At 40.1% G+C, this 140,931-nt stretch overlaps 10 protein-coding genes across 19 annotated transcripts; 6 read left to right on the top strand and 4 right to left on the bottom strand.

The window, feature by feature from the left end:
* The first annotated feature begins 9,247 nt into the window (after nucleotides 1-9,247).
* On the top strand, nucleotides 9,248-14,570 carry LOC120743865 (WAP four-disulfide core domain protein 3-like). Of its 4 annotated transcripts, XM_040047820.1 has the most exons (10): nucleotides 9,249-9,419; nucleotides 9,805-9,942; nucleotides 10,637-10,768; nucleotides 10,925-11,062; nucleotides 11,930-12,061; nucleotides 12,218-12,355; nucleotides 13,256-13,387; nucleotides 13,544-13,681; nucleotides 14,024-14,161; nucleotides 14,263-14,569. In XM_040047820.1, exons 1-10 carry the CDS (start codon nucleotides 9,311-9,313, stop codon nucleotides 14,277-14,279), a joined length of 1,212 nt encoding a protein of 403 aa, XP_039903754.1. In that variant the 5' UTR covers nucleotides 9,249-9,310; the 3' UTR covers nucleotides 14,280-14,569. The 4 variants fall into 4 exon arrangements, with proteins under 4 accessions (XP_039903755.1, XP_039903757.1, XP_039903754.1 ...); XM_040047821.1 differs by lacking the exon at nucleotides 13,256-13,387 and having other exon boundaries at nucleotides 9,248-9,419; XM_040047823.1 differs by lacking the exons at nucleotides 13,256-13,387; nucleotides 13,544-13,681 and having other exon boundaries at nucleotides 9,248-9,419; nucleotides 14,263-14,570.
* A 5,225-nt stretch (nucleotides 14,571-19,795) lies between these two features.
* Nucleotides 19,796-41,720, top strand: LOC120743867 (NF-X1-type zinc finger protein NFXL1-like). The gene is made up of 19 exons (XM_040047826.1): nucleotides 19,796-19,946; nucleotides 20,312-20,458; nucleotides 21,137-21,268; nucleotides 21,425-21,562; nucleotides 22,253-22,384; nucleotides 22,549-22,686; nucleotides 22,885-23,022; nucleotides 34,590-34,727; nucleotides 34,945-35,058; nucleotides 35,786-35,899; nucleotides 36,077-36,214; nucleotides 37,345-37,458; nucleotides 37,636-37,773; nucleotides 37,991-38,104; nucleotides 38,844-38,957; nucleotides 39,134-39,271; nucleotides 39,847-39,960; nucleotides 41,069-41,206; nucleotides 41,309-41,720. Exons 1-19 carry the CDS (start codon nucleotides 19,838-19,840, stop codon nucleotides 41,329-41,331), a joined length of 2,331 nt encoding a protein of 776 aa, XP_039903760.1. The 5' UTR covers nucleotides 19,796-19,837; the 3' UTR covers nucleotides 41,332-41,720.
* Nucleotides 41,721-43,928: 2,208 nt separating this feature from the next.
* On the top strand, nucleotides 43,929-44,973 carry wfdc2 (WAP four-disulfide core domain 2). The gene is made up of 3 exons (XM_040047825.1): nucleotides 43,929-44,105; nucleotides 44,370-44,507; nucleotides 44,606-44,973. The coding sequence occupies exons 1-3, from the start codon at nucleotides 44,003-44,005 to the stop codon at nucleotides 44,737-44,739; spliced, it is 375 nt and encodes a 124-aa protein (XP_039903759.1). The 5' UTR covers nucleotides 43,929-44,002; the 3' UTR covers nucleotides 44,740-44,973.
* A 1,264-nt stretch (nucleotides 44,974-46,237) lies between these two features.
* Nucleotides 46,238-58,540, bottom strand: pigt (phosphatidylinositol glycan anchor biosynthesis, class T). Its single transcript, XM_040047819.1, has 11 exons — nucleotides 58,109-58,540; nucleotides 57,431-57,608; nucleotides 56,420-56,547; nucleotides 53,883-53,983; nucleotides 53,575-53,749; nucleotides 53,381-53,478; nucleotides 52,998-53,154; nucleotides 52,598-52,798; nucleotides 47,726-47,891; nucleotides 47,518-47,601; nucleotides 46,238-47,381 (listed from the first exon to the last, which is right to left on the bottom strand). The coding sequence occupies exons 1-11, from the start codon at nucleotides 58,500-58,502 to the stop codon at nucleotides 47,132-47,134; spliced, it is 1,932 nt and encodes a 643-aa protein (XP_039903753.1). The 5' UTR covers nucleotides 58,503-58,540; the 3' UTR covers nucleotides 46,238-47,131.
* A 415-nt stretch (nucleotides 58,541-58,955) lies between these two features.
* On the top strand, nucleotides 58,956-92,024 carry phactr3a (phosphatase and actin regulator 3a). 3 transcript variants are annotated; one of them, XM_040047722.1, is made up of 12 exons: nucleotides 58,956-59,596; nucleotides 79,721-79,885; nucleotides 81,375-81,542; nucleotides 82,368-82,580; nucleotides 84,772-85,000; nucleotides 85,247-85,497; nucleotides 86,160-86,313; nucleotides 90,291-90,346; nucleotides 90,541-90,602; nucleotides 90,705-90,845; nucleotides 91,169-91,245; nucleotides 91,698-92,024. In XM_040047722.1, exons 1-12 carry the CDS (start codon nucleotides 59,494-59,496, stop codon nucleotides 91,711-91,713), a joined length of 1,635 nt encoding a protein of 544 aa, XP_039903656.1. In that variant the 5' UTR covers nucleotides 58,956-59,493; the 3' UTR covers nucleotides 91,714-92,024. The 3 variants fall into 3 exon arrangements, with proteins under 3 accessions (XP_039903656.1, XP_039903655.1, XP_039903654.1); XM_040047721.1 differs by having other exon boundaries at nucleotides 58,957-59,596; nucleotides 79,724-79,885; nucleotides 82,365-82,580; XM_040047720.1 differs by having other exon boundaries at nucleotides 58,958-59,596; nucleotides 82,365-82,580.
* A 242-nt stretch (nucleotides 92,025-92,266) lies between these two features.
* sycp2 (synaptonemal complex protein 2) lies at nucleotides 92,267-110,972 on the bottom strand. 4 transcript variants are annotated; one of them, XM_040047716.1, is made up of 47 exons: nucleotides 109,527-110,972; nucleotides 109,109-109,167; nucleotides 108,865-109,005; nucleotides 108,648-108,779; nucleotides 108,456-108,560; nucleotides 108,340-108,364; nucleotides 108,040-108,125; nucleotides 107,848-107,942; nucleotides 107,680-107,714; nucleotides 107,452-107,594; nucleotides 107,275-107,327; nucleotides 106,984-107,029; nucleotides 106,677-106,775; nucleotides 106,489-106,549; nucleotides 106,219-106,367; nucleotides 105,954-106,007; nucleotides 105,489-105,575; nucleotides 104,635-104,731; nucleotides 104,160-104,206; nucleotides 103,858-103,908; nucleotides 103,340-103,403; nucleotides 103,173-103,218; nucleotides 102,977-103,056; nucleotides 102,418-102,818; nucleotides 102,175-102,302; nucleotides 102,057-102,096; nucleotides 101,852-101,916; nucleotides 101,717-101,762; nucleotides 101,573-101,607; nucleotides 101,414-101,471; nucleotides 101,164-101,329; nucleotides 100,982-101,046; nucleotides 100,709-100,897; nucleotides 100,137-100,259; nucleotides 99,929-100,045; nucleotides 99,205-99,346; nucleotides 97,779-98,065; nucleotides 96,392-96,676; nucleotides 96,212-96,263; nucleotides 95,923-96,051; nucleotides 95,293-95,468; nucleotides 94,992-95,086; nucleotides 94,441-94,540; nucleotides 94,227-94,285; nucleotides 93,435-93,513; nucleotides 93,089-93,145; nucleotides 92,267-92,872 (listed from the first exon to the last, which is right to left on the bottom strand). In XM_040047716.1, the coding sequence occupies exons 2-47, from the start codon at nucleotides 109,130-109,132 to the stop codon at nucleotides 92,816-92,818; spliced, it is 4,671 nt and encodes a 1,556-aa protein (XP_039903650.1). In that variant the 5' UTR covers nucleotides 109,133-109,167; nucleotides 109,527-110,972; the 3' UTR covers nucleotides 92,267-92,815. The 4 variants fall into 4 exon arrangements, with proteins under 4 accessions (XP_039903650.1, XP_039903649.1, XP_039903652.1 ...); XM_040047715.1 differs by having other exon boundaries at nucleotides 109,574-110,972; XM_040047718.1 differs by having other exon boundaries at nucleotides 102,057-102,093; nucleotides 109,574-110,972.
* A 108-nt stretch (nucleotides 110,973-111,080) lies between these two features.
* ppp1r3da (protein phosphatase 1, regulatory subunit 3Da) lies at nucleotides 111,081-113,188 on the bottom strand. Its single transcript, XM_040047725.1, has 2 exons — nucleotides 112,927-113,188; nucleotides 111,081-112,687 (listed from the first exon to the last, which is right to left on the bottom strand). The coding sequence occupies exon 2, from the start codon at nucleotides 112,657-112,659 to the stop codon at nucleotides 111,766-111,768; it is 894 nt and encodes a 297-aa protein (XP_039903659.1). The 5' UTR covers nucleotides 112,660-112,687; nucleotides 112,927-113,188; the 3' UTR covers nucleotides 111,081-111,765.
* Nucleotides 113,189-113,428: 240 nt separating this feature from the next.
* Nucleotides 113,429-117,264, top strand: fam217ba (family with sequence similarity 217 member Ba). Its single transcript, XM_040047719.1, has 4 exons — nucleotides 113,429-113,932; nucleotides 114,045-114,144; nucleotides 114,291-114,355; nucleotides 114,446-117,264. Exons 1-4 carry the CDS (start codon nucleotides 113,826-113,828, stop codon nucleotides 115,878-115,880), a joined length of 1,707 nt encoding a protein of 568 aa, XP_039903653.1. The 5' UTR covers nucleotides 113,429-113,825; the 3' UTR covers nucleotides 115,881-117,264.
* ttll9 (tubulin tyrosine ligase-like family, member 9) lies at nucleotides 116,802-121,635 on the bottom strand. Of its 2 annotated transcripts, XM_040047723.1 has the most exons (14): nucleotides 121,228-121,635; nucleotides 120,772-120,803; nucleotides 120,609-120,704; nucleotides 120,343-120,454; nucleotides 120,061-120,246; nucleotides 119,851-119,919; nucleotides 119,678-119,768; nucleotides 119,469-119,509; nucleotides 119,296-119,383; nucleotides 118,980-119,038; nucleotides 118,663-118,859; nucleotides 118,148-118,261; nucleotides 117,796-117,920; nucleotides 116,802-117,703 (listed from the first exon to the last, which is right to left on the bottom strand). In XM_040047723.1, the coding sequence occupies exons 1-14, from the start codon at nucleotides 121,240-121,242 to the stop codon at nucleotides 117,633-117,635; spliced, it is 1,296 nt and encodes a 431-aa protein (XP_039903657.1). In that variant the 5' UTR covers nucleotides 121,243-121,635; the 3' UTR covers nucleotides 116,802-117,632. The 2 variants fall into 2 exon arrangements, with proteins under 2 accessions (XP_039903657.1, XP_039903658.1); XM_040047724.1 differs by lacking the exons at nucleotides 119,469-119,509; nucleotides 119,678-119,768 and having other exon boundaries at nucleotides 121,228-121,634.
* A 7,417-nt stretch (nucleotides 121,636-129,052) lies between these two features.
* On the top strand, nucleotides 129,053-139,655 carry LOC120743613 (endothelin-3-like). The gene is made up of 4 exons (XM_040047294.1): nucleotides 129,053-129,438; nucleotides 129,568-129,772; nucleotides 134,102-134,254; nucleotides 136,045-139,655. The coding sequence occupies exons 1-4, from the start codon at nucleotides 129,369-129,371 to the stop codon at nucleotides 136,097-136,099; spliced, it is 483 nt and encodes a 160-aa protein (XP_039903228.1). The 5' UTR covers nucleotides 129,053-129,368; the 3' UTR covers nucleotides 136,100-139,655.
* The last annotated feature ends 1,276 nt before the right edge of the window (nucleotides 139,656-140,931 follow it).

The following is a 140,931-nucleotide window of genomic DNA, read 5'->3' as shown; positions in this document are numbered from 1 at the left end:
TGCTTCCTATAACTAAAGGAAGGATGAATAGAAAAATGTAATGACACATTCTTGATTTTAAGAAAATCTGCTGTCATCTATCAGTAGACGATTTGCCTAAAATCCCACCTGAGCAATGCATGTGACTAGTTTCTCCACACAGGAGGCGTCTTGAAGCTGTCATCACCAAGAAAGGCTTTTGCATGAAGTATTAAATACATTTCCAGCAAGGATGCTCCCCTGTGTCATTTCTCATTATTACATGTAATTTATGGACATATATGGGTTGATGTCTTTGCATGTGTGAATTGGATGGGTTGTTGACGACATCGGGCGAGAATTTCATGTCAATAACACCTTTAGAAATGAGTCTTGTTACATGCTCAATTATCCAGGTAAAGAAATCCCCAAAATTTGATTTTGTTCATCTGGACGTAACGTTTTCAGTGGGAGAAGCAAATCTACTTGTAAACAGTATATTTACATAGTGACTGAAAGTTTCTCATTTCAGTCACTCGAAGTCAAGAAGTCAATTGGTTGAATGACGAAACATTTCTCCGACTGAGAATGATACTGTTCATTCTGTCTAGATGAATAAAACCAACTTTTGGGGGCTATTTATTTAGAAAATTGATGACACATTGTCACAAACGGTAGCAAGACTGCCCCCGTGCTCACTTGGTTGGCATCCACCAGGATTGTAAATGCACTATCAAAATATGGAGCTGCTAAAACAGGAGGGAAGCACAACAAAGGCTTTACATTGTCAAACGCTAGCTGACATTGTTGAGATGAAATTATTTCAAGTGCCTTAATTCTATGCTTTATATGAACTAAAATGCCATATAACCATATAGTGTAGTATTAAGTGGACACGGCCCTGAAATAAAGGCATTAGACTACATGTCCTTGGGGCGTAGAATGCTGTAGACTCTCGCCTACGCTTGCCTGGGAAAAAGTAGTTAACAGGGGACCATCTTCTAGTGGAAAGTTACTGAGACACTGTTGTTTAGACTAGAGTGAGAGAGCTGGTAATAAAACTGTTAGGCGCGCACCACCATTTTGAGATCTGCGGCAATGTGTCATGCAGGACGCACACTTCAACAACTCAGTCAGTGGGAAAACAACAGTGGAAAGGTTTTTACTTTGACTCTTTAGGAAAGCAGAACGCCTTTGGAAATCAACTAAACTTGAAGTTCACAGGCTTCACTGACTTTTAAGTTTTGAAGCTTCACAAGTTTTGAATTGTGACGCTCCTGTTTACATTTAGGATCTTTTAGAGCCTCACACTCCCTCTTGCAGCCTGAGATCATCTAATCAAAGGCTGTTGGTAGTCCCCCGAACATGTTTTAAAACCAGAGGTGATAGATCTTTTAGAGCGGTGGCCCCTGGGTTGTGGAATTCTCTCCCTCCATCTTTACGTTGCCTGGATTGTATTTATTCTTTTAAACATCATCTTAAGAATAATTTATTTAGACTAGCTTTTAATTAGATTTTTGCTGTAAGTTTGACTGTACTGTTTTATGTTCATCTGTTTTATATTATTGTGGAGAGTGCTATATAAATCAATAAATCAATAAAGTAAAACAAACCTCTATAATAACTCTCCAAACTCCAAACTCTTTGGAGTTCCTTCTTTGTTGTTGAAGGAAGATGCTCCTCAATTGCTGCAACCTTTGCTGTCACATTGGCCACAAGCCCTTGTCACACCACACGGCCAAGATAGATCACCATCACCTTAGCAAACTCACATTTAGCCAAGTTAATAGTAAGCTTGGCATCAGCCAGTTGATCAAACAATGCTTGCATGTGATGAAGATGAGCATCCTACTTGTCAGTGACCCTCTAAGCCGGTTACAGCTTTATTCATTAATCACTGAAATGCTGCCAGAGCATTTCTTAAACCAAATGGTATGACTTTATGAGAATAAGGAACAAAAGGGGTAGTGAAAGGTGATATTTCCTGTTCCCGTGCCTACAATGGCACCTGCCAATAACCTTTAAGCAAATCAAATTTACTTGAAAATGTGGCCGATCCAACCTGGTCAATACAGTCATCCATTCGTGGGAACAGAAAAGAGTTTGTTACAGAATTGACTTTTAAATCTATACAAAATGTTTTATCTGGCTTTGGCACCAGGATAGATGGAAAAGCAATGTCATTTCAGAGCATAAAAGAAACTTCAGCACCCATATGTTTAAGCTTTTCCAGTGACCTGCGATAGAATCACTTCTTAACTGGCTGTACATCTCCAACATCAATATCATGTTCAATCCAGTCAGTGCAAAATGGTACATCACCAAACAAACAGGTATACTTTAACCACTAAGAAACAGACAAAACGGGGTGCACAATGTCCTTAACACTCTGACTAGAATTTTGGTCACTTATATGATACAGTTTGAGTTTGTTTATAAGACAAAGCTGAACTGACTTTGTCCAACAAACCAATTTGAGCCTGAACAATAATGCATGAAAGGCAATTCTCTTCATGTATTAATCACCAGGAGATGTGGCATGTCCATTTGACAGCTGGTACTTTCTCACTTTTACTTGAGTGAAGAAGCTTAATCAGTACTTCAACTTTTACTAGAGTAGGTTTTTTTTTAACAATAGCATCTGTAATTCTACTTAAGTACAGAATATCTGTACTTTTGCCAACTCTGGTCATGAGATGGTAAGGACTACAGATGAATTTAAAAATAAAAAAAAGAAAGAAAGAAGGAGCACAGGAAAATAGTGAAGTGCCAGGGGCTGAAGGAACAACTGAGCAGATGTGGATGTCACTTATATGATACAGTTGGAGTTTGTTAATAAGACAAAGCTGAACTGACTTTGTCCATTTTGATGTTGAAACTAAATAGTTCAGATCAGAAAGCTTCTCTGACCATATGAAGGTCTGTATATCAGGCCTGAATTGGACATCCCACAATTGGAGACGGCACCACAACTTGATCCCCAGGATTAAACTGACGATGTTTTGTGCCACAATCATTCACACTCTTCATTCCAGTCTGTGCCTTTTGCCATAAAACCAGCTACAAACAATTAGAGTCTAAACCCATTCACAATGACAGCCAAGTTTTTAAGTGGTTCTGAATCAACCCCATTATCCTTTAATGCAGCCAAGGGTCCATGCGCACTATGTCTGAACACAAGCTCATTAGGGCTCAAGCCTGTGCTCTCCTGGACTGCCTGTGTGTGTAATGTTTATGAGAACTCCTTACTGAAACTGGATGTAAATATTTGACTCTGTTTCTCATCTTAATATAATGCCTCTCATAATGCATTCTTGAATGATTTTTTCATCGTTTATGGTGAACAAAACCGATTGCTTGGTAGACCTGTCTTAAATTGTTTCACCACAGAAGACTGTTCCTTTTCTCAAATACAGGTTATCAGCTTAAAGCATTAATTTTTATCAAAAGCATTAGTTAAAAAAATGTACAGTCGCTAAAGAACATAAGTTTTAAGAAATGATAAAAAAAAAAAATATATATATATATACCTTGCTACTTGGTCCTTTGATCTTAAGAATTTAAAAATATAGTCAATTTCTAATGCATTTTGGCCAAAATCATCCAACATGTAAACACATAGTGCAATAAATTGTAAAGATAACTGTTAGTAACAGTTTCTTATGCTTTTTAAGGTGAGGATTAAGGATGCTTTTTACTGCGCTGTGTTGTATTGTCCTCCCTGACTAATAACAGTTTGTTATCAGTCTTTCCTTTTAAGTCAACGTTTGCGCCCGTTTTTAAACTTCCATCCCTGGATAAATGCCAGTACTCGCTGTTTAAAGTGTTCTTTGAAAAGTCGATCTCTCGTGGAGATCAACTCGTTTACACATCCATCTCCATCCTTTAAAGTAGTGATGGCCTGCTTGAAGCTGACGCTCCGGAGCGTGTGTCGAAAAAAACAACACACTGGTTCAGAAGCACTGTGTCGAGGCTTGCTTCGTTTGGCAAAAGTCACGTGACCAGTGACGTCCGAAGCTTCATTACGCACGTAACTGCTTCGGTACCTGATTCAAACGGATATAAGGAAGTGAATCATCCTCGGGATTCGTGGAGTGTGTTGATGGTGACAGATAGCGAAGAGGTGATCATTCCACTGACAGATATGGAGCCAGCGAGGAAGAGAGGACGTTCTGGCGTGTGGGAATATTTTGAGTTGATTTTGCTCAATTCATTTTATCTGCCGAAGTGAAAAACTTGAAATGTCCAAAATCATGTTTTCATAATGTAAATATCATTACAGCATATGACTTTAGGAACACTTCCATGTGAATTAAAGCTAATGAAGACTACAAAAATGTATTTGACACTATACGTACATTACATTGCTACAGTTTAGAAAATCATTTTGTTTATTGTTTTTAGGTGATAGTCTGCAGGACCCAGGAATACCTGCATATCTACCAACTTACAGTGTAGTTCCTGCACTCCACAGCCTCTTCTGTTCCATGCAAGTGGATTTTCTCCAGGGCAGGAGAAACTATTTCTAAGAAAAGAAACAGACTCAGCCAGCGCACAGTAACACTAATCCTCTTTTTAAATGTAAATAACAAAAGGGCTACCTGACATAGATCATGTTTTTACTTTGCAAGCTCTTGATTAGGGGTGGGTTTTGATCATTGCCTTTCTGATTCCAATCCATGCTAAATTGAATAAAGTGATATTGATTCATTAAAATCCTGTGTCGATTTGTAAATTAACGTTATTATGCCTGAAACGCCAGCATCTCAGGTTAAACCTCACAACATGTCGTCAAACACCATAGGGGAGACCGGGGATAGTTGTAACATTTTTGACATTTCTGTCTGTAAATTGGAGCTCGTTTAAGGTAGTGGATTCAAAATGTAATGCAAAGTATTTACATGTCTCGGCTATTAAATAGTGCAGCTATTTTCTCTGCAGCACAATTACCCATTGCATGGTATGGCCTCAAACACAAAGAGTGAAATGTTACAATTAACCCCCTAGTCTGGGTTAGTTATAACATATCCTGGGGTGAAATGTAACACAATGAAATAAGGGTACTAACAAAACATTAACATGTAATCTTTGTTTATTCAACACATGAATGCACTTAGAGCCATTTATGTAGCTGTGTGTGTGTGTGACAGAATGCAGAAATCTAGCTTTTGAACATATTCCAACCCCCCCAAAAAGACAAATTATGGAATTTTCTGCAACTGAATATTTCATTAATTTTGGTTGGTCTTCCTTGAGTTTGGCCTCATTGGCTCAGTGGGCATTATAACCTACAACTCTTGCACCAATTTTGAACATAACAATGAAGCTGAAAAAATGTAGTTGTTCACCAGCATCGCAATTCCATTACTTTTTATCATGGCTTACCTTGGTGTGGTTTGCAAAGTGCTTCAGAAAGATGAGGAAATCTGTTTCTTGCATCCATCCTGATTTATTTCCACTACCGATACTTCCTACTGGTCCATCTCTGACACAGTGGTCTGCATAATGTATGTGTGGGAACACAAACAGTGAAGTAATTGTGTTGCCAATGGCATTAACCGCATATACAAAAGCGACCAGTGAACCTCTCTCTGCTGATGTCATATCTCCAACTTGTTTAATATAAGTTAAAGTAATAGTGTGGTTAGTTGTAACATCTGCATTATTGTTACAACTAACCCAGACTGTTGCTGTTACAACTGACCCAGACTCCTATAGCCATGAACTAACTAACATTACAGCCAACGGCTAAAACATTAGCACTAAAGACCTACACAGAATATATCCCCATAGACATACAAATAACATAATTTAAGTTTGATGAGTTTAACTGCAAAGCAGATAATGCTATTAGAAATTGAAATAAAGTAGAAAAACTTACTTTTTGGCATACAAATTACTTTTTTTCATGTTAAATTGTCTGTGTTTGACAAAATGTGCTGATTTTTCACATGTGATAGCAGAACTGAGTTGGGCATGCACAGGATGAGTCACATCATTTGAAACTTAGCCCTGATTGGAGAAATTGGAAGTGTTACAACTGACCCGCGTTACAACTATCCCCGGTCTCCCCTACAGCTAAAACAGTAACTGGGAGCAGGTTTACGGATTCTGCATACAAACGTGAACACAGAGCGCGGACCCGACGCGTCAGAATCAGATTTTGGTGTGTTGTCGGGTCCGCGCTGTGTTTGCCTCTTTTTTCTTCGCTGGCTTCTGCAGCTGCAGGTTTCATAACTCTCTGTTTACATCTCTAATTAAGTCTCACATGTGTCAGCTTTCTTTTAATAGATACGAAATTATGGATATATACTGATAAATGACCAGAATTGTAATATTTCTGACTGAGGCAAAACTTTCCAGATTCCAATCAAATTGAATCGGATCCTGTATCGAATCAAAATGATTCTACAAATCAGTAACGATGCAGCCGTACTCAGCCCCCTAAGCATTTTCCCTTTCCAGTTCACAATCAATCCCACCCCTAGGTCAAAAATATGTATAGGACAATTGGTCTAATCTAATATTTTGTATGAACCTGTCCAGCTGTCCAGTGATTAAATGACAAGTAGATGGAGGCAGGACATCACAGCAGGGGCATACTCCATAATGTGCTGTGCATTCTCATATGTATATTATATATATTGCTCACTTATTGTATTTACCAACATCAAGGACTTATGAGCAAAGGAAGGCCACACCATAGTGCATGTTTAAATAGGGAAAGTTTATTGATCAAAATGTATTACGCAAATACGCATTACATTTTTTTTCAGCCCCCCAATCGAGAAAACAAAACCAATTACATGTTCAAAGCAACGGAACGGTGGCCCAATATCAGAGAGAACTCCACTCTTGAGTGAGCAGTGATAATTGAGCAGTCCGTTTTATTCTGCAGATTCAAGCTGCTCTTTAAAATTTTCGCCACCAGATGTCACCGGAGAGGACTGTGTTGAAAAGCTTCGAGTAATGAACCGTTTTTCAATACAAGCTTCAGTGCTTCGGAAAGCTTCATTTGGCCATCACTACTGAATACAACTAAAAAACCCGAGCTTTCTTGCTGGCAGAAAACAAAACACGAACTGAACAATGAATACTGAGAACAGAAACACACAGGCACAATCTGAGAGTACAACACGACACTCAGCAAAGGCAAACACAGGGCTAATATACACAGGGGAGTAATCAGGGAATGGGAAACAGGAGAGAGACACAGCTGGGAGAGGTTAGGGCTAACGAGACAGGGGGAGCGAAGCTGGAGACACTGACATAGGACATAATCTTTCAAAATAAAACAGGAACCAATAAACAAAGACGCAGACTAAGAAACATGGACTTTACATGGGCAGAATTAAACCTAACCCAGAATAAGCTGGAACATACTAAATATCATCATCATCACCTGACAATAGATCAAGACAATAACCAAAAATACAAAATCAAACCAAAACATGAGAACTCAAAATGCTGGGTCAGAACTGACCCAGAACCATGACAGTTTTTTTCAACGTTTCAGTAATACATGTGAGGGACGCCTATTTTTTCAAACCTGGCTTCAAAGAGCAGAGGTAATCCTGAGGTATCATTCAGCAACCTTACATTATGTACTCCTTCTTAACCAGCTGTATCAATTCTTTCAAATTAGGCTGTAAAAGCCTTCTTGTTGTTTGTTTATCGTTGTTGTACTCCAGCTTTTTACCTGTTTGGTTACCTGAGTTGTCAGTGTTAGCTGACTGGATGAAAGCATCCTTCTGTTCTCTCAAAATTTGACCTGCACCTTTGCTCAAAAATGTGTTTCAGTCTATCTGACTCTGTGTGCTCAATATAATCAAGGATCCACTAGAATCTGCTTGTTTTAAGAATCTTATATATCCACCCACTTAAAAAACAAACAAACAAACAAAAAACCATTTAGCTAACCTTAAACATTACCATTTACTTTTAAGACTTTAGAAAAGGTTACAGCTGTGCAGCGTACAGCTGTTTTACACAAATACAGCGTTTGTGAAAATGTCTGTTGTGTCATTGAGCTCATTTCAGTGAAACAGCTCTTCTCAGTGAAGTTATGAGAGACAGTGTTCTGCTTTTCTGACGATGGACCTGACCTCTGCCTTTTATACTAGTGAACACCACATTACTTAAAGTATTATTTATAAGTGTTCATTTGTCTCATCATAAGTACATTTACTTGTTTTTGTTAGGAATGTTTCCCCACTTTTGATCACTTTGGACTATTTCTTATGCCATAAAAGAACTGCTTAAACACTCAAACCTTACATGTAGTACAAACATATAGTGTTTTGGGCTGGTACTGTACATCCTGACAGAGTACAGTAGATTATGTGTGCTGGCACCACTTTATCACAATCAGGGGACCGAATCAGATAGTCTGGCCGTCCAGTCTCCCAGCAGAGTGATCTGAAATCTAATACAGACTAAACTGTGTATCACCTCATGCTCATGCAGAAGGAAAATACAGTTGTGCAGACTCATATTATCTCACTAATTTGTCCCTATCACGTCTCTCATGGTGAATGGACCTCACGCAGTGATGTTTCTGATGTCTCATAGAAACAGACGAATCATCAACAACAGATAGAAGAAGAAATGTTTGTGCAAGAAATGAAAGAAAAAAAAACCTTAAAACGCATTGATGGTAATGTGATCAAATATAGTGCATTAATTTGTTATCCTAAAAAAACAGCAAAATCACTTAGACTATTAGAGACTGAATGGAATTCTAGTAAGAGGTGAACAAAAACGAGGGATATCTATACAACCCTGAGGAAGAACAAGGAGAAAAAACAACAATAAAAAGACGATAAAGAACACTTTACAGCTAAGGATAATTTTGTTATATGAATGTCAGAGTGAGTTGACTCCTCCTTATCTAAAGGCACATTCTGGTCCTATCTGAACCACAGGAACAGAAAAAAAAAAAAAAAAAAAAAAAGGATACAAAGCACATAAAGAAACAAAAGATATTGTGATTGTGTTGTCCAGTTCTCTTTCTAAGAACTTTTAAAAATCTTGGTTACCAACAAGGTTCAGCAGTATAAAAATAAAGTTAACAGTGGGATAAAGTGGTGTTAATTTCTCCATGACTATGTGGTTGTTGTCATGCTGGATAATAAAGATAATGAAAACTGCCTAGTGGTTTGACTAAGATGTAAACACAAAATTTGTATCATCATTTGAGCAACAAGGAACATAAAAAAACTAAATGTGTGTGATATGAAACCTTATCAGACAGAATATAAGACCACAAGCACAGTGATCCATCATCCTTTAACTGGCTGCTCAGTCAGTGGTTGCGGACAGTCTTTTTTTTTTTTAAAAAAAAGAGGTGAACATGGACAAAAGCTCGTCTACAGTTTGTATATTGATTGCAGCACTTTGTGCATTGGTGCACTTTGGCACGGCTTTTTCTAAGGTGAAACCTAAACCTGACGTTTTAATAAGTGAGTTTCTTTTGAGTATTGTTTCTTTCTGAAATGTGCATGTTTGTCACCTCAGCTGTCACCTGATTTACCACAGCTGATCCATATCCTTTTTTGCCTCACTGCCTCGGGCTACTGTGGCTCAAGAGTTGGCAGTTTGTCCTGTGATCTGATGGTTGCCGGTTCAAGCCCCAGCTCAGACAGTCTTGATTGTTGTGTACTTGGGCAAGACACTTCACCTGTTGCCTACTGGTGGTGGTCAGAGTGCCTGGTTGTGCCAGTGTCCGGCGGCCTCAAGACATTTTGATTCATTTGCTGCAGGGTTCAATAAGATTTTTCAGAGGGACAACCTAACGCACACTCTGGTTGGAGTTCTTGGTCACTTTTGATTTCTCATTTCTTTCAGCAAAGCCAGGAGTGTGTCCTCGCAAACGCTGGGACTTTGGACTGTGTGTTGAATCTTGCTCCAATGACTATGACTGTCGCGGTAAAGAGAAGTGCTGCCCCAATGGATGTGGTCGTGAGTGCATGGCTCCTGTCGGAGGTGAGAGATGAACAAAGTAGCAAAGATCACTCCAAAGTGAAAATTATCTGCAAGATATTTCGTTTATTATATCATGTACAATAGAAAGAAGAGACAAAGAGTGATTGCAAAGGATGTCTCTACCTGACTTATTTAATTGAACTATAAAAAAAACATTTACTTGCAACTTCATGAAACTTGAGAGGTCAAGAGGTCAGTTTTAAATATGTACGTTGTATATACATACATATATGTGTGTGTGTGTGTGTGTGTGTGTGTGTGTGTGTGTGTGTGTGTGTGTGTGTGCGCGCGCACATAGGACAAAAAGTATGAGATGGAGGTCCAGCACTGTGACAATCAGAGCAAAACAGAAAGACACGAATTTGAAGTCAGATAGGGTGAAAAAGAAGAAAAAATCTTGAGTCTATAGACAGAAATGTCATTGAGACGACAGGGAAAGAGGATGAGTGAAAAGACGGCTGGAGCTAATTAAGCGTTCAAAGACATATTTGCAATTAACTTGAAGATATTTTAACATACAAGTTTATTTTGCCTCAGACATGTTCAGTTTATAATCTGCTGCTTACTGTTTATTACTAAAATGTGCATGTTTGGTTTGTTTCATTAAACAGCCAAACTGGCAATCACACAGCATCAGAACTCTTATCTCATTTACCACTTTACCACAGCTGATCTATGTCCTTTTCTGCTTTAGTGCTTCCTCCCAAACCAGAATGTCCACCGCATCTTAATCTTGCTCTGTCACGTAAGGGGTGTAATGACTGTCCTAGAGACCACACATGCTGCGTCTATAATGGTTATGAAGTCTGCATCCCTCCTGTTCGCAGTATGTCTCACAATGTTTGATTTCTTCTTAAGAGGCTGTGTATTTAATTAAATCTTTTTAAAATATAAGAAGTAGTTTAAAAATAACATTTAGGCTACATTTACTGCACTCTCTAGTTGGAGTTCTTTGTTTGTACTAATTTATTTTTCCTATCAGCAAAGCCAGGAGAATGTCCTCGCACGCACCTGACTGTTGGACTGTGTGGTAAACTTTGCTCCAATGACAATGACTGTCCCGGTAAAGAGAAGTGCTGCTCTACCAAATGTGGACGTAATTGCATAGCACCATACATAGGTGAGAGATGAGCAAAGTATTCTTGCACACTTAACCCATGTGTGACCCTCGTGAAAAAAGGGACCCGTTTTTTTTAAAAATGCTGGGACCTTGGACTGTGTGTTGAATCTTGCTCTAATGACTATGACTGTCCCGATAACGAGAAGTGCTGCCCCAGTGGATGTGGACGTGAGTGCATGGCTCCTGTTGGAGCTGAGAGATGAACAAAGTAGCAAAGATCACTCCAAAGTGAAAATTATCTGCAAGATATTTCGTTTATTATATCATGTACAATAGAAAGAAGAGACAAAGAGTGATTGCAAAGGATGTCTCTACCTGACTTTTTTAATTGAACTATAAAAAATCATTTACTTGCAACTTCATGAAACTTGAGAGGTCAAGAGGTCAGTTTTAAATATGTACGTTGTATATACATACATATATGTGTGCGTGTGTGTGTGTGTGTGTGTGTGTGTGTACGCGCGCACATAGGACAAAAAGTATGAGATGGAGGTCCAGCACTGTGACAATCAGAGCAAAACAGAAAGATACGAATTTGAAGTCAGATAGGGTGAAAAAGAAATTTAAATCTTGAGTCAATAGACAGAAATGTCATTGAGACGACAGGGAAAGAGGATGAGTGAAAAGACGGCTGGAGCTAATTAAGCGTTTAAAGACATATTTGCAATTAACTTGAAGATATTTTAACAAGCAAGTTTATTTTGCCTCAGACATGTTCAGTTTATAATCTGCTGCTTACTGTTTATTACTAAAATGTGCATGTTTGGTTTGTTTCATTAAACAGCCAAACTGGCAATCACACAGCATCAGAACTCTTATCTCATTTACCACTTTACCACAGCTGATCTATGTCCTTTTCTGCTTTAGTGCCTCCTCCCAAACCAGAATGTCCACAGCATCTTAATCTTGCTCTGTCACGTAAGGGGTGTAATGACTGTCCTAGAGACCACACATGCTGCGTCTATAATGGTTATGAAGTCTGCATCCCTCCTGTTCGCAGTATGTCTCACAATGTTTGATTTCTTCTTAAGAGGCTGTGTATTTAATTAAATCTTTTTAAAATATAATAAGTAGTTTAAAAATAACATTTAGGCTACATTTACTGCACTCTCTAGTTGGAGTTCTTTGTTTGTACTAATTTATTTTTCCTATCAGCAAAGCCAGGAGAATGTCCTCGCACGCACCTGACTGTTGGACTGTGTGGTAAACTTTGCTCCAATGACAATGACTGTCCCGGTAAAGAGAAGTGCTGCTCTACCAAATGTGGACGTAATTGCATAGCACCATACATAGGTGAGAGATGAGCAAAGTATTCTTGCACACTTAACCCATGTGTGACCCTCGTGAAAAAAGGGACCCGTTTTTTTGTAAAAACGCTGGGACCTTGGACTGTGTGTTGAATCTTGCTCTAATGACTATGACTGTCCCGATAACGAGAAGTGCTGCCCCAGTGGATGTGGACGTGAGTGCATGGCTCCTGTTGGAGCTGAGAGATGAACAAAGTAGCAAAGATCACTCCAAAGTGAAAATTATCTGCAAGATATTTCGTTTATTATATCATCTGCAATAGAAAGAAGAGAAAAAGAGTGATTGCAAAGGATGTCTCTACCTGACTTTTTTAATTGAACTATAAAAAATCATTTACTTGCAACTTCATGAAACTTGAGAGGTCAAGAGGTCAGTTTTAAATATGTACGTTGTATATACATACATATGTGTGTGTGTGTGTGTGTGTGTGTGTGTGTGTGTGTGTGTGTGTGTGTGTGTGTGTGTGTGTTTGTGTACGCGCGCACATAGGACAAAAAGTATGAGATGGCGGTCCAGCACTGTGACAATCAGAGCAAAACAGAAAGACACGAATTTGAAGTCAGATAGGGTGAAAAAGAAGATTAAATCTTGAGTCAATAGACAGAAATGTCATTGAGACGACAGGGAAAGAGGATGAGTGAAAAGACGGCTGGAGCTAATTAAGCGTTTAAAGACATATTTGCAATTAACTTGAAGATATTTTAACATACAAGTTTATTTTGCCTCAGACATGTTCAGTTTATAATCTGCTGCTTACTGTTTATTACTAAAATGTGCATGTTTGGTTTGTTTCATTAAACAGCCAAACTGGCAATCACACAGCATCAGAACTCTTATCTCATTTACCACTTTGCCACAGCTGATCTATGTCCTTTTCTGCTTTAGTGCCTCCTCCCAAACCAGAATGTCCACAGCATCTTAATCTTGCTCTGTCACGTAAGGGGTGTAATGACTGTCCTAGAGACCACACATGCTGCGTCTATAATGGTTATGAAGTCTGCATCCCTCCTGTTCGCAGTATGTCTCACAATGTTTGATTTCTTCTTAAGAGGCTGTGTATTTAATTAAATCTTTTTAAAATATAATAAGTAGTTTAAAAATAACATTTAGGCTACATTTACTGCACTCTCTAGTTGGAGTTCTTTGTTTGTACTAATTTATTTTTCCTATCAGCAAAGCCAGGAGTGTGTCCTCGCAGGCACCTGACTGTTGGACTGTGTGTTGAATTTTGCTCCAATGACAGTGACTGTCCCGGTAAACAGAAGTGCTGCTCTACCAGATGTGGACGTAAATGCATGGCACCATACGTAGGTGAGAGATGAGCAAAGTATTCTTGCACACTTAACCCATGTGGGTTAAGACCCAAACTGGTCCCTTTTTTTTACGAGGGTCACACATGGGTTAATGAATCAAACTGAGAAAAAAATGAAAAAATAAATAATTTGATATACATTTGCTTGGGACTGCATGGAACTTGAGAGGGCAAGAGGTGGTTTATTTCCAGGAAAGTTGTGTTACATTTCTTCATGATGACCTGGTTGTTTGGGTACTGCAAACACCCTCATGGTCATTAATTCATTTGAGGGTTTAGTAATCTAATGAGATCACATCTAGAGGGAGAGTTTTTCTTTAATGTTTTCTTATTCTTTTCAGTGAAACCAGGAGTGTGTCCTCACAGACGCTTCGATAACATAATGTGTGGCGAATTTTGCTCTAATGATAGTGACTGCCCCAATAATGAGAAGTGCTGCTTCAGTGGATGTGGTCATCAGTGCATGGCGCCTTACACGGGTGAGATATGAACAAAGTACCAAACACTCCCTAAACACTTTTCAAGTGGTTTAAGGAATTTTGTAACTAAGCTTATTCTTGACTTTGGTGTGTCTGTAAAGACTGGTACCTTGTCTGAGGCCTCCACGTGTGTGCCGAGTACTACTATCGTGATGGTCAGGGTCCAGGACATCAGACGTGCTGCAGGACAACCTGTGATTACACCTGCAGTGAGCTCTGCTGCCAATCTATAAAAAAAAACATCATTAAACTTACTGTGACCATCTCTGCAAATGAATCCAAATCACTTTTTTCTTCTTTAGTGCGATAAGCACTTCCTGTTTCTGATGATAATCATGTCTCTCTGATTTTTTTCAAACTGACATATTTGTCTTACAAATAAAAAACGGTGTGTTGGCATTTTATTCTTGTTCTCTTATTTACAACATGCGAGCTTACTTCAGTGTGAAAATATTGAAGAAACAGTGTTTCACTATGAATAGTATATCTGTTCCATTTCTAATTACATAGTTATAGCATGATGCCTCGTGTGTTTCTTCTTTATATATACCAATAAAAATTGCCCCTCACCTGTTGAAATGTAGCAAGAATGGAAAGAAAGTGCTTATTGTCAGAACACAAAATTATCCAGATGGATTATCAAAACATTCTGTTTCTCACTTGTGTCTCAAACTGGATTTTAAAAGCATTCATTCTTTCACAAATCTTTGTAAAAGCAGACTGCATGACTAGGTGCTTAATTTTATGCACCTGCGATAACTGGACTGAAAACCCCTGAATTCAGAAAGAAAGTGTGGCCCCATACTTTCATCAACATAGTGTACCTGCTTGAAAGTGCTTAAAATTGACACGTCACTAATGTAATGAGTCAACAAATCAAATGCAACACTTTATGACACTCAAGTAATTGTATTTACCTTAAAAAGTGTAACTAAAATTAGTGCAAAAAAAATGGTAAAGGGCTTCCCCTTTTATCTACAATCACTAGAATCACTTGGAAAACAAGTGATTTCCTGCTTTGAAATGTAAGAAAAAGAGAAAAGTTCTTTGAAGTGGTGGTGACCAGATGCCTCTCCAAACCACTGGAACACAGCAAGCCTGCTCCACGAATCACCATTAAACCCCCGACCCAGGGACGGTTTTTGAAAGTGTAACCTGACTATGTGAAAACTAAAGCGCTGTTAAAACTTGGATTATAGATTTGACATGAGTACATGACTGTATCTGTACTTTATTCGAGTAGTAAACGTCAGTAAGACAAAGGAGCTGATAGTGGACTTCAGCACTAAGCAGGAGAGGAACTACCAGACCCCCGTCATCAACGAGTGCCCAGTGGAGAGAGTGGACAGCTTCAAATACCTCGGAGTTCACACCACGCAGGATCTGTCATGGTCCTGTCACATCAACACCGTGGTGAAAAAGGCCCGTCAGCGTCTCTACCACCTCAGACGCTTGAGAGACTTCCAACTGCCCTCCAAGGTGCTCAGGAACTTTTACTCGTGCACCATAGAGAGCATCCTGACGGGAAACATCTTAACCTGGTTCGGGAACAGCACCATGCAGGACAGACGAGCTCTACAGAGGGTTGTGCGGTCAGCTGAGCGCACCATCCGCTCCGAGCTCCCTGACCTGCACTCAATCTACAGCAGGCGGTGCTGGACCAAGGCCAGGAAGATCGTGAAGGACCTCAGCCATCCCAACAACGGACTGTTCTCTCTGTTGAGGTCAGGAAAGCGATTCCGCTCCTTGAAGACCAACACAGAGAGACTGAGGAGGAGCTTCTTCCCGCAGGCGATACGGTCTCTCAATCACACCACCACACAGTACTGACCCACACATACAGTTCTTACACACACTGGACATTCTGGACATTGTTTTCACTTCATCACTTAAATCACTTTAAGCATATTTGCACTGCACAAGACATAATGTGGATTGCACAACACTGGGCACTATATTCTTCACTTCCAGTTGTACAGCTGCTGTTATTGTGTATATATATATATATATTTATATTTCCTCATACATTCTTATATAATTCTATACTGTGTATTGTGTATTTTGTTGTACAGTTATTTTATTTTCAACTTTGATTTATATATTTTATCTTATTCTTTCCCAGTTAAATTTACCCTTCATTCTAATTTGTGTTGTACAGTTATTTCATTTTTAACCTTAATTTTTTATATTTTATTCCTTCCTAGTTAAATTTACCCTTTTTAATTTTTCATATTTATTTCCTATCTTATTCATAGCCTTTTCCTTTTTTTTTTCTTTAGGTCACGAGCAGTTGTCTAAGCATTTCACTGCATATCGTACTGTGTATGACTGTGTACGTGACAAATAAAATTTGAATTTGAAATTTGAATTTGAATTTAGTTCTTTCCTGACAATTTTTTGCCTTTTCTCCTTACATTTTCAAAACATGCTTTTTACTTTTGGTTTGATGCATTTGACGGGAGTTATCATTTCCTGTCTTTAAACAACAAACCAATTTGAGCCTGAAAAATAATGCATGAAAGGCAATTCTGTTCATGTATTAATCACCAGGAGATGTGGCATGTCCATTTCACAGCTGGTACTTTTTTCACTTTTACTTGAGTGAAGAAGCTTAATCGGTACTTCAACTTTTACTAGAGTAGTTTTTTTTTAACAATAGCATCTGTAATTCTACTTAAGTACAGAATATCTGTACTTTTGCCAACTCTGGTCATGAGATGGTAAGGACTACAGATGAATTTAAAAATAAAAATAAAAAAAGAAAGAAAGAAGGAGCACAGGAAAATAGTGAAGTGCCAGGGGCTGAAGGAACAACTGAGCAGATGTGGATGTCACTTATATGATACAGTTGGAGTTTGTTAATAAGACATAGCTGAACTGACTTTGTCCATTTTGATGTTGAAACTAAATAGTTCAGATCAGAAAGCTTCTCTGACCATATGAAGGTCTGTATATCAGGCCTGAAATGGAGATCCCACAATTGGAGACGGCACCACAACTTGATCCCCAGGATTAAACTGACGATGTTTTGTGCCACAATCATTCACACTCTTCATTCCAGTCTGTGCCTTTTGCCATAAAACCAGCTACAAACAATTAGAGTCTAAACCCATTCACAATGACAGCCAAGGTTTTAAGTGGTTCTGAATCAACCCCATTATCCTTTAATGCAGCCAAGGGTCCATGCGCACTATGTCTGAACACAAGCTCATTAGGGCTCAAGCCTGTGCTCTCCTGGACTGCCTGTGTGTGTAATGTTTATGAGAACTCCTTACTGAAACTGGATGTAAATATTTGACTCTGTTTCTCATCTTAATATAATGCCTCTCATAATGCATTCTTGAATGATTTTTTCATCGTTTAAGGTGAACAAAACCGATTGCTTGGTAGACCTGTCTTAAATTGTTTCACCACAGAAGACTGTTCCTTTTCTCAAATACAGGTTATCAGCTTAAAGCATTAATTTTTATCAAAAGCATTAGTTAAAAAATGTACAGTCGCTAAAGAACATAAGTTTTAAGAAATTATAAAAAAAAAAATCTTGCTACTTGGTCCTTTGATCTTAAGAATTTAAAAATATGGTTAATTTTTTATTGCATTTTGGCCAATGTTTTTTAACATGAGGGATAAGGATCCTTTTTACTGCGCTGTGTTGTATTGCCCTCCCTGACTAATAACAGTTTGTTATCAGTCTTTCCTTTTAAGTCAACGTTTGCGCCCGTTTTTAAACTTCCATCCCTGGATAAATGCCAGTACTCGCTGTTTAAAGTGTTCTTTGAAAAGTTGATCTCTCGTGGAGATCAACTCGTTTACACATCCATCTCCATCCTTTAAAGGAACATTTGTTTTGTTTTTGTCAGAGCTCTGTGTGCGGGCAGGCGGAGGTGAGGATCCAAATGCAGGACTCGGAGGCTGAATACAACTCAAAAACTTCAGCTTTCTTGCTGGCAGAAAACAAAACACGAACTGAACAATGAATACTGAGAACAGAAACACACAGGCACAATCTGAGAGTACAACACGACACTGAGCGAAGGCAAACACAGGGCTAATATACACAGGGGAGTAATCAGGGAATGGGAAACAGGAGAGAGACACAGCTGGGAGAGGTTAGGGCTAACGAGACAGGGGGAGCGAAGCTGGACACACTGACATAAGACATAATCTTTCAAAATAAAACAGGAACCAATAAACAAAGACGCAGACTAAGAAACATGGACTTTACACGGGCAGAATTAAACCTAACCCAGAATGAGCTGGAACATACTAAATATCATCATCATCGCCTGACAATAGATCAAGAAAATAACCAAAAATACAAAATCAAACCAAAACATGAGAACTCAAAATGCTGGGTCAGAAACAGTGAAACAGCTCTTCTCAGTGAAGTTATGAGAGACAGTGTTCTGCTTTTCTGACGATGGACCTGACCTCTGCCTTTTATACTAGTGAACACCACATTACTTAAAGTATTATTTATAAGTGTTCATTTGTCTCATCATAAGTACATTTACTTGTTTTTGTTAGGAATGTTTCCCCACTTTTGATCACTTTGGACTATTTCTTATGCCATAAAAGAACTGCTTAAACACTCAAACCTTACATGTAGTACAAACATATTGTGTTTGGGTGGTACTGTACATCCTGACAGAGTACAGTAGATTATGTGTGCTGGCACCACCTTATCACAATCAGGGGACCGAATCAGATAGTCTGGCCGTCCAGTCTCCCAGCAGAGTGATCTGAAATCTAATACAGACTAAACTGTGTATCACCTCATGCTCATGCAGAAGGAAAATACAGTTGTGTAGACTCATATTATCTCACTAATTTGTCCCTATCACGTCTCTCATGGTGAATGGACCTCACGCAGTGATGTTTCTGATGTCTCATAGAAACAGACGAATCATCAACAACAGAGAGAAGAAGAAATGTTTGTGCAAGAAATGAAAGAAAAAAAAACCTTAAAACGCATTGATGGTAATGTGATCAAATATAGTGCATTAATTTGTTATCCTAAAAAAACAGCAAAATCACTTAGACTATTAGAGACTGAATGGAATTCTAGTAAGAGGTGAACAAAAACGAGGGATATCTATACAACCCTGAGGAAGAACAAGGAGAAAAAACAACAATAAAAAGACGATAAAGAACACTTTACAGCTAAGGATAATTTTGTTATATGAATGTCATAGTGAGTTGACTCCTCCTTATCTAAAGGCACATTCTGGTCCTATCTGAACCACAGGAACATAAAAAATAAAAAATAAAATAAACAAGGATACAAAGCACATAAAGAAACAAAAGATATTGTGATTGCGTTGTCCAGTTCTCTTTCTAAGAACTTTTAAAAATCTTGGTTACCAACAAGGTTCAACAGTATAAAAATAAAGTTAACATTGGGATAAAGTGGTGTTAATTTCTCCATGACTATGTGGTTGTTGTCATGCTGGATAATAAAGATAATGAAAACTGCCTAGTGGTTTGACTAAGATGTAAACACAAAATTTGTATCATCATTTGAGCAACAAGGAACATAAAAAAACTAAATGTGTGTGTGATATGAAACCTTATCAGACAGAATATAAGACCACAAGCACAGTGATCCATCATCCTTTAACTGGCTGCTCAGTCAGTGGTTGCGGACTGTCTTTTTTTTTTAAAAAAGAGGTGAACATGGACAAAAGCTCGTCTACAGTTTGTATATTGATTGTAGCACTTTGTGCATTGGTGCACTTTGGCACGGCTTTTTCTAGGGTGGAACCTGAACCTGACGTTTTAATAAGTGAGTTTCTTTTGAGTATTGTTTCTTTCTGAAATGTGCATGTTTGTCACCTCAGCTGTCACCTGATTTACCACAGCTGATCCATATCCTTTTTTGCTGGACGACTGTGGCTCAAGAGTTGGCAGTTTGTCCTGTGATCTGATGGTTGCCGGTTCAAGCCCCAGCTCGGACAGTCTTGGTCGTTGTGTACTTGGGCAAGACACTTCACCTGTTGCCTACTGGTGGTGGTCGTGGTGCCAGTGTCCGGCGGCCTCAAGACATTTTGATTCATTTGCTGCAGGGTTCAATAAGATTTTTCAGAGGGACAACCTAACGCACACTCTGGTTAGAGTTCTTGGTCACTTTTGATTTCTCATTTCTTTCAGCAAAGCCAGGAGTGTGTCCTCGCAAACGCTGGGACTTTGGACTTTGTGAAGAATCCATTGAATCTTGCTCTCATGACTATGACTGTCCCGATAACGAGAAGTGCTGCCCCAATGGATGTGGACGTGAGTGCATGGCTCCTGTCGGAGGTGAGAGATGAACAAAGTAGCAAAGATCACTCCAAAGTGAAAATTATCTGCAAGATATTTCGTTTATTATATCATCTACAATAGAAAGAAGAGAAAAAGAGTGATTGCAAAGGATGTCTCCACCTGACTTATTTAATTGAACTATAAAAAAAACATTTACTTGCAACTTCATGAAACTTGAGAGGTCAAGAGGTCAGTTTTAAATATGTACGTTGTATATACATACATATATGTGTGCGTGTGTGTGTGTGTGTGTGTGTGTGTGTGTGCGCGCGCACATAGGACAAAAAGTATGAGATGGAGGTCCAGCACTGTGACAATCAGAGCAAAACAGAAAGACACGAATTTGAAGTCAGATAGGGTGAAAAAGAAATTTAAATCTTGAGTCAATAGACAGAAATGTCATTGAGACGACAGGGAAAGAGGATGAGTGAAAAGACGGCTGGAGCTAATTAAGCCTTTAAAGACATATTTGCAATTAACTTGAAGATATTTTAACAAGCAAGTTTATTTTGCCTCAGACATGTTCAGTTTATAATCTGCTGCTTACTGTTTATTACTAAAATGTGCATGTTTGGTTTGTTTCATTAAACAGCCAAACTGGCAATCACACAGCATCAGAACTCTTATCTCATTTACCACTTTACCACAGCTGATCTATGTCCTTTTCTGCTTTAGTGCCTCCTCCCAAACCAGAATGTCCACCGCATCTTAATCTTGCTCTGTCACGTAAGGGGTGTAATGACTGTCCTAGAGACCACACATGCTGCGTCTATAATGGTTATGAAGTCTGCGTCCCTCCTGTTCTCAGTACGTCTCACAATGCTTGATTTCTTCTTAAGAGGCTGTTTATTTAATTAAATCTTTTTAAAATATAAGAAGTAGTTTAAAAATAACATTTAGGCTACATTTACTGCACTCTCTAGTTGGAGTTCTTTGTTTGTACTAATTTATTTTTCCTATCAGCAAAGCCAGGAGAATGTCCTCGCACGCACCTGACTGTTGGACTGTGTGGTAAACTTTGCTCCAATGACAGTGACTGTCCCGGTAAAGAGAAGTGCTGCCCCAATGGATGTGGAAATGAGTGCATGGCTCCTGTCGGAGGTGAGAGATGAACAAAGTAGCAAAGATCACTCCAAAGTGAAAATTATCTGCAAGATATTTCATTTATTATATCATCTGCAATAGAAAGAAGAGAAAAAGAGTGATTGCAAAGGATGTCTCTACCTGACTTATTTAATTGAACTATAAAAAAAACATTTACTTGCAACTTCATGAAACTTGAGAGGTCAAGAGGTCAGTTTTAAATATGTACGTTGTATATACATACATATATGTGTGTGTGTGTGTGTGTGTGTGTGTGTGTGTGTGTGTGTGTGTGTGCGCGCGCGCACATAGGACAAAAAGTATGAGATGGAGGTCCAGCACTGTGACAATCAGAGCAAAACAAAAAGACACGATTTTGAAGTCAGATAGGGTGAAAAAGAAAATAAAATCTTGAGTCTATAGACAGAAATGTCATTGAGAAGACAGGGAAAGAGGATGAGTGAAAAGACGGCTGGAGCTAATTAAGCCTTTAAAGACATATTTGCAATTAACTTGAAGATATTTTAACAAGCAAGTTTATTTTGCCTCAGACATGTTCAGTTTATAATCTGCTGCTTACTGTTTATTACTAAAATGTGCATGTTTGGTTTGTTTCATTAAACAGCCAAACTGGCAATCACACAGCATCAGAACTCTTATCTCATTTACCACTTTGCCACAGCTGATCTATGTCCTTTTCTGCTTTAGTGCCTCCTCCCAAACCAGAATGTCCACCGCATCTTAATCTTGCTCTGTCACGTAAGGGGTGTAATGACTGTCCTAGAGACCACACATGCTGCGTCTATAATGGTGATGAAGTCTGCGTCCCTCCTGTTCTCAGTACGTCTCACAATGCTTGATTTCTTCTTAAGAGGCTGTTTATTTAATTAAATCTTTTAAAAATTTTAAAATATAATAAGTAGTTTAAAAATAACATTTAGGCTACATTTACTGCACTCTCTAGTTGGAGTTCTTTGTTTGTACTAATTTATTTTTCCTATCAGCAAAGCCAGGAGAATGTCCTCGCACGCACCTGACTGTTGGACTGTGTGGTGAACTTTGCTCCAATGACAGTGACTGTCCCGGTAATGAGAAGTGCTGCTCTACCAGATGTGGACATGAATGCATGGCACCATACATAGGTGAGAGATGAGCAAAGTATTTTTGCACACTTAACCCATGTGTGACCCTCGTGAAAAAAGGGACCCATGCATTTCACGAAATTTCACGAATGCATGGCACCTATGTATGGTGCCATGCATTCATGTCACACATGGGTTATCTAATGAGATCATATCTAGAGGGAGAGTTTTTCTTTAATGTTTTCTTATTCTTTTCAGTGAAACCAGGAGTGTGTCCTCACAGACGCTTCGATAACATAATATGTGGCGAATTTTGCTCTAGTGATAGTGACTGCCCCAATGATGAGAAGTGCTGCTTCAGTGGATGTGGTCATCAGTGCATGGCGCCTTACACGGGTGAGATATGAACAAAGTACCAAACACTCCCTAAACACTTTTCAAGTGGTTTAAGGAATTTTGTAACTAAGCCTATTCTTGACTTTGGTGTGTCTGTAAAGACTGGGATCTGTACCTTGTCTGAGGCCTCCACGTGTGTGCCGAGTACTACTATCGTGATGGTCAGGGTCCAGGACATCAGACGTGCTGCAGGACAACCTGTGATTACACCTGCAGTGAGCTCTGCTGCCAATCTATAAAAAAACATCATTAAACTTACTGTGACCATCTCTGCAAATGAATCCAAATCACTTTTTTCTTCTTTAGTGCGATAAGCACTTCCTGTTTCTGATGATAATCATGTCTCTCTGATTTTTTTCAAACTGACATATTTGTCTTACAAATAAAAAACGGTGTGTTGGCATTTTATTCTTGTTCTCTTATTTACAACATGCGAGCTTACTTCAGTGTGAAAATATTGAAGAAACAGTGTTTCACTATGAATAGTATATCTGTTCCATTTCTAATTACATAGTTATAGCATGATGCCTCGTGTGTTTCTTCTTTATATATACCAATAAAAATTGCCCCTCACCTGTTGAACTGTAGCAAGAATGGAAAGTGCTTATTGTCAGAACACAAAATTATCCAGATGGATTATCAAAACATTCTGTTTCTCACTTGTGTCTCAAACTGGATTTTAAAAGCATTCATTCTTTCACAAATCTTTGTAAAAGCAGACTGCATGACTAGGTGCTTAATTTTATGCACCTGCGATAACTGGACTGAAAACCCCTGAATTCAGAAAGAAAGTGTGGCCCCATACTTTCATCAACATAGTGTACCTGCTTGAAAGTGCTTAAAATTGACACGTCACTAATGTAATGAGTCAACAAATCAAATGCAACACTTTATGACACTCAAGTAATTGTATTTACCTTAAAAAATGTAACTAAAATTAGTGCAAAAAAAATGGTAAAGGGCTTCCCCTTTTATCTACAATCACTAGAATCACTTGGAAAACAAGTGATTTCCTGCTTTGAAATGTAAGAAAAAGTTCCCTCTAAGCCTGAAGGGAAAAAGAAGGAATACACACATGTAAAGGAAGCTCTTAAAACATGTGGTTATCCTAATTGGGCTTTCATCAAGTAAGCAAAGATGCACAGAAACGAAGATCAGAGACCAACTAGGGATGATAAGAAAGACAAACGCAACAACATTGTCATCCCCTATGTAACCGTTTTATCAGAAAAACTCAGGAGAGTCTTCTCCAAGCACGACATCCCAGTTTACTTCAGACCCAGCAACACACTCAGACAAAAACTGGTTCATCCCAAGCACAAAACTCCTAAACACAATCTTAACAATGTAGTATATGCTGTACAGTGTAGTGAGAAATGCCCAGACCTCTACATTGGAGGGACCAAACAGCCACTTCATAAACGCATGTCACAACATAGAAGAGCCACCTCAAGACTCACCTGTCCATCTGCATCTAAAGGACAAAGGCCACTCCTTCGAGGCCACCAGTGTTCACATTTGGGACAGAGAAGAAAGATGGTTTGAAAGAGGAGTGAAAGAAGCCATTTATGTCCACTGTGAGCGACCATCTTTGAACAGAGGCGGTGGTTTACGACACCAACTGTCTGCCATCTACAATACAGTTTTAAGATCACCTCCCAGACGCCTTAACACCCACTCACCTGATGAGAGGTGTAACGTCTTCAAGCAACTTAAAGAAGTCCAGACGCTTTTCTTTCCAAGCTCCTTAGCCATATTGTGAAAAATGCAAAACAAATTGAGGTAGACTAAGTATATTAGTTAAAGACTGATATTCCGCTATTTAGCGCAAGATAAACAAGTTAGTTTGCTGTAATGTCACAGGTTTAAAGCCATAGTTCGGTTATATCAACTAGATATAGTTGATATGTGTGACCCCCCTTTTGTGAGTGTGGACGTTTCCTCTCGTTGCTCTTTAAATGCTTTGCTTCTTTTATTGTTTTTTATCGATTTTTATGCTTATTTTTTCCCTTTTTTCCGTATGAGCTTACCTGCAATAGCTTCTGGACACTTACAGATCATTAGGACTAAAGCGTTCTTAACAGAAACAGCAACATTTTTATAGTTACCGTATCTTCAGCGCTCCGTGTGTCTGTGGCCTACACACAGCTGAAGCCTGATTACAGCGTCTGGGCACCGAACAGCCTCAATAGCCTGGAAAGGTACTAACCGCTAGGCTAACTAGCAACAAGATGCCTTCCCTCTACACAGATGACTACCACAGCCTCCTGCAGAAGATTGCAGTACTGGAGACAAAAATTCATCGCTTAGAAGTAAACGTGGAGGTAAATGGACTGTGTGGAGATGAAACAACCTTGCTTTTGATTCAAAACAATGGCAATGAGCAAGCTAGTACACAGCTAAGGAGCACAGATAACATGACCAAGAAAGTAGACTCTGTGCATTATAATAAATCCTCAAGCAATAATCCCCCCTTGGACTGTCTTGGTGCAAAACCAAGACATAAATCATGTCTCCTGGAAGGGGGAGGACGTATCACAGGCAGGGCACAGCAAGCTGAAATCTCTGAAACCGACTGGCCTTCACTTCCTACGAGACAGAAGCTCTTCTACCCCTGTATACGGGAGGAAACAGGACTGGACAACCATGAATAGGAAGGTTAACAACAAACCTTCAAAACAACTGAATGTGAAACTGCAGAACAGATTTGCTCCACTATCAAAGGACCCTGGATCTATATCGGACAACCATCCATCTAAAAGTAGTGAAGTAAGGTCTGAAAATCTGTTGAAAAGTAAAAGGCCACAGGGAAAGCTAAAGGCTAGGCCTGAAACTCTGATTGTGGTTGACTCTGCCGTAAAGGATGTACAAAGGATGTGCGGTAAGAACACTAAAGTCCTCTCCTTTCCTAAGGATATGGTCAACAACCTGAAGGAGAGAATTCTTCAAATTGCAGATGAATATCCAACTGTGACAAACATTGTTCTGCATACAGGGTCAAACGATGTGTCCAAACAACAGACGGAGGTTCTGAAACTGGACTTTACTGGATTATTAAATACAGTAAACTCTCTGAATGCAGCTGTATTCATCAGTGGACCTTGTCAGGTTTATATTGTTGATTGTCATTTATGCTTAGAGTTTTATAATCAATGTCATGTTGGTAGAGGTTTGATCCTTAGTAGTCTGTGGAGACTCTGTGTGCCTCCCAGATCACTCTGGCATGCAAACACAACTTAAGGTCAGGAGAGAGGTTATATCTGCTTTGTTACGTCCCCACAGGAAACCCAGGCGAAGAGGGTGGGGGACAGTAAGCAGTTGGATCCGGGTTCAAATGAAAAGAACGCCAGGCAGAGGTAGTTACCACAAAATATATCTTTATCATAATCAATTAATTCAAAAGAACTTTGCCTACTCGTGTCTTGCTTTTGCTGTGTAGTAAATTGTCTTGAACATTCCAGCGAATAGGTTTAAGCTACAAACCTATCAGACCTGTACCGCTCGTCAGAGGAGGAGACGAGAGATTCAGCAGGTTGTTTGCACTGAATAAATGGCTTATATCAGCATGTACTGACCACTCAGTGCATTTTATCAACAATTTTAATATTTTTTGGGAATGCAGGCATCTGTTTAAAGCAAATGGATTTAATTTTAACAAGTCAGGGGTGAAACTGTTCACCTCCAACTTGTTTTATTCCATACGTCATCCATCTGTGCTTGGTGCCAAGGCTGAGATAAACGAGGAGTTATCTCATAAAGAGGAACAAACAGTACTCCAAGAACAGACAAAGCCCAGCAGAAACCTCGAGGAGGAGCCTCATCTGCCCCCACCTGGGATGAGCTTCAGAAAGGAGAGACATCAGAGGGGTCCCTATTTGCCTCCAACTCTCTCAACAACACCAACGACCAGGACCAGGGACCATGACCTTCCCTAGTCCCCCAAACCCCTGACAGGCCATCAGCCTCCTCCCGCTCCCTTTCGACCTCCTCGCCACACCTGAAATTCACTGAGGAGATGATGGAGCGGGTCAATGCTGGGCTCAGATCTACCCCCCGGCCCAATCCCTTTTTGTCCCCCATGAACCCCCCACCAGAGCAACCAAAGGTTCGCCATCGAGCCCCGCCTTCAACAGAGCAATCGAAGTTACATTGCCCAGCCTCGACCCCCCTTAGTTCCTCCTTACCACCTTCATGCTCTGTTTCCACAGTCTGATGTGTGGAGGGTCCAGGGCTGTGAGGATTATGGCAGTGGTGACTTTTCCCAGGAGAAGCTGGGACCCCGTCTACTAGAAGGTTTTAAAATTTCTGTACTTTTAGGTGACAGGAGACATGTGGCCTGGTCAAAACACAGAGAGCGGCACTCTAAAAGATCTTTAAATATAGTAAACATACCTTGTGTGCCACAGACTGCTCCCAAACATGAGGGGGCAAATAATACCTCTAAAACACTTAAGTTGGCTTTATTAAACGTTAGATCTTTAGCTGGGAAAACATTTTTAATTAATGATTTAATCACTGAGCACAGCCTTGATTTTATGTTTTTAACTGAAACTTGGTTGGACCAAAGTAACAGTGGAGCTGTTCTTATTGAGACGACCCCCCCTAACTACAGTTTTATCAGTGAGGCCAGGGTGAGCAGGAGAGGAGGAGGGGTTGCTGTCTTATTTAATGAATCATTTCAATGTAAGCAGCTATCTCCTGGAAGTTTTCAGTCTTTTGAATATGTGGCTTTGCAGCTGAAGGCCCCATCCAAAGTTGTGTTTCTTAATGTTTACAGGCTTCCCAAATACGGCACAGCCTTTTTTTAATGATCTCAGTGAACTGCTGTCTGTGATCTGTGTTGATTTCGACTGTGTAATTATTGTTGGGGATTTTAACATCCATGTGGACAACCCTCAGGACAAAGGGACTAAAGACCTGAGTAACATTCTGGGCAACTTTGGGCTGACTCAGCATGTAACAGAGGCCACACATAATAGAGGACACACTCTTGACCTACTGATCTCCAAGGGCCTGAGCATTTCGAAGGTTACTGTGTCTGATGTGGGCCTGTCTGATCATTACTGTGTTTTCTTTGAAAGTAAAATCTCAGCCCACACAAATATATCAACAACAGTGATCACAAAACGGTGTATAACTGAATACAGTAGTGAGATATTTAACCAAGTCTTCCCCTTAACACCTGGCCTGTCCAGAGGTTCAGTCAATGAGCTCGTCAATAGCTTCAATGCTAAAATGTTAAATGTAATGGATACTATTGCTCCCATTAAGGTGAAGGTTATCTCTGGAAGGAAAAAGTCTCCCTGGAGAAACTCCACACTGGTGAAAAATGAAAAAAGAGAGTGTAGGAAAGCTGAGCGCAGATGGAGAAAAACAAACCTCCAGGTTCATCCATCCATCCATTCGCTTCCGCTTATCCTCCTCCAGGTTCATTCCAGTTATAATTGTGAAGTTTCTCTTTATAGATGTCAATCTATAAAGAGAAACTTCACAATTATAATTTACAACTGAGGAGTGCAAGGAGGCCCTACTTCTCTGACATCATCACCAAAAACAGTCATAATGCTCGGGTCTTATTTTCTACAGTTGACAGGCTAACAAACCCTCCTGTGTCAGTGACAGCTGAACTTCATTTGACCATGGCCTGCAATGACTTCGCCAAATTCTTCACAGACAAAATCCAAAAGATTAGACAAGCAATTGGTACATCAACAGCATATTCAGGATATGTACCGTGTCCACCGAAAAACTGTTTAAACACCATCAAACAGTTTCACCCTATTAACAGCAAAGACCTGGAGGACATCTTAGGTCAACTGAACTCCTCCTCTTGCTGTTTAGATGTCCTGCCAACAAGTTTTTTCAAAAAGGTCTCAAAGACTTTGGAGTCAGACCTGTTACAGATCCTCAACTTTTCTTTAATGTCAGGTGTGTTTCCAGAACCACTAAAAACTGCTGTAATTAAACCTATACTGAAAAAGGACAATCTTGACAAGACACAAATGAACAACTACAGGCCGATCTCAAATCTCCCATTTTTAAGTAAGATCATTGAAAAAGCAGTTTCTCAACAGCTCAATTACTTCTTAAAACAGAATAACTGCTATGATGCCTTCGAGTCAGGTTTTAGACAGAACCACAGCACTGAAACTGCTCTGACCAAAGTGTTTAATGACATATGTCTGAATACAGACAGTGGAAAAATGTCAGTCTTAGTTTTACTGGATCTCAGTGCAGCATTTGATACAGTTGACCACAACATATTACTCAAACGACTGGAGAACTGGGCAGGTCTTTCAGGAACTGTACTAAACTGGTTCAAAACATACTTAGAAAACAGGAAATACTTTGTATCAATAGGTAACTTCACATCTGAGCAGACAAGTATCACATGTGGAGTTCCCCAAGGTTCCATCTTGGGACCCCTTCTGTTTAACATTTACATGCTCCCACTGGCACAGATTATAAAAAACAACAAAATAAACTATCATAGCTATGTAGGTGACACACAAATATATATCACAATGTCACCAGGAGACCGAGGCCCTGTACAGGCTCTTGGTAAATGCATTGAGGAAAATAATGACTGGTTGTGCCACAATTTTCTCCAGCTAAACAAAAACAGAACTGAAGTAATAGTCTTTGGTGCCAAAGAAAAACGATTACAGGTCACCAGAGAACTTCAATCTATACATCTAAAAAACACAAACCAGGCGAGAAATTTGGGTGTAGTGATGGATGCAAACCTAAACTTAGAAAAACACATTAAGACAATAACAAAATCAGCTTACTATCCCCTCAAGAATATTTCAAGGATAAAAGATCCGATGTCTCAACAGGACCTACCTGTCCGTCAGAGGATAGACTTTAAAGTTCTGATGCTGGTCTATAAAGCTCTGAATGGTTTAGGACCAAAATACATCAGTGACCTCCTGACCCAGTATGAACCTTCCAGATCCCTCAGGTCATCTGGATCCGTTTTTTTTATCAGTTCCCAGAGTCAGAACCAGACACGGAGAGGCTGCATTCAGCTTTTATGCTCCATATATCTGGAACAAACTCCCAGAAAGCCTCAGATCAGCTGAAACACTCATTTTATTTAAATCCAGGTTGAAGACTCACCTATTCTCAGATGCATTTGAATAAAGCACCAAATCCACACTTTTAAGCTTAAATTTCAAAACTTATATTTTAACTACTGATTTTATCTACTGTTCTGATTTTATCTACTGTTTTTTTTAATCAATTTTTAAATCATGCTTTTATTGTTTTTGTTTTTTAATGTCTCTATAAAGCACTTTGAATTACCTTGTTGTTGAATTGTGCTATATAAATAAACTTGCCTTGCCTTGCCTTGCCTAGAAGTGAATCTGAAGTTAAGTTGATGATGCTGAGATTTATTCACCAAATTGCACCTTCATACCAACTTTATAGTGTCTAATATAAAGACAGCAGTGTAGTGCCAGTGTAGAGGATGGAAATCAGCCAGGACAACTCATGAAACATCTGTTAAATTAAGGTGTGTAAATCCACAAAGAGGAGTGAACCTCAGTAGGCCAGCTGATTACAGCCCGTACACTAAGAAAATTAACTGGAGCTCTCAATAGAAGTTATTGTGAACTGAGCCACTACAACTGATTCCTCCACCTACTGAATCCCAGTTTAACCTCTTCCCTACTCATTTTCCTGTTTACAGGTAAAGGCACCCTCTACGTGGTAGCCAAAAGAAAATAGAGCTATTTTTTTCTTCTTTTTCTCTGCTAATGTCTTACTTTACTGATTCAAGCTGAGTGCATTATTTAGAATTAAAATACAGACTAACATAAAGTTTGTATTCCCATAAGATAATATTGTTTTATCATTACATTAATGTAGAGCAAGGTTCTGTTGGCATGCCATAAAAATGGGTGGTAGAAAGGTTCTTCAAAGAGCTACTTTTACTTTCTTGTTTTGAGTGCATTTCACAGCTGGTACTTTTTCACTTTTACTTGAGTGAAGAAGCTGAATCAGTACTTCAACTTTTACTGGAGTATTTTTAAAAATAGTATCTGTAATTCTACTTCAGTACAGGATGTCTGTACTTTTGCCAACTCTCGTCATGAGACGGTAAGGAATACAGATTAATTTTGTTAAAAAAAGAAAGAAAGAAGGAGCACAGGAAAATAGTGAAGAGCCAAGGGGCTGAAGGAACAACTGAGCAGATGTGGAAAGAATAAAGAAAGAGCAGGACACAGCACAGCAAGCAAAGCCACATGAATGGTCCTGTCCACTGTAAATGAGACAAACTGATCCCTGATCTGAATGCACTCTAGATCATTTTTATCTTTCTTGTGCCATGACTGAAAATTATGTATTTTTTTTCCTGTCAAATATCTGGATTGTTTCAAACAGGGTGTTAGTTCACATGGGATAAGTGAAGACTTTTTTAAAAAAATTCCCATATGGCTGTCAGAAAGGTGTTTATGGCTTTTAAGCAGCTTTGATGCTTTGAGCTGGTTCTAGGCCCAGCCATGAGTTGCCCATACCACTTGGTCTGATCCATTTTGAAACACGTAGCAACCTATAATAACGGATTGCATTTATATAGCGCTTTTCAAGGCACCCAAAGCGCTTTACAATTCCACTATTCATTCACTCTCACATTCACACACTGGTGAAGGCAAGCTACAGTTGTAGCCACAGCTGCCCTGGGGCAGGCTGACAGAAGCGAGGCTGCCATATCGCACCATCGGCCCCTCTGGCCATCACCAGTAGGCGCCAGGTGAAGTGTCTTGCCCAAGGACACAACGACCGAGACTGTCCGAGCCGGGGCTCGAACCAGCAACCTTCCGGTTACAAGACGAACTGCCAACTCTTTGAGCCACGACCGCCAATTATGTGAATATTTTGTTATTCACATAATTATCATATGGAGCAGTTGGAGAAATGCTGGGTTTCCCAGCAAAGGGAATAAGGAGGCCCTGGACGGAACGCCCACAGCCAACTGAGGCAGAGGCCGGCTGCCTCAGTTGGGCCTGCTGATGCCACAGCATACAAGGCCAAAAATTTAAAGAGACTACTTTTTGTTTTTATGTTTTCGAAATTTTTTCTGAATCATTTGTGATATTTATCTTGAAAGGTGCTATATAAATACAATTTTACTGACTTACTTAATGTATTCATTTTGTCTCATGATGGGTTTTCATTAGAGCTATTTCCTTACTTCTAATTAGTTTGGAATACTTTTTACAATCGATCTACAAATGCAAAAAAAACATGTTGGGTGTTACATCACGAGACAGCAGTAAATTTTGTGTGCTGGCACCATTTTATCAGAGTCAGGGGACCCAATCACATACTCAGGCAGAAGGAGCTCAGTGAGACTTATCTGAAGATCTGAAATCTAACACACACTAAGCTGTGTGTCAGCTCATGCAGAAACAAATTGTAATTGTGCAGACAATCTCACGAATTTCTCCCTGTTCCTACTATCACAGATATGACGTGATGTTTCGTTGGTATCATCTACAACAGATAAAAGAAGAAAAAAGTGACAAATTTGCAAAAAGCCTGTCTGGAACTTGGTAGAAAGGCTAAACAGACAAGAAAGGAAAAAAAAAACATTCAAATGCAGGTATATGGATTTGTTTAGAGTCAAAATATTAATTTGTTATCCTACAAAACAATAATGTCGTATACATTAGGTGAGACTGAACAAAATTCTGGTATCAGAAATAATGGATATGCGTACAATAAATCCTCGTTGTTAAATGTGATTTAGATAACTTCATAGCTTCATCTGAAGAACAGGAACAATCAAAAAATAAACAAGGACACAGTGTACACAAGGAAGCAGGGGACTGAACAAGATAGTAACAATTATATATGAGAGAACAAGGAGAAATATGTGATTCATTTGATACTTTTATAAATCGTAGGTACCAACAAGGTATAGCAATATAAGAAAGTCAATTGTGGGAAAAATCTTCTTAATGTTCTTCATGAGCATGTCGTTGTTGTCTTGCTATATGAAGAAGATATTAAATACTGTGTAGATGTTTTACTAAGATGCAAACACAAGATTCATATTATCATTTCAGCAACAAGGAACGTAAAAAACTAAATGTTTCTGATATGACACCTTATCAGAGAGAATATAAGACTACAAGCACAACGATCCAGCATCATTCAACTGGCCACTCAGTCAGTGGTTGTGCACATTCTTTTGAGCAAGAGGTGAACATGGACAAAGGCTCGTCTACAGTTTGTGTATTGATTGTAGCACTTTGTGCATTGGTGCACTTTGGCACTGTTTTTTCCACAGTGAAAACTGGTGGCATTTTCACAGGTGAGTTTGGGTTTGGGCTCATAACGTGTCGTCTTAACAATTCCTTCTGAAATGTGCATGTTTGTTAGTTACTTATACGGTCTGTTTGGGGACCACACAGCATCCTAACTTTTGGCTCAATTAACACACCTCATTCATGTCCTTTTCTGCTTCACTGCTTCTTCTAAAACCAGAATGCCCATGCCATCTTACGCTTGACGCTTGATCAGTCATGTAAGGGGTGTGAGCACTGTCCTAGAGACAGACTTCTTGAGAGAGGGTGCGGAGTAAATTTTTGGTCAAACATTCTCAGTTTATAAAATGAGAGAAATAAAGGTTTCTTCAAGTTAAATCCACATTTACCACCCTCTCTGGTTAGAGTTCTTTGTCTGCACTAATTTCTGTTTCCTTCCAGCAAAGCCAGGAGTGTGTCCTCGCCGGCGCTTAGACTTTGGACATGGACTGCTCATTATAACATTTTTCTGTTGTCTGGTTTCATTACTAATATCAAACACAAGCTATGTACCATACACGCCACTATTGGAGCATGGTTGAAAATGAAAGTGTGTCTTAAATGACATGTTATCAGAGAGACTGCAAATCTGTGAGCACAAAGACCCGGCATCCACTAACTGGCCTTCTCAGCCTGTGGTTGTGCACTAGTACACAGACAGTATTTTTGCACACAGGAGCACATTCCTTTGAGCAAAAGATGAACGTGGACAAACACTGATCGACTTTGTCAGTTTTTTGTTTGTTTTGCTAGAACTTACTGCAAATTAACAGGCAGGGTTTTTTGGGGGGGGGCTCAGATGTGCTCAATTTATAATCTGCCTGCTTACGGATCCTTTCTGAAATGTGCATCTTTGATTTTGTCAAACAGCCAATTTGGCGACTGCAAAGCATCACAACTCTTATTCCTCACAGCTCATCCATGTCCTTTTTTGCTTTTCTGCTTCTTTCAACCCCAGAATGTCCACGCCATCTTAATCTTGCTCTGTCACGTAAGGGGTATGAGGACTGTCCTAGAGACCACATATGCTGTGTCTACGATGGTGAAGAAGTCTGCGTCCCTCCTGTTTCCAGTATGTGTCACAATGTTTAATTTCTTCTTAAGAGGGTGTGGTAAATTTTTCATTGAGTCTTCTCAGTTAATAGAATGAGAGAGAGTCTAAAAATCAAATAAATTCCAGTAAAATCCACATTTACTGCACTTTCTGATTAGAGTTCTTTGTCTGCACTAATTTCTCTTTCCTTCCAGCAAAGCCAGGAGTGTGTCCTCGCCGGCGCTTGCACAACAGGCGTTGTATTGAATCTTGCTCTAAAGACAGAGACTGCCCCAATAATGAGAAGTGCTGCTCCAACGGATGTGGACATGAGTGCATGGCTCCATTGTCAGGTGAGATTGAACAAAGTGACATTTTAACAACCAAGTTTCTTTTGACTCAGATTTGTTCAGCTTATAATCTACTGCTCACGGTTTCTTTCTAAAATGTGCATGTTTGGTTTGTTTTGTTAAACAGCCAAACTGGCAATCAGACAGCTTTATAAGACTGACTTCATTTACCACAGCTCATCCATGTCCTTTTCTACTTTACTGCTTCCTCCAAATCCAGAATGCCCAAGCCATCTTAATCTTGCTCTGTCACGTAAGGGGTGTAATGGCTGTCCTAGAGGCCACATATGCTGTATCTGTGATGGTGAAGAAGTCTGCGTCCCTCCAGCTCCCAGTACGTGTCACAATGTTTAATTTCTTCTTGGTGTGTGTGGCAAATCTTTGGTTAAACCTTCTCAGTTAATAAAATGACAGATAATAAAATTTCTTCAAGTTAAATCCACATTTACCACCCTCTCTGGTTAGAGTTCTTTGTCTGCACTAATTTCTCTTTCCTTCCAGCAAAGCCAGGAGTGTGTCCTCGCTGGCACTTAAACTTTGGACATGGACTGCTCATTATAACATTTTTCAGTTGTCTGGTTTCATTACTAATATTAAACACAAGCTATGTACCATACACGCCACTATTGGAGCATGGTTGAAAATGAAAGTGTGTCTTAAATGACATGTTATCAGAGAGACTGCAAATCTGTGAGCACAAAGACCCGGCATCCACTAACTGGCCTTCTCAGCCTGTGGTTGTGCACTAGTACACAGACAGTATTTTTGCACACAGGAGCACATTCCTTTGAGCAAAAGATGAACGTGGACAAACACTGATCGACTTTGTCAGTTTTTTGTTTGTTTTGCTAGAACTTACTGCAAATTAACAGGCAAGTTTTTTTGGGGGGGGGGGTGCTCAGATGTGCTCAATTTATAATCTGCCTGCTTACGGATCCTTTCTGAAATGTGCATCTTTGATTTTGTCAAACAGCCAATTTGGCGACTGCAAAGCATCACAACTCTTATTCCTCACAGCTCATCCATGTCCTTTTTTGCTTTTCTGCTTCTTTCAACCCCAGAATGTCCACGCCATCTTAATCTTGCTCTGTCACGTAAGGGGTATGAGGACTGTCCTAGAGACCACATATGCTGTGTCTACGATGGTGAAGAAGTCTGTGTCCCTCCTGTTTCCAGTACGTGTCACAATGTTTAATTTCTTCCTAAGAGGGTGTGGTAAATTTTTCATTGAGTCTTCTCAGTTAAGTAGAATGAGAGAGAGTCTAAAAATCAAATAAATTCCAGTAAAATCCACATTTACTGCACTTTCTGATTAGAGTTCTTTGTCTGCACTAATTTCTCTTTCCTTCCAGCAAAGCCAGGAGTGTGTCCTCGCCGGCGCTTAGACTTTGGACATTGTGCTGAAATTTGCTCTAAAGACAGAGACTGTCCTAATAATGAGAAGTGCTGCTCCAACGGATGTGGACATGAGTGCATGGCTCCTGTCATAGGTGAGATATAAACAACGTGACAGTTATCCACAGGATGTCAACTGCTGCAACACATATCACGTCGCAAGTTGCAAAAAGGCTGTCACTGACCATTAATTTGTGCAGACATAATTAAATATAGGAAAATATATATATTAAGATTAATAATTTAATATATGTATACTTGGGACTGCACAAAATTTGAGAAGGTGAAAACTTGTGTTAATCTCCTTTTTTTTGATTGGGGGTAAGTTGGGTACTGAACAACAAAAACCATTAAGACTCTTGTAATGATGCAGTATCAGACTGCACAAGTCTTGTCTGATATATGGGAATTAGAGTGTAAATGTGGGGTGGTAATATGAATTTAAACTAGACTTCTCCAGGAAGCTCATTCCTTAGCAGGAAGAAAGAGGTCCAATAGCATCATTCCGTGAAACAGAATTCAAGAAAAACAGAAGAGGAAGAGGAGAGAGGAATTTGCTGGACTTCAGGAATAGCTGCTGCACAACAAAATACTGTGATAGTGACTGGCAGGGTCAATGCATGCAGACAATATAACAGCATGCAATCTTTGACCACAAAAATGAAACACAGCACTAAAGTAAAGTGAAAGGAAAGTGAGATCAAACACAAACACTGCTGCTCATTATAACATTTTTCAGTTGTCTGGTTTCATTACTAATATTAAACACAAGCTATGTACCATACACGCCACTATTGGAGCATGGTTGAAAATGAAAGTGTGTCTTAAATGACATGTTATCAGAGAGACTGCAAATCTGTGAGCACAAAGACCCGGCATCCACTAACTGGCCTTCTCAGCCTGTGGTTGTGCACTAGTACACAGACAGTATTTTTGCACACAGGAGCACATTCCTTTGAGCAAAAGATGAACGTGGACAAACACTGATCGACTTTGTCAGTTTTTTTGTTTGTTCTGCTAGAACTTACTGCAAATTAACAGGCAAGTTTTTTGGGGGGGGGCTCAGATGTGCTCAATTTATAATCTGCCTGCTTACGGATCCTTTCTGAAATGTGCATCTTTGATTTTGTCAAACAGCCAATTTGGCGACTGCAAAGCATCATAACTCTTATTCCTCACAGCTCATCCATGTCCTTTTTTGCTTTTCTGCTTCTTTCAACCCCAGAATGTCCACGCCATCTTAATCTTGCTCTGTCACGTAAGGGGTATGAGGACTGTCCTAGAGACCACATATGCTGTGTCTACGATGGTGAAGAAGTCTGTGTCCCTCCTGTTTCCAGTACGTGTCACAATGTTTAATTTCTTCTTAAGAAGGTGTGGTAAATTTTTCATTGAGTCTTCTCAGTTAAGTAGAATGAGAGAGAGTCTAAAAATCAAATAAATTCCAGTAAAATCCACATTTACTGCACTTTCTGATTAGAGTTCTTTGTCTGCACTAATTTCTCTTTCCTTCCAGCAAAGCCAGGAGTGTGTCCTCGCCGGCGCTTGCACAACAGGCGTTGTATTGAATCTTGCTCTGAAGACAGAGACTGCCCCAATAATGAGAAGTGCTGCTCCAACGGATGTGGACATGAGTGCATGGCTCCATTGTCAGGTGAGATTGAACAAAGTGACATTTTAGCAACCAAGTTTCTTTTGACTCAGATTTGTTCAGCTTATAATCTACTGCTCACGGTTTCTTTCTAAAATGTGCATGTTTGGTTTGTTTTGTTAAACACCCAAAATGGCAATCAGACAGCTTTATAAGACTGACTTCATTTACCACAGCTCATCCATGTCCTTTTCTACTTTACTGCTTCCTCCAAAACCAGAATGCCCAACCCATCTTAATCTTGCTCTGTCACGTAAGGGGTGTAATGGCTGTCCTAGAGGCCACATATGCTGTATCTGTGATGGTGAAGAAGTCTGCGTCCCTCCTGCTCCCAGTACGTGTCACAATGTTTAATTTCTTCTTGGTGTGTGTGGCAAATCTTTGGTTAAACCTTCTCAGTTAATAAAATGACAGATAATAAAATTTCTTCAAGTTAAATCCACATTTACCACCCTCTCTGGTTAGAGTTCTTTGTTTGCACTAATTTCTCTTTCCTTCCAGCAAAGCCAGGAGTGTGTCCTCGCTGGCGCTTAGACTTTGGACATGGACTGCTCATTATAACGTTTTTCAGTTGTCTAGTTTCATTACTAATGTTAAACACAAGCTATGTACCATACACGCCACTATTGGAGCATGGTTGAAAATGAAAGTGTGTCTTAAATGACATGTTATCAGAGAGACTGCAAATCCGTGAGCACAAAGACCCGGCATCCACTAACTGGCCTTCTCAGCCTGTGGTTGTGCACTAGTACACAGACAGTATTTTTGCACACAGGAGCACATTCCTTTGAGCAAAAGATGAACGTGGACAAACACTGATCGACATTGTCAGTTTTTTGTTTGTTCTGCTAGAACTTACTGCAAATTAACAGGCAAATTTTTTTTGGGGGGGGGGGGGGGGGGGGGGGCTCAGATGTGCTCAATTTATAATCTGCCTGCTTACGGATCCTTTCTGAAATGTGCATCTTTGATTTTGTCAAACAGCCAATTTGGCGACTGCAAAGCATCACAACTCTTATTCCTCACAGCTCATCCATGTCCTTTTTTTGCTTTTCTGCTTCTTTCAACCCCAGAATGTCCACGCCATCTTAATCTTGCTCTGTCACGTAAGGGGTATGAGGACTGTCCTAGAGACCACATATGCTGTGTCTACGATGGTGAAGAAGTCTGTGTCCCTCCTGTTTCCAGTACGTGTCACAATGTTTAATTTCTTCCTAAGAGGGTGTGGTAAATTTTTCATTGAGTCTTCTCAGTCAGTAGAATGAGAGAGAGTCTAAAAATCAAATAAATTCCAGTAAAATCCACATTTACTGCACTTTCTGATTAGAGTTCTTTGTCTGCACTAATTTCTCTTTCCTTCCAGCAAAGCCAGGAGTGTGTCCTCGCCGGCGCTTAGACTTTGGACATTGTGCTGAAATTTGCTCTGAAGACAGAGACTGTCCTAATAATGAGAAGTGCTGCTCCAACGGATGTGGACATGAGTGCATGGCTCCTGTCATAGGTGAGATATAAACAACGTGACAGTTATCCACAGGATATCAACTGCTGCAACACATATCACGTCGCAAGTTGCAAAAAGGCTGTCACTGACCATTAATTTGTGCAGACATAATTAAATATAGGAAAATATATATATTAAGATTAATAATTTAATATATGTATACTTGGGACTGCACAAAATTTGAGAAGGTGAAAACTTGTGTTAATCTCCTTTTTTTTGATTGGGGGTAAGTTGGGTACTGAACAACAAAAACCAACCACACAGGAGCACATTCCTTTGAGCAAAAGATGAACGTGGACAAACACTGATCGACTTTGTCAGTTTTTTGTTTGTTCTGCTAGAACTTACTGCAAATTAACAGGCAAGTTTTTTGTTTTGGTTTTTTTTTTGGGGGGGGGGGGGGGGGGGGGGCTCAGATGTGCTCAATTTACAATCTGCCTGCTTACGGATCCTTTCTGAAATGTGCATCTTTGATTTTGTCAAACAGCCAATTTGGCGACTGCAAAGCATCACAACTCTTATTCCTCACAGCTCATCCATGTCCTTTTTTGCTTTTCTGCTTCTTTCAACCCCAGAATGTCCACACCATCTTAATCTTGCTCTGTCACGTAAGGGGTATGAGGACTGTCCTAGAGACCACATATGCTGTGTCTACGATGGTGAAGAAGTCTGCGTCCCTCCTGCTCCCAGTACGTGTCACTATGTTTAATGTCTTCTGAAAAGGGTGTGGATTAAATATTTGGTTAAATCTTCTCAGTTAATAAAATGACAAGTAGTTTAAAAATAAAGTTTGCACATACAAATTGTGCTAGATCTTGCTTTGATGACAGAGACTGTCCCTTTATTCTGAAGTGTTGCTACAATGGATGCGGACATGAGTGCATGGTACCAGACATAGGTGAGATACGAACAAAGTGACAGTTATCTAAAGCAGCGGCCCCCAACCTTTTTTGCCCCACAGACCGGTTTATGTCTGACAGTATTTTCACGGACCAGCCTTTAAGGTGTCACGGATAAATACAACAAAATAAAACCAGTACCAGTACCCAAAAAAGAAAATTTATTCATAACACACGGGAAAAGAGCCAGGGAAACCGAGTTAATGATAAAAACGATAAAAAATAACGAAACCCTAAAAAAACTATAAATTTCACAACCGAGCTTCAACTCTCGCAGCCCGGAACCAAACGACTCACGGGCCTGTACCAGTCTGTGGCCCGGGGGTTGGGGACCGCTGATCTACAGGTTATCTGTTATCATGTCATCTACAATAGGTAGAAGTCAGAAAAGGCTGTCTCTAACAATTGTGCAAAAAAAAGAGAAAATGTTTAATTTCATACACATTTCCTTGAGATTGTATGAAACATGAAAGAGTGAGAACTTTAAAAAAAGCTTGTTAGTCTTCTTTATGACCATGTGTTTCTTTGTGTACTGCAGACCAGAGACTTACTGCTGTCATTTTGTATGAGACTGTATAAGTTTTGCCTGATATTTGGGAACTGGAGTGTACACGTTGGGTGGAATCTAACTTGAAACGAGAGATTAATCAACTGGATCTCCATGAGACTCATACCTTAGTCGAGAAGAAGGAAGTGCAGTAAGCATCCTTCAGAGAAACAGGGTGGCCACAGCCTAAAACACAATCAAATGTTTCACAATTTCCAGAAACTCTTAGAAGAGATTTTTATTAATTTACTGCAATTCAGGGTTCAATAAGGTCAAAGGATATCTTTCAGAGGGACAACCCACCACACTCTCTGGAGTTCTTGGTCTATACTCATTTCTCTTTCATTTCAGTAAAGCCAGGAGTGTGTCCTCACAGACACTTGGGCCACGGACGTTGCCTTGAATCTTGCTTTAATGACAGAGATTGTCCCTTTTTTGAGAAGTGTTGCTCCAATGGATGCGGACATGAGTGCATGGCTCCCTACAAAGGTAATAGATGCACAAAGCAGCCAAGACCCTTTAAATAATTCACCAAGTGGTTAACGATATTTTGTAACTAATCATATTTTTGGGTTTGGTGTATCTGTGAAGGCTGGCTGCTGCCCCCTGCCTGAAACCACCTCCATGTGTGCTGGTCAGTGTCCAGGAGAGCAGAAGTGCTGCAGGACATCCTGCGGTCATGCGTGCAATGAGCCCCGCTGATTAGAAAGTACCAAGTCAATCTACATTAAACATCTTTACACATTTACTATGGCCTTCTCTTTAATGCAATACTTTTTTTCTTTCTGTAATATTATTAAGACTTTCTTTTTCTGATAATGACAAATGTTTTTGTAAAGGCAGACTGCGTGGCTAGGCACTTGATTATATGCGTCTGTGACAACGGGACTGAAAAAAACACCTCCATTCAGAGAACAGGGAGTGTGGCTCCAGACCTGCTGCTTTTACTTAAATCTACTTCAAAACAAGTGATTTCCTGTCCCATTAAAGATAATATTCATTACTTTTAGGTGTCTTTCTTTGTATTTGTTTGTTTGTGAGAGTATTTGGATATCGTGTTTTGGACAAAGTTTGCATTTAAAAACAAAAAAGAAACCATGTTGAATTCACTCTGACATAATGTATCTCTGTATCTGATTGTTCCTAGTAGGGAGATTGAAAAGAAGCAATAATCTCTCCATGTGAGCTCAGAGGCTTCAGAGGGCAGTGAGATATCAAATCAGAATAACCTGATTTGTATTTTATTACAGTTTCCTCACAGTAACATCATGCACTATGATTTAATGGAGTTACAGTTTCAAACTTCCAGAAAACAAATCAATGTTCAAACTAGAGCTGCAAAAAATAAAAATAAAATAAAAACGCCGACACTGCTATCAACAAAAATGGTATTTTAAGCACAGCTATCGAGTTTTTATAGTCAGTGCATGCATGCCTGGTTTAGACACTGCCCATTGGTTTACATAAACAGATATAATATGATGATATTCCATTTATAGTTGCATATAACATTTGAGCATAAGCCAAGAAACAAGTCAAGATAGGAACACGAAAATATGTATCTGACAACCTCCTTTCTTACAGAAAACATGACTCATGTTCGTCACTTTGTGGTGAAAGGAAGCAGCGGCATCAACCCTTACTATACCGTTCTCGTGTGATTCCTCTGGGAAGTAAAGTATCTTAAATTAGGCTGTGAGCGATATGGATTTTGGCCCGTCAAGCTGTGGGCCCTCCTCCGCAGCAGCCTCAAGCTAACAAGCTAATTAATAGAAGGCAACAAAAAAGAAAGCTTAAGTGGGAGACTGACTATGGTGCACCTTTACACCACAGATAAAATACATTATTAACACATTCAAAGCAAATGTAACATTTTTTCTTCTGTAATTGGCAGCAGTTAACAGCATCCAACATTATTAAGGGTAATTTTGTGCTGAGGATGTTTAACACTGTCATAGATTTGTATAAATGATACCTGAACATTTCACAGTTTGTGAGCACACAAAAACTGCAGAAAAATGAGTTTGTCAGAGTGGCCATATGTAGAATTTCACACACTCAATTTGGAAAGCTCTGTTGAAACAACCAGTTAAAATCAGTCGTTGACATCTTTCAGTCCTATTTCCAAATAAAAAATATTTCAGTTTTAATCAAATGTAATGATTTGTTTTTATCAAGCCAAATCTTTATTTATTTATTCTTTACTTTGTTTATCATTTCATTTTATCAGTGCATCCCTAGTTTTAGCACAGCCTACTAATTTACATAAATATGATACTATGTGACAATATTCAGTCAATAACAGCATGTAATGTTGGAACAAAAACTAATAAACAAGTTAGATTGGAAGACTAAGACATGTTCTCCACCTTGTGGAGAAAAGAAGAAGTAGCTGCTTGAGACTTACCAACACTTCTTGTAGAATTTCTGTGGGAAGTAAAATATTCTGCAATGGGCTGTGTGGTCTGCACAGTGGTGTACACGCCAAGCACACACCCAACTAAACTGAACAGAGGCCATCCTCCACATCACCCTTAAGCTAACACGCTAAACAATAGTTATTTTGTAGAGTCATAAAGTCATCTCATCCAGTAAATGCTGTAAATCATCACCAGAGCATAAATTATTAGTCTTAAACAGAATCATTATTAATATTGTGGACACCTTATGTATGTAATTGATGTGTGATTTAAACAATTTAGGGCCCAACACTGACCCCTGGGGGACACCAGAAGCATAACTTCCTTCTCTAATATATGAGCAAGAATTCATTTAACTTCACAAACTGGTGCCACTCTCTTAAAAAAAACTCTGAAATTACTTTAAAACTCCTCATCTGATCTATTGTATCAAATTTGTTTCTGAAGTGTGTAAATAATCCAACCGCATATTGTTTTTGTTTTTTTGTCTATGAAGTCTAATAATGCTAGATGGAAATGCGGGCTGGTTCACTGGTTAAAAAGAAAATAAACCGCTTCGCACATGTCAGATACTGTTGGAGGAGAAATTGATTCATTTGCTGGAAGCACTAAAATAAAGTGAAGGTAAAATGAGGTCACATGACAAAAACTATTGGTCATCATAACATTTTTCAGCTGTCGAGTTTTATTACTAACATGTAAACAACATAAGAAGATTCATACCACAGTACATGCCATATTTTATCTGTAACTCTACAGGCACAAGGACCCAGCATCCTCTAAGTGGCCTGCTCAGCATGTGGCTATGGACTAGTGTACAGTATTTTTTGCACACAGCAGTACATGTTTTGAGCAAGAAGTGAACATGGACAAACACTGGTGGACAATTTGCGCATTGATTTTAGCATTTTGCGCATTAGCGCACTTTGACACTGTTCTTTCAGCGAGCGCTTGTTGCAAAATAACAGGCAAGTTTCTTTTGACTCAAATTTCTTCAACCCATTATCTGACTGCTTACGGATTATTTTTGAAATGCGCGTGCTTGTTTGTTTAGCAACCAAATTGGTAACCATTCAAAATCATAACTCATGTCTCATTTGGCACGGCTGATCCGTAATGCTTTTCTGCTCTTTTCTTTCAAGTCTCAGCTGTCTAAAAGTCAGTCAAAAGGCCCGTGTACCACACTCTCCCGTTCTATCTCTTTGTCTATACTGATTTCTCTTTTCTTTCAGTAAAACCAGGAGTGTGTCCTCGCAGGCGCCTGGGCTACGGACGGTGTGCTGAATTTTGCTCTAATGACAGTGACTGCCCCGACAAGGAAAAGTGCTGCTCCAACGGGTGTGGACATGAGTGCATGGCACCGTACGTAGGTGAGAGATCAACAAAGTAGAAAACACCCCCATATACATCCCAAGTGTTTAAAGGTATTTTGTAACTAATCATATTTTTTTGACTTCGCTGTGATCAGTGAAGCCTGGCGGCTGTCCTCTGCCTGAGACCACCCCCATGTGTGCTGAGTACTGCTATCACGATGGTCAGTGTCCAGGAGATCAAAAGTGCTGCAGGACTACCTGTGGTCATGCATGCAGTGAGCCCTGCTAAGGAAGTCCATCATCTACATTAAACATCTCTCCTTTTTAAACGGACACATTTTTCCCACAAAGAAAAAGTGGCCTGTTTGCATTTATTCCTTGTTCTCTTTTTTTTTACCGCGTGTATTCTTACTTCAGTGTGAAAAACAGTATATCTGTTCCATTTCTAATTAAAGCCTTAGAGTATGATGCATTGTTTTTGTTGTTTTTGTATGACCAATAAAAATAGCCCAATCCTGTATAACCTTGCTATAAATGTGTTTTTAATAGATCCTGGAATTCACAAGCCTGTCGGGTTTTTTGAGTCCGTTTCCCTGCAAAAACAAATGATGAAATGTAGCAAGAATGGAAAGTGTTTCCTGGCAGAACACAAAATGATTCAGATGGACAATGAAAACGTTCTTAGTTTTCAGCATTGTTGCACACTTGTGTCTCAAAATGTATTGTGCTGTTTGTTATTTAAAGAACATTTTATTTTTTTTTATAAATTACTAGTTTGACCAAAGAAAGTTGCAACAATCAGTGACAAGTTCCTTTACTATATCATGTCCGAGGAGAAAACTTGCAGTTTGTAGCAGATCACATATGAACATCAAATTCTACATGTGGAAAGCTGCTTTGTTTTTGTTCCACACTGTTGGCAAACACACAGGGGTAAGAATTGCTGACCTGTCAAATACAGAGAGACGTCTGTGTTTGTTCCTTCAGAGTCTGTCATCAGTGAGGCCAACTATGTTTACACAAAAATGTGGGCACTCAATGGGAAGTAATAATGTTCCAACTCCTGTTTAATTTAGAGTTGGGAACTTTCATGTCTAGTAATTTGAAAAATGATGTTTGGCAGTTTATTGAAAAGGCAGTGACAGTAATAACAATACAGAACATAGTCAAACATTCAAATGGAGCTCACTGTTTTACAGAAATATTTTTCTAGGAAGGAAAACAAACAAAAAATGTGTGTAAAAGGCTTAAACAAAAGTAAATGCATGGCAGTATTTTATTTAGTATTTAACATCTACAGGAGCTGCTCAGCCATAGAACCCAGGACCACAAAGCTCCAGGCACAGTTTTAGTGCTGATGTTAATCCCAGCGGTGTTTGGAGTTCTGCAGTTGAGTCAGCAGTTTTGGTGACTTTTAGACTGTATCACCTCAGCCCTTGGTGACACCCCTCTGAAGATCTACATGTCCAACAATTTGTGGCCGAGTTGTTGTGGCTCCTAGATGCCTCCACTTTGCTATATCACCACTTCACCTGATCATTAAATATCTAAGAGGGAAGAAATTTCATGAACTGACTTGTTGCGGTGGTGGCATCCTATTACACTACCATACTCAAATTTAGTGAGCTCTTTAGAACAACCTTTAACAAATAAAGGCAGACTGCTTGGCTGTTACCTGAAGCAACAGGAGTGAAAGCACCTGAATTTGGAGAAGAGGAAGTGTGGCTCTGTAGTTTTGTCCATAGTGTATTTGTTGTAAGACAACGAAAGTGCTTAAAACTGATGACTTAATAATTCAACAAATAAAAGGTTTTTATTATGCTCAGACAATTGCATTCAACATTCAAAACTGTAACCAAAATCAGTGCCAAATAAATATTTGGTAAAGGGCAGCTCGGTTTTACTTGACAACGATTGATATCCTGTGTAGAAACATGAAAAAAAAGTTCATTTTATCACTTTTAAGTCTATACTTTTTAGAATTCGTTTCACACAATATATGACATCATACTGGAATGAGTTTTAGAGTTTTTAATGCGCTGTTATGAATGAAGTTTCAATTAAGATAAGCAGCCTAAAAAGAAAAACGTTAGGACATCCTGAAGTGACTTTGACTTGGTGTATCTCATAGTGGCGGAGATGCCAAATAAGTCTTAAGACCACTTAGAGACCAAAAGCGATTATATTTCTGAGTCCAGAGGCTTCAGAGTGCAGTGAGATATGAAATCACTGTTTCCTCAAAGTATCAGTATGCCTTAATGACAGTGTGGCATTATGTTGTAATGGGTTATAGTTTTAAAAATCCAGAAAACAAACAAACAAACGAAAAAAAACAAAAACAAAAAACAAAAAAAAAAACCCTACCCCAAATCCCCCAAAACGAAGGGGTATTAAAACACTGCAGCCCATTGCTCAGCTTTGGTTCCTCATATTTATCAAACAAGAACAAATCTTCAACTTCCCGTCTACTTTTTTTGTCCTTAGGCAGCAAGAAATTGCTTTAAAACACAAATGTATCCATCTTATTCAATTCAACAACAAAATCCTCAAGTTGACAGGTTTTAAAACATTCACAGCAGTATTTGTCCCAGTTCTTCCCTGTATATTATATATTTTCCAGTAGTTTCAACAAAAAGAAAACTTCCTTTCTAAAAGATGCCACTTGGCATGCTCACAAAGCCTCAGAGTGGCGGGACGCCCCTCATCCTTCGGATGACGTTAGCGATCCGCTTGGCCAGTCCTGGGTTGGGCTCTTCGATCTGGAAGCTCCGCGTTAGTAAGTTGTATAGAGAGCCGTATCCCACAGCCACTACAGTGCATGTCAGGCAGATGACATTGTAAGGCATGCTGAAGTCTGGAGTGGGCAGATTGACAAGCAGAGGCTCTGTGTAGATGCGGACAAAGTAGCTGGACTCTTCTTTACAGGGAAAACTGGTGAGAGAGGAAAATTTGATCATCCCATTTTCTAGATAAACGTGTCTGTGCAGAAACTCAAACAGTCCGTGAATAAAACACAATAAATGTCATTTTCATCAAGGTGGGCGGGCGATGGGGGCTGTGTACTTACAAGCTGCTGAAAAGTGGTCGTTCCCGAGTGCTGTTTGTATGCATGGCGACAGTGCTTGGTACAAGAGAACTAATAACTGAAGATCTAAATGTTAAAGACAAGGACTTTAGTCAATAAAAGTCTGAAATTAATTTAAAATCCTAAAAAATAAAAAGCAAAAATCATTTGAAAAGCAACACATGTCACACATGCAATCCTACGTGCATACCCGACATAGAAACCGTGGTTGGGATCGGGTGGGTATTCAGTCCATTTGAGCAGAGCCCTCTCAAACTGCACTGTAACCTCAGTCACAGAGTTTGGAGGAAGCTGGATCAGCATCTCCAGCAGGTGGGGCTTCACACGGTCCTTAGATGGCTCGTAGTGGATGTAGCCTAGCAGAGGAAGAAAAAAAACAAGTGACCAATAATACACTGATTAAATGTTCAAACTAGAACTGCACAAACACAAAGGCTCTGGCATCTGCTGTCAAGAAAATTGTATTTTAAACAGCTATCAACCCAGAGTTTTTACAGTCAGTGAATCCCTAGTTTAGACACAGATCACTGGTTTATATAAATTACATAATGGGACAATATTTAATCAATAACAGCATGTTATTCAAGTTAGAAATAAACACCAGCATATGTATTTGATAACTGTTTCTTACAGAAAACATGACTCATGTTCTCCACCTTGTGGCAAAAAGAGGCAGCTGCATGAACCCTTACTAACCATTCCTGTGGGTTAATGTGGGAAGTCAAGTATTTTACAGTGGGCTGTGAACAGCATGACCGACTTACCCCTGTAAGGTCAAATGTATCATATTTGAAACATGAGATTTTGAGACCTTTACATCATTAGTGTGATTTCTTTAACCTTAAACCCTTTACACATTTTTGCTGAAGATGAATAGTCATCAATAAATTGCACAGAAATGCTGGTGTAGCAAAAAAATCATACAAGTCAAAACTCATAATTCATGACAGGTTCAATAAAAACTCCAGCTTCAAGAAAATTAGATTTTTCTGGCAATTATTTCATGGTTCAGATTTTACAGGGTTAAGTAAAAGACTGAATAATAATATCCATCGTTGAAGAAGTCAACATCAAAAATCAAAGCCTGCAAAGATGCTCACATGTCCACAGGACATTTAAGCTAACTAACAGAAGGCAACAAAAATGAAAATGAAATCAAGTTGAAGGCACACAAGTTCAGCTCAAGTGGGAGTCTGACTATCGTGCACCTCTACAAAGTGTAAAGAGAAGGCTGTGTATTCATTTGCCACTGACAATTTGTGCTTTTAAAGAACATAATTAGCATCATCATGTTGATGTTTGAATCAAGGTATGGGGGTCAGAGGCAGGGGACAGCACCTTCAGAAAGCCACTAAACTGAAAAGATGCACTCATGGACTTTCTTTGAGCTGTAAGTGCAACTTTCATTTTTATGTGCAAGTGTTTCATGGCAATAGACAAAGCTGCAAGAGTCAACTAAACAACATGATGTAAGATCTTCTACTTTTCTTCTTTTATTTAATTAAACTTCCTAAGAAATGATTCAGTGATCATATTCAGATCCATGAAACAGTCCAAGTAAGACTTGCAGACATAGAAACAAAAAAATAAAGATGTATTGCTTTACCTTTATATCAGATCTAATGCTAAACAGCGCAAAGGCTAATAAGATTTTTTGTAGACTGGTTGAGGTCCTCTCCGTGAATCGCTACCTTATCATGGTGGAGGGGTTTGTGTGTGCCAGGGATCCCAAGGTCGATGTTGTCTGGGGGCTTTTGCCCCCTGGTAGGGTCTCCCGTGGCAAATTGGTCCTGGGTGAGGGACCAGACAAAGAGCGATTCAGAAGACCCTTATGAAGAAAACATCGAGGGAACAGTTTACCCTGCCCGGGATAGGGTTACCGGGGCCCCGCCCTGGAGCCAGGCCCGGGGAGGGTGCCCGACGGGCGAGCGTCTGGTGGCCGGGCCTTAGTCCATGGGGCCCAGCCGGGCACAGCCCGAAAAGGGGGCATGGGCCCATCCTCCCGCAGGCCCATCACCCGCAGGAGGCGCCATAGGGGTCGGGTGCATTGTGTGCCGGGCGGCGGCCAGGAGGAAGGAGCCTGAGTTAGTGCGTGAGGTTGAGAGGTACCGGCTAGATATAGTCGGGCTCACCTCTACGCATGGCTTGGGCTCTGGAACCAGTCTCCTGGAGAGGGGCTGGACACTCAGTCTGGAGTTGCCCCTGGTGAGAGGCGGCGGGCTGGGGTGGGTATTCTAATATCCCCTCTGCTTGCTGCCGGTACGTTGGGGTTTTCCCCGGTGGATGAGAGGGTTTGTTCCCTGCACCTTAGGGTCAGGTAACGGGTCCTGACTGTCATCTGCGCTTATGCGCCGAGTAGCAGTTCGGAGTACCCAGCCTTCTTAGAGTCCCTGGGTGGGGTGCTGGAAGGTGCTCCACCTGGAGACTCTGTTGTCCTGCTGGGAAACTTCAATGCTCACGTGGGTAATGACAGCGAGACCTGGAGGGGCGTGATTGGGAGGAACGGCCTCCCTGATCTGAACCCGAGTGGTGTTTTGTTATTGGACTTCTGTGCAAATCACAGTTTGGCCATAACGAACACCTTGTTCGAACATAAGAGTGTCCATAAGTGCACGTGGCACCAGGATGCTCTAGGCCGCAGGTCGATGATTGATTTTGTAATCGTATCACCAGACCTGCGACCATATGTTCTGGACACTCGGGTAAAGAGAGGGGTTGAGCTGTCAACTGATCACCACCTGGTGGTGAGTTGGATCAGGTGGCGGGGGAGGACGCTGGACAGACCTGGTACACCTAAACGCGTAGTGAGGGTGTGCTGGGAACGTCTAGCAGAGGCCCCAGTCCGCGAGATCTTCAACGCACACCTCCGGCAGAGCTTCAACAGCATTCCGAGGGAGACTGGGGACATTGAGTCTGTGGGACTCCGGAGGCAGCCGACAGGTATCGACAGGCCAAGCGGAATGCGGCTCGGGCAGTGGCTGAAGCAAAAACTCAGGTGAGGAAGGAGTTCGGAGAGGCCATGGGAAAAGACTTTCGGACTGCCTCGAAGAGATTCTGGCAAACCGTCAGGCATCTCAGCAGGGGAAAGCGGTGCTCTACCTGCACTGTGTATAGTGCTGGCGGAGCGCTGCTGACTTCGACTGACAAAATTGTCAGGCGGTGGAAGGAATACTTCGAGGACCTCCTTAATCCCACTGACATGTCTTCCGAGGAGGAAGCAGAGTCTGGGGATGAGGGGAATGACCCGCCAATTTCCGGAGGCGAGGTCACTGAGGCAGTTAAACAACTCCTTGGTGGCAGAGCCCCTGGTCTTGATAAGGTCCGCCCCGAGGTCCTGAAGGCTCTGGACGTTTTAGGGCTGTCCTGGTTGACACGCCTCTACAATGTTGCGTGGAAATCAGGGGCAGTACCCCTGGACTGGCAGGCCGGGGTGGTGGTCCCCATCTTTAAGAAGGGGGACTGGAGGGTGTGTTCCAACTACAGGGGGATCACACTCCTCAGCCTCCCTGGGAAAGTCTATGCCAGGGTGCTGGAGAGGAGAGTTTGTCTGCTAGTCGAACCTCGGATACAGGAGGAACAATGCGGTTTTCGTCCTGGTCGCGGAACACTGGACCAGCTCTTTATCCTCTCGAGGATACTTGAGGGTGCATGGGAGTTTGCTCAACCAGTCTACATGTGTTTTGTGGACTTGGAGAAAGCATTTGACCGTGTCCCTCGGGGTGTCCTGTGGGAGGTGCTGCGGGAGTATGGGGTGTCTGGCCAATTGCTACGGGCCATTCGATCCCTATACAACCGTTGCAAGAGCTTGGTTCGCACCCGGTGGGTGATGGGCTCCGCCAGGACTGCTCTTTGTCACTGATTCTGTTCATAATTTTTATGGACAGGATTTCTAGGCGCAGCCAAGTGGTGGAGGGCTTTCATTTTGGTGGCCTCAGAATCTCATCTCTGCTTTTCGCGGATGATGTGGTTCTGTTGGCTTCATCGGGTGAAGGCCTCCAGCTCGCACTGGAACGGTTCGCAGCTGAGTGTGAAGCAGCGGGAATGAGGATCAGCACCTCCAAATCTGAGGCCATGGTTCTCAGCCGGAAAAGGGTGGAGTGCCCACTCAGGGATGAGTTCCTGCCCCAAGTGGAGGAGGTCAAGTACCTCGGGGTCTTGTTCGCGAGTGATGGGAGAAGGGAGCTGGAGATCGACAGACAGATTGGTGCGGAGGCTGCAGTGATGCGGATGCTGCACGGTCCGTCGTGGTGAAGAGGGAGCTGAGTGTAAAAGCGAAGCTCTCAATTTACCGGTCGATCTACGTCCCTACCCTCACCTATGGCCACGAGCTGTGGGTAGTGACCGACCGAAAGAACGAGATTGCGGATACAAGCGGCGGAAATGAGCTTCCTCCGAAGGGTGGCTGGCCTCTCCCATAATTAGAGATAGGGTGAGAAGTTCGGCCATCTGGGAGGGGCTCAGAGTAGAGCCGCTGCTCCTCCACATCGAAAGGAGCCAGCTGAGGTGGTTCGGGCATCTGACAAGGATGCCTCCTGGGCGCCTCCTGGGGTTGGTGTTCCGGGTATGTCCCACCGGGAGGAGGCCCCGGGGCAGACCCAGGACACGCTGGAGAGATTATATCTCTCGGCTGGCCTAGGAACGCCTTGGTGTTCCCCCGGATAAGCTGGAGGAGGTGGCTGGGGAGAGGGAGGTCTGGGCTTCTTTGCTTAGGCTGCTACCCCTGCGACCCAGCCCCGGATAAAGCGGATGAAGATGGATGGATGGATGGTTGAGGTTTATATGTGGACCAAACTGTACATGTGAAGGCCATATAAGACATACATTTTTGATTTAATTAATAATTCATAAGTCAGCTGCTCCATGATATTCTTATTTCCACAGTGGCCTTAAGTGAAGTTAAGGACATTGTACCGGACCAATATCCTGTACTACACTGTGTACTCACTGTACAGGATATTGGTCATCTTTCAAAGGTAAATTGTTTTTGGGGCTATGTAAATTTATTATTCTGATTGCAAATTAACAGTGCACACATCCTTTACTGCTTTCTAAAAATACTCACTGGGCTTGTTGTCCTTTCCCTTGCTCGTCACACTGAGCGTGTGGATGTAGAGACGAAGATACCAAGGCACCGAGTCCAGCAGCAGTACAGGGAAAGACCTGTATGGGTGGTTGTTGTACATTAATGTGTGAATCTCTCCTGTCTGCAGCCCGTATCCAGCCACATAACGCTCAGCATGGAGCAAGGGACGCAGCATTTCACCTGAGGACAGAAAGTCAGACTGATTTTAATAATTCACTGGGTGTAAAACAAATGTGACAATCAAAAAAATGCCTTAAAAATGTGTGAAGTGTGTGCATTTTATTATCTTGTTCTTGTTTCATCATACATTCTTCAAGACAATACTCTGACTATTATACACAGCTTTATACATTATACAGTCTCTACTCTTCTGGCTCACCCTCATTGGACTTCCATCGAATCAGCAGGTTGAGGGAGCGCACAGTGCCAAAGGTGGTTTCTTGGGTCAGATCGTACACAGAGAAGGTCCGTCTGTCTCCCAGCACCACTGCCTGGCTCAGCAGGGAAGTGGCTGGGCTGAGCTCAAACTGCTCCCCCTGCAAAATAAAAACAGGTTTGTTCCAATCATAACTCTTACAGAGCTTCAATAATAAATTTGACATTATCTATACATACAAGTAGTGCCGTTTATCAACAGATAATCCACTAGATCAGCAACACCTCCATGTTCATATAGCTGTCACAATTCGATGTTTTGTATTCTAAGGTTTGAATTATCTAATGATTTAGATTTGCATATTTTACATTAAAGGAAAAGCAAACCTGAGGGTTGTCTGTGATGTCGATATATAGTTTACTGGAGGAGGCCAACGGACAAGCTTCTGTCAGGGTCCGAGAGAACATCTTGAACAAAGACCACTCTGAGGGAAGAGACAGCTTGAATTAACAAAAGCCAGGGGAATGTTACCAAAACCCAAATATGGGACAGAGAACAAAAAAAACGTGCTTTCGCTCACCTCGTTTGGTCTGTCCAGAGTTGTGCAGGTCAAAGACTGAATTCAACGTCTGTCTCAGCTCCCAGGATGTGGTTTTGCACTGCCAGTCCTGACACACGGACCTGATGTGCACTGCCTGGGAATGAAAACTGCTGTGGAAGAGTTTCTCTGACTTCAAAAGGACAGCGAGACCAGCCTGTTCGGAAAACATAGTGAGGAGAAAACTTAATACACTAACAGATGGCATTGATGTCCCATGTTTTTTTAGGAAGAAAAATGCAGATGTAAAGGGGGGAGAGAGAGAGAGAGAGAGCGAGAGCGACATTTACCTTGGATCCACATGGCAAGAGTTTCTTCCAGGGTGTCAAATTCTCTGTGCAAACAATTTCTCGTGGGAGGGTGGCATAGCGAAGGAAGCTGTGGTCTGTCACTTTAACACACACACAAATATTGCATATGCAGTACAGTGAGTCCTGGGGCATCTGCAGTGCTGTAATGGGTATTCAACTGTCTAACATGCACCTCAGAATAAGAATATCACATGCTCAAATAAAAAAAAATAAAAATAAAAAAAAAAAATATATATATATATATTAAAAAAAGAGGCACCTGAGTACAGGTAAAGCACTCATTTTATTGCAAAAGGTTTCTTTAATGCAAACAGGACCTGTGTAAAAAGTGTTCATCTGTTTACTTATTCCCAAACAAAACAACAACAACAACAACAAAAAAACACAACTAAACCAAGTTTCTAACGGGGTGCAGCACACCTGACAAGCCTGACAATCATATCACCTGTAAAGTCGACCATTTGCAGTAGCATGAGGTGTAAAATCACTAGAAACTAGGGCTGGGCCATATTATACCGTTGACAGTAATACCAGTACAATGATAGGCAATGATAAGAAAATAAAATATCGCAATAGAATATGGGTAAAACGCGCATGCGCAGTGCCTTTATTTTCGCACATGCCTGAAAAAGCATGGCGGCAACAGAGAATGAGAAGGGAGAAAGCGGATCGTTGAGTGAAACGGATGAACCACAATTGGTTTGTAAAAAATGGTGCAACTTCAGTGGTGTGGAACTGGTTTGGTGTTTGTTCGTCAGATACCCACCAAAGCACATTTTTTTTGTAGAACATGCAAGCGGGCCGTCGTTTTTGCCGTATTTGTCGGACTAAGGTGCTCGTAAATCTGGGAGTAATCTGTGTCCTAAACTCCGCTCCCTTCAGGTCCCAAAGTCAAACGAACACTGCAGCATCACTAAGAGTTAAAAACTGTCTAAATTCTTTCATCTTTAATAAAACGATCAGAATTGCTGCTTTACCAGGTGTAACTATGAAGTTTAACATCCAGGCATCCATGAAAACAGAATTTATTACATTTAACGGAGTTAGAAGTTAGCGGGAGTTAGCTCGCTAGTTTTGCTAGTTACCTAAGCATGATATAGCATGTTCTGACTGAGAGATTTCTGAAAAAATTCAAACGTACAGCTCTGCTATCATTTCCAACATAAATGAAGACAGGAAGCTACACAGCAGTGAGGTTTGTAAGGTTACTGAAGTTGGGCTAGCTGGTATTTAATGATGTGCTAGGTGATCGCTAGCGACACAGCTATGTTAGCATAACATAAACAGTGAAGCTGGAGGATGAACGCTAACACTTTTCCACTCGATAAAAGTTAACGTGAAGGTTCCTGATGGTTAGAGACAAATGCAATCGCATGGCAGGATGCTGTAAACAGACCAAACTTCAGTCAGGAGAACAACTGAGATAATCCATTCACAATAGAAGGTTAGTCGTTAATATACTGCAACAACACGGGAATAGAGCAGCTGTGATAGAATACAGCATTAACGAATCAATGGTACAGAAGTGGAGGAAGAAAAAGATGAGTTGAATAAAGTTTGATTTATCTGACTGCTTTGTTTTGCTTAATGTGTCTTATAATCCCGTGCACCTTATGGTCCAAAAAATACGTATTTGACTTTTTTATTTGGCACACTGCAGTTTAATGTTGCAAAGCAGCTCTTTTTAACTTCAGTGGATATTATACATGGCTAAGCTCGGGATATGTAAGCCCATTTCTACTGGAAATGCCTTTTGGTTAAACTTTCAACAGGGAATTTGCATTTGCACTGTTAAATCTTTATACAGCTTTAATGCACATAAAAAACAGCTGCTTGTTTAAGTGAAAATAAATGGATGGGGTTTTTTTGCGCTAGTAAAGTTGTGGAGTTGTATTTTGTCTTGCATCAACTATATCGTCAGTTATATCGTTATCGCAAATTTTCAAATCTATATCGTGATTAATATTTTTGGCCATATCGCCCTGCTCTACTAGAAACAATAGTTTAAAAAACAAAACAAAAAACAAAGCACATGTCTAGGTTAGATGAGGAAGAAGGTTATTGCACTAAATCTCTGAGACTCAAAATTGAAAGAAATTTGCTACACATGGTCGTTTGGAACAAATGAGAATCTTCCTAGAGGTTGCCAACCTTTCAGAATTCCTCTAAGAGCACTTTGAACACTCATCAGTGAGGTTAACAAAAGTTTTGAGCAAAATATTCAAGCTACCACAGTGTTTGTGACTCTGACAGACACAAGGTAAAAATGACAGACTGATCTCCAGTAATCTGAAGCACTTTATCGCAGCTGATGCTGCTAAAGTTGTATGAATCATAACTGACCAGTGATAGAACAAGATGAGAAGAGGATTACTGCAAGAGGATTTTCTCTAGCACTAATTCTGTATAATAACGTGATATTAGACAGTTCAATGGTGGCTGATGACACAATTAGCTTTTGCAGAGGTTCATTACTAGAGATGTTACTCTAAATGCAAAAAGGAGACTGACTGTACCGTTGCCTAGTCCCAGGGGTTTGAAGGAGGCACTGGGCTGAACAGTGTTGGTGGAGTCAATGAAGTTCAGTGATGCACAGAAGATGCCTGACAAAACATTGGTTAGCTCCTTCCATGTAGCATCGACACTGGGAAAGGCAGAAAAAAGGCATGTGGAAATGTTAACATGATTTAGCAAAGGTAGGTTAGGCAGCAACTATATCAAAACAAACTGTAGGCAAAAGTTGTGGGAGTAGAATTTCTGGCAGTTTTACATGGGTGGGGGGAAAAAATCAATACAGCAAACCATTACGATACTTTGTATGGTGATATTGTATCGATACAGGGTCACCAAATATTGATACTCTGGGAATATAACGAACAAGAGGGTTCATCACATGCACCACCATCCTGAGATGATGTTAGCTGAGCAAACTTGCATTAAATTCAATGAAATTCACATTTAATTGATGTATCATCTGAAACAGATTGCATGTAATTCAATCGCAGACTGATGACAGATTATCTCCGTCTTAATGCAACAAGTTTATGGCCAGTTTTTACTGAGAGTTATTTTACTGCATAACTTTTTACTGCAGCAAAAAAACTACCTGAACTGTCTGCTAGTTCGGCATATGCTTGAGAAACATCACTGTCATTATAAGAACTAAAGGAAAAACACAAAAGCAAAAAACAGCAAGGACGGTTATGGATGAGCAAAACTGGTAGGTTGGTGGTTCAATCCTCTACTTGTCTAGTCTGCATGTCAATGTATCCTTGGTCCACATACTGAACTCCCAGTTGCCGTTGATGCCACCATTGGAGTGTCATGTGTGCATGGTAGATTAAAAATGCTAAGGCATAGAAAAAATGTTTACGAAAGCAGGTTAATGAATGTGTTTGTGAATAAGTGAATGAGGCTCATAGTAAGAAGGGGCTTTAAATGCTCAGAGTACAAAAACACTATATAAGTACGGGTCTGTCCCCCCCCCTTATTAATCCACACATTCATTTCATCTCTGTCGTACTCACTCTGTCACTGAGTCTTGGAACCAGACCCAGAGCTCAGCTCCAGGTGGGGATGGTATAAAGGGTTGCCCCCACTGCATGGTCCTCCAGTAACCTTGTGTAAAAGAGATGTGCAGTTCTCTGACTGAGAACTTGGAGATGACCTGGCCCAGAGACTTGGGGAAAAGCCGGTAGTGGGACACTGAGAAATGTAACAACGTGGTTTAGAGTTAGAAAGACCAAACATTGTTGTAATTTTGAGAACAGGAGAAAGAAAATCTTATTCAATTAATGTGGGGTGTATTAAACTCGTATAATATTTCCAATAATGTATAAACACTCCTGAAACCAACTAAACAGGAACAGACGCAGATTTTAACAGGAAGGGGATATCAATAAATCAACAAAAATATGGTGATTTATAAAAGAAAGTCAACTGACGGAAAATACAGATGCCCTATCACGTGGTAATCTTTTTAATGTTTCAATCTGACAGATTATAGGAGCATCGAGAAGCAAAAAATGACATTCCGAAACATTTAAATGCTTGTTATTTTATACATTTACAGCTTTTCTGTCAGCTATTCGACAGACTCAAGTATATTCATAAGTTACTTCTATAAGAAGATAAAACATTTACATGTGTGTATTTTCTTATTCGTGCCTAACAGAGTGTTATCTCCCTACTAGCAGTTAGCTTACCTTTGTTTTCTCTCATGAAGTCTGTGTCCCACAGGGTGCGGAACTGGAAGCTGGCATAAATATCTCCGGAGTGCAGAGGTCTGATGACCAGCTCTTCTTGGAAGTCGTCTTTAGGCTGTGGTACCGACGAAGGTACCACTGTTTCAGGTGCAGAAGTGCCCTGAATGTCGGCTGCAGCATCAACCGTAGCGGCTTCTTTAACCTCGGTTGCTTCCCACCGTCTCTCCTCCACCGCGGGCTGGTCAGCCGTTTGTTCCGCTGTTTGTGCATTATGGTCAACCCCACCGTGGTGGTCATTAACTGGCGTCGTTTCATGAATGTCTGCGACAACAAACACGGACAAACTAAAAAGAATAAGCAGCCAAGACCAGCAGCTGCACCTGTGAGCAGCCATTTTTCTCGAGGCGGTGGTTGACTTCCGCGTTAACGCGTCATGAGTAGAATCAGCCAATGAGCTGCTTCCATATGGAGTCATTCTTGGCACTGACACGAGGCTGCTTTGTTTTAAGCCAAAATATTTTCTTAAAAAAAAACATAAAAATAAATTATATATATGTAGTATATATATATATAAAATACATGCTAATATGTAATATGTTTCTGATTTATTTTAAGCAAATTATAAAATAAAATAAAGAAATACATTTTAAAAGCGATCAGTTACATGTGAAGGCGGTATGGAAGCGGTATGGCAAATTATAATTTATATGTAGATTAGATAAATTATATTTATATCCATGTGAAGACAATAAATGAATCCATAGATAAATGTAAACTACAGTAAATGCACATAATGTGTCATATGTCAATTTGTGAATTGTAACCAATCAAACAATTACAGGCCTGAAAATTCTCAATTAATTTAGCCTATCAAACGTCTGCCCATCTAAATCTGTCATTTTACAGCATTACCAATGCTGCTTGCAAATATATTAAACCTTACAGACCCTGAATAAATGGTGCTACTGGTGTGTTGCCAAAACTCATAAAAAAGCTACATTAATAATTAATAAAGGCCATAAATTCAGGTTATCGGTGTGCGAATAAGCATGGTGCTCTGTTGAATATTTGGTCGCGTTGCTGGACAGGGATGGGCATCATCAACCCGTTGGCATCATCGGGGGCAAATCACCCCTCCCTCATCCACACATCATCGCGCACACAGCCCAGACTCACACGCACACACACACACACACACACGCACATACACGCACATACACAAACACACACGGAATTTCGGCTCAGCCATGGCTCCCTGTTAGGTGCTCAAAGCGGCTGTTGTCAGAGCGAATTAAATCTACTCTCGCTCGCTGCTTTCCTCCTGACCTTGCCTGCCTCCGGTTGGGTTTTTAATATTTTATTTAGGATTCCTGCGCTGCCTCCCCATGGCTACATCGGATGGACTAGACGGCTGTCTGCAACGAGGCAGATCTCAAAGTGACCCGAACATACTCACCGAACCGGGCATCGAGTTGGCTCACGGCACAGGTAAGATAGGCGTTATTTTGTCTACATTCATCCGCTCCATATGCGAGTTTTTATTTTTATTTTATTTTATTTTTCTAAGGTTGCCGCTTCTTTGGCGTTGCAGACCTCCTTGTTTGCTTAGTGGGATGTCAGAACACTAAGGCACAATTAGCGCATATGCTCCCGACACTGGATGTAGAATATGACTGTAACGCTGAATCGTGGAGCTGCATGTTGAAGACGAATGCCATCTCAGCGTCTGTGAATGGCTGCATTCCCCACCAGATTTGCGCCTTACAAAGACGCCTGTAGCCCTTTTGGCTGATATGGATGCAAGTAGTATTTGGGAATCCGCGTGTTGGCCGTTTAATGTGATATTACCGTGTGCAACTTTTACTCTATTGCCTATCTATTCCCTTCCATGCTATCCCAGCCCCTTTATAGTGAACCCATGCTATTTAGCATCACAAAATCTGCATGCATGTGTGGTCCATGATCCAAGCTTAACGAATGTGTTGTCCTGTCTGATCCACTGCTATAGCGTTGTTATTAAGAGAGATCCATGGAGGGATTCATGTTTTGACGTGTTGCATTAAAAAAGAAAGAAAAAAAAGCACATGCTTCTCTTATTGTAGGCCTATGCCTAGAGCTCTGTCCCTGTATTGACAGCACTGAATCCCCACCCCATACCGAACTGATCACTGCTGTGATCAATAGCCGACAATCCACGTGATATAGGCTATAGGTGGAAATGTACCCAACTTATCATCACAGCCTTGTACTGGTACAATCGGACTGGCCAGTTATTGATCCTTCAGGTGATCTTTCCAATATGGTGTCCTTGTTTGTTTCTCTGTGGGTTAGTCATCTAATGTTACTCATCTTTCTGCTTTATGGAAGAGGATAATGAATTAAACTTTCATTAATGACAGAACACCAGGGAGCACTCATGCCGTGCTCTCCTCTGGTGAGCTCCTGGAAGTGAATTTGGTTGTTATTGTGCTGGAAGAACTAGTAGCCTATGCATTCACCTGAAATACACTGATTTATTTTCTTTTCTTTTTTTTTTTTACGTAAGTGAGACTATTTATGGTCATACTGTGTGGGTTTAGAAAGAGTCATTGCTTACACCCACACATGGCGAGTTTTACGCACATGAATGCTTGACTGAATGATTCAGAAAAAAAAAGCAGAGTAGTTCACCTTTCAACTTATCACTAACGAGACTCGCTTTTTCACATTTCCAAAATCACACCTGCCTGCACTCATCAACTGGCCATAGCACGTTTATAATGGAGCCTTGCTGAATTCAACCCTCCCAGGGATGATTTAATTCACACGTAGGTGAATGTGATGATGTCACACTGGGTCTTTGACACACCTGAATAAACAACGCAGCAGTTTGGCGGATCAGCCAGGCCAGTGATGAGAGCTAAAGCTGTCAGGGAACGCTGAACGTCAGCCTCCATCCCTGGAGTATGCACAACTGCATCACAGTTTCAGACACGAGTATGCTACATGAAAGGCGGAGTAAATACAGTTGTAACAGCAAAGACAATATCGGTGTCTGGTGGCCCAAAGTACAGAGCATCGCCCACCCCTTCTCTGCGTGGATCACCACTGCACTAATGTCTGGGGCACTAGTCTTTGCCAAAGTAATCCTTTGGCAAAGACTGCCTTTTTTTTCTCCTCCCAATACAGTAGATCTCGCAGCTGCAGAGGCTTACAATGTGTTCATACACTTACTCAATACTGGGAGGAGAGTCAATAGAGACAACAGTTACAGCTGACCATCTCAGAAAATCAGAGTAGTGTTTCCTTTTTGAATGAGGCTGCAGTAATACTACAATACAGACTCACCCTCTCAGAGAAGGGCAAGTCGATCGGTCACATTGCAAGTGTCCAACAATGCAAATCCTACTGTCTTTTAATAAAGCGCAGAGAGTGACATTGCATTGCTCTGTTGGGAGTTTATCTAAATTAAGGCAACCTCTTTGAACAGCAGATTTACAAGAATGATTCAGAGTTACAGGAGCATAAGTCCAGGAACAGGAGCAGCAGTATAAACACGTTTAATCAGTTCATTTGGACAAGGAGCCCTTAGATTCCCCAGCTAATAAAATGTCACTTTCGCTCAAAGTTCCACTTAGTCATTGCAGAATGTCGACCAAGGTAATGGTGTGGAGAGGACACCTTGACGCTTTGCGGACAGGGAGCTTGTCCAAGCAGGGTTATCCCTATGGCTTCGTTCCTCAAAATAATTCTTTTCCCCTGTAGAAAGATGCAAAGCTGGAGAAACAGTGGAGATGAGTTGAATCACACAAATATCAGCACAAGCAGATTTATAGTGCACATAAATCTGCAGTTAGAGACTATTTCTATTATTGATTAAGTTTAACTTTTTTATTACTTTTTTATTACAAAGAATACAATGCACATTACAGTTTCCAAAGTAGTTATCTTCAGACTGTTAAATTCAGTTCACAAAGTTACAAAACACAGAAAAGAAGAATATCCTCCTCATGAAGAAATCACGTCATATATCCACAGTAAATTCTAAAAATAAAAAAATATATTCAGATATTTTTAATCTTTTAAATAATTTCTCAGTTTGTTTGACATTTCATTGATTAGTTGCAACACTTTATAAAGATGGCCAACTGCCCCTTCACTAAACACCATCCTTTGGCAAAAGACTGTAATAATTCATGATGAAATCACTTTCACTTGCAACCCCACCCCACCTGCAGCTGTAGACCACATTGCTCAAGACCACTTCTGGTCTCCGCTCACATGACGACTTATCCAATAAGTACCTGCTGATCTGTGTTGTTTTTCTCTCGTTTTGTTTTATCATTCTCTCCTGGTCTTACTGGTACAAGAATAATCCTCTCAGATCTGTCAAAAAAAAAGAACAACTGAAGAATTCAGGTAAAAGGCGGGGACCTGCCTAATGAACAAGACGATATGTCAAACCCTGCGGAAGCTGATATTGAGCCATGACAATGACTCAATATCAAACCCGAGCGCTGTGTCGTACATAATCCCTCTTATATTCAGGGCTTGGTGAGCAAATATGGGAAATTATGAGTCAGCAGGTCTTATATAATGTTCCCGCAATTAACACAACATTGTTTGAAAGTAATAATGTAAACAAAAAGGTATTAGTGCCACAGGAATTCCTTACATAACAATGGTTTAAGACCCAGTTTCAGATTTCAGCGAGTTGCGGCGGAATAAAGAAACTGTAATTACCTAACAAACAGAGATATATATGACCCTACCTTAAGAAACAGCCCTGCTTCAATTAAAAAAAAGGAACTTTGACGTTTTCAGGTGAAGAGAGGGTTAAAGATGCAAGAACATGGACTCCTTAGAAGTTTAAAAGGCACTCTTAAAAGGAGACAACCCGGTGCTGGCAGGCGGCACATTTGAAGAATGGTTTTCGTTCAACTGTAATGAGGCAGTCAAGTATCTTGACGCTGTGGAAGAGGGAGATAAAGAAACGCTGGATGTGGCACAGCATTTGGTGTGGCCTTCAACTGGCGCTGGCTCTAAACAGATAATTACACTGCACACAGTAACTATCTAGCTATCAATCCAAACTACTGGCAGTTCATCAAGTTGTTGGGACGAGTTGTTGGGCTTGCCCGTGTTGACAGGTTTTGTGATGAGCAAAACTCCACCAGTATCTGGGGCAGTTTTATAATTATTTTCTATTCCGAGTAATTAACTGTAAATTAAACTGTTTGAAATTGCAGTTTTCATTTAAGACAGATTAAGAGGCAGGCGTTCAGCGGTATGTGATGCCATTACAGCCACACATTCTGTCTTCCTGTGAGTCTATTTTTTCCCCACCGAGTGATTGTCAACATCCTCAAGAGTGCAGAGAAAAGGGTGTGAAGTTGTTGTATTCTGCTGCGGGTCGTACGTGTTAAGTGGTTTAAAACAAAAGAGAGAGCGACGGTGACCGTGAAGTGGATACAAGTGAGAAAACAGAAAACGATCCCTCTGTTACAGTTTAGCCCGTGACACCATGCTGTCTGTGCTTAGATAGGTCGCCAGTATGCAAAACACAACCTCGAGTTTTTATTCATGTGGTTGGTTTTTTTGGAGACTTTTAATTTAAACAGGACATAAACTTCATCATGCACATGCAGCTCAATACTGGTCTCTCATTTTTGATTTTTGTTTGTTTATTTGTTTGTTTTTTAGCTGCGGTCAAGTTGAAAACTGTAAAACCCGAGGATCTATCAAGCTACATGCACACGTATGGCTGACATAAACAATTTTAGAGATCTCGATGAACAACGAGAACATATTGTATATAGATTTGCTCTTTGTTTAGAACCTGCAACTTTATCAGACTCAGCCAGGAAAGCTGTAATTCACACTGAAGTCACGACTCATTCATCACGGTGAGCCTTAAGGGACTGTGAGTCAGTCAAGGCTACCTGTTAGTAGTAGCCACTGGAGAGCTATTCATTCTTCCCTCCACGATGCACAGAGGTCCCTTCAGAGGCCAAGAGAAAAAGTACATCTAATGTCAAGTTGAGAGGAGCGTTCTGGTTGCCATAAAAAGGTATTTGTCATATTCAGAAAAATATGAATCTCAACAAATATTGAGTCAGACTTTCACCCAGGAGCCAGGGGTGCACTGTTAGTGCCCACATGTCATATATATATATATATATATATATATATATACATATGTATTGTCACAGTAACATGCTAACATGCCAAGTTCTGAAGTTTTCAGGCAGAACGCCCTCAAGGCTAACTTATCCTTTGTGTGTAAAATGTTCAGACATTTCTGATTGTCAAACCTAATGGATCATGTCCACTGTTAATGTGATGAACTACTCTGCTAGGGGCACTTGTGTGAACTTGAGCGTAACTGGCTTTTCATTCTCTATAAATTACTTCAGAACAAGTTAGTCATAGGCAACTGCAACATGCCAAATACAAGTGAAATGAGCTCAGGGGAAAGGGTCAAGCATCATTTGGCTGTACAAAAAGAAAAGTTAACATTCCACAATTTTGTTTTAAAAACAATAAAAAGGGAAGAATTTGTCTTGAGTAAAATGAAAACTAACGGGTACACACACCCCTGTTCTCTGCTGGCCATCGGGGCAGGGGGGGTGTTGGCCGTCCAATTGGGATCTGGGATGCGGGGCCTCCTTGCTGCTGCGGAGCCTAGGGCAGTCTGCTTGCCTCCACCCCGGGGGAAAGGGTGACATCTCCTGGGTCTAGGTGCTGTTTCCCCCTCCCGGGGCGAGGGTACCTGGACCCGGGGTATAGAGTTTGTTTGGGGAGTGTGATTGTGTGTACAGTGTCCATGTATGTCTATCCCTACGTTGGGTGAGTGCTGAGTATTTGTATATGTGTGCATGAGGGTGGGAATGCATGTTTGTGTCTGTGTGTGCCTGTTTGTCTGTGTCTATATGTCAGGTCGGGTCTTACACTCCACCTCTCTGGGAACTCCCAGGCCCTTCAAGGCCTATCTCCCCTCACCACACTCCCTGCCGGTAACTGATGCCCTCAGGGGTTGGTGTGTTGGTGGTTCTTGGTGTCCGGGGCTGGGCGCTCAGGTATGTACCAACTCACTCCCGGTGACTACTTGGCGGGGCCTGGTGCCTGTTGCTCGGTCAGGCCTCTTCTGGGGCAAAGGGGGCAGAGCCGGCGGGCACGCCACTGCAGCCCCCTCTGGCTTCTGCTCCGTGGCTACTGGGTGACCCCTCATCTGGGGCTCTCCTCAGCTCTTCCCAGGAGGGTGGCACGGATGCCCCTCCGGTGGTCCTCCTTGGGCTCTCGCACTCTGGGGCCTCTGGATGTCTGGGGCCTGGATCTCCTCCATGCCTGCTTCATGCCCTGGGGGACAGGGCTATGGCTCTCTAAATCCTCTAGCAGACCATTACATGGGGAAACCTTTTGAATACAAGCGCGCTGATCCACACAGGTGTGCACACGGGTGTTTACTGTTCATAGACATAAACTACACCTTTATTGGCTGCTATTTCCAAGCACATTGTGCGCTGTCGGTCCTGCTTGCTACACAACAACATTCAATATTTAGTATTTACTGCTGTTTACACTTAGCTAGATTAACGTGATGGTGTTGTGTTTAGTATGTTGCTCTGTTTTTTTTTTTTTTGCTTGTTTTCTCTTCTTTTTCTCTCAACAGGTGATTCAGGAGATTTTTTTTCTCTTCTTTCTCTTTTTAAGTGCCCTTTCTCACTGTCCCTCTTCCCTTCTGTTTTTCTTTTCCTTCATCTTTCTTTCTCCCTTTCCTATCCCTCAGTCATGTCTGTCCCATCTGTAACAACTGAAAATAAAATAAAATAAATAATAACAACAAAGGTCGATCAAATGGACCAATACGGCAAGGCCATGATGATCCATTTGGCAAAGTAAATCCATTCAAAGAATGAGACATAATTAGATTTTCAAAGAAACATCTACAGAATGATAGTGGTTCTTGAGATCCATCTTTGTCAAATAATAATTCAACTGACATGGATCTAATGGCATCAAATTTGTGTAAATAAAACCACGGGAAAATTCCAACCAGACTGCACTGAGCATAAAGTAAAGATCAGATGTGGGAACATCAAAGTCGGGAGCTGTTTTTTACTTACAGTGGCAACATCCACCTGTTGAAAGAAACTTTGTACATCAGAAATCCGAAGACCTGTGGCCCTCACAAAGATTTCACTATAAATCCCTATGGAGGGGGGAAAAAAAGGCTTTGCTGCCTTAAACACAGAAAACTCTCAGGCTCTCAGCACAGTCACTGTAGAAACCATGGGCTTCAAATATTCAAATCTTTTCCACCAGTTTTAAAATTAAAATAATGATTCTTACTATCATGAATTACTATCATTAACATTTAGTATTGGGTATCATTAAGGATGGGAATTCATAAGAATTTAGCGATTGCGACTCCGTTATGAGAGTCACCTATCGATTCACTTTGGGATATCATTAGCTCGGCTTTGAGAGTCAACACAATCTCTAAGCAGAATATCAAAGACATTACATCTGTTCACATTAATGTATGCTCTGTGGTCTGATATTTGCGCAGGTATTTCCCCTCTTTGTTGTGATCAGTGTTGGGGTCATTACTCAAGAAAGTAACTCAACACAAATCCCTATCCAAACAAGGACACACACATGATCTTTCTCTTAGTAGAACACAAAGCTGACAGCAAAAAGCAAAGATGAAAACCAGCAAAAATACACTTTAAAACAATTACCACCGTGATTCTACTGAAACATGAGTTTATTACCTGTTAAAGTTCAGGGTCTGGTTGCTGGGCTGGGGTCAGCCTTTACTGAGCTTTATCAGCACTCTGGGTTCTTGGCTAGCTTAGTCTTAGCTTGCTGTTTGGCTAGCTTAGTGTTAGCATGCTGTCTGTGCAGGTGCTTGCGAAGTGCTGACGTTATGTTAGCAACATAATGCAGCTGTTTCTGTCCTAGATGCAGTTTACACTTTACCATCACGCTCTTGTCCATGTGTAAGATAAAAATAAAAGTAATGTCCATAATGGCTGCCAAGAACCGGTTCTCAATTCCCATCCCTAGGTATCATATCACTCAACACTGCCGCTTAAAAAACTGAGAAGTCTATTAGTCATTTAGTCTCTTCGTGTTAAAAAATGGTGATGATGGGATCTCATGCTTATACCAAGTCATCACAGTATACCAACTAAATTCATTGCTTTTTCTCCTTCAAACCAAATCAGGGCCACAAAAAAGTCATGTTAGCCTTATGTAAAAGAAAAAAAAGTCCTTTCTTCATTTGGAACCAAAATGAACACTGTGCTAACAATTCTGTCACATTTAGGATCCACAACTGCTGAGTGGTGAGCTAAGGAGATATGTTGCATGCAGATGCTTTGTTGAGCTCTGCTCTCCGTAGATGCCTTTACAGTCTGCCAGTTCCCCCCGAAAATGGAGCGCATTAAATGACGACAGCAGCAGAAGTCCTACATCATGCATGCTCCCTGTGGATGCGGGAGCAGATTAGGCATTTGACAATGTTTGAGCCATGTGTTAGTGCGGCTGTTGTTTGGGCCATGTGTTGCTACGGCTGACACCCGTGCGCATGTGTGGTTTTTTTGGCAAGTCAATCCATGTATGCATTCATTTGCAGAAGATGTAGCAGGTTTGCGCAGACGTGGAAAGAAAAAAAATCACAGTGTGTGCTAGAAAAGACAGTCACCCTTTGGAGAACAAAGAGTCGAAAAGCCCCGCGCACCTATCAGAGACCCCAGGGTAAAGGCAGCATGTAATGGAGCTATTAAGCCTCTAAAGGCCGGGGTTAAATTGAGTTCAGGAAGTTGCATGCACTATGTTGTGAAGGGTAAAAAATCTAAGAGAGAGAACTCCTTTTGGCATCGACTCTGTGGAGCAGTGGAAATACATTTCGCAAGAAAGCAGAAAAACGAAAAAAAAAATGCTGGGGAGAAAAGGAGAAGGAGGCTAAACTAGTGAGGCAGAGAGGAGATGGAGGAGAGAGAAAGAAAGGAGGAGGTGGCAGCTTTTATTGAAAGAAAGCCAAGATGTTATCCTAATTGCAAACTGGCCACAGCGAGATGATGGATAGGCTGTAAGAGACCAGTTGCAGGCAGTGACTGTGTGGCTCTGGCTGGAAGACCTCTACAGCGTTCCACAGATCCTATACAGACCCTAAAGTGATGCAGTTAAACCAAGAATGCTGATGTGCCAGATTTTTTTTCCTCTATCATTTTCCTCATTGATAATTACCTCAGATGTTTAAGCCAATTTAGTTAATTGAACTGTTCCTTTTAGTTAAATGTTCATTTCGACAAACATAAAAATGAACTTGCAAAGACTTCAAAAGCTTTTGACAGAATTTATTAAATCTAGTTACAGTTACTTGTCTGGAAACTCTTTGCCAGTATGTTCAGTTATCAAGCTCGAAAATCAAAAATGTAATTTAGGTTTCATCTTTCTTCAGGACTGCGGCTAATGGTTCTCATCACTGATCTTAATCTATTTTTCAATCATTTTTTTTAAATGAATAAAATTTAACAAAACACTAAAAATCATTCTCATTGTTGCTTCCCTGAGCCCACAATGGCAAATATAAAGTTGATTGTTTAGTGTGAGAAGCCATTGAAAACCTAAAAACATTTATATTAAAGACACAAAATAAGAGGAGTGTCGGGTTTAAGGCTTTATAAATGTTTATATTGTCTCATCAATTGATAATTGATTGATGTGGTGAACTTGAAACTTCTCTGCTTTGAGGAATGATCAGTAGTAGTAACGTGGACATGCGTCACCCCTGATAGAGGGTAAAAGTGAAGATCTATTGGACTACTCATCAGTCAGATCTGTTCTTTTAAAAGTCTGTCTCACACTGTTGTCAGCCATGTCAGGAAGTGAGTGATTAAATTGTTAGGGTGTCCCTTTTAAGTAACACTGGATGACACAAAAAAGAAAGCTGCTCTATAAAGTCTTGTCTGGCTTGTTTCAGCATCACTGAATTGGCAGCATTCACATCAGAGCCCCCTCTCTCTCTTACACACACGCAGACATAAAGTCATGCATTGCACCCGTCACACCTGCTCATATCCCCAGCTTCTTTCTTCCCTATCAAATTTGCCAGACTCAGTCTGAGATCAGTGAAGTGAGAAGAGGCGAGTCCTGGGCCCCGTCAACAACACAAAAAAGCTCTTGTCTGTGACAGAGAAGCACAGAAAGCAGGAAGAAACTAAGCACATGTGATGGAGTAGGGAAGTACAAAGATAAACTAAAAGTAGGTAAAGCTCGTGTACCTAACACAATGGAGGTATGATGTTGTGGCAAAGTGACAGACATTGAACCACCACAGAGAGGAGGGAAAGTGGTTTGAGGCTGTTTGATAGCCACTTACAGTACAGCATTATTGAACACTCTCTGCCAGGGCCACTCAGGAGATGGTAAATTAAATGCATAGCCAGATCAGATAACTGTACTAGAAGGAATACAGTCATAAAAAGAAAATGAATTAAAGCATTTCATTGTGCTGTCAGTCAGACAGTGAGTGAGTATAAAAAAAGCGAGTGGAGGTTAGAGAGTCTGACTGTATGTTTATCCACTTTGGTACTTTGGTTCACAGGTTACTCGCTTTTCCGTTTGTCACTTTTTAATACCACGATGTTGAACTTTACCTCATTTCTGTGATGGGCTTTAATACAAACACATAAACATACCAGGTGAAACACAAAATGAAAGTTTCATAAGTCAATGATTAGTCTTTATAATTTGTTTTAAATTGGGCTAAAGCTAAAGAAGATCCCATTTATACTCTGTTTTGAGTTCCAGTGAACAAAAAGTTTCACACATTTATTTATACTGAGGTTATCTGTCAGGGATTGAGGTAAATTCAAGTTTTGGTTATTTTGAAAAGGTTTGAAGTTCAGAAACTGCACCCTGTGACTTTGAGCAAAGCCGTATATATAAGTGACACTCGTCACGCAGTCAAAATCCAACATATTTACTATTTTCTATTCCGTACTGTGACAACTTTTTGGAGTGTGTAAATTAACTACTTCAGACGCCGCTCAGGTCTGCACCCTCGCATTGGGAAGCCATCTAAATGTAGACGTAACTACGATGACATGTAATCTAGCTGATAGTGACAGTAGACGTCACGCCTTAAACGTCTACCTTCTAGAAATTTCCAAAGCCCATGGTTACATATTTCCTAGCCAATCGTCATCATGAATGAAAATATCAGCAGCCCAAAGCAGCATGAGCAGTTTATAGTTTAGCGCTTATGCGTGATCATAATTGTTGTCATTATTGACTGATGAGTCTCGCAAAACTGTCATTTCCATCTATGACGCAGAAAGGTTTAATCGGTTAGTCAACTGGCAGGCGTTTATTCTGGCAAACTGTTTAAATAAGAAAAGAAATGGAAATCATTTGTTGAGTGACAGCTGAAAACAAGGCTTTCTACTTTTGTTACAGTGTTAGTGATTTTGACGGGATAGCGGTGACTAATTTTCAGACTAAGAATTCAAACTGTCAAACAGTATGATGCAAAAAGACAAATGGCGAGAGATCTCAAACTTGACTCTGATGTATTACACCAGGGTGAGTTTCAGCACCACGGACAGAGCCAGTCTTTGCATTGCGGCAGGCTGCTGAACTGAGCAGAGCCGTGTTCTGTGTGCTGATAAGTCTGTCCTGGATCTCAAATGCTTTGACTCAACTGAGCCCTTGATCTGCTGGGAAAGAAGCCCAGCATGTTTTTTTTTTTACCAGTTTTTCTTTCTTTCCTCTTTTTTAAAATTTTATATATATACTTTTTGCAGCGACACATTAATGAGGAAAGCACATTGTGCAGTTTGAGGCACAAATTCCACTTAATGTAATCATCGGATACATCTACAGTTTGCAAGCCAAAAGCTCAAATCCAATCCCATTAAAACTACTATTAGAACTGTGGCCAGTCCAGTACGGTGACTTGGCTGTTATTGATAACTGAGTGGCTTCTAGCAATTTCTTAATAAACACAGATTCGTCATTGAGCCCACACCTTTTTTAGCTACCAGATACAGTAATGCCTTTTTTACACCACCACAGCGTCCCTGTGGCACAGAGCAACTGCTGTGAAGCTTGTGTGATCACACTAATGAATGTGTTTCAGTAACTGGACAAAATCTTTTGTTGACAATTTTCCTATGCTGCCAGTCCCATACAACTCTCTGACCAGACTGTACTGCAGATTTGATTACTTTTTGCTACAATCATGCTGCTTTTTTCTTCTTGTATTATATCATAGGAAATTTAGAAACTATCTTTCTATATGGTGAGCCTGCAAAACAAAACGACCCATGAAATCTTCTCAAAAACCAAGAAAGGAGTAGAGGTTTAATCTGCTAAGGTTATAGGGTTGCTGTTTAATTATTATTTTAATGTGCATATTTCATACCTTCATCTCTCTCTTCACAACCAAAAGGCAATGCATTTATTGAATCTTGTGCCCTTGAATAGTTTTCCATAACATGCATGAGATGATTGTTGACATGGCTATTTCTTGGAATAATGAAAAATGTGAACATGTCTGGCCTGTTTAAGTAGTCCATATGTCCATGGCAAATGGGGCTACAGGACAGTTAGCGCATTGACTCGTGTCTGCACAATCTGTCGTCACAAAAAAGTGCTGTTTTTCTACTGTTGATCCTTTGCCTGCAAAACCCTTTATGAAGTCCAGGACATGGGATGTAAACCTGCTTTCCCATCAATAACATGGTAGGAAGTGTTGTATGTTTAATTCGGTTTTGTGCTTCCCTTGAAAAGTTGCTGCTTTGGGCACACTATTGTATACTGTGGTTCCCTGCTCTGCTTTCCATTTAAGCCCAAACCATCCCACACACACACGAGGGGATCCGAATGCAAGGTGTATCCTTGCTGTGGGACGTGTTTGGAAATTACAGTGCTAACAGTGGTGAATTGTGCTGTTCCTCTGTGCACCTCCCATTGTCTTTCATGCTTGTGCTCTCCTCCCAGCAGAGCAATGAGAGCCCAGCGGAGACGGGCTAACAGCAAGTGCAGACAGAAAAACTTTGGGCTCTCCTTCTCAATGACACACTCGACATGCTTTGTATTACATTTTCATGAACAGAGCCCAAATCTGTGGAAATAATGGCAATAAAGTCCACCCGCCTGTGTCTGCTGCTTGAGTTGCTAACTAACTGCACCTCCTCTGACACACCTGTGCAAAAACTTTTGTGGCGAAAAGTGTTACATCATTGAGTAAGCGATTACTCAAGTTATTGTTCAAGTTTGCGTAAAGCACTTGAGAGACGCACTCTGTACTGAAACTGTGATCTTTTTAAACATGAGTCTTTCTAAACGCAAGGCTGCCTGAGAATTTGAGGCATTCAGCAGGAAGGGGAAGTTTAATTTTATAATTAAATAATCACCCTGTGAAGAGGAAAGTCTTTTCCAAGCAGCACTTATGAAGATGTAAAAGGAGCTAAAGGAGTCAATATGAATCTCCCAGTTTGTTAGATTAATGTGGTAGATTGAAGGAGCAGCCCAAGGTGCAAAGGGTGAACCAAGACTTCCATTACGTGATTGGAGGGAAGCTTTCTGAACACTGAAGTGACGTTTCTTGGGATCGGTATAGGGAACGTGGCCCAAAACTTAAATATGAATGTGAAGCATGCCTGGATGGGTTCTCTTCCTTTATTTGGTAGTTCTCTGGAGTGAAGGTTGGCATGAAATTTTCTGAGGCTCCCCCTGTTGTGTGGGCAACAGGAAACACACTTTTAGCAGGGACATTTCCAGCCCACTGGGTGGATGCGATAGATACATGGAGGTTTTCACAGTCAAAGATAGCCTGGTTTGTTTTTTTGGGTTGCAGTTTCTACATTCTCTCTAACTTTACTCCTCAGTGACAACAAATATGTTCAAGCTTGATGCTTGTCAGTGTATGTTGTGTCATTTGATTGTGTTCTCAGAACATGGGACACAGTTTCAAAGGCGTGTTATAGCGATACAATATTTTAGTAAAGTTTTCAGCCCTGTGTACACTGATTTTATTGGAAATGCTTAGCTACACAGCAGAGTCTCAGATACTGTTAAAATGAACTAGGCATCACTGACACACATCGCTTTTGAGGCTCCAAGCTGAACCCACATAACCCTGATGATGTCACTAGGAGTCTTTGTTTTCACACTTGACAAAGGTTCCTGTGGGACAATTAAAAGACGATCTATGACAGAGTTTATGCTTAGTAGTCCTAACACTGAGGGAATGCACCTTTATTTAAAGGGTTTTTTTTTTATAATGTAATGTCACACAGATATTAGCATATACTCACTGGTAATCAGACGCGACAGGGAACCTTACAGCAATCAGCACCAAGATGCCAGTACGTTTGTGCCCGGTCTAACATCTGTGCGCCTGATAGCGCTCGTGTAAATCTAAACAGATGGAAGTAGAAACAGTGAAAACAGAGGAGCAGCCTTTCATCAGAAAGTGAAAATAAACTAAACTCTTAGTTCCTTGTTGATGATGCAGCAACGGCTTACAAGCAAAGCCACCCACCAGTCCCCATTCTCAGCTCTAACATATGGTAATAAAGAAGTTGCCTCGGGCATTTTCTATTGGCTCCTGGACTCACTGACATCATTTCGCTCGCTTGATGCCCACACGCTGGTGTTTCACACTTTGGCTATAATTGCTTTGATGATCTAGAGACTTGACCTTTGCAGCTTTGCACCACCATACCCCGTTTCCCCAGACACGTTATATTCCCAAACAAGTTACAGTACACCACATACGCGTCAGACTGACGCTTTTATCTAATTAAACCTTTAGGCCAGAACTTATTTATCAGGGTTAAAATGGATCAATCAGTAGAGCATAAACATGCTAAAAATTTATTAGTTGGTAAAAATGAGAATACTGCTTCTTAGATATGGCTTTCATTACGGAAATGATGACTCTGTCATGTCTAATGAAGTGTATTGTATGAAAAATGAAAAAGGGCAAACATGGAAAGAAGATAACAAAGACATGACCTCTGTGTCCTTAGTGGTGGTCAGGGGTGCAAAATGTGCTCACTGTTGAAGCTATCGGCAAAACAAGAATGCTGTTTTGATCATTTCTAAATGTATTATTTAGTACTGCTGTAGGTCAATCAGGAGGATACTAATGTTGTAAATCTGCACATTGTGCCATTTCCTTTGAGTCAGGGGTCAATGTAGACGCAAAATATGTTTCTTAGAATAAAGAGAGCTAAGAAATAAGGCTTTAATCTGTCTGTGGCATGCCTGGGGAAGCATGAATAGAGTCATCTTCTGGACATGTTCATAATTCTTTCCTTTTTTCCTCTTTAAGTATAGCTGACCGCTGCCATTCTTGGTCTCAGCCTTTCCCTCTCATTCACACTCTGGTCATTGTATGTTGCTTCAGCCCTTCTGCTCCTCACTTTCTCCCTGCGAGATGATAGCTGTGTGCCCTGACTGTGGCCGGGCCCCTGAGGCAGAGGGGCTACAAACAGATGGCAGCACAGTTGTAAAGCCAGGGGGGTAAAGCGATGAGGTTAGCTGGCGTGGTAAGGAGGTGCTCCATTCAAGGGCACACTGTCCGTTCACAAAGAGACTCTGTATGGTCTGCGGGGATGATAGACACCAAGGGGGAGGTTTGATGTATGTGATAAGGCCAGTGAAGCTCACATATATTATGGCTGTGTGGTGACAACCAATGCTAAAGATTTGGTTCTGAGATGTTCACAGTATTTTGAGCAGTGTACTAATGAGAGTCATAATGTTTCAATCATAAACATGCCAACATACTAAAATGCAGACTATCAAGTTTTTCTAATTAAAATAGCATTTGGTGGGGCAGGTATTGGGCCTTTAGTCATTGTATTGTACACTCAAAGGACACTTTTTTAAGCACACGTGTTTAGCTTCTCATTAGTGCAAGTATTTAAACAGCCAATCACATGGCAGGAGCATTTATGCATGTAGACATGGTCAAGACAACCTGTTTAAGTTATAATTGAGAATCAGAAATGGGGAAGAAACTTGATTTAAGCGACTTTGAATGTTGTTGGTTCTAGTCAGGTTAGTCTGAGTGTTTCAGAAGCTGCTGATCTACTGGGATTTTCATGCACAACCATGTCTGGGATTTACAGAGGAAAAAAAATTCTAGTGAGCAGCAGTTCTCGGGGTGAAAATTTCTTGTTGATGTTGGCGGTCAAAGGAGAATGACTAGACTGCTTTGAGGTTATAGGAAGGCAAATATAACAAAAATAACCACTTACAACCAAGGTATGCAGAACAGCATCCCTGAATGCACAACGCATTGAACCCTTAGCACATCTGCTGCAGATATGTTACAGCAGCAGAAGACCTTACCGGATACCTTTTGTTGCCTGGTCTGATGAGCCTCGAGTTCTGCTGCAACATTCAGATGGTAGTGTCAGCATTTACCGTCAGCAACATGAAAGCATGGATCTATCTTTCTTGAATGAACGGTTCAGGCTAATGGTGGTTGTGTAATGGGTTCGGGGGTATTATCTTGACATACTTTGGGTCAAAAATGGGCATCATTTAAATGTCACATCTGACCTGGTTATTGTTGCTGACCACGTATATCCAATTATGAGCACAGTGTATCTATCTTCTGATGGATACATGGTAAAAAAATTCTGATTCTGATGTAGTCTGGACCAACATTGTGGCCCAAATATCAGACACACACATTTTGCTGTTTGAGTTGTAACTTAAAATTGTAACATGATGGACAAACCGTATTTTCTCCCTCACTTCAAGGCCTTTTCAGCATTGGCATTCCAGGTTTAAACACCTGCCTGTAAAATAAGCAGTCTTAGCTGTAACGCAGTGAAATAACACAAACTATTATTGGCACAGTTTGATTCTTAGTTACTGTTGCCTTAATTGTGCAGTGCACTTCTATTTTGATTTGTGTCAGTGTCACTGAGTGAGCAGATCGGGTGTATTTAGCAAAGCAAGGCTTTGCCTCATGTAACCTCACTGCCGAAACTATGTCATTGATATTATCTTACTACCCAGAATGAATCAGTTTCATTCAATAGCTCACAAAAAGCTTCAGAGTTGTATTTATTGCTCACTGATGCTCTTTTGCTTCGTGGTTATCAGTGTGAGAGCATAACATTAGATGTTTGGGATTTATTTATAGTTGCACTTTAATTTTTTACTTTCTATTTTAAAATAATTGGTTCTTCTCAACTATGGACTCTATGTGTGTGTACACATAGAGATGTGTGTGTGTGTGTGTGTGTGTGTGTGTGTGTGTGTGTGTGTGTGTGTGTGTGTGTGTGTGTGTATGGGTGGGCGGGTGATATCTTTTGCTCCAGAATGTGCTGACAAACTGGTTAAGTGGGGTGTAGTCCCCAGTGGCACACTAAAGCGCTGTTTTTTAGTTTCCTTTCCAAGTGACATTATCATATTGCCTTCCTTTTCCCACTCCTAAATCATTTCTGAGTTCAGACTTCACTGATGCTGTTTAGAGTCTACCATTTGTAGGTTATATTTACCTGTACTCCTAAGGTCAGGAGGTTTATGAGATGCCGGCACATGATTGGAATTACACTGTGTGCAGCCTCGCGTTGAAGTTGCAGGCAGGCGCAGAGCAAACGACTGACTGGTCCCCTGCATGAGCATGACACATGGATTTAATAAATCCTATTTACATTAGCATAGTAATTAAAATCGCGCATCATCCCCACACGGTGCATGTCGTCCATTCATGCTTATCTGACACACATTTCGATGCATCCCCATTCAGCAGATAAAGGAAATCTCAACGTGCACGCATGTGTTTTCACCTAATTCTCGCGCTTTCGCCAGACTCCTGTCATTTTCCCTGAATAACCACCCCCTCTATGAAAAATGAACAGTTACTTGATATGCATTATAAATAGCTGCTCTGTGATTGGACGAGGCCGGGTTCTACTGCAAGCTCTTCCGTATAGCAACAGACCCCCCTCTCCTCCCTCCCATCTCTTCTTTTCGCCTCTTCTTCTCCCTGGAATCCCCACCCCCCACCACCCCTTTCTCCTCCTCCCCTCCATCTCCTTCCCTCTTTCAAAATGCAGACACATCTCGTCCTCCATGTGGCTTCACCATCTACCCACAATGCACTGGGTGCCGCCACTGGCTTTAGATGTGGCGGTGTCTGTATAGGGGGCTCCTCTCCCCTCTTCTCTCTCCTCCTCTCCTCTGCTTCGGCCTGACTCGCTCCTCCCCCGTCCACCCGGCACCCACTGCTGCGGCAGCATCTGGATGTGGTCGCCATAGCAACAGCAGCGGGCCTGACCCCACCTCCTCTCCCCTTCTCTTCTCTCTCCTCAAACACACACACACTCTCCCCCTAACGCAGACATACCCCTCCTACTCCCCCTCTCCTTCTCTTAAGCTTTTTTTCTCTCTCTCTGAGCGACTGGGTGCGTTTCCTTCCAGCTTGACCTGGATTTTGCGTGCGGCACCACATTTGCAACGCTGCATGTGTGACAGTGGTGATGATGAGATGCCGAGATGGATGGTCAACTGACCTGTTTCCAGGAACTTTTAGGGACAAGATGCCAAACTAGAAATTCGCTTCTTTCATATGTCCCTCACCATTGCCTTTTTACGACCCCTGTTCTGTCAGTGTTCAGTTTTTAAATTTGTTCTTTTACTGTTTTTCTAACCTCCTTCTCTTCTTTTTCTTTTTTTTATTGGTCTTCTCTTGCTTCTTATTCTCCTTATTTTGCCTCTCCTCTTCTATTTTCCTTCCCCCAACCACTGCCTGCTTTTCACTTTCTTCTCCCTACCCATGTGCTTCAAGAAAGAAGCAAGGGCTGCAAAAAAAAAAAGAGGGTTGAAACAGAGTCAGCTGTATCCACCCTCCTCCATCACTGTACTCCACATCACACCCTGAGCCACTCTCCAAATCCCCCCTCTTCCCCCCAAACCTCCTTTATCACAAATCCTTGCCTCCTCCTCAGCTGATTGTTTGAACAACGCTCCCGGCATTGCGAAGGCAGATATTGCTTCATTTTTGTCACAATGACGCATGTAGCTCTTAAACACGTAGCACATATAGCATATTTCTGCTTTCTTGGCTCTCTTTGTAAAAAATTGCAGGCAAGCCAGCAGCAATATGCGCACATGAATCTGTAGACCCACACTTTTCCAGACATGAGTCATAGCCGCCGCCGTTCATTCAAAATACAAACTTCCTTTAAGAAGGATGCGCAGAGCGCCACAGTCAATAGGGACAACTCATTTACCACAATAAATAAATCGTTACAGTCATGGACCGTGTCGATTGCTACCATATGTTTTAATTTGTTTCTAAAACTGTTTTTTTTTATCTTTTAAAAATGAAATGTTTGTTTGTTTGTTTGTTTCATTCAGTATCATTTTTTGCTTGCAGAGCGCAACACAAACACACAAGCACATGGTTCACCAGCCTCAGACACAATGTAAACAGACAAGAGTCTACATAGTATTAAAGTATCATGTCTTTATAGGACAATCAAGACAAAATACAAATGAAGCATTTTTTTAAAATGCAACTGAAATATATAAAATCAAAGGTTTATTTATCCAGATAAACGATCTTGAGGAAAATGTGCTTGGTATAAATTGAATGTACACCATCCATCCATTCTCATTCTTATCAGGGTTGCGAGGGGTGCTGGAGCATATCCCAGCTACCATAGGGTGAGAGGCGGGGTACACCCTGGACAGATCGCCAATCTGACTCAGAGCTGACACAGAGAGAAAGAAACCATTCACACTCACAGTCTGCAACTGCATGAGAAAGCTGGAGTGCTTAGAGAGAACTCCACCCAGAAAGGCCACGGCCAGATGAGGCAACAGTGCTACCAAATGTACACCAATCAAGTTCATTTCACTTGACCATATCTTATAAAATGTAAAATTTTACACTGTACTTGTATAATAGAATTACATGGAAAATTTACATGTAATTAAATTAGGAGAAGCCTGTATTTTGGGTAGTAACAAAAAACATAATATACTGCATCTCAGCTGTATTTTGGACATTATGGAACATTTTGCAGGTATATACATACAGTGTGAGATACAACAAGTGACATATCAACATGAAGCACAGGAGTGGTTAAAAGGCATCTGATACTATTGTTGTTTTTGGGAAAAGAGCAAAACTGGCACACCTCTTGGTCTTTGGGGAAATGCTTCTTTTGTAGTTTTGTGAGGCTGTCTGTGTCTCTGTGCTTTCATATTCTGCCATATCTTGGACTGTGAGAGAGATTTATTTTGATGCATGACGTACGGCTGGGTGGGAGGGGATTCACAGGGAAATAGCAGCCATCAGGGAGCGTGCCTTGATCAAATTAGTCTTTCTAATTCAATCTGTTCACAGCACTTGGACTCTATCATGGTTTATTCACTAAGGTGAGCATACTAATTGGGCCCTTGCTCCTCTCTTTCCCTCTCTCTCTCTCTGTTTCATCTCTCACCTCCACCCCTCTTCCCCTTTGACTTTTCTTTGCCTTCTTTTTTTCTGTTTCATTCACCTTCAAATCCCCACCCACTCTGTCCTCAACTCATTTCGCCTACTGTAAAACCTCTCCACCCTCTGTCATCACGCAGTAGATGTGGTGGACCAGCAGAGGGTGCTGAGGACAGGTTGCTTGGTGACTGGGGTGCACACACCGCCAATCCGACGTAACAGCAAGCTGGCCACCCTGGGGCGCATCTTCAAGCCCTGGAAGTGGAGGAAAAAGAAAAACGAGAAGCTCAAGCAGAGTTCCACAGGTAAGATGAGAACATGTGTTTGTATTTCCAGGTTTCGTACACGATGAAACCTGCAAAAAATGCATAATTTTTTTTTTTTTTTAATTTAAGCCACATAGATGAGAAGCACAACATGGTTTATACTAAGGAAAGACCTGATACATGTCTTTTAATCTTACTCTCACTGAATCAGATGATTGTTATAAGAGCAAAGCTGTAGGTGTGACATAATGTCAATTAGAATAGCTTTTCTTGCATTGCATCACATATCAAAGTTGAATGTTTTAAACTATGTTTCAGTGTTTCACATCAATAATCTCCTGTTTTTTACATCATATTTTTTACTTTTACATTTCAGTTAGTCACAGTGGTAAACATCAGATGTTGTTATTAGAAAACATATTACCAGAGTCCCCAAAGACTTGTAGCCATCTGGCTGGAATATTTTGCCTGCTGTACAAGAGAAAGGATTTTAAACTTTTTCATAATTGAATATATTGATTTGTTAGTAGAGTTATAGTTTCTATCTTTTAAAATCATTCATTTTAGTTTAGTTTTTATTACTCTCAATATTTGTTCAAGTCTCTTTTTAATAATACGGACAAGAATTTTTCAGCGGCCAGTTAAAAGTTCAGGGCAGACATTACAATTATAAACACTTTATGAAAGCAAGTCACTTACAGTCATGTAGACATCCCGGTCTTACACCAATCCCAAAAGCTAAATACAAAATGTATAAAATTTCATTTATTAAACAATATTTAATATTTATAATATTTTGATTTATTATTTCTAAATTTTAAAAAAATTGATACCCACTTTTAATTGTATTTAACAATTTTAAACTTCTTTTCCTTTTCTTTAAAAAAAGGTTAATTAGAAACATTGTATTTTGTTTTAAAATATAAGCAGAGTGAGCAAAATCTGTATAGGGCAAATTAATAGCTGCATGACAACCATCTTCAAATTTCGAGGCTAAAATGTAATGGCTACGATATCAGATTGCTGCTGCTGCAAAAATGCATTTAATGTTTATTTTCTATTAATTTTATTAATTTTTTTTTTTTTAGATGCGATCATAATGTTAGGATCCACTCAAAGTATACGGACCTTAATATTGATTTATCCCGAGTCACCTTGTGTGTCTACTTTTAAAAGCAGCATAATATTTGCTGAAGACAAGACTAAATGTGATGGCCTTGCTGTAATGGAGACTGATGTTGAATGAAGGTGACAGGAAAGAGTGAATGTCATTTAGGGAAATCACAGCTGGTCACATCAGAGGTGTGCAGCAGTGTTTTTCAGCCCATCCTGCTGATAACTGCTCTCTAACTGGACACCATGTCCAGTTAAGAGCTGCAATCTGATTGGTTATTCTATAAATTCAAAGCTAATTTGGAAGAACTTAAAAAAGAATTCTATCTAGCTTTATATCACGTGTGTGTATTTTTATGGGTGAACTACTCTCACCAACAAATGAGCTACATTCAGTTTCATTCTCCATTCACAGATGTAGCATTATCGAGTGGCCTTCTATGCCACGACCCAAACTCCCCCACCCAAGGCTGCTGCTCCGATGGTGCGGTCTTACTTGGAGGATTTGGGGGACCATTGAATCCAAACCTCACAGTAAGCAGTGTGGAATACCTTGGTCCTGAGGAGGAGCATCCCCCTTCAGGTAGGACAATCTCCTGCTGTACTCAATGTAAACTAATCAATGGATATTATGGAACTGCAAAAGCAACAGATGAGGGGGAAATGGATTTGTGAAGTGGACGTGGCTGGATGTCTTTAACCCAGCATCAAAAGATCAATATGGCATAATGTTGCCGCAATTTGATAAAATGCTGTCTGGAGGGAAAAACGAAAGGAAGAGAGGAACTTTATTTTGTTACTTTCTCGCAAAAGCTCACAAATGACTTTAGAATTTAATTATTGGTTTATGTATTGCAAGATATCATAACGAAAGCCTTGAGTTGGATGTAAACATTTTGCAATGCAAGTGTAATCCACTGTGCTGGCTTTCTCAAATGAAACTGAGATGCTTGTTTATGAACCCGTTTTTGGCACTTTGTACCAGTAGAGGGCAGCAAAGGCAAAGGGATTTTAATCGTCGTGCTCAGCCTACACAGGGCTGGAATAATTACAAAACTAGGGAATTTGTGAATGCTTGGATGTGTTTGGAACTGGTGCAGCAAATAAGTACATTTTGTTAATTTTTTAAAGAGAGGTTTTGGCAGATTTTAAGTGTCAAGTTTTTAAATCAGGCTGAAACTGAGGAATTTTCATTTACTTTGTATTTAGCCAAAGTAAATGAGAGTTTGCATGGTTTCTCCACACATATTAAGTATGATCACTCTGTAACAAAAGTCCATAAACGAGCTGTCTCCAGCTTTTGGAATCAATCAAAATGACATTTTATTGATTATGTGCTGTGAAACTCTTTGATTGAGACTCTTTGAATAAATGCCTTTTTTCCTCCTTCTTTAATGTTCTTCAGTAGCCGCCCCTTTCCAAGACTGTGATCGGGTGGAGGAAAATGTGCGACTACAGGAGGAGGAGGGAAATGAGGAGGTGCACCCTGCAGGGGATTTACCTGAGGGACTGCAAGACATGGGAGAACAGATGGAAGAGAGATCAGAGGAAGAGATTCCTCCAGGAACTTCCCCACCACAAGTACCTCCAAAACTTTTGCCCCAGCTGAGTACTGGAGATGGTGAGTGCTGAGTAAATAACTGTCATTTTCATCCACATGTAGTGGCGTGAAAACATATTTACCCTCTTCTTGATTTCAGAATTTGTTTTAGATGATCAAATACATTTTAATATTAGACAAATATACCCTGAGCAAATACAAAATGCAGTTTTTAAAGGATAATTTAATTTATTAAGGGAGAAAGGCGATCCAGCCTGTGTGAAAAAGTAATTGCCCCCTAAACAACCTTTGTTGCAAGAACTGCAGCAATCGAGCATTTGTGACAACTACTAGTCTCTCACGGTGGAGTGGAGCATTTAGCCACGTTGGAGGGTTTTTGAGTGGCTTGTTTAAGGTCATGCCAAAGCATCTCAATCTGATTTAAATCTGGACTTTGACTAGGTCAGTGTTTTTTGAGCCATCCAGAGGTACACTGGTGTGTTTCAGGTCATTGTCCTGCTGCATAGCCCAAAGTGTTTTAGCCTCAGGGCATGAACCGATGGCTGGATATTCTCCTTCAGGATTTCCTGTACAGAACAGAGTTCATGGTTCCATCCATTAGAACAAGTCATCCAGGTCCTGAAGCAGCAAAGCCGCCCCAGACCATCACTCTACCACCACCATGTTTGAATGCTGTTCTGATGTTCTTTTTATGAAATGCTGTCATAGGTTCACACCAGATTTTACTGAAAAAATAATTCAAAACGTTCAGCTTTTGTCTCATCAGCCCAGAGAATATTTTCCCAAAAGTCCTGGGGGATCATCGAGATGTTTTCAGCAAATGTGAGACGAGCCTTTGTGTTCTTTTTGGGCAGCACTGGTTTTCTCCTCAGCACACTTCTGCCAGTTTTGCCTATTTTCTTATTGTTGAATCGTGAATACTGACATTAACTGAGGCAAGTGAGGCCTGCAGGTCTTCAGATGTTGTTGTGGGTTGTTTTGTGACCTTCCGCATAAGTTGTCGATGGGCTTTTGAAGTAATTTTGGTAGGCTAGTCACTCCTGGGAAGGTTCTCCACTGTTCCAGGTTTTCTCCATTTGTGGATCATGCCTCTCAGTGGAATCCCAAAGCCTTAGAAATGACATTGTAACCCTTTTCAGTCTGATGGATGTCAATGACCTTTCTCATCTGTTTCCAGATCACAGCATGATGGGTTGCTTTTTGAAGTCTTTTAGCCAACCTCACTTTGTCAGACATGTTCTATTTAAGTGATTTCTCGATTCAGCAGGTCAGGGGTATGGCTCATATTTTTAGTATTTACTTAAGTTATATTTGTCTAATATTAAAATATAAAAATTGTTTGGTGATCTGAAACATTCAAGTGCAACAAATATCCAGAAAAGTATGAAAATAAGAAAGGGTGCAAATACTTTTTTGCAGCACTGTAAGAGCTGTATAAAGCATATCTCTATCTGAACTGTATGCTGGTAAATACAATTGAAGCAAGATAACAAGCAAAGACATTTATTTTCAATAAGTGTAAATGTGATGTGAATGTACCCTTTAGAGTCAACACAGTGCAATGCAATTAAACACCAATGGACTATTTTTGGAAGATGTGCTTGACAGTGTTTCCTCCACCATCAACACCACTCAGTGATGGAGGAACTGTTTCCTTTCCTTAAGTAAAAGTACCAGTACCACAGTTATAAAATACTGCATTAAAAGTAATAGTCCTAGATCTTTAAATTAAGTAGTAAGGCGTACTGAATTCAAACTTATACTTTTGTCATAAAATATAATTCCATACAAGAGAGGTGCTCACATTTACTGATGGTCAGTTAATCAAATGCATGTGACTAGCAAAACCTAGCTGCTACTTATATTAATCAGTAAAAGTGTTTTTCACACACTGCTTCTGGATTTATGCATGTATTGTGCAGCTTTTGGTAAATGAATAATAACACACTATACCTGCCTGCTAAGGACCATATGAATTTTTTATTATGTCCTGATAAATTAAACCTTAGCACTGAAAGAGAGTGTACTTTCTTTTTCACATCACTGTGTGGTTCAATAAAAACTGCAGAGCACAAATATCAATCTCATTTCTTTGCACGAAATCCTTGCAAAAACCTCATTTCCTTCACACACGCCATTCTCTTGTCATATTTAGCAGATGTCAAGAAATAAACAAATAATAGAGAAATAAAATAATATGCTAAAGATAGATAAGAAGACATTAATTAACCTGCTCATCTTCATTTGTCAGATTCAGGTCCTCTATCACTCCCTATTCATCTGCCCAACTCCTACCTCCCCAAGGAGCCTCTACCCAGGGCCACAGAAAGTCTGGCCTCAATGACCCTGCCACTAAGAGGGCCTCTGGCCAACCCCTCAGGGTCCCCACATCTAGGCAATATGATACACCCTCCCATGCCCCCTAGCTGCATAATGGAGGAACTGCAAAGAGCTTTCGCTTCTAAGAACAGACAGGAGAGGTGAGTCTGAAGTGAACCCATACAGCTGTTTACATGTGATTTTGCCTTTTACCATTGCCACCGGATTGCTACAGAGCTCTTTTGTTGGTTTATCACTATTCTACTACGTCAATTTATGACTTCATCGTAATATAGTCTGCGTCTAATATACTGTGATAGTATTTTGTAAATTATAATGGCCTATAATTTCCTCAACTAAAATGTTGCTTTTAAATCCACTGTCCACATCCGCACCATGTTCCTCAGTGTCCACGATGGGTGTGAGCAGGGCTCACCCCCACGGATGTGGTGCTCCGACGGACGGCTCTCTCGCTCCTGCAGCTCGGACAACCAACACACATCGTCTCTGGGGGGAAGTTGTGTGGGGTTTGGAGGGTCTGACTGGCCCAAGAAGGAGGCAGAGGAGAACAAGGAGAATGTGCGGCTGGACCAGTGCTTCTCCAACACCTCAGGCCTCCCCACCGACTTGGACGGCTGGAACGAGTCTGTTATCTCTGGTGGGTTGGCCAATGTAAAAGTGCATGCAGAGTTTGCACATTCTGGTTTTGAACAGGGTGCACTTGTTTTACAAATGAAACATTTACACTCAACGGGATGAAAGTCTTGCATTTGCATCAATTTTAGGATTTTTGAGTAAGCTTACACGCATTATGGGCACAAATGTTCTGCTCATTTCAGGATTTTAATGATTTCATTTAATTGTTCTTTTCTAGAGTGGAGTGATTGTACAGTATACATCTTTAATCGCTTTAAAAACAAGAATTAGGTGCACAAGTTTGAATTCATTTCTCATTTTTTTCTAATCCACACTGTCCTGTTCCACTTGTTCTTATTCACATGTTGTGCATGATAAGGAGACATGAGGGCTTGGTTATTGGTGATAAGAAATACCTGAACACTTAATTTTCAAGTATGAACTTTACCATGTGTAATCCACTGTCTTATACTACACAGCAAAACACCCAACAAGTTTCTGCCCAAATATTTCCAAACGCCACTGTAAACAATTATCTGTTAGTGTGGAGGTTTGGATGAGATAAAGTAGCCATTGGCAGCCATTGTTAGGATATGAATAGGAAGAAATCCCTTACAAAGTTCTCCAAAGTTTAAAAATAAGTGACAGCGCTCTGTGTTTTAATGCTTGCATGCGTGGTTGTAGGCACACTTCCTCGCAGGCTAAGGAAGGAGTTGCTGGCTTTCAAACTACGAAACAGGCCCAGCAAGCAGGAGCTGGAAGACAGGAATATCTTTCCAGCAAGGAGTGATCAGGAGCGCCAGGAAATTCGCCAGCAGATTGAGATGAAACTCGCCAAGTAAGCTATGAAATATTCTTTTGACTGCTGTCTGTGGAGTATTAGTGATTAATTTGTCATAATACCTGCAACAAAACCTTGGTCATTTTAGAAAAAGCAGTTTAGGTTATGTAGGTTGCCTTGTGAAGATATCTTTTAACTCAGTAACACCAACTTTGCTGGGGGGTTTTAAAGCCATGGTTCCATATTAGTGTCGTGCAGTCTCCATGTAATTCATTATGTAACAATGCACTGTAAGCCCAAAAAACATCTGGGCAGTGTCTTTCCAGGGTAAACGTATATTCTTAATTGCCTGGGTAACACAACAGCTAAGAGTAGGTGGAGGTGTGAGATAAACATTGGCTCCAACTGGATTGTCCGAGTCTTTTGCACAGACTTGATTTATCTTGCACAATCTGCTCAGATTGCTTATGTGTAGTTCTTTTTTTTTTCTTACTAAAGGTCAGTTCTTAGTTTTGGAATGTTTTGTTATGTTCTTAGTTTTAAACTTAGAAGTTACCAATAGTATGGTAATAGTACATCTATTCAAACAAGGCCAAACTGAATAAAACAATTTAATTTATTCCGCAGAATAAAAAAATCTCATGTACCAGAAATTCTTGGATGCCTTTAAAAACTTGCCACTCTTCAGCTTTCTGGAATACAACGGGTACAGACAGACATTGCTTCCAGGAAATGTCTCTGTACAAAAGCGCTGCCAGGACATTAATAGAACAACTGTTTTTTTTTTTCTTTTCTTTTCTAATGTAAGTGAGAAACTTGATGTTCAAAGACTAACAGCGGAGGTCTCGTGTCACAAGACTGGGGCTCTTTAACACAGGCGTATCAAACAGGGGCACGGCACAGTGTTGCATAACCCACTGTGCAATAACTCCCAGCCAAGCGCAGAGTGCCACCCACACTTTCTAAAGAACAAGATCTACAGTCTGTCTGCGGGAGAACTAATAATACTCCCGCCTCCTCATTTTCTTAGATTTACTGGAGGAAAATATATTATTATTTGGGGGAGAGGAAAACAGATTTAAAGCATTCTCGCGCAAAAACACTCTACTCAAAGGTGAGGATGGAGCATGGCTGTAGCTTACATAAGCGCTTCAGGGTCTATATTTCAAGACGGAGAAGTTCCACTTGTAGCACAGCAGTTGTTACATAAAGACTTATATACAGAGCACTGGCTTTTGCTGAACTACTCCTTCTTGATTTCATTTTGTAAAGAATTTAGGCAGCCATAAATCAAAGGAGCATCAGTGGGGATACCCAAAGCAGTCTTATTTGGGTGAACCTCTGCACTGCCCAGGTTTGTAGAATGATCTGGGTTCAATACAATTCATATGAGTTAAGCGGCAGAGAAAAAAAATCTATCTCTCTGTACTCATGCTGAATGATCATCCATCCTGTCAGTGATAGATGACCTTTCTATCTTTAGAATCGCACCACCTGGCACTTGTGCTGCAGTCATACTGTGCTGCTTCCAATCTTAGCTCCTGACACTGTTCAATAATGCATCTCCCCATGCACTCCCTCCTCTCTATAAATGTCAGGGAGTTATAGCAGCAGAAATAATAGCAGGAGGGGGTGGGGGGGTTTGCTACTGTACTTGAAACATGAAGGAAGCTTGGAATGGCCAATTTCGTCTCCTTGTTGCAGTTGGCAGCTGAAACAAAAGATCGAGCGCCTCCATCAACCACACATGGGCGTTTCTATTGTTTTGATTTTTTTTTGTATTCCTCCCCCGGCAGGCATGGTTTGGTTTTCTATTTTAACTCATTTTCCTGTGAACATCTCAACTCAAGTGTCTAATGGAGATCCCTAAACCGATGGGCGTTTATGTGTCATTGCAGTATTCTGGGGGATCCCTTTTAAACATCTTACTTCTTCTCGTTCAAAAAGCGGTGGGTGATGCAGCGTTACAGTTATGAGTCAGAGTGTTGCCTCATCCATGGATATTCAGGGTTCCCCAAAATATAAAATCTCCTCACTTGAGAGCAGAGGGGTAATGTAGCTTTCGTGATTCATACATCTCACAAGGAAATCTCATTTGCCCACCAAAATAGCATCCAATCTTGACAGTAATGTGTTATTTATTCAACTCACCCACAAAGACCGAAAAAATATAATTACGGGGCTGTTTCTAAAAATAGCCACAGCTTCTGCATAAAGTGCATAGGGCTCTTTCTGGAGTAGTGAAATCCCCTCCCCTGTGTTACTAGGCAGAAGAGAGAATTTGTGCAGGAAGACTGTATTGTCTTAAGGATACCAAGTATCGTTGCTAAGCAACAAGACAACCAGGTCAATAATAGTGTGGCTGGTGGCATCCACTAGGGCATTGGAAGCGATATTCCTGATCCATGTGTTTAAAATGTAATATCCTCGGAGCTGTGGGAACACTTTGTCTTTGTTTATCGAAGAGTCATGAGGCAAAGAAAAGCAGCACGTTGGGCTGTGTCCCCCCAATGAGGTTTTAAGATATTGGCATTCACACAAATTTACATAAAAAAACGAAGTAAGGCTTAATAAATACATATGTGTGCATGTGTATGTTTATAACGATGGGATCCTCATATTCTGATGGAACAAAATGCTGTAATAATTGTAGACACCCTTCTGCTTTTTGTTCCATTTCTAATCACACGTCTCAGAGGAGACCTCACCAAGGGAGCCAAGCTATTGAATAATTCCTCATGCGACTCCACGTGCCGTGTCTGGTCACACATGTTAATTAACAAAGACTTGTTGCTTGGATGTACTCATTATCCTATGCAGCGTTGAGTAAAAACACAGCATTTGAGAGCATCTGAAAAAAAAAAAAAATCACACACCAGATTTTTCCGCTATCTTTTTTTTCTACCAGTTTTGTGTCCCTTAATTAAAAGGCATGTAAAGAAAATGAGTTTGCGCTTAATGCTCATTACACAGTGCAACAGAGACCTGCATAGTTTGTGCATGGATGGTGAAAACAGCTCTCTCACAGATGTGGTTTTCTATTGTATTAACAGACTTTTAGAATACAACAATTTAATTGGCTGCTACGTGCCCGTCTACCCAGCGATAAACATACAAAACCTCATTCAGCTCGTTCTATGTGACTTAACTTTGATCCGTTACAGAACAAGAACTATAAAGAGTCCAAATATTGGTTTGGTCAAAAGGATAAAGAGAGCCCTGCTGTGCTCTACCCTCTGTCCTTTCCACCTGTAGAGGTGCACTGTGATGTGTGCCGCACGCTGTCTGAAGCTGAGCCCTTTGTATAAATAATAAATGTCACCAGCAGCAAAAGATATTGAACTTTGAAGACCTTTTGGGCTCTTTGATGGTGATGGGTCAGCATGTGGGAGCCTAAATTCAGTCATTTGAGCACCACCACTGAGAGACTGTATTATATCACAAAGTAAATTCTGTTTCTTATAACAATATTTCCTCATTTAAAAAACAAAGTAGGAAAAACTGAATTCAACTGGTGCAACAAAGAGGGTGAGAGATGACTGTGGCAGTAGTCCAGCGCACATCAGGAGGAGGCTGGGGATGCCTTTAGCGGGAGCCCGCTATGCCCCGCCTCCATTAATTCGGCATGCAGTAACCAGGGAGACTGGGGGGAGTCGCGCACCAGCAGCTCATCACGACCCAGTTGAAAAGCGCGTGTAGCGAGTAGTAGAGAGGAGAGCCTTCACTGCTGCGGCGTTGTGCAGCAGATACTACCGCATCTGAGGTGCAGCACACAGCACCCGAGAAATAATTAGCAGACTTCTCAAAATAATAATAACAACAACAAAAAAGGAGAATTAGCTTCGCTGATTGTTCCAGATGTGGGGAGCGCCTCCGCTGAAGTCTCACAGCCGCGGTTTGGATGCGAGATGGAAACATAGGGGATTCCTCTCGAGAACGCGCACAGCGAAGAAGCTGCAGCCCGTTTAAAGAGGACCGGACAGGTTATCTGAAGATACGATGGTTCAAAACGTGGTTTTGGTGTTTCTCCGCAGGAGGCTGAGCCAGAGACCGAATGTGGAGGAGCTGGAGAGTCGGAACATTTTGAAACGTGAGTTCAAACACCGCAAAACTACTCCCGAATATTTCACTCACAGCGAAGTATCTCACAGAGAGGCATGCCGTATTTAATACATCAAGCGCGTGCACTAATCAGCGCAGTAAACAACGCACGAGTACACTTTTTTCTTCATTTTTTAAAAATTTAATTATGAATTTTTAAAGGAGTTGTTTTTACTTTCTTAGAGAGAAACGACCAGACAGAACAGGAGGAGAGGAGGGAGATCAAACAGCGGCTAAACAGAAAGGTGAGACTCCGTTTCTATTAAATGCACTGTTCTGATGCTCTGGTTACTTCAACGTAAACAACAGACGGTGACAAATGTTTGGCACCTTCTTGTCTCTTCCAGCTCAACCAGCGGCCCACGGTAGATGAACTGCGGGACAGAAAGATCCTCATCCGCTTCAGTGACTATGTGGAGGTAGCTAAAGCTCAGGACTACGACAGGAGAGCAGACAAGCCCTGGACTCGTCTGTCAGCAGCAGACAAGGTATGTATTGGATAGTGCAGTCACATCACGTTGATCTCTATGTCTTATTGCCGCCACTCACTCAGGACTTATCGCTAAAATCAATTTCACTATTTAAGTCAGTTGGATTAAACAAATACCCAACATCTTTTCCCAAATTCCCCATTGACCTATTACTCAGGCTATCCAGCATTGCAAGTTGCTGTTATCAGCTTATCTCACAAAATCCCCTGTCCTCTTTAAACTTTTTAGCCTGATTTTATACACAAATATATATATTTCTTTCTTCCTGTTGTTGCTTTGCTGCTTGATGCACTGATGCATTTTTTTCCTCTTCCCAACAGGCTGCAATCCGGAAAGAGCTGAACGAGTTTAAGAGCACCGAGATGGAAGTGCATGCCTCAAGCAAACATCTAACGAGGTCAGCATTTGGAAACGCCTGCCTGTGTTTGGAAGAACATGCATGCATGGGTTGATGCTCTATTCTAAGCTGCAGCAGTCTAAATTTAGCTCTCCTTGAGCATATAGAGGTGCATGCAGGAGCTAAAGATAGATGGGAGTGCTATAATGGGGAGGGGGAGGTTGTCCTCCAGAGAGTTCTCACTACCAGGTAGCAAAGCATGATGAAAGGCCACCGTGTCCTCAGCTTAATCGTGTTTGAAAAGCACGAGACCTCGTGAGTTGTAACAGTGACCTAGAGGGAGGGTAGGAGTGTACGTGCCTGGCTTCTCAGCACTGTAAACGGCTGTGCTAAAAATAGAGCCACAGAACTGATTAATGGCTGCAATAACAGAAGGGCATCTGGTAACAAAGGCACCCTCTTGCTCTCACCATTTATTTCTATTCCCTTTCTTTCTGTGTTTGTCTCTCCAGGTTCCACCGACCGTGAAAGTGTGGAGTTTCTTCTGTGAAGAAATGCTGAGCTTTGACATTTCCTGAAGCTGCTAGAAGCTGCTCAGTGGCGACAGTTCAAAGAGCCCGGAGCCTTTCTGTCTTCGGCGCGCCTTTTTTTAAGAATCTTCCGCCACCCTTGACCATCATATTATCAGTATGAAGTCACGGGTATGGGAGAGATGATGATGGTAATGTTAGCACTGGCGTGTCCTGGAGACTGCTGAGTGCCAAACGTGGAAACTGGCAGGTGGAAGAGACTTTGGTGGAGCCTCTGACTCTCAGGACAAGAGCAGAGTATTAAAAAAACAAAAACAAAACAATCTTGTCATTCAGTCATTGTTTTTTTTTCTTTTTTTTGTACTAATTCATGGACTCCTGACAAGATTGTGTGAATCTGTGTAGTGGGAAGAAGTTGTGCATGTGACCAGCTTCACCTTTTCTTAACTGATGAATAATGTGTCAAGACTGTGTAAAGACTGTGCAGCGTGGGGGAGGTGGCATTGGGGGTTGAATTTGATATTAACTGTACATACAGTATGTCAATCAGAATGGGACCGTCGACGTCTTCACTGAAAAGAGAAATACCTTTGTAAGCACTTACTTGTCTTCAAAATACAAGGCCTTTTTTTTTAAACTGTGCTGCCTCATTTATTTTTAAAACAACTTTATTTTCATTTAACAATATGGTAGAGGAGTTATTAAAAAACAATCAATACAATTAAGATCTTGAAAGTTTACTTGACCATTTCTAGTACTTAACAAGCTTCAATGAATAAATCAAGAATTAGGGTTAAAAATAGAGTCAAGTCAATGAATAGCGTGGGAGAGCTTACAATAACACCAAAACGTATTCAATTTATAAAAGCCATAAAATAACACCAGAACACAACATTTCCAATAAAATCCCAAACACTGGAACAAAGCACCATTAGAATAAACCAAAGACATCTGCATGGAATCAAAGCAGAATCCAGAAAAACAAACACTGCATGAAAATACTTTGACTGAGCACAGCAGAACTGCCTAGGACAGCACGAAACACACAACCTGCTTTATTGCGTTCCGGGACAGCGTTGAACTCAAACCCGGCTCCCTCATCAGGGGAAGAACAAAGCATGCAGTCCTTTCTTGACTCTCTGGAGCTCTCCCTCCAGCTATAAAGGACACAAAGAAACATTCGAGAAAGACGCTTAATTTGAGATCTTACACAACATCATCTGAGTCATACTTTTCTTTCAATGGTACGTGCTTATGCACAAGCTTTCACAGAACCATTGTTCTTTTGACAGAGTGATGGACACAACATTAAAGACACACAATGCAAGCCCAGCTCTTCTGTGTTTCCTGAAGTTTCACCTGTTCATACTCACCATCTCACTGAGGAATTTGTCCTGAACTGACTTCATGTCTTTTCTGATCGTGCACATCTGAAAACAGCACAAACAGCAGCGGGGTTTTTGGGAGTGGTAATAAAGAATATGACACAGTCAGGACACACAGGGGGAGAATAAAAGAGATAGCAAAATGTCACAAAGGCCACTCAGCAAAAGTCATATTTGATAGACAGCTTGACAGGCAGATGACCTCTTCTAAATTAAAACACATAAACACTGATTATTCAAAGCTGAATTTTGAGTTACAGCTACAGACTGCACTCAAGCAACACAATGAAGCAAATATTAGATATACTGTGAAGTCTATGCATGAGGATCGCACCTCAGATGTGAATATTCTCTCCTCATACTCCAAGCTGTTGCACGTGTTACTCTGAAGCGCTCTCTTCAGGAGCTCATTTCTGGAAATAAGGAGACAGACAACCATGGAGCTGTATATCTGATTTTTTTTTACACATTTTTAAATATTTTCGTGGCTATCGTGTCACTCAGGATGGAACTACCAAGATAACAAAGAACAAACGACAAATTAGTGACACAAGTATGGACTGCAGAGTATTGTGGCTAAAGGACCCATTTAATACAATCCCTTCTCAGATTCGAGGAGTTAGCAACATAATAAACTGCATATGGAAATTTTTTTAAAACAGAGGGCATAAATGGCAATTAATAAAATATATGTTTATCAAAGGAATAATACTGATATTGGTTTCTCATATACTCACTGAGTGACGAAGTCAGACAGATCTGAAACGACTGTATAGATTATGTGTGTTAATTACCATATGGGGGAAGTTGATAAATGGGGGTGCTTTATTTTTATTTTCAGCTACTAGCAGTGTAACTATGGAGGGAATGCTTACGATAACCCCAGCTAAATGATAGGAAGAAGAATAGGATGTATAGGACGTGTATTTAGTTGATGATTTCAAGCTTAATGAAAAAAGCTTTTTTCAAATCAAAAGTTTTAATCTTTCTTCCAACAGAAAAATTAGATAATTCTGTGTATTCTTCTTTAAACCTGAAAAGACACCATTGATCAGAGTGTGGAAAACAGAATTATAAGACTCTTTTAGTACTCAAACACACACACACACACACGCTTTAATTTCACCTTGTGATTTCCTGCTTCTGGTAAGAATGGAACGCCGTCATCTGTTTTTTCCAGTACATCTGTATAAGGAAAAACCATTGGCACTGGTCAAATCTACAACAGATCATCCTGGCGGCAGGTATTATTCAACAGAACACTGTATGGCTGGATATTTTGTTTTTAATATCGCTTTCTGCATTTTCTCTATTTGGCAGACAGAGTCAGAATAACCTACAGTGAGGTCATTATCCATGTTTTTCAGCACAGTGTCATCCTGCTCCAATTTGTGTATCTCCTCTAGGAGGACCTTCTGAATCTGTTTAAGCCTCTGAGTCCTGTAGAGAGGACAGACAATTAACCAGAAAAGTAGAAATCTACAAGGAAATACAAACAAAGGTTACAGTGCCCTATCACACTCATGAAAGACCACTGTAAGGTTGTAGCCAATAAAACATAAAAAGTATTTATTTACACAGAAAACTGACTTCTAACTAGATTTCACATTTGCTAAGGACCCCTGTGTGAAGAAGCCCAGATACACATTTTTTTTGAATAGATTATTCTGCCAAATCTTTCTTTTTCATATTCTCTAGTTATGAACACACAAGAGAAAATAATTTAGGTTAAAATAAAATGATCACTATAGATTCTCACTTGCCTTTCAGGACTTCTCTGTTAGTGTGCTATCGGCCATCAAATTAATTAAAGGTTGGCGATAACAAATGTTGCATATTAACCGAAAAGATCAGACTTATAGTTCATTTACACACTGACAAACTAACTGACCTGCATTTGGTAATTTGCATATTAATGGAAGCGACGTGTTGCTGGACGGTCTTCAAAGACTGCTTGTTGTAAAGCTCCATCATGCTGTAACGTTTCTGAACATGAACATATATGGTTATGTAGCAGTTTTGTAAGTAATCATTCAACAGCAGTACACACTGCTGTCTCAAATACATGTTTACCACATACTAGATTTCTCACAACATTAAGTGTTCCTTTAAATTGTGAACACAGCACAGATGCAATGTAGTGTGCAGCACTATTCTCGTAACTATGTTGTATGTCTGGACACATTTCCAACCTGGAACTTCTTCTTGAGCTCCGAGCTCAACTGCTGACACATGTTTCTTTGGTTTACAGCAATTTCTGGCAAATCTAAACCTTCATCAATGTCCACGTCTCCATCTGTTACTTCACCCTCCCAATGACCAGAGGAAGACTTCACCTGGCTCAACTCATCCACAGCAGGCACCTCAACTGTAGGTAACAAACAGGAACATTAACATATTAGAAAGAACAACATTAGAGTCAAATTCTGATTCAAGAATGTTTCATAGTTTTTTTTTTACCAGATCTTTTAAAGATGCCACTGATATCTTAAATATCCTCACTACATCCTAAATCATATAGTTATAAAAAAACAAAGATGTTTTGACTGTGCTGCAAGGAATATTTTGACTTCCTGTGTATCTCTTTTACATCACATATAATTTAACACCGTCAATTTAACAAAATAGTTCCAAAAAATACATTCAGATAGATCACCTTAGATTAGATTTGGATGTAGTAAAATCCTGATCTTAAAAAAAAAAAACACATGAAGAAACTTCCTGTGCCAAAGTTGAAACACATATTAGCTTGTCTGATTAAGGCATGTGTAGTTAAGGTTTTCCTGTGCTTATCTATGTAAGAGACTCTGAATATGTCTTACACGACTTGAATAATTTCCGTGGCTTCAAATGAGGAGAGTGATTCCCTCTCATCTTGCTTCTCATACTCTCTTCTGTCTCCTCGTCCTCTGAATCACTAGACAAGGAAATGTGGCGCTTGCGGCTGGGCCCTGTTTCAAAAATCAGATGTGACAATTAGATAGGATGGCATTTTATAATGAAGCGCAACTTTAATTTCGTGCAGAGCGGACCTAACAGTGGAATTAAACTGTAGCAACCGGGAAATTTATGGCAACCCCCCCCAAAAAACAAGTTAAATGTTTATTTTACCTGAAACATGAGACTGTGCGAGTTTTGAGTCTTGGTCTGACAGTGGCGTCGTCTATCAGGAGGACAGTAATGAGTTAGTTAGTTTGAGTGATTTAGTGTTCTTAAAGTTTTTTTTGTTCTTCAGCTGTAAAGTTACATTAATCAAAAAAAATAAACCAAAAATCAGTAAAGAGCCAATACCTCTGCTTTAACAGATAGAGCCAGGGCAACAGTGGGACCGTCCTTAACTTTGCTGGTGAGTACTGATGAGTTAATAGATGATGAGCTTAGTGAAATCTGGGATACTGAAGACACATTATTCAAACTACAGCGGTGGCCAGGGCTAATTGTGTCATTTGGAAATGGTGACTGAGCAGGAGAAGGCAAGGGTGGTTTGTCCAGCTCAAGGAGTGTGGATGTCAGCAGGGGTCGAGTGGACAAAGGAGAATGAGGTGCTGAAGAAAGATGCTGCTCGATTGTACTAATCTGGAAACAAATAGAAGATTGAAGGCGGCAGAAAGTGATGAGAAATAATGTCAAAAAAAAATATGGTAACTCGTTTTGTGGTTAGCTAATGATCATGTCTGCCATAGATAAGTGACAATAAATGAAAAAGACATTTCACACAATGCATGAAGAAGCACAGATTAAGTGCTGCAAAGCCATTATCTGCTCTGTACGGCATTAAGTAGGTCATTTCAATCATCATGTGCATTTCCCCATAATTAAAAGATCTATTTATTAGGAATTCCTCACATGGCTAACTCATAAGAATGGCTTCGTTTAGCCGTAGCCATCTCATGTTAGAGAAAATAACTGTCTGGAGTAGAATTTAGCAGTTTGCAAATCAAACTTTCCAGTTGCTTATAAAGGACAAGGTTCAAAATAAGGTTTTTAAGGGGAGGGAGTTATATTTTCAGTCATCCCTATCCGCATTTTTCTCGGACAGTCTGGGAATTTCAGCCTGTCATGCTTAAGTCAGTGGCCTACGTTTTTACTTCAGTGAAATAATAACTCACGCTACTATTCAAGTTGTGCTACTGATTCTCACAAGACTGTTGACTGACATCAATAACATCTATGCAGAGTTAGTGCATGAATAGCTTAAAGACCTGACAAAGATGCCAAAATGAGTGTATAAACATCTTTATGGTGAGTCCAGATGAATTTAACAACTCAGCCCACGGCAGATCGCTACAGATGTGCAGTATACTGGACTAACTTTATACAAAGAGGAGCAAAGACAAAATTAAATCAATAAGGCCTCCTCACTCTTTCCCTTCTGGCCTTTTCGCTGAGTTAGGTGTGACTACCCTTTCCATCTTACTTTGTTATTTATTTTCTTTAATAACAGAACACCACCCACACTGGAATACTCCACTATTTGCTGAAGCAATGTTCAGAAATAAAAAAATATGCTTTCAACTCAACAAATTAGAAAAAACCCATACTCATGTATTTTGCACTGTGCCGTTTTTTAGGGTGAATGTGAAACAAGTATTTTTCTACCCTAAAACACTTTCTTTCTGTTTTAACCCTTGACAGATACCTTACCACAGTGCCATAATATGTCAGAAAGGTGATGTACCTTTGCTGCACTAAGTTCAGTCGGAGGTGCAGGGATTTGTCCTCCAAGTGAAGTGAGAGAAGGGACAGACTGCTTAGAATGAGTCTTGGATGAGCCATGATTCTTTTCTGCAGTGTAGAAAGAAGACTTGCACATTTCTTTACTTCTGACTTTAGGTTTGGGTAGCAGCAGGACTGGCGAGGGGGTGTCTTGGCAAGAAGGCTTAGGGGAGGCAGGCAGCGGGGATCCCCGCGGGGTGAGAAGAGGGGAGCAGGTCAAATCCAAGGTTGGGACTGACCTATCAGCAGCTGCGGGGATCCAAAATAAGCACAGATGTTCAAACAGCTGGCTTCAGAAGTTGGACAAAGAGTAGAAGGTCAATATACACAAGTTCCTCTACATAGAGGTTGGAGAGCAAAAGGTTTCTTTATGCAATGCTTTACATAAAGTGTTTAGAGTGAAAAGGTTTCACTGCCATGGAAACACACATTGCCGGCACCAAATTGTTTCACAGGGGTTTATACAAATATCTAACAGCTGATAAAGAACCAGCGTTACAAAAAGGGGGTTTTGTGTGAAGAGTATAATTTTTTACAAATATAAATGTTAAGAAAGATAACGAGACTCATCATTATGACTCGGAGTAATACGTTAAGTTAGCGTTTCTGACGATCTCACCTTTTGAGAGTCAATGTTTCTACACAATAATGAAAATCAAAGATTACCATCCACTCTTCTGCTGAAGAAAAAATATGTGTCACTAAAGGAATTTCGTGCAACTTTTTTTTTTCAATGTTAAAATGGCTATTAAGTACAACCTGAATTCTGAAAAAATTGCGATGCAGTGAAAAATAAAAACATAATCCAATGATTTGAAAAGTTCATAAACCCATATTTAATTCAGAATAGAAAGAAGTGAAAAATGTATCATTTTAAGAAAAAATTCAAGTTCATTTTGAAATGAATTTCAGATGAACCTGTCATCTTTACTTCTGAGAAATGCACTTTTTACCCCTAAATCACGTTACTAACCTGTGCCAATCAATCTAATTAAGTGCATAATCTTTCTCCAGTGGTTTCATTTTAAGCACACTTAGTTTACCAGCCTTTTATTGCTTCCATCAAATCCAAAATGAGCTATTATTTTTCATGAAATAGTAAAATATCTCAGTTTAAACATTTAATATGTTATTTTCTGTGTTCTATTGTGAACAAAATATGGGTTAATATGATTTACAAATCACTGCATTCTGTTTTTATTGACATTTTACAGTGTCTAAGGTTGTCAGGGGGGAATTGGGGTCATGATACATGTCACCGCTGTGATGGAATTAACAAACCATTTGATCAAACATTAAACATTAAATAGACATTAGCAGCTGTCAGAGGGATCAAATGGCTCTTATCTAACTCTGACGCTAGAGAGTCGTTTTTTATTGTATCTTACATCTCATCTTTTCCATGAGAGGAGGGGATGGACAGAAAGAGGTCTGGCAAGTAACCCAGGAATCCTTCAATGAACTCATCTGTTCTTGGGCATTTGTCTTTTTCAATTTTGAAGTTTCTTGAGGAACATTTTCAGGCCTCTGCTGGAGAACAAAGTATGTTATTTATGACAACATATTATACTGTGAAATCCATTCAGAAACACAACCTGCAGGTGAAGATTTAAGACCACAGCATATTCTCAGCTAAATATAGCCAAAAAAAATTAAATTTCTCCTTTTGACGTTAAATAATAAACTACTGAAATATATTCAGATCAAAGACTGTATAAATATGATAAACATAGCTGCCAGGTCTGATAAGAAAAAAGATCTGGGGTTTTTCTAGTGAGTTTCTGGTCTCAGCTGATAGTTTAACGTCTTTATAAATTGCTTTCCCCTGTTGAGTTAAAGGGGTAAAGCAGGGCATGGTTTAGGGAAGTTCTACCTTGTAACTGAGAAGCTGTTAGCCCATGGATGTCATTGTTTTTCATTTAAATTTACCACTTGTTCGTGATTGCTTATACATGTGCTGTGTAAATTCTATAAAAATCAAACATGATCTAAGTCTGAATTACCCATCTATAACATATAAGTGTATAAACACTTAGTATCTGCAAAGATGTAAAGCTGTGAGTTGAAGACAACAAGCAATAAGAACATTTCTGTGCAGAACTGATGTCCTACCTTAAGTACAGAAGGTTTTTTAAAATCTGACTGGTTGTTGTTGCGTTTTCTCCTGTAGGTAGCAGCTGCTCGCTCAGAGGTTTTCTCATGCTTCCTCTGCTGGTCTATAAAATATTTCTGTTGAAATTCAGAAGAAAAATAAATATGATATTGCTCCAGCCATTTCTCACATAACCACTTAGTAAAGATGACATTAAACACAAATGACCTTGGAAGTGGCTGGCTTCTTTGCGCATGGGTTTATATTGTTTTCCATTTGCTGGGTGCTGTCAGTCTTTTTCTTCTTTTTTTGAGTTGCATGAACTTCCACAGTTTTCGCAGAGAATGAGTACTATTTATAAAGAAAAGAAAGGTACAAAATATACATTATTATTGTTGCACTGGCTTGAAAGTTTGATTTTTTGCCTTTTCACCAGATGAAATGTGTATTTTTAAAACTCACTATGGTTTAGTGAGTAGTTTATTAACACTGTGACTGAGCAATATATTTTCTACACCTGAGCTTAAAATTGTATACCTTTAGAGTATTGAAAGGACGGCCAAAGTCCATGAAAAAAGGCATTTTGATATTCAATATAATGTGTGGAGGCAGGATGAAGTTTGCCTTTTTACACTATATATATTTACAAAATGTTTTAATAAACATGTCTGCTTCATCTTTTGTTTACTCTTGACACTGTTGCCAATAGGATTACTTAAAAAAGCAAAGTGGTACCTGTTAACCGTTTAAAAAAACAAAAACCAGTAACAATGCTTAAGAAAAAGAAGTCTGTCTCCTGCCTTGGTAGCAGGAGGATCCTCAGGTTCTTCTGGCTGACTGTCATCAGTATCTGGCTCTTTGTAGCTTCTGGTAGAGGCGGCTGCAACTCTCTTGGGCCTCTTAGTAGCTGCATGTTGTCTGCTAGGTGCTGCTGCTAGCTTTACTCTCTCCTTTGGCTGACCAAGGTCCCTTTTCATGCGGCCGTTTTTCTGATACAACAGTGACACACTGTGGTTACTTAAAATAGTGCAGCTTGTAGCACGCAATTTACAAAAACATTAATCATTCCTTACCTGAGTTGGTTTGTTATTACCCAATCCAGCTCTTGGAAAGGTTGGGACTAAATCTGGAGATTCAACTGTAATTAAACAAAACATTTATGCAATTACTGATGTTTTCAAATAATTTTATTGGCATACAGTCGTGATGCAACAATTTTCAGACTTTGAGTCTGAATGTAACTTTAATGGCCTACCAGAAGCATGGTGTGGGACAGGTCTAGGTTTGATGGGCGCCTGCCTGGAGTATTTGATAACCTTGGGCTTGGACTTTGTGGCTGACTCTCTCAGCCAGCTGAGATCTGTTGTGGCATTTTCTGTGTCTGTGTCACTAAACAGGTGCTTTTTTACACGCCCCTTCTTCTGTAACACAGAATACAGCAGAGGACAGACATGAGTACACAAGCATGAAGAAAATGTTTCCACAAACATACAATGAATGCCTACTTTCGCCACAGGCTGCTCTTTCTTGGTTGTGCTGAGGAGTACTGGGGAGTGGATGCCACTGTCAAACAATATGGGAAGTATAGATTTAAGAAAGATTTGTAACAAAATATTAATATTTAAGACAAATAAAAGTCACAGAACATTCTCAATGGGGCCTACTTGCTCTGTATGCCACAGGTGTTTATGTTCTCCTTCTAAAATGAAATAAGTGAAACAAGACTGTTAACTTTAATCCTGAATTTTCTAAGTTCTCATGCTGATAGATGTCAATACATAAAACTGACTCACATTAGTAACACTTACCTCAGAACTGAGGGGTGTATTGGTCCTGAATGCAAAAATGTCATCTCTATACAACAGGGGAAAAAACTATTACATTCACTGAAAGACAAATCTATCTTCAAATATCTTTGAAATGTTTTAATCGACTTAGATTACCTCCGCCTCACAGAGTTTGTTTTGGTTCTGCTGTAGGATGTAATTTGGTTTCTGGATGTTTCTCTCTAAAATACATCAAATGAATCAATAAATTATCTTTAGTAAAATAAATACAGAAAAGTGCTTTCAACGTTTTTTTTAAAAAACTATACTTTAAAAATTACTCAAATTAATCCTAGACATAATTCAAATATTGATCACTTACTTTTCCAGTTGATAACCAGCTCATATTGAAGATTGTTCTACTACAAAAACAACTCCATTAATGACATTATTGAAGTGGAAATTTAAAGTGGAAAAATCACTGCCCTAAATGTTCATACCTGTTGACAAGAGAAGGAAACCAGTTTTGAGTGAGCTTTTCAGAAGTGTGTTTTTCTTTAGATTGGCCATTATCCTTATAGCGGCTAGAGATGAGCTTCACCATGCTGCCTGCAGCCTCTGAGTCTCTCTGAGAGCAGAAATTTCAAGGAATAAAAAAACCAAAGAAACAAAAAAAAAACCTTAATTCTTAACAAGAATTTTGGACTTGACATTAAGCTGCATAAACTTCACAGAAGTCATACCTTTTCTTTGTCTAATTGAGCCCTCTTACTTTCAGTTTCAGATTTGAGTGTTTTTTTCTCCTTTAGAGTTTTAGTTGTGGAGGTCTGGAGAACAGCACTAGTCTCCAGTGACGTCTGGCCCTTGCTCTTCCTTTTTGCACGGCCATTGCTCTGGGCATGTTGCGGCTTGGAAGTACATAATGAGGAAACATACTGGTGTTCTGCATTTGTTTCATTCGAGTCCCTTCTGATATCAGATGCTTCAGGAGGTGGAGAGTCTTGGTTCCTCTCCTTAAGGACCTGCTGCAGTCGCTCGCTGAGCTGGATATGCAGTTGCTTTTGGCAGACTGAGCTCGAGGCTGAAACTGACCACTTCGATGATAAGGAGCGCTCCTGAGGACGCAGCATAGCTGAACAAGGTTCTAAAGAGAGGAAAATAACTGTAATCAAAACCCTGATAATTGTTAATGGCATTAACATTTAATTAGCTTGTTTTTTGTATATTTTACTAGCTGTAATGTACAATGACAGTTTCATAATTTTAGCGATATTGAAGATATTTGTTGCCGCCTTAGTTTACCAGATCTTGGCAGGGAACTCGTTTTCTGTGTTGGCATCATCAGCATTTTTGAAACTGAAAATTTGTGCCAATTAGAAGCCCTGTAATTTAAATAAAAACATAAATATACTCAGATAGACCCATTACATACAGATATCAATCAGAACACTGGCTATGCAGCTATGCAAACAGACTGGAGGTTCTTCATGATACTTGCATGTTACTCCCAGTTTGGGGTTGGGTGTCAGGCACAAAATTCTCCTCTGCAAGTGAAAAGGCCAGTAATGGGTTGAGTCTTTAAACAAATAAAGCTGTATGTAACAAAGATAATACAGTTTATTTCTGAGTTAAGCAAAAAACAATGAAAGTATATTTATATCATACCTCTGGATTTTTCTCCTCCTTGTTCAGCCAGAACCATGTTCACAGCATCTTTCAGTGGTATGCTCTGCAAATGACAGCAAATGAAACTGTATGATATTTCATATTTAGCAGAACACAGTTATTTACTTTGTGCCTCATACTAAATCCTCTGTTGCTTATAATTGCTGCACTGACTGCATTGTTAAGAACCCAACAGCAACGATTTTTACATCACTTTATTCTGACTGTGTGGAAATTATGTCTTTACATCAGGCTATGAGCATTAACCAAACAAACAAAAAAAGAACAAACCAGTACCCTGATGGAAATTCAATGGTTAGGTGACCAGAGGAGGTCTAGATAAGTCTAGGTAGTTAAAACATCGAATTATTAAGAAACGTGAAAAGCAAAACCTCTTTTTACACAGCTGGATCATATTATGGTCTCCTTTAATCAAAAAGGTTAAAAAGATCATGCAAAAGTAGCAACAGTAGTAAAAAAAAAATTAAAAAATTAAATCATTTATAGATAGACTGTACCTTTTTGTATTTGTCACCTTTATTCTCGATGGCCGGTTTAGAGGCTGTGCTCTGTAGAGATGCATCACATCGATAGTAACTGAATAACTGAATTTCCTGGACCTGGTGTATAACTACTCCTAACTTGGCTAAACAGTACACATTACAAAAACATGAACATTTACTTTACACTATTTGTGCAGTATGCAAGGACTTACAGTATAAAGCAATATAATAAGAGTATAACTAAAACTTAATACTGAATACATTAAAGAGTAGCTGCTATGACTGCAGTTCTTAACAGTGGTGATATGTGAACTAACCACTTCAAGAGGTGACTTTTCTGTTCCAATGCCATTGGCTGGAGTGTCTAAAAAGGAGGACAAAAAATATCATACTCATTCATCCTTCAGGATTTATTCAGTGGTTGAGAATGATACAACTGAGCACAAATGAAACAACTGGACACATAATAACTACTTAGTATTTACATACGAACTAAACTAACCCCAAAGGACACGAGGAATCTGATTCAGCTCTAGTATCTTTACATGTTTACTCTATCCATACTCTAAAGAGTTATAATACAGTCTATTAAAAAAAAAAGCAAAAATTACTTGTATAGGGTGTTCTTTTTGTCTTCTTTCACAACTTGTATATTTAGTTGTTTTTGTGATTATGTTTATTCTTGTGATATAGCCCATTTATTTCTCTCACCAATAAAATAAAGCCTGTAACTTAGTACAATTGCTGGAATTGGTGTGGCTGCAGTTCTTCACACTTTCTACTGTCACCTACTTGATGCAAGAGAGAAGGAACGATGCACACTTCCAGCTCCGCCGCTGCTAAAAAAGGCGGTGGCCTCAGAAATCTTCATCTTGGCTGGGGTGACCACCTGGAGGGAAAATCAGATGTCTATAAATCTTTATGATGGTCTGTTTTGTAGATTTTATTTCACATCAATAATAACACAGAAGTCTTTACAGAATAACTTCTGTGTTTAAGAGGAATTTAGTGTTTAATCCATGGTGAGGAAAATACTGCTCAATATTTATTTGGTGGCTTGTGTGCTCCCTCTGCTGTTAAGTTTCAGGTGTGCCTTTCTATTGAAGTATCACAACCAAGAGTTGTCTTACACTTTCATTATATAACTGATGCCAGCCTTAAAAAAGATGTTAGAGTGTAGCTGTTAGCATTTATATTAATAAATGGATAAATATTTGCAAATACTGACTTTAGCTGAGGAATTGTTTGTTGTATCAATCTTCGTTAACTTCCAACTTGTGTTTTGACTCATTCATTTTCTCTGAACTGATCTTTTTCTGCTTTCCTTCTTATTTTGCAGGTAGTTGCATGTGCTGTATGTGTTGCATTGCTACATTAAATAATATTATACACATTACAGGGATTTTCCTGCATATCTCTAGAAGCAGCTAGTATTTTAACCGTTTTCAGTGGGGTTTAATTTATAAAGCAGAATTTTGTTCATACCCAGAAATACCAGGAAAAATATGCACACTTCTGTAAAGTAAGCTAAAACACTGCCTTCACTGACTTAACTTTATGTTGATATCAATCATGGTATGCCCCCGCTCCCACTCCATTTTCCTGTCTAGTCTAAACTGTCTGTAATTTACAATTTAAATCTCTACCTGTGCTGGTGCAGCTGTAGCAGGTAAAACGTAGTTGACAGTACTTTTTTCACTTTCACCAAGAGACACCTGGCTCTCTGGAACAACCTAAAAAAAGATGAACATACAGGATGAAAAATCTTTTTAGACATTAACAAAAGATTTCTGATACAATAAAACCACATGAATAAAAAACCCCACACACAAAGGCTTGCACCCATTATAATTTCGATTTAAATTAATAATAAATATTATACATTTCAATATATTACACTACCAAATGTCCTTGGAGAAGATACAGAAAGCACTGAAGCATAAAGCGCTTTGAGAATCAGAGTACAAAAGCGCTATAGGAACCAGTCAATTTACCATTTAAACCCAACTCCAGCTCAAATATTGACAGTTTAATAAACACTGGAATCTGAGATGAGAACTAATTATTACAGAAGTACAATAAGAGCATTACGTTGACAAACCAATGTTTACCTGAGTGTTGTTCTCCATTAAAGATCTAGCTGTAGCTTTCACTACAGATGAGCCCTGACGGAAGAAGAAAGTCTTAATCCAAATACTTAAATTCATCATGACCACAGTTTAGCTTCTGTTTGGAGCCCCATTCTATCAGTGGAAAATATAGACTTTTCCACTTGGTGTGAAAGTCTTTTTAACATTAATGTATACCTTAGAATTTACTTGTCATGTATCTATTGTGGTGTAGCAAGAAAATTCAGTAAAGACAGATAGACTCTACTTTATTTTTGCTGTGTCCATAGACATTTTGCACAGCCTGCAGGATGTCCAGCGAGGAGCTGAAATGGATCGTAAGAGTGGATCCTTCAGCTGCACCAACGATGACCACCTCTGACAGCTTGATCTGCAAGACCTGCCTCTTACCCTCCTCTGGACATTAAGAAATTTTTTATTAGAGCAAATACTTATACGAAATGGCAAAGTCGCATGCAAATAAAAATTCAGTGAATGTGAGCAGGCACAAGTGCATTGGCCTTTGTGTATACATTACCTTTTACAGTGTAGCTTTGGACTTCATGCTCATTGAGACATATAGTTTCCCAGTGGCTATCCTTTGAGGGTAAACCAAAGTTTGTTAAGCAGATGTTGACTGTGCTAAGCAAAAGTTGAGTTTTTTAATATGTATATTACTATGTATATTGTATATGTGTGTATATTACTGATTTGAGGTATCTGTACCTCTTCATCAGCCAAGGAGAAGTAAAAGGAGATGCTGTGGCTGCCGAGGTTGAAGTCAATCCAGAATTCCTCAAGTTTCTCATCCGAGGGCATCAGCAGCTGACAACATAACCACAACCTTATTACAACAGCAACTTATAGTATTAACAATACAGCATGAATTTGGACATAAGCTGTTATTAGATTAAACAGACTAGGACTGTGTGGTGAGAGATACCTTATGTGTGTTCAGACAATTAATAACTGAGTTGTTTCAAATTCAGTTTTGTTTTTCACATTTTAGAACAGAATCCCTGTTGATACTGACCTCACTGCTGTCCAGATAAGCTTCCAAACAAGGGTAGGAATACACCCTACAGTGCACAAAGAATTGTGTCATCAGAACTTTCAGTAAATCTTTCCAGTCAATATGGCCCAAATACAGAATGTAATTAGAGATTTTTATTAAAAGAGCTTGACAGGCGAAAGAATTTGTAAAATGCAATATTCTTAGAGAAATAGACAAACATATGAAAATTCATATTAACTCAGGTTTAGAATGAAAGTTACAAATGAAACCACATGTGTTGTATAGCACTGAGCTCTGTTATGTATGTACCTTCTCTTGTCTCCCTGCATCCCATTCACCATGTTTAGAAACGTACGACAAGCCTGAAATCACACACACTTGCATTCAATTTTATGCAGCCTTTCAGCATAAACAACATCAGCAACAGCACCAGTACATCAAAAATCAAAAGCAAATATAAAATAAACCAAAACAGACTAATGTTACCGTCTCAAATTCAGAATCACGTATTTTGGCAAATGCACTGGCCACAAGGCTCATTCTGAACCATTTATATGCAAGTTCCTTCCTCTGGTCAGCTGTGGCCATTCTGCACAATGCCTCCATCAAGGATGACTGAAAGTCATAGTCTGAGGGGGAAACAGAAACAGTGTTTTACATATTTTCTTTTTAATAGTAATTCTGGGTAAAGAGAAATGTATAAAGAAAGCTTACCACCAACATCCATTATATGATCAGCCAGTTTGATCCTGTAATCAAATGAGCAATCTACTTCTTAATAATTAGTAAATGTGGTAATTCATTCTTGATTGTGATCATTCATGTTTCCAATTGTATTACATTTAATGTTAATAATCATTTAAGAAAACTACAGTGACATACATGATACCAGAGGCCTCTTGTGACATTAGGATCTCCGTGTCTTTTTTAAGTTCCACTGGGATTTTATCCAGAATTAAGTTGAATTTCCGAATCGTCTGTTAAAACATTATTAGGCAGTTAATCAACTGTACCAAACAGAGGTCTTTCAGGTTCAGTGTTACTCTAAAAAAAATTAGAAAAACTATTGTAAACCTCTTTCTGGATCAGGACGTAGATTCTAGGGTCAACAGCCAACTGGCCAATAGGATACAGAAAGGACTCAGTGATTTTGTATGTCCCTGCAAAAATAAAATAAAACATGGTATAGCAGACAAAGTCAATACTTTCTTCTTGTATACAGAGTCATCATTAAATTGCTGTAAACTTATTAGAAACCTCTTTTAAGTTACAAACTCTTATCCATCTTACACTTAAATATGTCCCCATTCACTTTTTTAAACAGTATAAAAAGATGTCATTATCTACAGTACATAGAGATATGTAAATCCATACCCTCTTCGCATGCCTGATGAACCACCTTTAACATAGAGAAAGTAAAAACAAACCAAATTAAGAATACTGAAACAGTTGACTTTACAAAGTGTGTTTCTTATTAGAAGTTAGCTCACCGTTAAAGCATTTAAAAAGTCTTCAGAGAGGTTTATTAAGTTCTCATCCCACTGCAGCCCACACTGAATCCACAGTTGTCTGCATTTTTCAAACCACTCCACCATCTGCACAAAAAAGGGTTCAATCAGACTACATAAGTTTACAGAACCCACATAGTATGTACCTTTATGTATTATTACGTGTATACTCATCTTTTTTATTAGACCCTGTGCTATTAACCCCAAAAGTCCTTGGCCACCACCAGGTAGTATTAGGTGTTTTCCACACTTGTAAAGACTGGCAAATCCCAGACTGGCCAATTTGGGGTCTTTTTTAACCAAACCCTATGGAACATAAATATGGTTTCATTAACTCCACTGATAACGCAGCATCATATTGTGTAACTGGGTGTTTTGAGTTTTATCTCACCCTGCAGATAAGTTTATCCAATTTGCTGAGAAACTGTTGAGAGCATTTCATGGGAGTCTCTTCATAAATCTCCCTCTGCAAGAACACATCCAGTGCTCGGACATCTCCGGACTTTACCGCCTCACTGATTATGTGCTCCAACTAAAAGGTTGAAGTATACAATTTACTTTTCACCATTAGGCCTGAATATTGATTAATTAAGTGATAGGAATATTTACAAAGGGAGAAAGTGTATGCATCCCACCTGCGTGTTCTGAGCAGGTGCCATCCTTGTGAGAAAAGGTTTTAGCCTCTTTAAATTGACTGTAAACAAAAACAGCAGACATAAACCTACCAATCATAGGCCTATCTGAAAAGGCCTCACTTTATATAAATTATGCATTGACATGTAATTTTCAGAAGTTTAATTAATTTGCAATCAAAAAGCTAAACACTAAGTTATCTCTTATCTTCACATGAGCCTACGTGAGATGCTTTATATAAATGTATTGCGGTACATGAAATCTGAGCTATGTCATGAGATATGCTGCTAACCTTTATGACCTCATCAGGCTTTATTGAAGTTAGCTAGCTTAACTTTGATGCTAATAGAAGCTAAACTTTCTCCTAGCCAACAATAATTTCAGACCATAACCATCAGCTAGCCCGGGATTACTACATACCTTAAGGAGATAATATCGGCATGTATTATATACACGGCTCTACTTACTGTGCTGTCAAATTTGGCACAAAAAGAGGACATGACAGGTTGCTTCTTATTTTAAGTTTTTCAGTTGATCCCCACAACGCGCGCGAAGTCTTTGCATTCTTTGCGCACGCGCGAGAGGGTTTACGTCCAGCCGGAACTGTCGACTCCGTTCATAATACAGTAAGACAACATTAAATACATTTTTAAAAAATCCTGTATACTGGCACTGTTTCTCAGCAGCTCTTTAGTCTGATTGATTTGAAATAGATCTTCTTATTCACCAGGGACAAGAGAACCATGTTTAGATTTTTTTTCTGTTTTGCGGTATAATAAGTAATATTGAAGGGTAAACTGTAAGTATTTTTGTACTTAATTTTGGTTTCACATTTTTAAACTTTCTTTTCTACTACAGTTGTCTGACTGCTTTATTTATCAGTTACTTTTCAGGATCTTGCCTTTCTGTCCAGTTATACTATTCTCCCCATGTGATTTTTAACTTGATATCTTCCTGATAAACTACACCTACAGGAGATGCTTGGCCATGAAACCCATATCAAGAAGCGCCTGGTGTTATGTTAGTGCGAGAGGAGTTTTGGAGTTCTGCACTTACTGAGTCAGCAGAGCGTTGCCAGCTTTTAGGGACCATGTGCCTCAAGTCTCAGCAACCCCGGTGTGTAACTTTATATGGTCTGCCACTTCCTGGGTGGCTGTGGTTTCTAAATACTTCCACTTTTCAACAATACCTCTTACGGTTAATGTTGGAATATCTAGGTGGGAAAAATTTCCAGGAAATGACTCTTTAAAAATGTGGCATTCTATTACAATACAACGCTCAAATTCAAATTGAGCTCTTCAGACCTACCAATTATTTTACAAATGTTTGCTAAGCTTGAACACATGGCTATAGATGCTTGGTTTTATACACATGAATTCAAAGAGTGAGACATGCGACCCAATACTTTTGTCCTCATAGTGTATTTAAACACCTTTAAAAAAGAAAAAAAAAACTTACAAAGCTAAAAACATGGTTGTTTTTCTGACAAGACAACAACACCACTAACTGAAAACGCTACGTCTAGATGAACAGAATCAATTTTTGGGGAACCCTACTAACATCTTCCTATAGAACCCACTGTTCTGCAATAAACTACGCAGCAGCAATTAAACTTAGCCCCACTTTCAACATTACAGCAGTGAAATGCAATACACACAGGTATCAGGGCAACAGCAATTCAACAACAACAACACATATAAAAGGAAAACACAATCAGGAAGCATGTTTCCCACGATAATACTTGCATATTCGCACCTAAGTAAGATTTAGAATACAGGATTTTAGCTGGTAGTGGGTATTTTCACAGTGTGGTAGGCCTACTGCTACTTAGAATCTGCCACTTTTGCAAATATAAAACATTACATTTCCCTTGAGAGTAAAGTCATTTATTCTCCTATAGCTGAAATATTTACAAAATATGTTTGTTAGAGTATTCTGTAATTAGGAATATACATAACAGCTTTTTTAGAAAGGCATCTTCAAGCCCATTTGAGATGCAGGACTCCTGCATTTCATGAGCTAAATATGGCTTAGCACATGAGAAACATGTACACTGTATCTATGGCATGTTTTGACAACATTTGACTTCCAAATACAGATCCTAAAAACTCAGCAAACCGGTCCAGAAGACCAACATCCAGCTGGTAGAAAGCCTGGACTGTGAAGTCCATTAATTTCATTTCCACCCAAAAATTTTGTATGGGATGTTCCCACACTGAAGTGCAACTTTTATTAGGAAAATATAACAATTCAGTGCAATTTTTACAAACAAAAATACAAGTGGCAGTAAAGCTGGCACCAGGTGTAAGTGCACTTGTGTGTGTGTGTGTTTTATTCAAACTGCTATAATGCCAGCACTACTAAGATCATCAACAGTTTCCTGTGTGTGGTTATGCCTCCATCAGTGCATTTCTTTTTCTTATTGCCATTAACATTACACATAAAATACCCCCCAAAAAGACAAATCCCAAAGGATTTTATGGCAAGCTATAGCACGCTCAAAAACTTATTTTTTATGCAGATTGGTTAAAAATTGCAAAAATTACCCCAAACGGCCTTGACAGATGTGTTTACCGAGTGTTTTTTGTATAGATATTGCTACATGTAATCATTAAGTGTTCTAATGCTCAAACTCTTCTCCCTTTTGTGTGCATACTAACTAAGTGAAGTGCACCATGCTATCCTCGCATTCTTTGGGCACAGAGAGCTTGTAGTTCTTGCAAATTAATTTATAATTCTTTCCATCGTTGTTGTCCCAGTACTCAGCACCACAGACTTTGTACTGAATGGCAAACTCTAACACTGCTTCTGGTTGCAGGAATGGAGGTACAGGCAGATGAAAACGAAATGTATCGCAGCTGATTTGGCCCATTCTGCCCTCACAGTTCTTAGTGATGCTGGACACCCAAGAGGCCTTAGCTTCTGCACAACTCTTCCATCCTGTAAAAGAATAACGAGCCGTCACATCTTTCTCAAAGTCCAAATTGAGGACTTGGGTGATTCCGATGACCCCCAACTCAAAACACAAGACTCTTTCAAGACAAACTTTCTGCTCATGGAGACGATGCAGGAATCCTGGATGGTCTCCAGGTTGCTGGGCAAATGCTGGCTTCAGGTATGGCAAAGAAATCTCCATATGCCTTCCATCTGCCATCTCTGCACTCATCAATAGTCTAAAGGTAACATGATGGGGCACAAGTGGATCCTCTCCCGATTTAAAAATCTTGACGTCTTCCAGGTCCAGTCCCAAAGAGTCAACAAACCGTACGCCAACACTTCTGCACTGCTTCTTCTTGTCAGTGGCAGAAGGCAGCGAGTGCGACCGCTGACGGATGATGGGTTTAGGCGTAGGTTCACAGGAGAGACTGCGGTGAAACTGTTGTTTTGGGAACGAAACTCTGGGGCTCGGGGGACGGATTGGAACTGGCTTCTTCTGCACATTAGGCTTGTCAGCCTGGAGCATTTCAGTCAGGTTAATAGTAACACACGACCTCCTCTGTTCAGACTGTGCTGGAGGAATCCTCTCAAGTCCAATAAACCACCCTTTATCCATGTGTGGTGAGAACAGGGGTTCAGTTCACCTGTAAAGTTGGGAAGTAAAAGCATAAGCTTCAGCATCAGCTTACTAAATGCAACAAGCCATGAAGCAACTTTCAACAGAGCAACTTTGACGTTTAAACAGTAGAGAGTGGGCGTGTACTCGGGGAGTACGTGCCCGCATGCATGCATACGGTCTTTTTCTGCCTCTCTAAATGACTGCAGTATTCCTGAAACTGCCTTTAACATCACTTGCTGCAATCAGACGTTGACATCACCTCACCATCTGAAGATGCGAAGAGTCAGTCACGTATAAGCTGTAGGAAGCAGCCCAATCTCGATCCTCCATGTAGAGTAGTATTATCAGTGCTGAGTGTTTCCGTGCACCGTGTAGTGCCTGTTATTGGTTGCAACCGCGTAGCCTGATTTGTAACTGCTAACTGCTTTCATCGCTCTCCAACATCCCATACATGCATTCAACGTGAGGTCTATACAGATCAGCTGACGTGCTCGCAGTTAACAGGAAACTACACACGGACCAGAATGACGTCGCATGGGTGATTGAGTACTTTAAATGAAGCGGGTGCGAGTTCACGCTGTTTAACTCCTTCTCTGGGACACGGTCCTCATCGGATCCCATCTTGTGCACTCCATTTGCTTATCGACTGCAAGCAAGACTCTGCAAAAAAGAGGCTTCAGCAAACGCTTTAAAATGAAGCCAGCGCGCTTTTAACTGCAAGTCCCATGATGCACCGCTGACGCTCGCTTCGACACAAACAGGCGAGCCAGTCAGCAGCAGGTAAACAAACATATCTGACTGGGACGGCGAGCCAAACAAAGCGTTTGCGCCGTGTCACCGTCTCGCATTTGTAATGGCGATGAGGACGACATCGGGGAAGGAGACGCGCCAGCTGTCAGCAAGCGATTCAAATAAAAGCTGATCTGCGATCGAGCAGCGGGGCCATACGACGGAGATTAGGAGGACGCGTTTCAACCTGCGGATACAGGGGACGCTTGACATCTACGCATGATGCACTGCAGCATTTTTGAGAAAATGGGTGTTTTTAGCCTCATTATCAGACTGGAATATGTGATCCGAGATGTCGGTTGGGTTCTTTAGCTACCGTGTGATTTAACTGCGTCGGACTCGAAAGCAACAATCATCCCCCACTGTGCTGCAACATGGGGCCCATCATGCAGGAGCGCACAGCATCCACGACACTGAAACGCGTCGTTTCCAAAGAGAAGATTCGGGTGAAAAATACCGAAAATAGCGGGACAGTAACCAGGTAGGCCTCGTTTACGCTGACGGGTATTGCACGTTTTTTTTCTTTTTTTTTCGTTTTATTTGTATCCTTGACGCGAAGGCGATCCTAACAAACCCGTGTTATGTTTTTGCAGTTCAAAGAAGGGTAACAAGACGAAGAAATCTGTGGGCCAAATGAAAAATGGTCTCCCAGGACCAGGTCAAGATAAGGACACGGTGACAACAGTGCACAGAGTATGTAAATGATACCCTGATAAATTAAAAGGATGTAAATGTATACAACGTCATTATTATTTTTATTATTTGATAGCAAGATAGTGTTGCCTCATGAGTTCCTACCTGTGTACATAAAGCAGAAGTAATGAGAGATTGTTTTACAGGGTGCACAATCAAAAGGTGCCAGAGTGAAGCCTTGCACTACACGCAATACAAGCAAAGTGTCCAGGTAAGAGTGGAGTTGGGGGTGTGCATGCTTTGCGATTACTTTGTAAATCCCTAAATCCCCAACAGCTTTTCCCCGTCTGTCTCCTTACAGCCCCGAAGAAGAAGGGGATTTGAAACCTCAGCTCCGCAAGCAATCTTATGCACACAGGAAGGAGGAAAAGCGAGAAAATCAACGTGTGTCCCAATGCAGCAGCGAGCTCCAGCAAAACCGTGGGGGGATGGGAAAAAATCGGCGAGCCCTCTCGCTGCCTCTCTCTCCGATATCAGGAGTACGGCAAGTGCCGGCTCAGCCCCTGATGCACTCCCCAGCTCCCACCCCCGAGGCACTCCAGCAGCACTACAACCACAAAGATGATGACACAGACAGTGCAAGTGATCTGTCGGACTCTGAGAGGCTTCCAGTTCTGCCCTCCCCATGCACTCCCTGTACCCCTCCCCATCTCAACCTCCGGGCAGAGATCATCAACTCTAGCGACTTTCCCCCAGACTTTCCGGGACCCCATGGGGCAGTGGGTGATGAAGATGAGAATGAGAAACCCAGCTACAGTTACCCAGACTTTCTTCCTCCTCCCTTTAACAGTTGGAGTCTGAGACAGCTGGCAGTGTTTCTGCATACAGAGGGTCGTGGTGCCCCCCGGCCTAAGCCAGTAGGGCCCTTAGAGAAGTACCTGGAGAAGCTCCTCCAGCTGGAGTGGCTCCAGATTCAAACGGTGCAAGCAGAGAGCAGCCGTCCGCCTGGGAGCCGCCCAAGGCCACAGGGCTTCTCCTCTGCTACTACAGCTCATCAACCTAGGCCTCACACAGCTCCACCATCTCGACTCAACTCCCCAAAAGGGCTGCGGCACACCCAACGAGCATTCCCATTTGCACCTGTCAACAACCCCCCATCACCTGCCTCAACCCAGCACCAAGTCTCCCGCTTTCCAGTCTGTCCTCACTGTCACATTCGCTACCCATTGTGCAATGGAAGCTGCTCTGCTTATGCCTACCAGCGCCACTCACGACTCAGCCCACTGCTTGAGCGCAGAGCCAGACCCGGTGCACCGACAAAAAGGAGCAGCAGTGAGACCCGAGCTCCCTCCACAGAAGGTAGGAGCCCAGGAGGGCAAGGTGGAAGTGTGGGAGGGGCTCACACCCCAGTTAGCCCCTCAGCTGGAAAGAGTCACCACAGGCAAATGCAGGCTGCAGGCAATGCCCGTAAGCTACCCCAGGAATCTAGCACTAACCCAAACAGCAGAGGTCAGGCGAGGAAAAGCCGTGTCAGAGCTAACTCTGAGACAGATGTTAAAAAGGAGGCTGGTGGCATGAAAGCAACCAGTGCAGAGAAACGTGCTTTTGCTGCAAGTAAGAGAGAGACCATGACATCCAAGAAAGAGGAGAGGGACTGGCAGAAGACAGAGGCAGTAGGCCAGGCCTCTAAAACAGCCATGAAAAGAGCTGCTAAAGACCTGTCCTCTCTCCCCAAAGCCCCAGTCAGTAGTAAGCAGTGCGGCAAAATGAAAAATGTGCACTTTGTCGCAAAGTAACCCCTGTAGACTTGCAATATAGTGCTTTCCTTAGAGGTTACTCGGTACAGGAGCTTGAATCTATGCTTGCTTTCTGTGTAAACTGTGTAATACTAACATGTTCTAACTGTTGTACAGCTAAATCAGTAAGTGGTGTACAGCCTTTAAAGGTCGAAACCATCAGCAATCGTGCAGCTAGAATACAGAAAATAAACAGCAAAGATAACTCGACATTTAAATAGAGCAGAACTATATACGCTGCATTTAATTCCGAATGTACAGTTATAGTTATATGGCTCACTATGAGCCTGAACACTGCTATTATTCAAAAAAGTAAAGCTTTTGTGTACAATAAATAAATAAGTAAAACTATTGCACTACACAGTCATTGCTCAGTAATCCTCTAATGTTAAAATAAGCATTTACTGTCCCGCTGGCCAGTTTTCAGCATAAGTAATTCACAGTGAAGATAAACAGAGGTCACTATGTTTCAACCATCAAATACGACCATAGCTGTTTCAGTGCAATTTTTGAATGTTGGAATGTATTTGTTTTCAATGTTCTTATTTTTTTCCCTCAATGTTGCTTTTTATTGTTCCTTTGGTGCCTCCATGTTTTAAGACACATTTTAAGTTAAAGCAAGTTTAGGTGAAAAGGAGGCACAGTAAGTGGTGGGGTACTGCAGTAATGTGGTCTGTTCCAGATATATTTGTGATATGGTTTTACATTTTCGGTTACAAGGGCTTTTCATGTTTGAACAGCTTGAATTGTAGTTATGATAATATACTGTATTTTGCATAGAGCTGAGCTCTTTCTATCATTGAAGACGGTGTAATGTTTGCTACGAATGTAAATGCATATTTTTCCAAATTTTATATGCCATAGTTATATTTATCAGAAGTGCTGTGGTTGACTTGTACTTTCTTCTTCTTCTTCTTTTTCCCCCCCATCATCATTGCTGTTTACACTGTCACGCACAAAAACAAAAACGCAAAGAAAAAGAGCTGAATGTAACTTTGTGTCATTCCCAGGATTCAATGGAAGTTCAGAGGATCATAGCTACTAAGCTGTAATGTTCTACATATCACCTCCATATCCCATACTTGACGTCTGTAGGACACTGTGTTTACATGAGTATTTTATCTGTTTCTTGTGATTACTATGTGCACTTGATTCATGAAAACACGACACCAATGTAAATGTGCTACTTATTCTGACTGCACCTCTTAACTTAAATATCTATGTAAACTATCAAAGCCATAGATAAGGGGCCTGGAGTGGCAGTGTTGTTCTAAATGTGTACATTACATCGACATGCACGCAGAAAGATTGTGGTATGTACAGTATTTTCTCAATGTTGAATGCGAGTATTTGTAAGGCATAGAAATAAATGTTTTGCACACAAGCGGCACTGGTCTGTTGGTCATTCTTTGAAGCACCTGAAGAAATGGTGCCAGATTCACAAGTGTTTTTGTCATTGACATTGTGCATGCAAACATGCAAACACACGCTGCCATTCAAGCACATTGATTATTGGATTCAAAAGAAAAACCCTCTGTACTGGTGTATTTCTTGTTGAATGTAATGTAGGGTTGTTACATGGTTTGTAGTAGATTTTAAGCATCAGATCTGCACAGATAACTGTATAAAGCATTAGAGATGCATTTCCCCATAGCTGGCCGCTTAATTAGACCCCTCAATGCCACCCTGATCATTCAATCTTTAACACTAAGTACTGGAGTAGCAGCATTGTAGTAGAAAATCTCAATCTGATTATGCCTTCCTTTGGCATGGAAATGGTTTTAGAAGCTGGCGAAGCTGTTTCTCTCTGTCGTTTACACACCCTGCAACAAAGAAGAGGTTCTTAGAATGGGAATTACTGTTGCCTTGAAAAGAAAAGGGGAAAAAAAAACCAGGAGCAGCACATTTAGGCTACCTAGGTGTGTGTTGGCTGTGAAACCTGAGCTGCCAAATGTTTGTAGGTTGGCATCCTCTCTGTAGACAGGACCATCATTCCACATGAGATCGTAGCCACCCACTCTTTTCTCCTTCCCAGTGAGCCTAAGGAGAAAACAGTCCATTAGAACGCAGTATGCAAAAAAAGGAAATGGAAGTAAGATGTTTAATATTGGTAAGCTTTTCAAAAGTGCTTCTTCACACCCACATTCTTAACTTTTAAATGTATTATAATCCAGGCTCAGACCATATAAAATGACTGCAGGGAGGGGAACCCCTCGAACTCTGCTCCCTAATGACAAAACGGAAAAACATATGAATGAAGTCTTTACCTTCCCTCCATATCCACAACATTCAAAGTGTCTTCCAGCAGTCTGCATTTCATCTCGTAATCCTCCTGACAGCTGGGCGTGTGTGACGGAGAGGCATTCACCTCAATTAACCACCTGTGGAAAGATGAAGGGTTGATTATGTTCAGCAAACATTTACTTTCATGCCACTGTGGGCCAATCCACGAGTACAGCAGACAGTTCATTAAGGATGGCTAGTATTTGCAGTGGACAGAGGTGCTTTAATTAATCCGTGTGCTGTAATTTAGCACAGCCCAGCTCTCAGCTTATCAGATATGCTGAGCATTTCGTTTGTGGTTATTCATGCATTTCTAGTGAATTCTCCTACCTTAGGTATTTATTTCAGTTTTATTTTATAAATATGTAATACAAGTTATTTCAGGCCATTGAGAAACCCAAAAATTCTTAAGCGTAGGCATGCATGGTTTAGTAGTGTATGTTTAGAAATACACGTAAATATGATAGTGCACTGTGTTGGCATGTGTTCATAGACTTACGGTTTGAGGTTCTGATCCAGTAGTATGTCATAACCATAGAGCTCAAAGCAGTGTTTGTCATTAATAATGACCTTTTGTACACTCTGCAGACTGCGGACAAAGATGTTGTCCATCTCTTTAAACAGGGTTTCTACCATCTCTCTGCCGTGTTTTGCAGTCAGGTATCTTCGAAGCTGTTGCATCTGCCACTTGCATCCCTGCTTATCGTTGGATGAAACAATGCAGCAATAAAGAGATAAAAGCTGTTTAAAACAGACATGTTTCAGAACATAAAAGTAACATGAGCTCTTTTTCTTTGAGGTTCCTGAATTACACACCTTCTCGTGATCATAGTCAGGTGCTGTTTTTTGAACAGACACATTGGTGAGATGCATATCTGAAAATAGGTGCTAAGGAGAAAACTTTACTGATGGGATTCAACATGGACAAAAGCAAAAAAAAAATTAGGATGTGACAGTCTCGGAAATGTGGCCAAACTGAGCTATTTAAAATTTATTTTTACATGACAATTCATTAGACAGAGCCTAAATTTATTATGCTGATAACCCAGGGCTAAATGTATATTAGTAAATGTATCAGCATTCAATTTAATGAAAAAAAAACCCAAAACAACAATAGTAGAAAAAGGGATACACTTGTCATCAATACTGCTGAGGGAAAAGCGAATGCCTGAGAAGCGCGCAAAGCCGTCTCGATACAGCCAGGCTTTCAGGGGTACATACTGAAAGACAGACAAACTGATTTTAACATGCAGCAGATTTTTCATTTTATATAAAACTATGCAAGCTACAGGGATCAGTACATACTGATGTGACCAGCACATAGACCCTCATATCAAACTTTCTGCCTGTTGGGGAAAAAAAGCATGAAAAGTAATGAAGCAAGGATATGGGCCTCTATTTTCTCATCAACAACAGTCAACATTGCTAAACAAAGTATTGTCAATTTTCATTGTATGTTAAATGAAACTGTAAATTAATTATATTAAATTGTATTATTTTAGCATGCTCAGTACCATTGATTAAATAAGGGTTCTCTATATAGCGCTGTGCCACATAGCTTTTCACTTGAACTCCGTCCTTCTGTTCCTCTGAGCGGGAACCATCCTGTGTGAGTATTATCAATCAGACTCTCAAAATGTCTCCTTTTAGCAGTTTAACTTACAACCAGTTCTTTACATAACCCCACCTTCTTCCACTCTATGATGTCTTTCAGTTTTCTGAACAGAAAAATGCCTTTGCCTTGAGATTTTCCAACCTAGACAAAAGAGATATATTTTCATGGTATCGGAGCAGCATGGTTATAAGTTATTTTTACTTTCTGAGGTCATAAAAACTTTTTTTTGTTGTTTTTGCACCTGGTTACTTGTTTTTTTCTTTGCTTGTTTTTTTAACTAACCGGCTTCATGATCCAGGTGCTGCCAGGGCTTCGATTGAATTCCTCTACAAAGAGATGATACTCACTGGGCATTGCAAAAGTGCAAGGGAAAAAATCACAGTTGGATGCTTCTATGCGACCAACCTCCCTTTCAAGCTGTTTCTGGTATCTCTTGAGGTTTTTCACCATAAGATTTTTGCGAGTCAGCTGTAGTGCAAAACATAGAAACAAAGTAAATGACTTGTTTACCACTAAAATGTCCATTTAACAGTTATATGAAACCACAGGCTGATGATAACTCACCTCATAATGGTTGCGAAAGTGGTTTATCCTTACGTGCTCCTCCATGTATGTATGATCAAAATTCTCCCTCAGCCATCCCACATCACACCAGTTGAAGTCCCACTCACCATCACTGTGAGGAGGAGAAAAGAAAGCTGCAGGATCAAAGACACTGCTGCCATCCATCCCTGGTGTAGCATTCTCTGGGGAATGTTCCTGATTTCCTTCTATATATGCAATCCTGCACATAATTCCACAGAGTCTTTCTAAAATATCAATCTACTCACTCTTTAACTTCAATCCAGTTTGGTCTTTGGTGCAAGACATCTTGTATGGTGTTACAAGGCAGGCCACATTTGTAGCGCACACAGCTTCTTCCTTCCCTGAGGAAACATTGCATCACAGTACATGTATTTTTAAATGTACAATCAAATTACGAACAACACTTACCGCTCTTCATATGAGCCTTTGTATCCATATGCCTGTAAAGGTAAAGGAAGCAAAAAGAACTCAGTGGCTGTGAGGAGTGAAAAAAGTTAGCTTTACAAACACTTGACAACTTCCAGCTTAATTGGTAATTGAGTGTGAAGTTGTAAGATGTTGAAAAATGTTGTCAATAAGCAATTTTTCAGAATTGGCAAATTGCTGCTTAACCCCAACTTCCTCCTAATTTGTGGCTCTCATGTGTTACTATTTTATTTCAGTTTTAAGACCACAAAGTTGGGATAACCCAAGGTCAACGAGTGTGTTTTTCAGACAACTGAATACTACACTGAACAGCACTCTTCTGCTTTTATTATTAAATTATTAGCATGTGTATCCCGTAAGTAAGTTATAACTCTAGCAGCTAGGCAATACCACATCCACATCTTTGTTATGGGAACAATGTCGCTTCTTTCTGTTTACCTTATACTTTGACATGGATTCCCTGACCGCGAAAAACAGAGGAAATTGTCGAAATTACTATTATTACAAAAGTATTTTTAAAAACACGTGAAAGTAACGCGTACTGGCTACAATAGCAAAAGTTAGCTACTGTTCAACAGTGTTTAACAACTGCTACCATGGCAACCTTGCCCCGTACTATCGGAAGAATGTCCTAGTGTACTTCCCGTAGAAGACGGAGACTTATTTTTCAAGCAGAAGCGCTATTCTGTAACGAGACATAAAACGCTCACAAACGTTATAATAATGTGAGGTTTTCATCCAGCTCATTTAAATCACAATCATGCACCAGCATCTATGACTGGGTCTCATGAGCTGCTTGTTAACCCGATAATATGGAGAACATATTAAAAATAACAGGCATACAAAAGCTTCTAAAGAATGATGGAAACAGTAATCATTATTATCTTTATTATTAGGAATCTGTTCTATCAATTCACCACTTAGTGGCGCCAAAACTCCAATGAGTGGGCCAAATGGTGCATTTGTAGCATATGCTAATCAATAATAGTATTTTGTTTAACAGCATTTAGTATTTATTTTTCCCTGCTAAATTAAATGAATTAATGTGTAATTGCATTATTTACATATTTGTATTATCTATCTGTCAACAAATATATAAATGGAAGCTAATACTGCTATATTATTATTATTATTATTATTATTATTATTATTATTATTATTAGTGTATATATAATCCTGCCATTAATAAAAACCAGAGACAGGAATTGCACTTAGTGAACTGCCATCACTATGGATTGATCTTTAATCCCTTGCTTCTTAAATTGACAGAACACAATGCTCTGTCAATGGTTAATTGAGCTCAGTTCAGTTCGATTTAATTTATATAACGCTAACCAACAATAACAGTCACCTCATCGTGCATATACACTGCAAAGTAAAGACCTACAATATTAGAGAGCAAAACACCAACAAGCAGAGGATTCATGGATTGTATCTATTATGCATATTTTTCTTTGTGATCGAAGCCTGCTCATTTAAGTGGTCATTACTTTCCTCGAATTTTTTTTTAATGTCTCTGTGATATGATCAGGACCCACACTGTGTTCAACACCCACACCTTTAAAAATAAAAGTTCTCAAAGTGACACACTCTGAGCACCTTTATTTTTAAATATAGCATCCCCATTGCTTCGGCACCGAATATATTTTCCAGCTCCTTCCCACAGAAAGCACACCGCTCGTTCCTGAGTCCGGGCACTAGAAAGCGGCCGAGTTCATTAGTTGTAATCCATCTCACCTGTCCTCTCCGTCCTCCCGGCACAGCCCCGTGATCTTACCGTACCACCCCTCCATTGCAGCTGAGCCAGAGTCCACACCGCTGCCACAGTCTCATTGATCCTTTGGTTATTGTTAATGTTCATTTAAAAAAATCCGTGGTGGGTTGGGGTTACAGTACGTGGAAAGTATCTCTTTTTAAGCTATAGCCAGTTTACAAAAACATTGACATTTGTTGTTTTTCAGCGTACTGTCAACAAAGTGAGGGGAGCTTATGCTGGACTCACATTTCTGTGAAAAGTTAAATAAACTGGCACATTACTTGTTACCTCAAACAATCATCCATACTTTAGACTCTGGTTTGTATGTATATGTAAATAAAATCTGATCAGGCTATTTAAGAAGACTTTAAGATGAATGTTGATAACCTCTCAAATTGTAAAATGAATGGCACTCAAGCTAAACCAAAACCCAGCCTCAAAGCCTCATTGAAATGACAGCTGTTACAAAACGCAATGAATGATTTAAGGAACACATTAGACTGTGAGCCATTATGAGTTTTATTGTAATTACTGGGTCCTTTTTTATCACAAAGATGAAGGCCAGATCAAATCTGCTCAAATGGCAAATTTTTATGTTTCAAATCCAAAACAGATGGCTATAAAATGGCATCAGTTTTCTTTTAACCCTCATCTGCTTGGCTGAGGCACAGAAGTAAAAACATGTACGTATTAATTTGGTCTCCAAATGGCAATAAATATTTGGAGCACCCCCGACCGACTGTGCATGCCATGTGTAATAATTCAATGAGAGTGTGATTATACCGCAATTACATGTAGGATGACTGAAAACTGACAAATTGCTTAAACAGAAATGCTAACGTGATTTAGCGTTTTCAACCTTCCTCTGTGAAAAGTAAGTGCAGATACTGAAAGCTGTATGAAACTTGAGCCATCTAAGATTTCAATGTTTCCTGCTTTAGGTTACTTCTAATACCTTACTGTTTTTAAACAACACTAAATTATAGTGTTCTGTTGTCCGTTTTAGTTCTTTGTGTTTCTTAAGAAACATCCAAGCTTTACTCTTTCTCCTTGCTTTTCAAAACCCAGTGTGTGCAAAAAACTTTGTTTCCTAATCCCTGATAATAAGTTAAGCAGTAGATGCCAATCAGAGGGCAGTGTTTCAGCAAGCTTTTATTCTGAGACACATTTCCTGCATTTGTGTCTGTGCAACAGTTTTGGTTTGGCACTCACTGTAGAGAGACTTTCTATCAGTCTCCAATAGTAGCTGTATGCATGTTGCCTGTAATTTTGGCTAACCGCTTATGTTTAAGTCTTTATGCAACAAGAAAAAAAAAACAGCTCCATCACAAGTGTCTTGGAATGCAAATTGTATTTGGGGGTGAATCCACATGGGTTTCTCTCTTTTAAACATGCACCCTGTGTCTTCTGTGGATATGAAGTTAAATTCCAACTTTATTTTCCAATTTAAACTGTCATCTCAAATTTAGGTCATTCTTTCACAGGCCCTCTGTGACTGTTTTAGTTTGACAATATTGATTCAACCACTCTGTGGGTTTTGCATACCCACAATACCGCCAACTTAATGTGAAGCATCACGGAGGTCATACAATTTCCAGCAAGTGCTAGTCATCAGTCATGGTAAACCATATGCTCTTCAACAACAATACCGCAAAGCAGGAAATCTCTGGGGTAGACGGGATCAGCTGCTACTCATTTGAGCGCTATCTTGCTGTGTTTAGTGTTATAATCCTCACCTTGGAAGGATGTTCCGTTCGTGGAAAGTTCAGCACAGCCATACATATTTCTGCAGAGTCTTACAAAAATTGGTTGAAACCCTTGTCTGCATCCAGACGAAACACCTTAAGTAAGTCACTCAGTGAAGAAAGTGCGTGCACCATGACCGGTCAGAGGTGATGGGAGAGACACAGGACAAAAATTACCCCGTGGAAGTGAACCAGACATTAATAATAGCTAATAATTAAATGCAGAGTACATAAGCACATAGAGAGAAAAAGGTGAGTGAACAAGAAACAGTAGATCAATGAAAGCCCCTCGTAGCCTAGGGTTATAGCAACATAACTAAGGGAGGATTCAGGGTCACCTTATCCAGCTCTAACTATAAGCTTTCGCCAAAAGGAAGGTTTTAGGTCTAATCTTAAAAGTAAAGAGGGCGTCTTTCTCCCGAATTCAAACTTGGAGATGGTTCCACAGAACAATGAAGGCTCTACCTCCCATTCTACTTTTAAAGAATCTAGGAACCCAAAGTAAACCACCAGTTTGAGCCTGAAGTGCTCTTCTAGGGTAACGTGGTACTATAAGGTCTTTTAGATAAGATGGGGATTCAAGACCCCTCTTAGACTTGATTCTTAAACTTGATTCTGAATTTAACAGGGAGCCAATGAAGAGAAGCCAATATGGGAGAAATATTCTCTCTATTTCTAGTTCCTGTCAGTATTCCCGCTGCAGCATTTTGGATCAGCTGAAGGCTTTTTAGGGAGTTTTAAGGATTGTCACAAATGACTTGTCAGTTTTCCCACATTCTCACATCTCACAGATATGGCTAAAGATTCACCAGTTAACATAACATGCATGTCTTTGGACTGTGGGTGCAAAAGCGCTCCAGGGATATCCATGCAAAAAACTGGGAGAAGCCCTTGAAAGGCCCTTAAATCTATAAAAGAACCTCCTTGCTGTGAGATGATAGTGCTAACCACTGCACCACAGCGGCACCGCTCATTTTACATGAGTTCATCAGATTCATTTCAATAGGCTTACATATCCCTATCCATCTTAATACCACCTGTTTATTGTTTTTTCCACTCCCTACCTTAGGAGCTCCACAGGATAATGAGCGTGGAAATCCCCAGATTTAGCACACACAAAATGTTTTCTAATAAAACATAAGAGGGCAAGAAAAACAGGACAAAGTGTTAGCTGGAATGCTTCTTTAATGTATTACACTCCCTCATGTCTCCCAGTTCAGGCTAGAATGTGCTGCAAAGAGATTCCCTCTGCCAAAAGCACAGCTATAATAAACACTTTTGGCAGGCTGAAAGTGAACATAAGAATACACGTGTTATAATATGTAACTATATGCATGATTTCTTGAGTCAAAGCGAGGAGAAAATAGATGTATTATTTACAATTGCTACAACAATTTGGGAAATAACAGAAATTTCCAATTGGGAAAACGGGGTAGGTTCGGGGTGGATTTTTAGAATGGTATTGGTAATAGACTGTTATGTTTCATGAGTAAAATTAGAAAAGTTTAATTAAATAAGGCCTGCTATTAGGTTTCACACTCTACAGCTTCAGTTTAATATCCATGATCAGCTATGCCAAACCAAGGTATCCAAGGAGATTTTGTAACATGCTTATTCTGTTTTGACTGCCTAGTTCTTGGTACATAATCAGCATCATATGAAGCTAGAGTGCAACATCAGATTCATCCACCCAGATTGCAGAGATCCTTCACAGAAAACCCAAAATGATACCTTGAAATCATGGGTACATTATGTGACTCCTAAACCACATATTCAGTTTTCTGATAGCTTTCTGTCTCCATAACACTGGTCAGGAAAAAGAAAACAGAATATGGTCTTAATTAATCTGGAATTCTTTCTGTTTCCCAGCTTGGGGATTGTGCCAGAGAACTGGGATATGGCACAAAACCTTAGCCTTGGGGAATTTGGAAAGGAACCAGAGGGCACTCAAGAGTCAGACAGATTTAAGTTTGCTTGGATGCTTCAGTAGGAAAGTTCTAATCCAGAATACTTAATGCAGACTATCCAGAGAATTAGAAGGTAAACATTATATACTTTGGATCATTACACCGATGTATCTAAGTAAGTTTTTCAGTAGTGTTCATATAAATGTGGATGCATTTTCTAGGTTTAATGACACCACTTTTAAATCAAGCCTAATCATAATCTACACTTTATCTTATAGTTTATTTTTAGACAGCTATTTCTGCAAATAGGAAAAAAGCACTTCCATATTTGAGAAATGAGCATTTCTTTGCGCTCCTTTTTGATATGTAATCTGATTCAGAACAGGTGGAGTGATACTGGAGTGTGTTTTGCTTTATTTTGTATTTCTTTTTTTCCCCTCTTTTTCCTAAATTATTATCCGTGTATTGTTTATATGTTAGAAAGAAACTGAACAAGACACCTTCTTCAAGCAGTGGTACAGGAAGAAGTCTGCATCCTTCAAGAAAAAACATGATTTTCATGCAGGACAATGCTCCATCACACGCGTCCAAGTACTCCACAGCGTGGCTGGCAAGAAAGGGTATAAAAGAAGAAAAACTAATGACATGGCCTCCTTGTTCACCTGATCTGAACCCCATTGAGAATCTGTGGTCCATCATCAAATGTGAGATTTACAAGGAGGGAAAACAGTACACCTCTCTGAACAGTGTCTGGGAGGCTGTGGTTGCTGCTGCACGCAATGTTGATGGTGAACAGATCAAAACACTGACAGAATCCATGGATGGCAGGCTTTTGAGTGTCCTTGCAAAGAAAGGTGGCTATATTGGTCGCTGATTTGTTTTTGTTTTGTTTTTGAATGTCAGAAATGTATATTTGTGAATGTAGAGATGTTATATTGGTTTCACTGGTAAAAATAAATGATTGAAATGGGTATATATTTGTTTTTTGTTAAGTTGCCTAATAATTATGCACAGTAATAGTCACCTGCACACACAGATATCCCCCTAAAATAGCTAAAACTAAAAACTACTTCCAAAAACATTCAGCTTTGATATTAATGTGTTTTTTGGGTTCATTGAGAACATGGTTGTTGTTCAATAATAAAATTATTCCTCAAAAATACAACTTGCCTAATAATTCTGCACTCCCTGTATGATGATATTAGCAGGTTTGCTCATGAATGATCGCAGCCTCAAGATGGAAAGCCAGCTGAAAGGAAATTGGAGTTGGAGGCTCAGCGAGATATGTTTGTTTTTATTCACTTGAGCACCCTCATTCACAAACCCTTTGTGGTCTGCGGGGTTGATTTGGTTGGGTTTGCAATTTTTCAGCATCCAACATCTTAACTGACTATTTCTGTATGTGATGTACATCAGTAATGGCACCCCCCACCCCCCTGGCTGCTTTCATGATTTATGCTGCCACTTGAATTTTCAGTGTTAGTTCTATGTGTCTATGACTACTTCATGACTTAGAAATGTAACTTATTCCTCCCTCATTGTTCAGAGCTGGGCTGGAACTGGCTCTCACTGAAATATGACTGATATTTTCGATTTGGTTGTAAATCAGTCACTAAATGCTTGATATGTTTGTCTTACATTCATCACCAGACAAGTTCTGATGATTAATTGGATCAGTCAACAACATTCCTGTGTACCAATAAAACACCTGTGTTGCTTTGGCTGTCTCTTCCAAGTCTCTTCATTCTGGCTTGTGTTCTTGATAGGTGGTGGCCACGTAACTGATCCAGTTTTGTATGGTGTCCCAGGTCGTTTGCAAACTGCTAAGTTTACTTTATTTGCACGCCAAACACCAGCAACTCTAGCATAAACCTTTTATCTGGTCTGGAAGTTGAGAGGAAATTGCTAAATTCAAAGGCAAATCTTTTTATTGTAACTCCTTTTTTGCAAAAATGCACAGAAGGAAAGCGGTGTAAAAAAAAATTGCAACCTACACAGGTCTCCAGTCTATTGCAGTGTAAACACTGAAAGACAGACAATCCTTCACGCTCACATCTACGGACAATTTAGAATTGTCAGTCAACTTAACATGTGTGTCTTTGGACTGTGGGAGGAAGTCAGAAACAACTTAGAACATAGGAACTCAATCCTTGGGTGGCAGGTGGATTTGAGCCCATGATCTTCTAGTTGTGAGGTGACAATGCTAACCACACACACGTTAAATACACTAAAATGAAATCATAAATAGGCTTGAATGAATTAAAACACTGACTTTAATGATATTTATATATTAAAAAAGTGTTTACAGCTGACTTAGTAACAAGCTCTACCCATAAAATTAAAAGGCCTATCAAGGGGGAAATACACTTCCTGTGTGGCAGCAACACCAAGATGGCCTAGAAGTGGGTTTGTTTAAATCAGCTGCACTATAAACATGAAAATAGCAAAAAGTGATAAGTGGTTCTGGGCAGCACACCAAGAAAGCTCCTGGCTTCAGTCTCCTAGTTGGGGTGGGGCCTCTGTGTGTTGAGTTCATACCCTCATGCGCCAGTCAGTGGCAACAGGACAGCACTGATTAGTGCAGCTGAAGGACTTATTTCACTATCAGGACCACGTTTGTCTCTTTTATCCATCACTGAGCAATACCTTTTTATGGGTTATAAGAGCATTACTATTCAAGAGTATCAATATTCATTCATTGATTTATTCATAAAGGTGTCCAGTAAAAATGAGTAAAAGCATTAAAGAAATAAGTATGAATAGGCATATATGTAAATACATACACTGCTGCTGCATCTGACAGAGGGTGGGTGCTAGGAGAGGTGTGGGCGTGTACCCTCCGAAGTTCCGCATGTCTTAGAAGGCAAAGAGACTTCAAGGGTTTGTTCCTCGCCTCGCTCCAAAGACCGCACTTGTTTTGCGACTGCGGCAGTCGGAAGCTTGGATTAGAATAAACACGTTCCCTTCACCTCAGTGTAAAAATTGCAGGTACAGGATTTACGGGATGAAGTCATTAGAATGAAAGACGACGTCCTCCGACACTTGTTTTTTCATCTGCGGACCACATGAACTGCACACGGACACACGCCAAAGTTAATGGATCGATGATGGTTGGAGATTAATTTGCTTCCTCGTCAGGCGTTTGCTTTATTTTGTGGAATATATTGAGACATGGCAAAGATGCTGTCCATCTTCGCAAGAGTCGTGCTTTTCAAGATACTGGCAGTTATTGTCTTGCAAGGTAGGCAATAAGATATATTTATTTTTTAAGGTTGTTTATGAATCCACTCAGTACCTTTTTTATTTATGAAGAACTTCTGATTTAGCTGTTTACTATTATTTTTTATTGTTTTGTTTTTTTTAAACATAGCTTCTTCTAATAACGGTATCTTGGCGTCCCGCGCCTTGGTCCAATTGGACTCAAAGGTGTTTGGCTCCCGGGGATCCGCTGACTCACAGCTGTCTGAGACAACAGAAGCAAAGTCCAGACAAAAGCGCTGCACCTGCTATTCCTACAAGGATAAAGAGTGCGTCTACTACTGCCACTTGGATATCATCTGGATCAACACCCCCGAGTAAGGCACGCTTTATTAAGTTCATTCCGCTTTTGTGCAAGAATCCCAGAGGTTGCACATAGTGATGTCCGATTCGTGAACGAATCGTTCAATACTTGAGAATCACTTTACTGACTCGTGAATCATGATTCACAAGTCCAACTGACTCACTGACTCATCCCTGTTTCTGTTAGCAAACTAATTCGCTTAGTAGAAATATATCTAGCTTATAATTAAAATTGCAGGGGGGAAAAAACAACAGCCAGTTTCTTAACAAAAGCATTTCTGCTCTGAACTGGAAGAAAAAACCCTGAGTAGAAGCTCACATCAAGAAAATAGCTCCTCGGTTCACAGTAGCATCGCTCTGCTAACATGCTAACAACACATTTGAGCTGCTCACCCCCTCCCTCCTGTGCTGAATCATAGAGCGAGCGAACGAATCACTCACTCACCCCCTCCCTCCTGGCTCACAGCTTCTCCTTCTTCTTCTTGGTTGGCAACCAATGTTAAGGCGCATTACCGCCCCCAGGCTCACAGCTCAGTGGACATTTAGATGAGAAAATATATATTTAACACATTTAAGGAAAACACTAATAAAATAAAAATAAACAAAATAAATGTTTATTAAGCAATTTTGATAGGAAATTGCTTAATTTTAGAAATGTTTTTGCTCTTTTTTGCTCTATAAAATAGTTGTTGTTTTTTTAGAATCATTCATCTTAGCAGTGGGATTTACATGAAAAGAGAAACAAATTAAGTTTGAGTGAAAATGTACATTTTTTGCACTCTCTGGTCAACTGACTCAGTGAATCAAATAACTCAAAAAAAGCGATTCACTTTGGTGAGTGACTCATTAAAACTCGATTCAGTAAAAAGAATCATATTTACCATCACTAGTTGCACAACGTCTCCTCGTTTGTCAGGAGTGATAAGAAGTAGCAATTTAGAGTCTTTCAGACGAAGATTGGCACGTGGCTTTTTTTTGCAACTGAAATAGGAGCCGTGCACTAGAGGCACCACACATTGCAGTTACACCCAGTTACCCACCCCGAGGCACCAGATTCAAGTGATGGCAGGCCCAACAGATTGCCAGTGTTCCTGCAACAGTTTGGAATCAGGCAGGTGGAGGACATTATTTACCAAAGTTAGTGCATTTATTGTGTTTTCCAGGCACGCCATGAGTCATAGCCTAAGTCTGTCTATTGATAAAATGCAATGACAGATTTCTTCATTGCGCTGGCTGAAATGATTTGACAGATATATTTAGGATTGGGTAGTAACAGGTTATGTGGGAACAATTAAGTAAGTATTGTTACATCTTTAATGATTATTTGATTCTATGTTAATTAAGTTATGTATTTAGCTTTATCTAGCTATAGCCTTTACTATTGCTATTAACTGGTGAAAAACACTTGATAAGGGGTGTTTCTTAGACAAGTTGTCAAAGTTATGGCTGGAGAAAAAAAGGAGTCGAGTTGATGTTTGCTGTCAGCAGCAAACATCTCAACTACAAATACAAAAAGGGGCAGTCTAAGATGCTATACGTCTACCAAGGATTTGGTTTAGTTTCAGATCTTTTTTTTTGTTGAAAAAATTTGACGTGAAGACATGGTGTAAAGCAGACCTTCCCAAAGTGTGGGGCCCGCCCCCTGGGGGGGCGCAGAGCCATTGCAGGGGGGGCGCAGCATGAAAAGGGAAACAACAAAACAACGCTTGGACACTGCTAGCACGGGGCGCCCACACAAACACAAAGCAGGAGATGAAGCATCGCTGAATATGTTTCCAAACCAACTTCATTCTAAGCCAAAGACTAGAAAATATGGTGAAGCATATCTTCTCTTTGGTTTCACCTGCACAAGTGCCGAGGTAGGTCTCCCCTGCAGAATTGGTTTTCCCTGCCTCGAGAGCATGCGCTGGGCTCTTCAAATCACGGACAAACAGTATCCCACATTCTTGATTTTTAGTTCACAAACACTTGTTGTAATAAATAACTACTCCTGACATTTTGGAGATATTAGCTCTTTATACAGTAAAGTTACAGCGGGATACAAATAATATCAGGCCGTACCTGCCACGATTTGTTCGATGGTTCAAATCACGGACAAACAGTATCCTACAGTTGTTCATGTTTTTAAACCGATTTTGCACAGAGAGGCATTTTTTGAAAAATGTATTGATAGCAATGTTGAATATTATTACACAGGAAAAAAAAAAAACTACATGTAAAATAATTACACACACTCTGCCTTTCTAAATGGAGGGACAGTAACTGCCTGTGTATGTAAGTGTGTAAAACCTGCAGATAGTCAGATTAACAGTATTTTGTCTCTATCTGCCATTCTGCAATTCATCTCCTGTAAGCAATAACGTGGCGCACAGCGTGACGTGGATAAAGGCTCATACCTTTAATGTTGCATGACAAACTCTGTATTCCTCGTCCACACGTAAAGGCAAAAACGGAGTTTTAAAAAATCTCCGTTTTCGGTGATTCCAAACGCCGTTTACGTGTGGACGAAACAGCTGCGTTTTCAAACACCCCGTGTACTTGGCGGACGGCAGCGTAAAAAGAGTTAGTAGTTTATTTCTTACTACCTAATTATTGTATTGCTACCTAACTGTTTGTGTGAAGCCGCAAGAGCAAAATGGGTCTGTGTGTTGGAGGATTGTTGTGCGTGTGCGTGCGTGGGCGCGCGAGAGGGGGGCGAATTTTTTTGTAAAAAAAGTCCAAAACACTTGTAAAGTGTCGATTTGCAACAGTATCAAATTCTGCACATCAAATTCAGATTTCCTTTTAAGTTAGGCCAAGCACCACATTTAGTAACATTTTCATAACTTTTTATAACTTTTGAATAATCCTGCTCAGGAACGGACAAACAGTCAAACCAATCTAGTCACAAAATCCTCTTTGGCTGAAGTCTTACAGATAAATATTCCTTCTCAGTTAGTTAGCTGGCTTTTTATTTCCAGCTATAGGACTCATCATCTAACTTGTGGCCTGCCACTTGCAGTTTGAGTTCAGCTAAAGATCTGTAAAGTAAGGTAAAGGCAGATGCCCAAACACCTGCCAAAGTTCTAAAACCTTTTTGTTATGTCAGTTTCTCCTATAGTGGGTGTGTCCTTACACACATATTTACATGGATACGCGCACACACAAAAAGGTGAAAATAATACCAGTAACTCTATTGCGGCAAGTATTAGGTGCATTATGTGCGTGTTGAAAACTTGTTCTTACATGGTTGGAGCACTGCACTGAAACAGAAGACTCCCAAAAGGATTCGATGCTTTTGAAACAAAAACATAGCAAACCCTTAGTTAGAGGAGAAATCCCAAATGTTCCATCCTTTTGTTCTTGCTTACAAGACTAACTTTGAAGTATTTGTGTGTACATACAGTACGACATCTCCTCTACAGCTCCAAGTTTGATCAAAAAGATCCTACACATTGTAAGAGTGTTTAAAGTAAAGCTTTCCTCAAATCCCTTCTTTCACTTTGGAATAACTGCCCCAGCTGACAACAGCATTTCGCTACATTGAGCGTGATCTCTGACTCACAGCCCCGACTTTAGATTGAACAGGTATTAGGTTCAAATGCATTTCACCCTGAAGTTAATTACACAGGCTGAAGTTCCAGTGGAAAAAGACACAGTAAAGGCAGCCCAGCAAGATGCCAGCAACACTGTAGGTACTCAGTCAGTTATAAGCAGCAGGCAGTCTGACATAATCTGTCAAATCTACAAAAGAAAGGCTTTTATCTGTCAATTCAATGAATCTTTTATTTGTCATACAGAAATGCCCAGACAATAAAATGTTGACATTGTCAGCAGACCCCCCCCCCCCCCCCTCCCCAGAACCTCGTAGGTCTTAAAGATATAAAGGCCTCTATATAGATCCTTATTTTTCACAGAATCAATCACACATGGTTGAAAAGAGATGAGTGGAAAGAGAAAGAAAAGAAGTGATGCCTACCTGGCACTTGGAATCTAAATGTTATCCAGATGCGAGGATTAGGGCCAGAATAGACACTATAGTGATGGATGCTGACATTATAAATGTGATATATCGAAGTCATATGTCAGGTTTGCTTTTTATTCAGTTTCACTGACCTTTCTGGCTGCATTTTCCATTATCAAAAGAACAAATGTTCCCTGGTTCACTGGAGAACATAAAAATGTAGTTGTTTAAAAATTGCTTTAAAATGAATAATTAAAACTTAAAACAAATTTTTTTCTGCGTAGGGTTTGAGCACTGACAGTGTGAAAGTCCTGATGTATCTGCTCCATTTATTATTTTCGCTTTGTTTTGTTCATCTGTTGCTAAATGCTGAAAAAAGGCCTCTCTCTGTCCTTCTAAGGCGCACTGTGCCGTACGGAATGTCGAACTACAGAGGACGTCAGCGAAAACGACGTGGTGTTCAGCCGTCCCAACACGAGGGGGCAGAGACACCGCGCTGCCGTTGTGTTGTGACCGATGCAGACCCGGAGTGTCGTGATTTTTGTCTGTCAAGGTCAGTCTGATTATTTCTGTAAAAATGATATTGAGACAATCCTTTTTCTCTCTCTGCTTTTGTGAATTTTGATTGCGTCCATAAATGAGCCTAAAGAGTGACAGAAATAAACCTTGTGCTGACAAGAGGCTTATAATAAATTTAACATGAACTTCAGAAAATGCCCAGACAGAAATGTTGACATTGTCAGCAGTTCTACTTTCTGACAGGCCAGATCCTGTATTTGAATTACTCTGGTTTATCTGTACGGTGCTGCCTTTAGAGCCCACAGGACAAAAAATATGTCTACACAGTTGCTTTGGACAGCTGTGCTATTCTCACATGGACACAGTTTGAGAAAAACACCCAGACTTTTCGCTTCGTGTAAAATATTTTTTCAGCAATGGCTTGCACTACCTAACAAGAAAATCAGTATTGAGTTAGGTTCTTCTAGGTGGGCATCTTCTAGCACATTGGCAAGGTGGTTAGCACAGTTGCCTCACAGCAAAAAGGCCCTGGGCTTGACTCCAACCCCTGACTGGGGCCTTTCTGTGTGGAGTTTGCATATTCTCCCCGTGTCTGTGTGGGATATCTGGGTTCTCCGACGTGCAATTATTGGAGTTAGGTTAACTGGGAATTCGAAATTGATCCTAGATGTGAATGTGAGTAGTTGTCAGTCTCTCTGTGTTAGAGATTGGCGACGTGTCCAGGTGTACCCCGCCTCTCACGCTATGACACCTCCAGCCCCCTCCAGGCTCCAGCCCCCCTCTCAACCCTGAATTAGATGGAAGAAAATAGATGGATGGTTACTCCCGAGCAGTGGTGTGACTGGTACTTTTTTTCTTATAAATATAACTGATAGGCACATCGTCTAGCCTGTTATCAGACAGAATAGGCAACTTTTTCTTGCAGTGGTTTGTCATTGACATTTAATTTATTTTGGGCTTACCTTACGTTTGTTTTTTACGTAGTGATAGAAATCCATTTTCTCCTGCTGATGATTCAAGACCAGCTAACACAATTTCAAGTCAGCTCTGATGAATAGCAGTTTGTTCAATAGCTGTGCGGAAAACATCCCATGATAAATCACTGCGCGAAAAGCCTGAACTTCAGCAGCATGCAGCACTTTAAATCGCCACATAAGTGCAGGGTAATAGCTGTTCATAGGTTTCGTAGGCTGCACAAACAAGTGCTATCAGCTGCTTCTTGGAACTGCCCGTAATTGTTAGGGAGCTGAAATTTCCTTCAGTTTGACAAGCCTGGACAGTCAAAAGTTAACTTTCAAGCATGAGGGAGGTTCTCATACTGAAAGGAAAATGCTGTGACATTTACAAATCTAAATTAGGATTGTAGTGGGCCACCACAAATCCAGAGCAAGCACTTTTCTCTAACAAACTGTAGCTTGAATAGATTCCTGGTGTTTAAATATGCTGTGATCAATGGACAGTGTGCTAATTTATAAAATAGACACAAAACATATACATAAGTGTTTGACTCTTCCTACTTATTTTAAGCAGAAACTTGTAGTATATTTTTAGTAAATTGGGCATTTGTTTAAAATGGGAAGAAAGAGGTTGGTGAATAAATCTGTCAAGTATCTGATTTTACTGTACTGTGTGCTTCTGGATACAGCACATTTGTCTAAATAAGGGCAATTTGTATTACTGTATAATCCCACACTGGGGACCATGAAGTGAAGCCACAATGACGCAATCTCTTTTGAGTCTCCTAACTTTATGGATCTGCAGCACTGAATTGCAATATTTGCTTCATCAGTATTACTAATTTAGTCTGATATGTTCTCTTCAAAGCTCCATACAGATCCTCCCAACCCGAAGTCGTCATAAAATTCCTGGACTTGGATGACAGTTTGATGCACCTCCATCTTCTTCTCTTCTTCTTGGGTGAATGGACCCTTCATTTCTTTCCGTTTGGCACTTTGCCTTCCCAGGTACGCACAGGGAAAGAACTTTGGAGTTTAACACTGCCGACATTCCTCAGCATCATAACTCTTGGAGCAAGTTGGTTTCAAGAACTCAGAAACTTCAGCAAATGTGATACAGACCGCGGAGCCTATCCCCTTTCGATCCCATCTGAGAGCCTCACGAGGAGAATTTTAACCACAGCATAATAGCTGGTGACCTTTTGTTATGCAAAGCTCGTTTAGACCCACCCTTTGCGTTCATATGTAGCTTTATGAACTGCCTTTGACTCAGTCTTTAAAAATAATGAGATCATATCAATGTATATAGGAAGACGGAGGCATTTTTGCAAAAATGCTGTAGAGGGAAAAGCGCCAGGAGGAGCTATGTAAAGCAGGATGAAGCCATGATATTTTGATGTTTTGCCTGATACTTTGCCATTAAAACACCATTCCACAATGGAGAATGCCACTTGTGTTATGAGGCATATTACTGAGTTTTGGTTTATAATATTATGTAGCCTGTATGGAGGGCATTTAATTATATTATTTGTTAAAACCATTATTGATGTTCATCAAGCTTTCATCTCAGTTCCACAGCAAACTCAGATTAATAGCAACTTCAGAGCCAGTGAACTGCTTTATGGTGTATAGCTAGGATTCATGTAAAAAAACAACTATGCGATGCATCTTATTATATCATTACCCTTCAGCTGAGCAATAAATACATTTATTCAGTGTCCTCTAACAGATTCTGAGCAAGCAAACTTTGCTTATTTATTCTCTAAAATGTTTGCACCTTTCAGAATTTAGAGTAAAAGTAACAAAAATATTCTCACAGCAGAAAAACTGCAGTTAGTATAAACTAAAGCCAAGTCAGATTACGCAGACTGCTCTAGAAAATCAAACAGGAAAATTACAGGAGTAAATGTTAGTGTCTGTTGCTTAATTTATGGAGTTTAAAATGAGGAAGCTCTAATAATTGACTTATATTAGGCCCTCGAGCTTAAACTAGCATTACAGTGTTTTTCACATATTTCATGTGTAGTCACAGGTTCGGGAATGCAGCTCCTAAATTAAACTTGTCAAAATTGGCATCTGTGTGCAAGAAAGATAAGAAAAAGGATGAGAGGCCGTGAACATTAAGCAATGTGATAACATTGATTGTGGAAAAAAAGTAGTATTGTTACACTTAAAGAGCTACTTTTTAATGTGAGGAGAACAAGACCGTGTCTATAGTTATTAGTTTAGTTTTGTTAAAGAATCCAGTGTTGAAAGCAAGCATATGCCATGATATGATATGTAACATATTGGATGCACAGAGTCAAAACTATGCATGCGTTTTCCAAATTACAAATAGACTTTCAAAAATCTCCTCACTTTGTGTTGTATGTACAGTGTGTGAGTGTGTGTGAATTGTATGTACATTTAAAAGCTCGTATTCCCATTCCTTAATCAACCGTTAAACATAGCAGGTCAATAAAAAAGAAGCTTACTCAAAATAGAGGTGGGAGCCAGGATTTCCTTTAACAGTATGACAAAACATCATTAACACTGGCAGTAACAGTGGTTTATTATAGAGATGAAATAACTTTTCTTCCTGTAAGACTGGTAACTTTATATAATCTGTTAGCCAGTAATAGTGACTATTTTCATGCTATTTACTTGTTGTATGCTTTTTATTAAAACAGGTGTGACTCTTAATCTTTGGACAAGATTTCAGGAGATATGAGGAGCAGTAAACAGAGTAATTTACATGTAAATCCTTTCAGTTATATAAGTGAACCTTTTTATATGGTGTGACAAAATTTCACACTTCTTTTTCACCATTATGTAAATCCTGCTTTTTCTTTAAATTCTCTTTCTGTGTATTTGATCCTCACACCATACAAATACTTCATTACACATATACAGCTGCCTCAGACTGCGTAAATGTACAATAAGTACCCAGTCCCGATGAAGTGAAATTCTTTCATTAGAAATGGAGCTTCTCTGGTCTAGAAAAGTGGTTTGATGTGGGGAAGTACTGAGTACAGCACAGCTGAGTAGCCTCAGGGTTTGTTGTCTGTTTATTGTCTGCACAAGGTCAATCACAGTGCTTTAACTCTTTTCACCAAAAATTACTCACTCGTAGCGATCACATGTGCTGAGTTGAATTTATGATATCTACGCTGTAGCCCAACTCATGCTCAGATTGTGAGATGGGAACTGCCGCCACATGTATACAAATATTTTATCTCTCTAAGCCAGTCCACCATTGTACAGTATTTAATACATTTAAAATCTAAAACTTGATATTATTAATTATACAAGTTTCATTACCTGCTTTTTTTTCTTGTGCTAAAAAAAAGATGAGCAATAAATAAAGCGAATACCAGGAGTTACAAAGTTTTTCAGCAGATACTGTGAGAAGCTGATATAAGCTGTGGTTTGTTACGCTTTCTTTCAATCTTGATATCTTGAAATAACAAAGTTATCCAGATAATGGGATAATGTCCTTGTAATCTATGCAAAAGAAAATATTTCTCTATGTGATCACGAGATAATTTTCTAATTAATTTGAGTCTTTGTTTTCTCAAGAACAGGAGGAAAATGTCTTTTCATTATAAGAAAACATGTTGGCTATCCTGAGATTGTGAGATAATTTGCCTTGTGATAACATATTTTTAAAAATCGCGACCATGGTCACTTTTTGCTGTTGTTGTTGTTGTTTTTACATTTTTGTTTTACATTTTATCCATTAAGGCATTATTTTGTTTGAAATTTCTATCACACAACACCTTCCCCTTGTAGACAGACTGAGGTCATATGGACCCTCTGAAACACTAATACCACCTATCATCTTGGAATGTCACTCTAAGTCCACCCTAAATAAGCCTACCCTGGAGCCTCAGTGTAAACCTACAGTGAGCAAGGTCTTATTCCCACAGTATACCATGGGAAATATTTCCGAGCAGACATCCTGACTATTCAACAGCAGGTTCAGGGCCCCTGTGTGGCTTACAGTTTGCTGTTTGTGTTCTGGCTCATTAAATAAATGAGCCCGGTGTGTCGTAGAGTGAACTTACCGGTCCTAATCACTGATAATAAAGATTGCTCCTTTCACAACAGATTATCCAGATATGATAAAATCATCAGGATGTTTAATTACATTTATTGTTTGTTTATGTTCAATTTATTTTGATCATGTAAACAACATACAGAAGATCATTAAGGAAAGAAAAGAAAAAAGAAATGCTTCACAAAACGCACGTCAATATTGCTTCACCTATTCTGATTCAGTTACATGTAGAAAAGTACGGCATCTTATCAAATATGATATGATAATTATGATATTATGTTGCTCAAATGCACACTAACTGAGTCTAATGGAGCCCACCTTCCACATCGAACATGATATTTGTTGTCATTTTACAGTTGTTTGTAAACAAAATGTAATGTATTGTGATGTGAATATGCATTAAAGTCTTTTATGCTTTGATTAAATAATAACCAGCTTTTAAAAATGCTGTTATTTTATTGTTCATGAGACGACAGCATATTTATTATTATTATTATAATAGTAATAATGTTATGAGCAGGCACCATTTGGATGCCAACATCGGTATATCAGAGTATTTCAACTGCTGCTGAAAAATGAATTATTAATGCCAGAGGTCAAAGGAGAATAACCAGACTGTGTTAAGCTGTAAAAAAGGCAACAGTAACTCAAATCAACACTTGTTACAAGGTATGCAGAAGAGCACAACACAATACAAGGAAAGTTAAAGCAGATGGGCTACAGCAGCAGAATGGCACCAGGTGTCATTTCTGTCAGCTAAGATTGGGAAACTGAGCCACAATTCAAATGGGATCATCGAAATTGGACTGAAAAACCTTGGACAAACATTGCCTGGCCTGATGAGTCTCACTTAAAGGTGCAACATTCAGATGGTAGGGTCAGAATTTGGTGTAAACAACATGAAAGCATGGATCTTTTTTTGGCATACTTTGAACTCCTTGGTACCAACTGAGCATTGTTTAAATGCCAAGCCTAGTGAGCTTGTTGTTGACCATGTTCATCCCTTTCACTGTACACAAATGACCCCCACAGTCTCACACATAGCTCAGTCCAACAGAGCATCTATGGGATATGTTGGAATGAGAGACTGGCATCATGGATGTACAGCCAACAGATCTGCATCCACTGTGTGATGCTATCATTTTAACATGGGCCAAAATCTCTGAGGAATGTTTCCAGCACCTTGTTGAATCTATGCCATGAAGAATGAAAGCAGTTCTGAAGGCAAAAAGGGTGTTCAACCCAGTCCTAGCAACGTGTAACAAAGGAAGTATCTGAATGTATTTGTGTAATTAAAAAAAGCACGTATAATATTTTAAAAAATGACGAAATGCTTCTCTGCTTTCCAGAGCAAGTTTAAAACTACATTCTTTCTTGATACTTCACACTGAGGGGGCTTTATTTCTTTATTTCTTTTATTTATTTATTTTTTAAAGTTTTTTGCGTTCCACTTAAACCTCAACCTGATGTTTCTAGATCTGAAAAATCACTCTAAGCTGAAGCCAGCATAAAAGAGGTTGGAGCCAAAGTGTGAAACATTTGGAATCAATTCCTTGATTTATGATGAAGTGGTCTACTGAATCATGCCTGACATAAAGGTCTCCTGGCATGTTTATGAGTCACACTTTTAAAAATGTATTCCAAATGATATTTATAAGGTATTGGGGTGCTAAAGATTGTAAGTCATCTCTGTAAACCGGTACAAAGCTCAGCGCT

This window comes from Simochromis diagramma, unplaced genomic scaffold (genome assembly GCF_900408965.1).
Source record: "Simochromis diagramma unplaced genomic scaffold, fSimDia1.1 OVJJ01000387.1, whole genome shotgun sequence".
NCBI lineage: Eukaryota > Metazoa > Chordata > Actinopteri > Cichliformes > Cichlidae > Simochromis > Simochromis diagramma.
The sequence above is the reverse complement of the archived record's forward strand: the minus strand, read 5'-3'. Positions and strand labels throughout refer to the sequence as shown.

Bases quoted from the DNA above. Each gene is read 5' to 3' on its own strand.
- phactr3a (XM_040047720.1), top strand. From the start codon at position 59,494: ATGGCTACATCGGATGGACTAGACGGCTGTCTGCAACGAGGCAGATCT. The intron at 81,543-82,364 runs GTAGGACAATCT...AATGTTCTTCAG, and splicing joins GGAGGAGCATCCCCCTTCAG to TAGCCGCCCCTTTCCAAGAC. The intron at 90,846-91,168 runs GTATGTATTGGA...TCTTCCCAACAG, and splicing joins GTCTGTCAGCAGCAGACAAG to GCTGCAATCCGGAAAGAGCT.
- LOC120743865 (XM_040047820.1), top strand. From the start codon at position 9,311: ATGGACAAAAGCTCGTCTACAGTTTGTATATTGATTGCAGCACTTTGT. The intron at 9,420-9,804 runs GTGAGTTTCTTT...CATTTCTTTCAG, and splicing joins TAAACCTGACGTTTTAATAA to CAAAGCCAGGAGTGTGTCCT. The intron at 10,769-10,924 runs GTATGTCTCACA...TTTTCCTATCAG, and splicing joins CTGCATCCCTCCTGTTCGCA to CAAAGCCAGGAGAATGTCCT.
- LOC120743867 (XM_040047826.1), top strand. From the start codon at position 19,838: ATGGACAAAAGCTCGTCTACAGTTTGTATATTGATTGTAGCACTTTGT. The intron at 37,774-37,990 runs GTGAGATTGAAC...CTCCAAAACCAG, and splicing joins GTGCATGGCTCCATTGTCAG to AATGCCCAACCCATCTTAAT. The intron at 38,105-38,843 runs GTACGTGTCACA...TTTCAACCCCAG, and splicing joins CTGCGTCCCTCCTGCTCCCA to AATGTCCACGCCATCTTAAT.
- fam217ba (XM_040047719.1), top strand. From the start codon at position 113,826: ATGGGGCCCATCATGCAGGAGCGCACAGCATCCACGACACTGAAACGC. The intron at 113,933-114,044 runs GTAGGCCTCGTT...ATGTTTTTGCAG, and splicing joins AATAGCGGGACAGTAACCAG to TTCAAAGAAGGGTAACAAGA. The intron at 114,356-114,445 runs GTAAGAGTGGAG...GTCTCCTTACAG, and splicing joins AATACAAGCAAAGTGTCCAG to CCCCGAAGAAGAAGGGGATT.
- LOC120743613 (XM_040047294.1), top strand. From the start codon at position 129,369: ATGGCAAAGATGCTGTCCATCTTCGCAAGAGTCGTGCTTTTCAAGATA. The intron at 129,773-134,101 runs GTAAGGCACGCT...TGTCCTTCTAAG, and splicing joins ATCTGGATCAACACCCCCGA to GCGCACTGTGCCGTACGGAA. The intron at 134,255-136,044 runs GTCAGTCTGATT...TTCTCTTCAAAG, and splicing joins CGTGATTTTTGTCTGTCAAG to CTCCATACAGATCCTCCCAA.
- pigt (XM_040047819.1), bottom strand. From the start codon at position 58,502: ATGGCTGCTCACAGGTGCAGCTGCTGGTCTTGGCTGCTTATTCTTTTT. The intron at 47,892-52,597 runs GTGAGTATTTTT...TTCCTCTGCTAG, and splicing joins GGGAAAGGACAACAAGCCCA to GCTACATCCACTACGAGCCA. The intron at 47,602-47,725 runs GTATGCACGTAG...TTTAACATTTAG, and splicing joins AACCACGGTTTCTATGTCGG to ATCTTCAGTTATTAGTTCTC.
- wfdc2 (XM_040047825.1), top strand. From the start codon at position 44,003: ATGGACAAACACTGGTGGACAATTTGCGCATTGATTTTAGCATTTTGC. The intron at 44,106-44,369 runs GCAAGTTTCTTT...CTTTTCTTTCAG, and splicing joins CGCTTGTTGCAAAATAACAG to TAAAACCAGGAGTGTGTCCT. The intron at 44,508-44,605 runs GTGAGAGATCAA...CGCTGTGATCAG, and splicing joins GTGCATGGCACCGTACGTAG to TGAAGCCTGGCGGCTGTCCT.
- ppp1r3da (XM_040047725.1), bottom strand. From the start codon at position 112,659: ATGGATAAAGGGTGGTTTATTGGACTTGAGAGGATTCCTCCAGCACAG.
- ttll9 (XM_040047723.1), bottom strand. The intron at 120,455-120,608 runs GTGAGTAGATTG...TCCTCCTCACAG, and splicing joins AACTGGATTGAAGTTAAAGA to TGATGGTGAGTGGGACTTCA. The intron at 119,384-119,468 runs GTATGTACTGAT...TCTGTCTTTCAG, and splicing joins TCTATGTGCTGGTCACATCA to TATGTACCCCTGAAAGCCTG.
- sycp2 (XM_040047716.1), bottom strand. From the start codon at position 109,132: ATGGCACCTGCTCAGAACACGCAG. The intron at 108,561-108,647 runs ATGAGTATACAC...TTTTTTGTGCAG, and splicing joins CACAGGGTCTAATAAAAAAG to ATGGTGGAGTGGTTTGAAAA. The intron at 103,057-103,172 runs GCAAGTATCATG...TTTAAATTACAG, and splicing joins CCCCAAACTGGGAGTAACAT to GGCTTCTAATTGGCACAAAT.